The 144,179-nt window shown below is 38.4% G+C and overlaps 1 pseudogene; it reads left to right on the plus strand.

The window, feature by feature from the left end:
- The first annotated feature begins 14,829 nt into the window (after nucleotides 1–14,829).
- Nucleotides 14,830–110,502, plus strand: LOC100724204 (sorting nexin-2-like; annotated as a pseudogene).
- Nucleotides 110,503–144,179: the final 33,677 nt, after the last annotated feature.

A 144,179-nucleotide genomic window follows, 5' to 3' on the forward strand; every position in this document is an offset into this window, starting at 1 on the left:
TTAATAATTAAAAACTCAATTAACTCAAACACATAAACACAGGCAGTGCACAAGCTCATGTTTCCTTTGGAGCCGAACTTGAAGGAACAGCAGACAGTTTATAAGCTCTGACTTCTTTCTGTGTGAACCTGCAGGGGCTTGTTACCGGGATGTGTCTCTCGGACTGCCATATGCTTTCCCCACTGCAGCTTTAATCAAGACCAGACTTAGCCTGATATGAAATAAGATCTAAAGCCCTGAGAAGTCATCCTAATGAAACTCGAACAGCTGGAGCCCACAGATCGAGAGAAACAGATTTAAAACATCATTTCAATTCTAAATTTCCAGTTTCCCTTAAAGGAAACCCAGCTCAACTGTTGAAAAATTGCCTGAGATCTTCGGGCGTTCTGTGGACCTGGTTTCTGCTTATATCTAGTGTAGAAAGTGACAAACAATTTTTTTTTTTTACATGGTGATGTGGCTGGGTCTGCTGTCTGTCCAGTTTGATGGGGTCTATGTATGTAAGTTAGTGAGGAAGAACAATGAACATTGTTATAGATCAAGTCCTGTATGTGAGCCTTTTCAAGAATCGATTTTAATTAAGTAAGACAAACAGAGCCACAAGAAGGCCTTGTGGGAGCTTGGAAAGCTGCAAACAAAGTGTCCTTGGCACAAAATGAAATGAGAATTGGGTCTGAGCTTTAAGAGGGCTTTGAGGATGCTTGGGAAGGATGCTGAGACGGAGAAGCTGGAGGGGACCCAGAGCTTGTGTGTGGGACTTTCTTGTCCTAACTTTACTCTTCAGTTTCAGTGACAAATGTCAGTGTGTCTAGGCAGCATTGCCCACGCTGTGTCCATTGCCCAGGACAGGGTTGTTTTTCACTTCTTGGTGGGCACATCTGGAGCCTTTCACATTCACTTGCTCAGTGGAAAGAGAACTAGCTGGAGGAAATTGAATCCTTTCTTCTAGTCCTGTCACCTCCTAGTTTATGACCCATATTCTTCATTCACTTTATGCAGTGGAGGTAAAGATGTGGCCCAAACCTGCTCCACATGAGATTTACAAGAGATGATGCTCTGGAAGGAGAAGAACACTTGGGTTATATATCCGTGTTTATGGCAGCACAATTCATAATAAATAAATCTTGCAATAGCCTACATGTGTACCAATGATGGATAGATAAATAACGCATGGTCTTTATATACATGGTGGGGTATTACTCAGCCATAAAAAAGAATAAATTTGAGTAATTTATGGGAAAGTGGATGCACCTTGAGAACATAATGCTGAGGGAAATAAATCTGATACAGAAGGTTAAATATGATTTTTTTTTCTTATGTGAGAAACCCAAAGTATAAACAATTTAAAGAACAGAACAAAAGGTGGATGATAGGTAACGAGGAGGTAGACCTTTTGCAAATGGGAAGGTGGTCTAGGGCTGGAGGAATAAAGGAGTCAGGGGAAGGAGAAGTAAAGAGAATTAAGATGCCGTATGTAATTGTACCAACTCCACTGATGAATGTTGGACAGTACTGTCTAGCCCCAAATAGCAAGGCAAGAGTCCTTCCTCGCTGATGCATTCTTCCCAGTTCAGGATAGGAGGGTGGGCACATATCTTCTGTCTCCTTACCACTGCCTTACCTGCCTTGTCCCATAATCCTCCTGGGCTGGCTGGCTGGCTGGGCTTTTTCATTCAGCATCTTCATCAGAGCCCTCTATGGGCTTCTCTGTGTCAACCTCTATGGATAATTTCTGCAATCTTTTCTTCTCTGCTTCTCTAGTATTCTTTCTTATGAAATTATCCATGTCTTCTCAGGGATTTGCTAAGAAATTTAATGGCAAATTATATCTATTAAACTTTTTCTAGAAGTGCACATTAGAAGTGTTTAGGGGTAATTACTATTGGGGAAAGCACGGAGATAGGAAGCTTTACTTTGCTTTGGGATGTTTAATTTTCAAATCATGTGAAATATTTTTACTCCTTCAGCAATATTAATAGGGATTAGCCCAATTTCTTTCACCATAATCAAATATCTGAAAATAGTTAACTTATATAGAGAAAAGGTTTATCTTGGTTTACAGTTTGGAGATTCCAGCCAGAGATTAGGTGGATCCCTTGCTTTGGGTTTCTGATTAAGGTGCTGGAGGTCAATGGCAAGAAACACATGGCAAAGTGAACAGCTCACCTCATGGCAAGGTAATGAAAAAGTAAAAGGATGGGGCTGGGTCCCCATAATTGCCTCTAACGCATTCCTCAAAGATGTAAGCACCTTCCACAAACCTTCCTCCTAGAGACTGTTATTACCTCCAATAACACAAGCCTAGGGGCCAAGGCTTTACCACATGGGTCTTTGGGGCACATTCCAGATCCAAACTACAGTGGAGTGGAATAATATTTTGTGAGATAATTGTAGAATATGATATTAGAAATTTTATTTATTTATTTATTTATTTTTTAAATTTTATTTTATTTAAGAGGAAAAAGAGAAAAACACAAAACAAAACAAAGCGGTGTAAGGGTACACATAATACAGAACTACAAAAAAAATAACAGTAAGAAATGACCTGTTAATAGATTACATATTATCATCTTGGAAATAGTTGCTCAAATCAGAGTATCAAAGAATACAAAGTAGACATTCAAACAGAGAGACTGCAAACAGTTGTGTTCAATGATCCAAAAACATTAATATAGTCAGCTATTTAACATCCCTAAACACACTTGCTGTTATATCCGTTAGAACTCTTTTTTTTTTCTCCCTCTCTTTTTTACAACAAAATTTACACATTTTGGATTTTATTACTCCTTAGTTCTTATTACTTTTTTGGAGGGGGAGAGAATAAAGTCAAATATGACAAAACAAAGCTGTCAGTCAAAACCAAGGATAGACATAGCACATGATGTAGAACAGAGTACAAGATTATCAACAATGGTTATCAACGTTGTCTCTTGTTTCCTTAAATATATTAGAAATTTTAACTGGTGGAACTAATGTACAAAAAAGAAATCTCACCATCACATAAACTAAATTTTCTTTCTTTTTCTTTTCTTTTTGTTTTGGTACTGGAAATCGAACTTGGGACCTTGCACTTGCCAGGCAGGCACTGTGCTGCTGAGCTATATCCTTGGCCCTCATAAAATAAATTTTCATGAAAATGATGGTCTAAAACTGTAAGAATGAATTAAATCTTCATTGTGCATTTTAAATAAAAAGGAATTAATATTAATTAAATGATTACAATAAAATAAAAAGATGAAGTTTTTAGCTGTACCATAAAGAAAATCAGTGGAAAAATTACAGTGCTATGGTGAGAGGGAAGATTGACTTCTATATTGCTTTTTCCCCTTTTTGTACAGAACCCTGAGCAAGGTACACTGCTGGGAAACTACATTTCCTAGACTGCTTTGCTGTCAGGTTGGGCCATGTGTTTGTGTGCTGGCCAAGGACATAGGGCAGAGCGGGTGAGTAGGATTTCTGAAAAGGCTTATTAAAAGGAGGGAATCAGATCTTATTTTCCTTCATTTTTTTTCTTGTCCTGGCTGTGTTTCCAACAGCCTTCAGAATAGAAAGAGGCCCTTAAAGATGGGAACTATGGCTGAGGTTGGAGAAGACTGTGGGTGTTGATGACTTCTTAAATCATAACATCATCCCTAGCATGCCTATTTGTTAGCCCTCCATCTCTGTAACCATATACCTGACGTAAACAACTTAAAAGGGAAAAGATTTATTTTGGTTCATGGTTTTAGAAGGTTCAGTTCATGATCTGATGGCTCCAAGGACAATGTCGTAGTGGAAGGATGCTGTGGAGGAAAGCTACTGACTCATGGCAGCCAAGAAGAGCTGAAAGAAAGAGAGAAAGGGCCAGAGATACGGTCCTCAAGGTCATGTCCCTATGAGCCACTCTCTTTAGCTAGGTCCCATTTCCTATGTTTCTATTACTGTCCAACAATGCAATCAACGTATGATACCATCAATAGACTAATCCACTGAAGTTAGAGTTCTCATGGTCTAATCACTTTCAAAAGCCTGTCCTCTGAATATATGAGCTTTTAGGGAAACATTTTAAATCTAGACTGTAATAACCTACCGTTAGATTTTTTTGCTTGATAGAATAAACTTTTATGTCATTAATACACAATTTTTTTTCAGGTCTCATTCCAGTCACAGTCGAATTAATTCCTAACTGCTATACTGGCTTAATTACATTCATTCTGAAAAGTGATTTATGAGTTCATCCACACTGATATTATCTTGATTAAGATTTGTAGTAAAATAATTTTTAGTGCCAAGGACTTGGGATTGAAATTTTTACCAAGATGACAAAATATCCAGAAGACATGCTTATAAAAGTAAACAGCTCTGTGCAAATTAGGATTTATGTTATTCATACCTCATCTAAAAACCTCAAATGGATTCCATTTTATCTTATACAACTACTACACAAATCTTGAATTACAAACCTCTGTAATTGCAGAGGCTGCTGGGAAAATACAAACACCATGGCCCACACATTCATTTTGTCTGGACACCCAGTCCCTCCTACGGGGTCGAATACCTGTGGTTTGTTTGCATTTGCCTGGGGCAGGTTGAATGAATCCAGCTGGGCAATCTCAGTGGAAAATTTTTGATTAAACCTATGGTTGTGTAACTTTGGATACTGTGTGGAGTCTTCTGAACCCTTATGATCTAGATAAGAGTGCCTGGCTTACCTCCCAAATAAAGACCAAGAAATTTCAGAGCCCACTCAAAATTCTGAAATAAACAGTCATCTCTGGCTCTGTTTCCAATGGCCCCTACAGTCCAGTTTTGCACTCTGTAACATATAACTGATTCAATTTTTCTTCCATTTATCACCTCAAACTTGAGTTTTATTCTTGACCGCCCCTCCCAAGCAATTATGAATACAAAAATATGGATTGAACTTTCACTAAGGGTTTATGAGTTATTACTGGAGAGATTCATATCACCTCACTATGCAATAATCAACATAAAAATTCATCTTAAGTAGTTTTATTCTTCTATGTTTTATGACAGTTGGTACAACTAGGATTTTTCACTTAGTTTTGTGACACCATGAATTGCCCAGGCTTTGTGTCACCCGTCTTGCTCTTTTTCTGATTTAATTTCTTTGATTACTCTTATTTTCCTTCTTCCTTATTTCCGCTGATCTCCCAGATTGCTGCTAGGACTCTATACTCCTCTAACCCATCTTCTCCATCTTTATTTCCAACTCAGTCCCAGGCCCACCTTCCCAGGTCCTGTATTCATCTAGGTGTTTGGGTCAATGAAATATCATTCCTTTAAATGGACCATCCTGCTTACAAGGAAATGGAGATTTTTGAAAAGAATTCCTCTCTTCAAATACGCCTATCAGAGGTCACAGATTAAAGTCATTCCCCAAAGAACCAGGCATAAAGCCAATTAGTATTTTCCACACAACGGCAATTAGAAGTTTCAGCCAAAGTACAATTCTCTTGACTACTGACAATTAGAAATAGCAGTGGAGGCTACTGGAATTCGGTTGGAAGTGTTGGAATTCTTGACTGTTGGAGTATATTCTTAAGCTACCAATCTTTGGGAGATTTTAAAAAGAGAAGATTTTTGTCTGCAGGGAACATCTTAGGAAATGGTTGATAAGGTCAGCATGAGGTGAACATCTCAGAGAGCAGAGCTCCTGTACTAACTCCTTGGCTTTGTCTGTAGGTTACAGTCAAGGTGTCCTGGTTGTCCTGTTAACGGCCAGAGGTGAGGAGTCCTTATTAACCCACATCTCTTTGGGAGTTTTTGAGCCAAAAAAGCATCAACACAGCCAAGTTTAAGCTTGCTGCATTGAAGATGATGACTCCCCATGACCGAAGCACAACCCTGAGGCAGCCAGCTAGGCTGGTCACCATTTTTTCCAAGACCCATTGAGCCATTTCATAGTCACTGTGGAATTTTACTTCTGCTTTGCAGGTTTCCCATCCAAGACTAGTGGTGTCTCTGGAAGGAGGTACATGAAGAGCTCACATGCTATTGGGGCAAAGAGATCTTGCAGAATAAGTGAGCAGGGATCAGTTTCAGTGCTACAGGAGGTGGTAATGGCTCTGGGGAAGTATGATTTCCTGAATTAATGGGACAATTACTTAATACTGATTTTTACTATTGTGGACTGACTGCTTTTATCCCCTCAAAATTTATAGCTTGAGCCCTACTCTCCAGTGTGATGGTGTAAGTTTGGATAAGTTTATGAGTATGGGGTGCCACCATTAGATAAGAAGAGGAAGGGACCAGAGTGCACTTTCTTTCTTTGCCTTGTGAGATCATAGTAAGAAGGCAGTTGGTCAAGTTTCCTGACTTGTAGGAAAAAAGGAGCTCAATCTGCCAGCACTTTGGTCCTGGATTTTCCAGCCTCCAGAACTATATGAAGTAAACATCTGTAGTTTAAGCCATCCTGCTGATAGTACATTATAGCATCCCAAGCTGACTGAACAAGTACCTTGTGAGAATGCAGGCCTTCAATTATCACATGCTATGATTTTTAAAGAACAGTTAAAATTTTCTGGTATGAGGTGAGACAAAGGAAATAAAGTTGCATGTGATCTCTGATTCACCACTTTGTAACTTTTCTAGTGGTAGTGTATTTGGGCTCTTAAGTCAGATGGATTTGGGCTGCTCAAGCTCTACAAGTTGTTAGTTGTACCTTGGACCATTAACTTACCTTTACTGAGCTTAGATCTCTCATATATAAAGTGAGCATAGTAAATAATACCTTAGGGTTTATGTATGATAACCCCAGAATTCAAGGTAGCAAAGTGCTAGACATACAGAACATACTAAAATTAAATAATCTCCAAAGGTTACAAACCGTGTAATTCTTACTACCATGGCATTCTGGAAATAACACAATTTGGTAGTTTCCAGGAATTTAAGGGGAGGGAAAGGAGGATGAACAGGCAGAACACTAAGATTTTTAGGATAGTGAAACTATTCTGTGTGATACTGGCATGATGGATACATGACATTATATGTTTGTCACAGCCCGTAGAATGTGCAATCTTAATGCAGTTTGGACTTTGTTAATAATGTCTTAATATTAGCTTGTCACCTATAACAAGGTTCATCATGTTGGAGTTATATGTTAATAGGGAAATTTGGAGGGCATTATGGTTTAAATATGAAATGTCTCACACAGACTGATGTATTAAGGGCTGGTTTCCCCAATGTGACAATGGCAGAAATGGGGCCTAGAGAGATGATAGGCTGATGAGATTGCTAACCTCATCAATGGATTAGTCTATTGATGAAGTTAGAGGTGAATGGGCAGTTCAGAGAGGGCCTAGTTGGAGGTGTTAGGTCTCTGGAAGTGAAATCAGGAAGGGTATATGTTGTCCTTGGCATTTACTTCTGTTTCCTGTTCACCATGAGATGAGTAGCTTTCCTCTGGCACACCCTTCTGCCATGAAGTTTCTGACTGACCACAGGCCTCAGGCAATGGAATTGACTGATCATGGACTGAAACCTCAGAAGCTACGAGCCAAAATAAATCTTTCCTCCTTTAAGATGTGTTTTTCAAGTATTTTGCCACAGTGAAAAAAAGCTGACTAATATGAAGAGGTCATATAGAAAAATATTCAAATCAATGATGGTTGTTGATGATGAAGACAATTACGATGATTGTTTCATCAGTGAGTTATTGCTACCTTAAACCTTAGCTTAACACAAAAACTAAGTATGATTGCTTACAAATCAATGTGGCAACTAGAGCTTACAGTTCTGGCAATTTGGTCAGGCTTGGATGATCTCAGTTGGAAGTCTCATGCATCTGTGATTAGCTGCCCCTCAATAAGCTCATGTTGTCTAGACTTTGTTAATGGAACTCTCATACCATGTTCCATATGTAACACATGCACCGGCTCAGGCCTCAGCTGGTACTGTGGCACTGGCTGACCACAGGCCATATGTTCTCACATCCTCCGGCAGCTGGCCTGGTATGTTCACAGGGGTCAGAAAGAGGTGGCACATTCTCACTTATTCCATATTCTGTTGGCTACAGTTACAAGCCTAAGCCAGATCCAAGGACCAGAGGAACAGATTCTGCCTATTGATAGGAGGAGCTGTAGCATCACAGCACGAAGGGATTGAACACAGAAATGACAGTAATGGCAGACATCTCTGCTAGGAAATCCATGAAGTTGATGGTAATGGAGGTTTTTTGCTCAGCCATCCCTATGAGGTGACTTAGGCCCTTTACATCCTTTCTTCAGATGTAATTGTAAATATCCCTGGCAACTTCTTTTTCTGTCTAGTTGGAGGTTTTAATTGGGAAATTGAACGTGAACAATAAGAATTCAAGGATTCAATTCAGAAAGACCAAGGGAATAAAAAAATTCATTCCAGTAGGCAATCAAGTGTGCCTCAGAAAAGTATTTGTGGATCTTAAGGTAAGGACCATCTTTTGAAAGAGGCTACAAGCCTATAACTACATGTAAACAACTCTAGTTCTGTTATCAAAAGTAATGATTTTTGTTGCTCAGTTACTCTAGGAAAATTGACTCAATTTATTACAATTTATGAAGTCTCAAGACACCCAAACATGACTCATAACCCCTGCTGGTAAGAATAACAGGCACAGTTGCCCTGGAAATTAATATGGCACACATATTGTGCTTAACTTGGCTCTAGAAATTCCCTGACGCTTGAGGGAGAAATGTGCCTGTTGCTTACGCTCTGAGGGCCACGGTTTTTACCATCTGCCCCTAAACTGCTGTTTATGTCTGTGGATAAGCACTGTGCAATTTTACTGGAAAAGTTAAAAAAACCCAGACTCCCACATGATGGAGAAATAGGGTTGAAAACTGTCCAGTTTTGTCATAGAATTTATATTCTTAGCCTTAGGAAAATGTTTGGAATCATCTTCCTTGCCTCAGCGTGGGACTTGAGACATTTGGAGGGAAGAACCCCAAATATTATTAGCTACAGAATGCAAGTGTGGAGGCCACCTCTGCCCCGGAGACACCATGTGCTCTCTATCCTCCCCTTCCTCTTTGACCCCAGTGTCTAGGACACACTTCTGAGGGAGCCGAAGCTCTTCCTATCATCTGGGAGATCAGATGTGCTGTATATGCCAGACTTTTCTCTCCTTATTATGTTTCTAAAATTAGGTCACGGAATTGTTAATTCTCAATGAAATTCTATTTCCCAAACCGTTGAGAGCCCACTGCAGGAAGATTTTCTGCCAGCCAGGGTCTGGGGCTACGGGAAAAGGCACACAGGTGTGGCCTTTCTTCTGAGTCTTTTGATCTTGGCGGATGTTACAATGTGGATGCTTCCAGGCCATGTTCCAAAGTGCATTCTATGGAACACAAATCCAAAAAAAGTGATTCAAAATTAAGGGTACCATGGTTGATAAATTTGAGAAACAGTATAAGCTTTGTCTTAGACAGCTGCAATGCACATTTGTAGATAATGGATCTGAAGTTTCCCAGTAAAGAAACAACATTTTCTTCTTAACAATTTAGTGAGACACTATCTCAAAATAAAAATAATTTAAAAGGCCCTGAGTTCAATATCTAGTACTATTGGAAAAAAATACTTTGAACAGTTTGGGAAATCTGTTGTCGCACGTTGAAGAGTTGTGTGTGTGTGTGTGTGTGTGTGTGTGTGTGTGTGTGTTAGTTTGGGCCCTTTATGTTCCTGTCTCATGGAAGTATGGGCATAAATGCTTTCATGGAGTGTAAACTCTTCTTGTTTCAGGCAGGAGTGTGGAGGGATAATGTCTGTGCATGAATGATGATAACATGCCACGGTTAAAAACCAAAACAAAACCCCCCAAAACAAACCATGCCCCCCTACACTGGGTGGATTCTTTCATCTGGACCTTGTACCACTCACATCATTTTTGCCAAATGTGAGAAACTCACCATAACCCTTACTTAGTTTTGTCTAACTAACACCAAGGGGCTGTGTCTGGCAGAGACTGGGAAGTCAGTGACTGAATCAGATCATGAGATGATTTGGCCTGGATGCAATTTTTTTTATTTCAATAATTTTCTATTTACTTACTGTGGTTTGTAAAATTACACACTTTTCCATTATTTCATGGATACTAATTTCTCAGGGGTTGGGTAAAACTAAATGTGAGCTGTCTTAAACAAAATATTAAGTAAAAGAGCATTTGGTAGATAGAAATGAGAAAAATCATGAAATATATTTAATTCACTAAAATTTGGGGGAAACACATTAGCAGATTCTTATTGAGTGCAGACCCTACAAGGATTGGAACAGGGGAGAAATGGAAAGTGCTAGCTATCCCTAAAAGAAAAGAAGGCCAGGTGGGAGGTGCTGGTGGTTTTGTCTTTTGCTTTTTTTTTTTTTTGGTCCGGTACCAAGGATCGAACTCACAATCACGCACTTGCAAGGCAGGTGCTTATGCCGCTGAGCTAAATCCCCAGCCCCATGCTGGTGGTTTTGTATGGCAATTGCTGAGTGTTCTCACCTCAAAGGCTCACATGTATTTTTTCCTAAGTCTGGAAAAGTATTCATACATTGAAATAAATGAACAAATACAATGACTTCTTAAATTCACACAGTTTGCCAGTTGTTGGGAGCCGCAGCCCCGAGCCCGGTCGCCTCACTTGGCGGACGTGAGGCCTGTAGTAAAGAGTAAAGCCTGAGGTAGATTACCCCTCCCATCGAGCACGTTAGTTTCCTGCTTACCGCGTAAGCAACCCGCTCAACAATATAGTCTGCCTGGCAACTGATGATGTTAGCCAATCAGCTTGCCTTGCTTACTTTAACATGATTGGACACTGTATCCGTATATATACTGGTGCCACCCCTGGGGGGGAAGAAGAAGCCCGGAAGTAGAAGCCCAGAAGGAGCCGCGGGGAGCGGACCAAAGGAGGCTTCGGCTGGGAGCGATCCCAGGGCAGGCTGTACGGAGAAGAAAAATAAAAGAAAAGGTTGTCCACTGCCAGACTTTGTCGTGTGTCCTTCCTGCCGGCCGGGAGCGACATCGACATTTGGAGGCCCGCACGGGGACTGATCACCCCCGAGACGTGACAGCGGACAACGCTCCAGTACAGAGCTGCGAGACAGGTGAGTTGGGGATAAGCCTGGGCTCTGGGTGGCGCGCACCTACAGGGCTTTTAGACTCCCCTCAGGCTCACGCGTAAGTGGCGGATTCCTTGGGCCTCACGCGGTGAGTAACATATTAAAAGATGGGAAACATGCTAGGTAGCAACACTAAGAGCGAGGGTGGTTGTGGAGAAAGCTCTCAAGAGCTTACAAAAGTACGCAGGGTATCTGAGCAGGCCCAGTCGGGGAGCTCCCGAGAGGGGCCCGTCAAGGGGAACAAAGATGCTAAGGAGAAGGACGGGGCTCTAGCCTCGGAGTCGTCTGACTCCGAGGACGAGGGAAAGTTGAATGGCAAGGAGGCCAAAGAGACCAGCTGTCAGGAGCCTAAGTCGCTCGATAAGGAGTCGCAGGGTTCTTTCCCAGCGTTGCGCCGTGAATTGCGCTCCGCTCAACTTGGTCTGCGGAGGAGTGGAGAGCTCCTGAGCGCTCCCCGGCGCGAGAGGGAGGCGAAGCCTTCCGCCCCACCTTGGGGGCTGTTCCCGGAGGCGATCCCTCGCCGCGAGGCGGCCGCCCGGGAGCTCCCTTCCCCTTCGCCAGAACAGGAAGTGATGCACGGGCCCCCATTTTCCGCCCAATCATGGCCGCTGTCTTATGCTCCGCCGCCGGCGGGTCGGTATTTTTACAGGCGGCTTTGGCAGGGGGGACGTTTGTTTCATGAGGTACATCCACCACCTGGGATAGATAGTGGCCCCTACGGGATATTTCCTGTACAAGTAGCTATGGGCCAGGGACGTAATGCATGGGAGCCTTTTGAGATAAAGCAGATTAGAGAACTTAAAAATGCAGTTACAACCTTTGGGCCGACTGCGCCTTATACCATTGCCATGCTGGAGAACCTGTCTTCTGGGCCCCTCACCCCCGCGGACTGGATTCAGCTGGCAAAGGCGTGTCTGCCCTCGGGTAGTTACCTGGATTGGCGAGCCTGGTACACAGAGTTCTCTGCCGAGCAGGCTGAGAAAAACGCCGGTCGAGGAAATGGGAGCTGGGGATTTAGCTTAGCGGCATAAGCGCCTGCCTTGTAAGCAGGCAATCGCCAGTTCGATCCCTGGTACCAATAAAATAAAAAAAAAAAAAAAACGAAAAAGATAAAAATAAAAAATAAAAAATAAAAAACAAAAAGGGGGAGTAAGCCAAGGCCTGCCTCCAAAGGCACGGTTATCTATGGCATGACAATGGATGGGCCCGGATCCGGTAATCAGCTGGAACCGAGGCGCGGTTTGTGTTTTTCTGCAGGAATCGGGACGAGAACCACTGTGGGTACCGGAGAGACTGACACGGGCGATAAAGCCCTCGACTAAAGATCAGACCTGCCCTACCGGAGATCCATCACAGACCAACCAACAAGATGAATAGAAATAGCGGTAGCCCGAAATGGACAAGAAGATCCTCAGGCATATGCATGGCTCGCTCGCCTAGCCTACGACCGAGTCTAGGGGTGGTGAGCTTCCCACACTCCTCCTCTAAAAAATTATGACATAGCTGGGTAGGAGAGTCAATGACGGGTAAGAGCGTACTCCCCCGGTGCGACTCAACCTAAGCCAGGCCCTACCCCATCCTGCACGTAAGCCGCTGGACTGTTAGATGCTGCCCAGGTCTAAATTTCTCTCCGAGGGGATTTCTTTACGGAGAGGAAATGAGTGCAAGCTTGTGTGCATCCAGGTTCCGTCCAGTTTGTGCCTGGCCCTAGAAAAAGGACGAGGGCCTCAGGGCCTTGGCAGACCATGGGACGGCCGACCAGGGTCTAAGCCAAGGACCTACGGTGGGCCTACGCATAGGCCTCTGCACCCAGTCCAGGAAGGGCTACGATGCGCACATTTATAAAAAAAATAAAAAAGGGGGAGATGTTGGGAGCCGCAGCCCTGAGCCCGGTCGCCTCACTTGGCGGACGTGAGGCCTGTAGTAAAGAGTAAAGCCTGAGGTAGATTACCCCTCCCATCGAGCACATTAGTTTCCTGCTTACCGCGTAAGCAACCTGCTCAACAATATAGTCTGCCTGGCAACTGATGATGTTAGCCAATCAGCTTGCCTTGCTTACTTTAACATGATTGGACACTGTATCCGTATATATACTGGTGCCACCCCTGGAGGGGAAGAAGAAGCCCGGAAGTAGAAGCCCAGAAGGAGCCGCGGGGAGCGGACCAAAGGAGGCTTCGGCTGGGAGCGATCCCAGGGCAGGCTGTACGGAGAAGGAAAATAAAAGAAAAGGTTGTCCACTGCCAGACTTTGTCGTGTGTCCTTCCTGCCGGCCGGGAGCGACATCGACAGCCAGTGAGCCATAGTTCCCAGTTAAAGATTCCTGGTGACAGGGCTGAGGAGATGCAGCTTGGTGTTAGAGCACTTGCTTAGCATGCACAAAGCTCTGGATTCAATCTCAGCACTACAAAAACAATCGTGACAGCTACACAGATGAAATTGGAGTTTGTTTGTTTGTGTTGCTAAAGCTGGGCTTTCTCAGGGTTTCTATATTTAGGAGTTTACCATTTGGGACAGGTTAGGTGGGACTGAATTGGGGCATAACGTAACTTGTTATATTAAAAATATGAGTTGAACTAGATCACACATTTTTGACTCCTGCCTTTTAGCCATACCTTTAAATGAAATCTTACTTGGAAATCCTACAAAGGTAAGAAAAGGGTGACAACAGATTCCCTGATGTGGTTGACATGGGAAGGGGCAATGGTGTTGGCAGAGAAGTGAGGGGAGGAGGGACATGTTTTCCTCTCAGTGTCACCTGGCCTCTTCCTTGGCCATTTCAAAGGGCAATTTGGAGACTTCTAGAGAGTTTTCAAGACTTCTAGTAGACCGAAAATTTTAGTTTTTAATGTTTGGTGTTATAAGAATGTGCTCAAGAATAAAGTGGATCCACATTTTCCTCTCATTTCTCATAGAAACAGCTAACAAGCTAGAAAGAATTTTCATGAAATTTCACTTGTCTTAGCCACTTTCCTGTCACTGGGACAAAATACCCAACACTTATGACTTGAAGGAGGAGAAGTTTATTTTAGTTCATGATGTCAACCTGTAGTCTGCTGGTTCTGAGGCAGAATCAGGACAGCAGGGCAGCATGATGGAGGAAAAGGTGCTCAACTTGTGGCAGCCAGCAAGCAGAAGAGAGGAGAGAGGAGCTGGGGACAAGACACACCTTCCAGATTACACCCACAGTGACCCACCTACAGCCAGCCCACCTCCTAAAAGAACATTTAGGCACTGTACGCATCAGCGAGTGAACCCACTGCTGAGTATAGCATCCCCAGGATCCAATCACCTTCTGAAAACATGAGAATTTGGGGGATATTTTCTATCTAAACTATAACATGCTATATCATTTCTGCCCAGTTTGGGAGGGTAATAGGCTTCATTTAATACAGAAAACTTTGATTGCTTTGTCTTAAGACCAAAAAAACAAGAAAGCAAACAAAAAAAATCCTACTTGTCCTGGTGGTCAGTGGATGAAGTGTTACATTAAGTGTGTCAGAATTGGGTTGCATTGCTAAGAACCAGTATTGCGACTACATACCAGGTCGGTCTCCATTGTTTTTTGGCACTCTTAATGTCAGAGCTTGATAATCAAGATTCATATTTATGAGAAGATGAAAATGTGCACTACATGTACTTTTCCTACCTTGGAGTGAACCAAAGCTTTGGGCAGCTGCTTTACTGAGGCTTCCTGTACTCCTAGAAAGTATGTATCTACCTGTTCCTGGGAACAAAACCATCCAGTGCTGACACATGCCTTTGGTGGGAGAACCGACCCGGAACCCAAGACCTAGGACAGCCACCCCTGGACGTGTGGACGCACACACACTTTTGCCTGCCAGAGTAATAAGCAAGACCAGCACTGTGAAAGTGTCTGAAGCAGCCGCGATGAGACAGCAGTCGGGCTCTGGAGAACACCTACAGAAGATCAGTCCTGTTTCCCACATCCGGGGGCGAAATACTCAGCCAGTTCCCATGGCAAACTTGGCTGGAGCACACAGCACGTTTCTGGCATCTGTCATGGGCACTATCACGAAACTAAACACCAGAGGTATTGTACTGCTTTTATTCTTCCTTGTTTATCTAATTGGCTATTCCTTTCCTGTCTAACTGGAGGTCACCTTGTTTTGTTTTGTTTTTTGTGTTTTTTTCTTTTTTCTTTTTCCCTCTCCTCTTTCTCTGAGCTCCTTTTCTTCTTTTCTTTCTTTCTTCCTTTTTTTTTCACTGTTTAGGTTTCTTTTTCATTTTCTTCTACTGATTCTCTTTCCTCAACTACTTCTTGAATTTAAACTATCAAGTGAATAAACATTGTCTCTTTCCTTTCTGATTACTCCTTTGCATTCTATTTCATTCTTTCTCTTCTGTATCCTCCAGTCTCCCAAACTCAGATGATCACTCTTTGACCTCCAGCCTTGATTCCATTGTGTTTGAACTCATTCATCACTTTATCTTGTTCCCTACTTATTTTAACTCCCCTGAATTAAAATCACTCCACTAAGTGGAAAATCACTGTGCACAAGTACATGGGGTAGGTTTGATTTTATTACATAACTTTAGAGTTTGCTTCTTTGGTTTGAAGTAGCAGGTAAATAGTTATTATAGTTTGTCAGTAGTTAAACTGTACTAGAAACTATTGTTATTACTAATTGCACTACTTTATCCAGAATCCATTTCTCTCCCTTATATGATAGCACTGTGATTGCATGGGGTCGTAATCATCACCAGAACCAAAGGATGGGGTGCTGAGCCACATAGTAACTTTGCATCCTTTACAAATTGGGAAGGTAGGTTCTTGGGATAGTTATAAAGAAAGATCTGCAGCTAGAGGACATCTCTGAAGAGCAGATATCTCCTAGACAAGCCTCAATCCTAGTGATAAAGCTGTATCATAAGAAATTGGCAAGCATCAACATGGAAAACAAAATAAAATAAAAAAAGAAAGTAGAAAATTATAAGATGCAGAAGCAAAAGGCAACCCGGGCTCTCAGCCCACTCAGGACAAGTCTGGAATGCAATGAGACAGATTAAATTGGAAGTCACACATTGGAACTTTCTGCAACAGAAGTGAAAAAAATAAGTAGGAAACGATATAGAGAAAATCTCTCAGGTACATTAGAGAAGACACACATAAAAGGATGGATGAGCTTAGAAAAAGATGGAAACAGAACATGCCAACATAGGAAAGAAATGGAATTCTTGAAATAGATCCAAACAGGAACCCAGAGATTAAAACCTCTATTGACAGTATGTTCAACAGACTGAACAAAAAAGAGGGTACAATTTCAGGTCTTAAAGACAGAAATGCAGCTAGTGATAATCAAAAGAAAGATATTTTAGAAATAGCAAGAGACCATGACAAATCAATCCAAGATCTACAAGATGAAGCAAAGAAGAGTGGCATAAGATTGACTGGGGCCAATGAGAAAGCTGGAGGCAGTGCAAATGCCATAAAAAACTCTTCACAGAAATAATGACAGAAAAATTCTCAAGAATGAATAAAGAATTTGATATACAAATAAATGAAGCATATAGAACTCCAAACAACAATAACCAAAACAAAAGTACACCAAAAATACAATAATCAAAATTCTAGAAATTGAGCAAAAGAACAAATATTAAAAGCTGTTAGAGAAAAGAAACAGATCATTTATAAAGGAAACCCAATCAGAATTATGGCAGATGTCTCAACACAAACCTTTAAGTCAAGTAAATGTTGGAGTGAAGTATTTTAAGTCTTGAAAGAAAACAACTTCCAACCCAGATTGATATATCCTTCAAAACTATCTTTCAAAATTAATGGATAAATAAGATACTTCCATGACAAATAACAACTGAAGAAGTTTATTACCACCAAATCAACCCTACAAAGAGAACTGAAATATATTCTAGACAGAGATAAAAAGTACAAGAAGGTAACAGAAAGAAACCACCAGACAGGACAGTTAAGCAGAGGGTAAAAGCAGGGAACAAACAGTAGGAAAATGCCATGACAAAGATAAGCCAGTACACACCAGTTACAGCCATCAATATAAATGGTCTCAAGTCACCAGCTGAGTCTCAAAAGAAAGACTAGCAGAATGGATCAAGAAGCAAGATTCACCAGTGTGCTATAGATAAGAAACACATTTAACTCAAGAAGAAACTCATAGACTAAAAGTCAAAGGATGGAAAGCAATATTCCATGCAACAGAAACCCAGTAAAAATCAGGGGTAACTATTTTGTTTGCAGACAGTGTGAACTTCAAACCAAGAATGATCAAAAGAGATAAAGAAGGTCACTCAATAACTACATACTTGTTACTTGAAATATTCAAGTGGAAGAGAGAACAATCATAAATATATATGTACCAATACAGGAATACTTAACTATACAACGCAATTATTAATAGACATGAAAAAATCAAATAAACACTAACATGATTGTAACAAGGGACTTTAATATCCCATTGTTGCAAAGAGATAGATCAAATAGACAAAAAAATTGGCAAAGAATTAATAGCATTGAGCCAAATCTGTGAATGAATGGATTTAGACATTTGCAAGTGTTCCACACAATAACTTCAGAATACACATTCTTCTTAGCTGCACACAGGATATTCTCTAAAACAGACCATATACTAGCCCATAGAACATGATTATGTAAATACAAAATAATTAAAATTATTAAAATGCATATTAACAGACCATAGTACAATGAAATTGGAAATTAATGTCAAAAGAAATGATAAAAACTCCATAAACGCATGGAAATTAAATAACACTCTCCTAAACAGTCCATGAGTCACAGGTGAAATTAAAGAAATTAAACTCTATCTAAAACTAAATGAGAATGTAGATACAACATACCAGAAATTATAGGACACAATGAAATCAGTCCTAAGAGGAAAATTTATTGCAGTGAATTTCCACCTCAGGAAAACAGGACAAGAGCAAATAAACAACTTAATGGTGAACTTCAAACTTGGAGAAAAAGAAGAGCGGGCTAGCCGAACACTCATACAAGAGAGACAATTATAAAGATCAGAGCAGAAATCAATACAATTGAGACTGAAAAAAACACAAATCAAAGAGTTGCTTCTTTGAAAGAATAAGTAAAATTGGTAAATCAATTATAGTATAATTTATATATGGTAGTTGAGATAGTTATACTATTAATTACTATGAACAGTTCATTGAAAAGAAAGTTTGTGCTTATATTGTTTGATCAATTTTTCATGCTTATATCTTATAATCTGAGCTACTACTTGAAGACAACAATGTACAATGTATTAACTATTGTTATTCTATCTCATTTTGAAATTTTGTATTATTGTTTTTTCTCTTTAAGAAAGAAAAAAATTTAACAAGCACAAGAGAAGCTCAAATCATAATGGGAAAAAAAATTAGTACTGTCAAACCAGTTTCCAAGTGGCATTGTGTCTCTATGAGAGACGGCTCATAGCACTGGCCAAAAGTGTTACACATTTTCACAATGCAGTTATCATTATTATCTGAGACTATCAGTGAAGAGTCCTTTGACCAATAAAGGCGCTTAAAATCATCTTCACATTTGTACAGGAGTCTGGAAATTCGGTCCCTAGGAAGGACAACAGAACAATTTGAGACACAATTGTGTCTAGTTTAGAGGTATGAAGAATTACAGCATTATGAAGCCAGGATCATATATTATAGAACATAAAGGAAAGAAGCAAAGATTTCTTCTGCAATGTGTGTCTAGGCAAAGAAACATACCTATCTGTCATTGAAAGTAAGGACTGAGAAGCTAGAAATAGCCGTTTCAGTGCAGTTGTCTTGAGACAACACAGATTGAACAGGACCATTCAGTTAGTCCTTGGTTAAGATAACACAAGCTCCTCAAAGTCCGGAAATACAGAATGATCCTAGAATCCACTGCGTGTCTTCTATACTTAATGGTTTCCACTAGAGCACAGTGCTTGGAAGGTAAGAGAACATGTTTGTTTGTATTTCAGACACTTTTACATACCCAGACTAGCACAATACTTGGCATGTAGTAGACATTTATTTTACATATGAGGAAACTCTGTCTAGGATTTCTCTTTTTAGTAAGCAGGAGAGCCAGTGTTTAACATCTTCATGAGGGGGTGGTAATTCTTACGTCTATCTGCAGGCAGTTTGAATTACTGATGGTACATTCATAACCGTCCTATCAAGTGGCTTTTAATGAATTTTATTAATAAAATGACTGATAAAAGTGATTAGATCCATTTGTATCACCAGTGTACAAGCTACCCAATGGGACAGTCACATAGGTACCACTAATGGTTCAAGCTGGTGAGAGTGTTCAGAGCCAGGTCTTTAAGACATACATCTTATAGCCACTGGATGTACTCATCACATTGCCTTTGTCGGTCCTATATTGATAATTTCTTCTAGGACCCTTGGTTCTGTTCCTTCCAGTGAGATGCTATGTTTTCTTTTCTTTTCTTTAAAACTATTTTGAATACATTGCATAGTACGTAGATGTTTTAAACTTGAGTTATTACTATGTCTCGCAAAATGGGAATTCTTTTCTGCTTTCTTTGTTTTCATTCATAGATGCTGACTGCCAGATTTTAGTACCTTCCTGACTAAAAAATATTGGTCTTCGGAAGCTGGTTTCCAATTCCTGACACAAGGCAAACTAATTAGAAGTCTGTTGGAGCAAGTTTTATGGGGTGAAATGTATTTTTTAGTGCAGCCAAAGAACTGCGTCCATCTTAAATAAGAACTAAAAAATAAGAGTGTCTCTTGAGTTATCAAGTACATGAATAGGAAATCAACCTGAAACCTCCCAAATACATTGAAGGTAACACAGATGCTCCCAGGTGAATTAAACTGTAATCCTATGGTCCATAGATATATATCCTGCAGGTGGGATATTTCATGGATCAAAGAAACAAAGGAAACTTACAAATTCTGCTAACTAAACTATCCACACTGTACCTGTTTAAAGTATGAAATTTGGGGTCATTAGGGAAAGTAGAGGCACAAAATAAGTCCTGTTTTCCACGTTTCTGGGGGTAAGAATTGTGTTATGAAAGCCAGGTGATTCTGAAATTTTCTGTTAACTTTTCATTGTTTTTATTATAACAGGCTCTGGAGTCAAGCCATCTGGGAATCTGGCCATATTATTAATTCTGGGAAATTTCATTATCTTTTTGTATTTTAATTTCCCCATTTATAGAGTGGAGCTCATGATAATAATTATTTTGAAATAGTTTAAGTAAATTAATACCTATAAAGTTCTTAGTACTCTAATATATAATGGTGAACAAACATTCTTTACTGTTAGTATTATTATTCCATATGAGGTTCATGTATGCTTTTTTCTTTTGAACTCCAGTGATTGATTACATGAACTTGGCAGGACTAATTTGAGGGTCCAGTACAAAATGGCAATGCAGGGCCCCTTGTTCAATAATTAAAGTTTTCAAGAAGGCAATGATAGAGCATTAAGTCAAGCATGGGCCCTTTAGAAATGACTGGGTGACCCAAATATCACCTACTCAGGAAGCTGGCCCTGGAACTGAGTTATAGGAATTATGGGGTTTTAGGAAAAATGCATGTACAAAATAAATTTGTACAATTGGTCACATCTGGAAAAGACAATGAAAGCTGTTTGCTTAAAAAAAATAGAGAACGGGCATCATTTATGAAGAATAAACTCATATAACAAAATAATCTCAAAGTGATCTCTTTTCTAAACTCAGTTTTGGGCATGTCAGGTGAGGTACAGAGAATTCTACTTAACACACAGAGAAAATAAAAACATAAGTGAAATAAGCAGACAATTCTTCCAGAGTTCATTTTTTTGTCTTTTACTGCAAATGAAGTAAGAGAAAGAAATTCTCTTTATCCAAAATGTTCTTTAAAAGCACAGGAATTATGGGGTTTTAGGAAAACCAAATTTGGTTTTTATTTTTGCCTGCTGATGGTCAGGAGATAATCCTGGATTAAATTTCCGTAATATACAAGGCTTTCCAATAAAACATACTTTCAAACCAGAGAAACAAAGAACCAAACAAAAAGTAATAATCTTATGATTGGATGAAAGGGAAAAAAATCAAAGTTCTATTTATTTCTTGCCAAATCCATTCAATTTGGGGACATGGTACAGGTTACCACTACTTGAAATTTATTAGATAGATCAAGGCAATCAAGGGGAAATTGAAGCCCAGAAATAAATGGATCCATGTCACTGGTTCATTAGGTAACATATAAATATGAATCAATATATATGTATTTAAAATTTATATTTGGAAAATTCTAGTAGTAAGTATAATTCTTTGATGGCTCAGATGCTTATAGTGTGGCAGTCATTAATGGGTAAATATTTCTGAGATAGACTGGGTTGATTTTATGGCACCATAAATGAGACTTAATAACTCCTTGCTTATTTGTGTGATGCTTTTCAATATCTTTTATTTGTTCATTTAATAAGATCCAGTACAGTTAATCACTCATTGTCCCATGGGTGGGCCAATTATTACTGAAAAAATAATTATGTGCTTTATTTGCCTGCCAGGGATTTTGACATTCACTGTGTAATGTTTGTGCAAAAAGAATGGAGAACAGAAAAGAGGGAGAAAAACAGAGAAAGAGAAGAATAAATACATGTCTTTCAGATGTCTTTAATTATTGATGATTATCTGCTAGCAACAAAAATTTATGAAGTTATTAATGATTTTAGTCCACGTTATAAAGGCATTATAAGACTAAAGTCAGCATGATGCACTAGAAAACTAAAACTGAAGTGAGCTTTGTGTAATTCAGTCAGAAATATAAAATATCACTTGAAAAGTCAGAATTTCTATCTTTGAAGTTCAGTTATAGTTTATTTTTTTGTTATGGTTTGTGGAAGATATGAAGTTTGACAGTTTTAATTTCAAATTCCTGAATAAATGCATCTTCTCAGAGTTATCAGCAGAAATACATTTTCTCTGAGCTCTCAGGCAGAGTTTTTAAGATTTTTTAAAAGTAAAGATACCAATATAGATGTTCAGTTGTTTTTTAAGAGGCTTCCTCTTTTGCCTCCCTTCTTTTTCACTGTTCTCCAACTTTATCATCCTTCCAGAGCATCTTTAAGCACGCGTGAGCATGTATGTATACAATTCTTATTCCCTTTCATCCGTGCACGTGCAAAAAGAAATTCTAATTTAAACTGCAAGGAACACAAATCACAAGCTGAAATGAACTGGTATCTTTGAGAAAATATCTTTCATTAAAGACATCCTTCACTCTAACAATTGCAAATATTCTATTGTATGGATGCTCCATAGCATATTTATCCAGACCATTATTTAATGGTATGGTTTTACTTTCATTTTTTTGCTACTAAAAATAATTCTATAGTGACTTTCTAAAGGTTTTTTAGTTAAGAATTACTTATTTTTCACTTACACATAAATGAAATTAACAGCATTCAGATCAACCTTCTTGATCTCTCCAAACTCTCAACTCTGTCACTTCGATGCAGAGACGGCCAGGGTGCACCTGGTTTTCCTCCCTTGCTCTGAGGTCTGGAAACTTTTCAGTTAGTAATCTGGGGCAATTGTAAGGCTCACTTTACTTATTTCTCGTCTCCCAAAGATCATTGTTCTTTGTTGCCTGATGTCTGCTATCTTGGAAATCTGTGTTTCATATGTTTTATCTGATTTTTAAGTTACTCGAGGCAGAGCAGTAAATCTGGTTCAGGTTACATGCTCCCCACTGGCAGGAAGAAAATATTCACCTGATAGATTTTTGCACGCCAATGTTTATTGAGAACTATGCTGTGGTATAATAAGTGTAGTATAATATCAAAATTAATCCTCTAAAACGAAATAGAAAAACAAAAGTGGAAAAGAACACAAAATGAAACTATAAAAAGGTACTATTGTAATTTCCATTTTATAAATGAGGATGCAGATTAAATGAGGTCTTCAAAACATAATAAGGCTAATACATATGAGACTGAGGTTTGTATTCTGGTGTGTCTGCTGCCAAAAGCAAGCTCTTTACTGGTTTCTTTCCCTGTACAGCTCTTTCCAGCTCTTTCTGTTTAAAGGAAACTGAAAATGAGTTGCTTTCTCTTATGCCCTCTATCATTGAGCTTGCTTATTTTCTACAGGGAACTCATTTTTAACCTTTCATTGTCCTTCCAAATAGTGCCAAGTGGAGAATCCTCAGACTTCATAATGTTAGAAGCCTGACTATAGATTTTCCTTTGGAGAAAAACAGTTTATTTGGGATCCTGGCTTTTCTTCCCTACAGATAATGAGGTGAATTTAGGTGGGGGATTTATAAAATAATAATTTTTCATTCCAAACATGTTAACTTTGATCAAATGATCACAAAAATGACTGTCTTTGAGAGATATGTGAGGATGTCACTAAAGTTGGAGTGGAAGGAAAAATGAAGTCTAAGTTTCAAATTAACTTCCAACTTCTCTGAGAACTGGCAAAAAGGCTTTTTATTGTGAGTTCAATAGAAGTATGTTTTAGTGGTTCCAAGAATTCTCAACAAAGCTCTGTAGAATGGAAAGATACGTACTCCAGCCAACACAACTGACACAAAAACAGATACAGTTTTGTTACAAGGGAATATTAGCTCATGATTAAGAGGATGATTCTGGGGGCTGATTTGAGCATGTTATAATTCTCATATACTCAACAAATGAAACTGATGAGATTTTGGCTGTGTCCTATTGAAATAAACCCACGAGCCTTAATCTAGGACTTGTGTATAAAGCTTAAACTCTCAGTTTTGAAATTTGCTCATTCTCTTTGTTCTCTTTCTCATGCTTGATGAATTCTAGCTATAAAATTAAAATCTATTTAGTTTTGAAAAGTGAAATATAAATAATTAGAAATAAAACTATCTATAAACTTGCTACTAGTCAATAATCACGATGAATATATGGGTGACTATCTTGATTATCTTTGGCTTTTCCCTACATAGAGATGTGTGTGTGTGTGTGTGTGTGTGTGTAATTTATAATTATAGAACAATTTATGATGAATCAGATGGCGATCTATTTTGATTCATGGCACAAGATGGTGAAAAGTCTAATACTTTTGCTCAAATCTGAGTTTTAAGGCCCCTACCAAAGCACGATATGCTCTTGAAAATACTTTTTTATTAGTTATCTAAATCTTCCCAACTTTTGGTTTTTGAAACATCCCCAGAGAAGAGTTACCTAGAACTATGATTGGACAGTGATCCTTTATATGAAAGTCCCACAAGGCTCAGGCTTAAGGCCTGGGCTGGAAATAGAACAATACTTCCCAGACCTGCAGCTGTGCAGGTTATAGTCCCCAGAGGCCCTTTAACTGTTGCTGTGATTATAGAGAGCAACTTACTCTCCCTGGATCGTGTGAGTACTAGAAAGCCTGGAGTTTTCAAGAAATAAAGATAACTTTTTCAGAGCGCCTAGATAGAAGCAGTTAGCTGAGAAGAAGGGCTTATATTAGCTGGCATCATGCCATTTATCTAATTCATGGCCTATTGAAGATCTCCCCCCATTTGGTATATGTAGTTGCATGCAAAGAACTCAACTTTGAATGATTTAAGCAAGAACATTGCTGAAAAGGAATTAATTACTAGCAAGGTGAGAAAATGAGACTTAGGGAACCTGCAATAGAGGATGAGGCAGGTGGAGAGCATGCCAGCAAAGCTTGAACGACTCAAAAGCTCTCTTGCCTCTGAAATGAAGGGCTAAAACCACATTCCAACAACTACAGAATTCGTGTCAAGAATACAACGGAAGCCCAATATCACATGTGTATGAAAAAGTTAAAAATCATAAACCAAGTAGATACTTTGTTAAATAAGATGTCATATCCTCTTTTCTTGACAAATATGCTTTATAATCAGAGGAGAGATTAGGTACAGCCTGAGAATTTTGGGCTTCTTAATGTCACAGGAGCACCAGCCCCTACCCCCAACACTGAGCACATCCCTCTTTTCTTATTATGTTAGCCTGGTGTATAGCCAACAGCTACATCCCCTGCAAAAATCATCTTAGTTTCTCTTTGAGTCTAGAGGTATGAATGGTATGAAGACAGACACAGGGAAGAGAATCACATAGGTTCCTGAAATGACTCTGAGGTCATCTGGGAGAGATTTCAGGGCACCCGTGTGCTTGAAATAAATATAGTAAAAAAGTTGGAGTCAGGCTTGGAGCAGACACATTCTGTTTGCTTTGTAGGATGTTTATTCCATAATGAGAGGCACAGAAAATGAGAAGTAGGTCAGGGCTCTAAACTGGAGCCTTAGTATAAGTCTTTCTTTCCTGAGTCTAAAGGCTAGCACTGCCAATGCCAGCTCAGTAGTGGTGCCCTGTGAACTGGGCATGGCTGCTATCTTATTCTGTCTTCAGTTGGTATAATGAAGTACCTGATAATAGATACTTTATTTTAGCTTTTTTTTTTTTTTCTGGTGCTGGGGATCGAACTCATGACTTTGCTCTTGCCAGGCAGGTGCTTATGTTACTGAGCTAAATCCCCAGCGATACTTTATTTTAAAAACAGATGTTTTTTGTATCACAATTTTGGAGGCTGAATGTGCAAACAGCATGGAGCCAGCTCTCAGGACCACCTCCTTGCTCATGCTTGCCCTAGCTGTGTCACAACATGAAGGAGGATGTCATGATGGAACGTGATGGAAAAGAGCACATTGGTAAGATGGGGAGCCAGAGGTGGGGGAGGGGCCAGTCTTAATCTTTCAGTAACAACATGAGCCTACAGGAGCAAACACGGGGGTCCTGACAGAACTACTCATAGGCTAATTCCTAAATTGATTCCGCCTGGTGACATAATGATCTTCACTGGGCCCCAGGTCTGAAAAGTTTTACCACCTCTCACACCACCATCCTGTCGACCAAGCTTCCTTCCATCCAAGTCGTTGAGGGTCACAGTCAAACTATATCCAAACCGTAGCAGCTGCCCACCACCCACAGCACAAATCTCCCTCTGTCCAGTTTCTTCAGCAGAAGAGGACTCTTGGCTCAGCCATGTTACATAGTTAACTGTAGCTCGAAGAGGGTCAGGGAGCTGTAGAAAACAGAATCTGGTAAAAAATGGCAAATGATCATTCCCCTAAGATTGAACAAACTCCTTCTAAACATGTACTTGTAGTCTTTAGTTATCTAAGAAAAAATATAAATGAATGCATCAGCATTGAAGGTAGTTAAAAAGAAAGGATGAATGGAATTATCTTCTACTGGATGCACATGAGGAAATGTACTGTTCCTTTTATTTCTTTTTTTGGTACTGGGGATTGAACTCCCAACCTCACACTTGCCAGGCAGGCGCTTACACCACTGAACTAAATCCCAGCCCCTGTTCCTTTTATTACTATGTTTAGGTTTGGGCCACCTTCCTACTGGCTAATAGGAGTAAGACTATATGTATTTGAGCCACCAATAAGTATGGTAGACTTTGCTGCCTTGCCCATCCATCATCCATTTTCTTTTCCTTGTTACACCTCTTCTGTTCTTCTGTTCTTCTGGTGACAGCTTCACCTGTAGTTGGAGTGTTCTGACCAACCCCGTGGCCCAGTAGTCTCGCCCACTCAGAAGATCACACACAGATGGTCACAGTCATTGCATCCTGAATTTTGGAATGCCTTTTGGAACATCAGCTAACTGCAGATAGTTAAAATGAATATATTCAAGAAACAGGAAATTTTGGATGGAGACGAGAAGTCAATCATTAGAAGCTTTTTTGCCCAGAGCCCAGAACTTGTATGAGCAGATTCCTGAGCCTCAACATCATGTCAGAGTCAAGAGCCCCTAGTTTCCCTTGCTGATGGTCAGGGTGTTACTATTTTTGTGTTCTCAGATCTGTGTGGATGGAGTTCTCAGGTCAAAGGACTCAGTGGCCTGGTATTCTAGGTCCTCTGGTTTCCAGTGACAGAGATTTCCTAGTGGTCAGCACCCTCTGAGATGCAGTGCATTGGAGTTTGAATCCTAGTTTCATCACTTAGCTGCCTGCCTCTCTTTCCTCATTTGTAAGAGGAGATGATCTTTAGCCTGAAAGGGGAAAATTAAGCCAAAGGTGATGAGGCAGGTTCTTGATGCCCTCAGGTACTTTGTCTCAATGAAATATACAACATTTGCTACACAATGGGGTTGGTGTGAATAAGCTTTGAAATGAAACTAAGCAACTGATCTGTTTCCACCAACTATGCAAGAAGTCTGTCTCTTCACTTTAGAGGCAAACCCTGTACATGTTCAGCAGAGCTCACGACATGTGTTCAGAAAATGACCTGATTTCTTTTTGTGGCTCTCAAGTTTGATCCAGCTCAATTCATACAGTAAATATGAATTCTTTTCTTGGTGGTGGTGGGGTACCTGTTGTCAAACTCATGATCTTGTGTTTACCAGGCAGGTGCTTGTGCCGCTGAGCTAAACCCCTGCCCTAAATATGAATTCTTGTAGTTGATGAAATGAGGCATGTGTGTGAGGAGTCACAATTTTGTCCTGCAAAATGTGCTATGAGGAAGGAGTGAGACAGTCCTGAGAGGCCAAGGCAGCACTGCCAACCTCATCTTCTCATTAAGGAAAATGGGTCTGCGTTCTTAGTGGATTTATTTCAATGGAAGTGTATGATCCTCTATATTTTTCTTTGGCCAGCATCCAGTTTGCTCCCAACAACTTCCCCAGAGAGAGTTTTTCTTTGATTTGCGAGTGAGCAGTGCTCTTGGTTTGACTCATGTTATTTCCCAGCTGGGACCTGCCTGGGGCTCCTGTTCCCTTCTGCTCCTGTACCCCCTCTTCTGGGATCTCAGGCTGTTCTCCTGGGCCCCAGGGATCCTCACACCTGCCCTCTTGGCAGGAAGTGAAGCAAACAAAGGGACATCAAGTCTCAAAGCCTTCTGGCTGCATTGGACCAATTGTCCCTCTTTTTTGTTTTTTTCTACAAGGTAAAGTCAGGCCTTCCCCAAGGGAACAGATTTTATGAGGCAAATCAAGGAAAGGCAGATTTGTTTTAAAGGATGCTGTTTGGCCTGATATCCTCAAACTTGGGAGAGAAAAGCCTTAATTTGTCAACTCAACATCTTGTCCTTATAACCTAGATAACAAAGCCAGGGAACACAATTATCATTGCTATAGGTAAAAACAAATCTTTATGTAACTATTCAGAGTTTACAGATGGTTTTATATATATCATTGTATTTGTTTCTTCAATAAGTTAAGTCAAAGAACAGATAATATTTATATTTTATACTAGGCAAAATAGATTATTAAATCTTGTCTGTAATTATGTATCTATCTCAGGCCATTTTATAGTGCTGTAACAATACCTGAGACTGAGTAATTTGTAAAGAACAGAGATTTCTGAGTTAGTTCTGAAGGCTGGAAAGTTTAGAGTATTTCCCTGGCATGTGCTGAGGGCCTTCATGCTGTGTCATATAATAGCAGAAGGTATAAGGGCCATGGAGGACAACAGAAGGCTGAACTCACTGTTTTTTTAACTTAAAGAGAAAGAAACAAACACAAAAAAAGTGTAGAAATAATACAGAATTACAGAAAAATAAGCGGTAAGAAATCACCAGTTGATAAGTTGCACATTGTCATCTTAGAAATAGCTGTTCAGGTTACAAAATTAAAGTATGTAAAATGACATTCAAATAGTGACACTGCCAACAGTTCTGCTCAATGATCCAACAAAAACCCAGTAATATGGTTATCAGTCCTAGACACTTGCCTCTTATCTTAAAGAGGGCAAGATTAAATATATCAAAACAGAACAAAAGAGTTAAAAAAAACAATTTAAAGAAATACAGATTTCAAAGCAAGTCGACTGGAGATCTTCACTGTTTATCTAATTGTCTCTAGTTTCTTCTTGTCCCCATCTTCACGCACATCAAATACTTACTGCATATTATAGAGCTAATCAAATCATTACAGTGAAGGCCTTTTAGGTCTTCAAAATCTGACATTGGGGAAGACAATAATAACCACCATAGTGTCTCTCATTCTCTTCGTAGTAGCTGTCCTTATCTTTACATATGCTGAAATTGAACTTAAGAGACTAGACTAATATCACTCTGATCAGTGAATAATAGTATTGCTAGATTTTATATCATAATGCTACAAAATTAGCATTAGGTTTCTTAGTGTCTCTTCTTCAGAGTATCTGTTCATTACATCTTGTATTATATAATCTGTTCTCGTAAATAGTTTTTAAAAAAATCTTCTCATGTGTGAATTTCTACATGCATATCTATCCTCTCTATATTATAAGGAAAAACAAATCATAACAAGACATGAAAACAAATTCCTAGAAAAACATGCAATGAAAAAGACACATAAGATCACAATATTAGGTGATCTACCATAGTTACTATGCTTTCTCTTGCTATTTTTAATAGATTTGTCCACATCATTGGGCTTAATATAGTTAAGCATAGTATTACATAGCTATTTTTATAAAAACACAACTTTGAAAACAAGAGAGGAAGGGATACCAGGATTCCAGCAACAGTGGCAGAGAGGCCTCAATGAATGGGGCAGACAGTGGAATGAGGGAGTAAGCTGGACAAATTATAGCAGTAAAGTGGAGTAGCAGACATGAGGCAGAGATGGTAAGCTATAATCTTTAGTATAGATAGCTTTGATACACTATAAAAAAAGGCAGAGGTCATTATTAATAGTGTATCAGGATTTAAAAGACATAGTAGTCTTATCGCCCTGTTTAGTTTGATTTTAATTTATTCTGGTCTGTCCACTCATATCAGATTTGAGGGCACAGACATCTGACCCCAAAATAGCAGGTTATTCCATGGTAACTATCCTTAATTTCCTATTAACTTAAACTGAAATCCTGTATTACTTACTCTGTCTTACTATGACTGATCTTATTTGAATCCAATTCATAAGACCGCGGTTTTGCCTTGGCTGAGTTTATTTGAATTTGGTATGCTTGATAGTATCAACCCTAAAAGTAGAGGCAACTACTCTGAAGATGACAAGGTGTGAAAGATATCCATACTGGTATTATTAACAGCTCTCAAGTCCTACAATGTTTTGAACTCACTTTTGTAACAAATTTACTCTTGCAGAAATGAAGTCATTCCATCCTATTGATACTAATTCACTATGAGGGCAGAGCTTAGTCATCGTTTTCTAGTTCCAACCTCCTAACACTGTTGCATTGGCAATTAGGTTTCAAATACTTGAGTTTTTTGGGGACACACAAATCATAGCAATGGTCAATAAGTCTACCTATGCTAGAACATATACTATAGAATTCTGTCTATAAATGTTTTTTAATGCAATCTTATCAAGCACAAAGACAAATTATAAGGTTTTATATCATTCTAAGTAAACCTAATAACCATCTACTGTAAGGTACATATATTGCAAGAAGCACACAATACCAATATTAGTCCCAGTAAACCAGGAGGCCTATCCATGGTGTGTTAATGAGCTCCATTTGTCACAGTGTCAATCTGTTCCTTAATACAATTTGCATTACCTTTCTCCTTCACAAATCACTTTCCCACCTGGTAACCAATGTCTTCTGGTCTTGTCTTTCAAGCAAACTAATTATGCCTAAGTCATTAATTCAGCATTTGCTGATAGAGGAGCTCAACAAAGTTGACAGGAGGAAGAAGGAAGAAGGTAATCTGAGCAGAAAACGTGCAATTTGCTGCATGCACATAGAAAATCTGGAATGATATGTAAAATTCCCTAGGTTTTATATTCATTGTTTTCCACCAATAATCCCTTGAAATGGCCCCAAATCTAAAACTGAGACTCAGTATTCCTAAACATACATACAAACCTGAAAACTTTTGACAAAATGCAAAATTATAGAATTTCTGAGAATTCAGGCTGGGGATATAGCTCAGCGGCACAGTGCCTGCTTGACAAATGCAAGGTTGTGAGTTTGATTCCCCGTATGATTAAAAAAAAAAAAAAAGATTTCTGAGTACTCGGGGAATAATGAACATATATAGTCTTCTGAATAAACTTTTGAGGATTTATTTATCCAGAATGTGTCAAAATTTTGAATGTAGATCTTTTTTTATAGTACAAGAGTCTTAACCCTTCTGGGAAAAAAGTGTTTCTTTCTTGAGGACCTTGCTTACTTGCTGTTTGCATTGTTTTATTAAATCTGCATCACAGAGATTTAGGGAATTATTATTTTGTGGAGTTATGTTGTAAAATATTTTTATTTTAGTGCCTGGCTCACTAGTTCAAACTATTCTTGGAGTTTCTACTTTAAAAGTTGAGCTCAACAAGACATATAACCACTGCATGGATAGGAAAAACTGAAAACTTGAATTTATTCAACTAAAATTGAAGTTGGAAATTGGAAACCAGAATTTAACATTCATATTTTCACAGATGTCCTGTGGCTGGACCGTTGGTCAGCTGGGATGTTGGTGGCTCACCCTTTTTGCAGCGTCTTACTGGAAACTGAGGTGTTTTCAATGATGGCAGAAATAAAGCAACATCCATAAGAAGCAAAAGAATAATTACAATGAAGTATTAACTGAAAATTCTGCCCCAAATCTTTGCTCAGTCATTTTTTCTTTGAAGCCATGAGACACAGATCTCTGCTCTTCAGCAGAATATATGAATTGGTTATCAGGATTATATGCTTTTATGGAAAAAGTATTGGTTTGTAGTATACAGAGATCTAAGTTAACTTAAGGTGCACGTACCACAAAATCTCTGCAGCCCTAACTTGTCTTAGGTTGCTACAAATCCACTATAATTTTTTATTTTCTAAATCTAAAGTTTTGATCTTTTGTATAACTGTCTTTCAACAGGTGTAGAAAATGTTTTAAAGGGATTTATTGTAGTTTATGGAAAATAAATATTCTGAGAATTTTGTACCCACCAATTAAATGATGAATTGGAAGTTAGATATGACTGTCGAACCATGGATCTTTCCAGAGGGGTGTTTTAGTCACTTTTTCATTGAAAAATGCCTGACATCCATGATTTAAAGCAGGAGAAACTTATTTTGACTCACAGTATCAGTCCATGACTGGCTGGTTCCAAGGCAAAAGCAGAATGGGAAATGTGAATGGCATAAAAAGATGTTCAGCCCCTGGAAGTCAAGAAGCAGAGAAAGAAAGAGAGGAACCAGGAACAAGAATATACTCTTCCAGGTCACACCTTCAATGATCCAGCTTCAAGAAGACCCCCTTTCCTAAAAGCATATTTATCCAACTGTACTCATCAGTGGGTTTATAGAATCCTTGTTATCCAGTCACCTTTTAAACATGGGAGACTTTGGGAACTATTTTAGATCTAAGTCATAATATTCTGCCCCTGGTCACCCAAAGACCCATGCCCATCTCTTTATGCAAAATGCACTTTAGTCCATCTTTAAGCATTGCCAAAGTCTTATCAGTTTTAGCATTGTTAAAAAAAATCCAGGTCCAAAATCTTTGAGATTCAAAGTAAACTTTTAGTTGCAAACACCTGAAAAAAAGTTAAACATTGCTGACATGTACAATAGCACAAGATAAACATTTCCACTCCAAAAGGGTGAAATGGAGAAATAGAAAAGAATGGGATGAAAGCAAAATAAAACCCAGCAGAGCAAACACAGTGATCAATTGGTGTGATCTGACATGGCTAAAAAATTTTTATTAAAATTTATTCTTTTTTAGTAGCACATATTTACACTACATCATGATTACATTGATGCATGTACGTTATTTAATTGTTTTCATCTCCTGCCTCTCCCTTTCCTCTCTGTTCCTTGTAACTCTTGCAATCGAGTTTTTACTGGCATCATACTCATAATCAATTTATGTTAAGGTGAATGCTTTTGATGTATTTTAATCTGATTTTTTTCTAACAAAATACTGGCTTATCTGACTCAAAAATTAAAAATATTTTTGATTAAATTATATCTGAAAATAAAGTTAATTAAAAACATTTTGGTATTCCTTCCAATTTTAGAGGCATAAATTATTTCACAAAGAAGAAAAAGTATTATCAATAGCCACTTGAGACTGTTTTATCTAGGAACTGCCAAAATGATTGATCATTTTTACTTTTTCTAATAGAAATTTGCAGGTACCACTTTTTCCTCCATCCCTTGTCCTAACAAGTTTTCTGAAGCAGAATGCATCAAAGAAGGCTGAATATTTCCATAAAAAAGGAAAAGAAAGTTTTTTAAAAAAACCCAAATGGGCAGAATTATTTTCTGAGTTGTGACTTTATAAGCATGTTCAAATGAGAAAATGCAATTGTGATAAATTTAAAGTATCGCACAAGTTCACTATCATTGCCATCATACGTCACACTCATATTGTGGGGAAAAATATTATGTCTTAAGTTTGAGCTATAAGTATTGTTCCACTTGAGTTGTATTCAGGATTTTAGAGCTTGTTGGATCTCTTTAGGAATTTCTCAGTATTTTTATATAATCCATTGCTATCACTAATAGTATGGTTGATTCATTGTGTCAACTTGAGAAGTTTAGAAGTTTAACTGAGAGACTTAGCAGGGAGACATGATCCTTATTTTGCCCATATGCTTATCCTGTGTAAGAGGATTGCACAGACATTTTTGTAAGTACTACACCTGCCCTGAAGTGGGGTGGTGGTGGCCTGTGTACAACATAAGAAGGAGAAGAGGCTTATTTTCCCCCTTTTTCTCTGACTGCTGCCTTGAAGTGTTGCCCCAGTGCCTTGCCACCCTGCCTTGTGGCCAGATGATTATGGACTGAAACTTCCAAAAACTGTAAGCTAAATAAACCTTTCCTTTCTTAATTTTGGGTGTTGGGTATTTTGTCGCAGTAATGAGAGAAAAGTAACAAAGACAACTGAATAAAATCACCTCAAGACTAAAATAGTGTTTTCCATTAACATATCATAATATTTGGAATTGTCCCCTTTAAGGGTGTACATATATTTTTACTATGGAGGTAGACATCCCAGGTATACTGATGAACTACCCAACCTCTATCCTCATCTTCTGATTTTCCAATAGAACCATAGTTTTGATTAATCATTTGTTCTAGCCCTGTACAACTCAGAAAGCTGCCCTTATCTTTACTGCCAATGTTGTAATCTGATTTATTTAATCCAGTTATAGGAATTCCATCATCTTGTCTGTAATTAATTCAGAAATCAAGCTAATCAATGTGTGTCTTTACCATTACTGGTAATTGGATACACATTTAGTTTAAATTGGTGCAATTAGTTTGTGGAGACTACATTCTCTTCTGTATTTGGAGAAGATTTTTTTCTTTCCAAACTGCTGAGCGTAAAGAAGGAAGCATGCTGCCCTAGTGCTGTCCCAGTGTCCATGGCCACCCGCTTATGACTATGAGGGATGTGAGCATAAGGATGAGTGACACAGAGGAAGACACAAGGAAACGGTATAGTAAGAGAAGTCAGGTTCATGTTGGGGTCCATCCTGCCTCTTGTGTTGGAACTAGGGTTTCTGTAATTGAAGCTCATAGCATTTTAACTTAAAAAATGATGCGATCACTTAAGTATGAAATCTGTATCAAAACCCCAACAGTATTTCATTTTGCAGAAGTAGATAAACACATTCTAAAACTCACACAGAGTCTCAAGACACCCTGAATAGTCAAAACAATCTTGAAAACAAAAACAAAACTAAAGGGCTCATATTTTTAAATTTCAAAACTTGCTAAAATCTGTAATAGTCAAAACATTGTGATATGAATCCAGACATACAAAAATGAAATAAGCCAAAGAACCTATAAATAGATCCTTGAATACATGATCAAGTGATTTTTTTCCCCCAAGAGTGTCAATAGCATTCAATGGAAAAAGGACAATCTTTTTAAAATGTAGGATAAATTGGATACCCACACACAAGGAGTAAAATTGGGTCTTTACCTCACACAGTATACAAAAACTAACTCAAAATGGATCACAAGAGCAAAAATGATAAAATTCTTAAAAATAAAATGAGAATATCCTGGCATTGGATTTAGCAATGATTTCTTAGAAAATAGCAAAAGTATATAAAATAAAATAAAATAAAATGTGGATAACTTGTATGTTGTTAAACATAAAAACTTTTGTACATTAAATTATACTATCAAATGAGTGAAAAATGGGCGAAAGATACATGCAAATAATTTGTGTAATAAAGAAATAATAGTGGGAGGAGGAGTTAAAAATATACATATATCCTGCAAGTCAACAAAATACTGCAATTCAGAAATAGGCAAAGGACTTGAGTAAACATTTTTCCAAGAAAGATATATAAATGACCAACAGGTACATGAAAAGATGTTCAACATCATCAACATCACATCAACATAACTAGGGAAATGCAAGTCATCACAATGGTTTACCATATGTTTGACAGCTAATCTTGGTTGTCAGTTTGACTGAGTTGAGAGATTAGTAAAGCATATTTCTGGGTGTGTTTGGGTAAGCCATGGAGATGTGATCTTGGGAACTATATCTGGCCCTTGGCGCCTTCCTCTCTTGTGCTCTCTCCTGTTCTATTTCTTGCCCTCCATGAAGTAGACAGCTTTGCTTCTTCATATCCTTCTGCCATGAAGCAAACAACCGTGGACTGAAACCTGTGAAATGGTGAGCCAAAGTAAACATCCCATTTAATTTGTGGGGGTTAGATATAATATCTCAGCAAAGGGAAGGCTGACCAGTACAACTTCACACACCTTAACATGGCTATGAGCAAAAACAAACAAATAAGATAACTCCGTATAACAAGACATGTTAAGGAGAATGTGGAGAAATTGGAACCCTGTTGCAATGATGATAGGACTGTAAAAACTCCAACAGGAAATAGTACGGTAGCTCTTCAAATAATTAAATAAAATCACCACATGATCCAACAATTCTATTAAAAAAAGTTAAAATAAGACTTTGAAAACATAGTTGTACAGTGTTCATAACAGCACTAATCATAGAAGTCCAAAGACAAAAACAAGCCAGGAATGGTGGCACATGAGGCAGGAGGATTACTGTGAGTTCAGGGCAAATCTGAGCTTCATAAGTGACTTCAAGTCCAGCCTGCATTGCGTAGTGAGACTGTCTTAAAACAAAAACAAACATAAACCAAAACCAAAGCAAAAACAGTAGAAACAACTCAAATGTCCACCAACTGATGAATGATTTTAGGGGTTGTGTCTGAATATCTCCCTAAAGCCTCATGCAGTCTTAGGAGTTTTTGGAGATGAGTGAATCTAGAGTTTGTGATTGATTCAAGATCCATTGCTGGGATTAAGGGTATGAGTGCTACACCTGCCCTAGGGTGCATAGGCTGCATACAATATACGGACAGAAAGAGGCATGTCTCTGTCTTCTCCTCCTCCTTGCCTGTTATTTTTGGAGTCTTCTTCCACCATGAACTGTCTCTCTGCCACATCACCCTGCCTCGGAGCCAGTTAATTATGTTCTAAAACCTCCACAAACTGTGAACTAAATAAACCTTTCCTTTAACCTTGGATGTCAGGAATTTTTGTCTCAGCTACTAGAAAAGTAACTAAGACAAATGAATATACAATGTGACACAAACATTCAATAGAGTCATTTTCAGCCTTAAACAAAAATAAAACTGATAAATTCTACAACATGGATGAGCCTGCTAAGTGATATAAGCCAGGTATGATAGGACAAATATATGATTCATTTATATGAAGTTCTTAAAATAGTCAAATTCACAAAGATGAAAGCAGGATAGTAGTTACCCAGGGAAGTGGGGGTAGGGGAGGAAGGAGGAATTATTGCTAAAATGTATAGCTCTGGTTTCTGGCTGCCATCACCTGAGCATCTTTCCTCCGTCAGAGTCTTCCAGCATGCTCTGTTACCTTGAAACCAGCCAAATGTGAACTAAATTTGCTGTGATGGTCAACTTGAGTTCTTTTAGAAAATGTAGGGGAGGCATCAAGATGGCAGAATGGTAAGCAGCAGCAAAAGAGACTCACTGAGAGTCACTATCCAGATGCTGGAATATAGCAATGTCAGGGAGAAAAGAGAGAGGGAAGTAGGTCTCCAGGACCCAGGAAGGATCTGAGGTTCATTGTGAATCCCACAGAGAGAGTGAAGGGAGAAACTTTAACAAAGAGGAAGGAAACAGCCAGGGGTACTTTCTTCCTGAGACAGGACTCACTCCATGAGTAAAGCAATTCAAACCTGTGGATATACGGTGCTGGCAACCCCAGAGGCCTTGACAGAAAGATGCAGCAGCAGAGGGGAGCAGTGGACATGAAGTGCTGCACTCTCTGGCAGTGAGTGCTGAGGGCTCAGTCATCCACACAAAAGAGTGATTGACTGGAAGCCATCTTTGTCCTCTAGCCTTCCTTCCAAGCTCTTCTTCTACCTCTCTATTTTCTCCCTAACTCCTTTTAAATTTTAACCCCTGAGGGTAAAACTAACATATTATGGATTTATATATCATATTTATATACATACTTCTGGTCTATATTAGATTTTGTAACCACAAATCTAGTTCATAAGATTAAAGGTGGCAAATTAGTGAGTTACTTCAGTTTGTCATTTTCTAGGCTGTGATTGTTGAAGGTACCACTTTAGTCAAAAGTGACCTAATTGTTCTAAACAGCTATTCTTTCAGGTATTCGAAGACTGAGATTGACTAAGGGCCATAAAAAACACTGTGGAACAGTGCCAAAGAACCAGGAGCTGGTCCTAATAGGTGGCAACTCCCAATGCCAACAAATTGAAGATGTAAGATCTTGTCACAAACTCAAAATCCAAAATCCAGTTACACTTGGAAGATAACTCTGTGAAGTAATCATTTCCTAAGTGTTCTAATGCTAGCAATAAAGTTACCTACTACAGGCAACTCACAAGCATCACTCCAGGAATTCAACTAAAAAAAGAAAAGAAAGTGAGAAGATGCAACCCCAGACATTTAGTTCACCAAAGGCAAACATAGGGGACAATGACATGGAACAATCTGAAAGCCACCCACCTGGCCTATCTAAAGAGGTTACAACAAATAATTAAGTGAGGCTCCAGAAAAATCAAATCAGAAATGATTGCTCATATAATTGCAGAGATGGTATCCAAAATGAAAACCATGCTTAGCAGATACAGACAAAAAAATAGAGGAGCTTAAGAAAATTATGGAAGTCATGAGTATTCAGAATAGGAAAGACATGGAATCCATAAGGCAGATTCAAGCAGATATCCAGGAGAAGAAAACTTCCATTAAAAAGTATTCACAGTAAGGGGCTGGGGATTTAGCTCAGCGGCATAAGCACCTGCCTTGCAAGCAGGTAGTCGTGAGTTTGATCCCGGTACCAATAAAAAAAAAAAAGTATTCACAGTGGATTCAACCAACGTGAGGACAGAATCTCAGATATAGAAGTCAGGCTTGTGGCTCAAGACAGTGAAAAGAAAGATTCCTTAAAATAGCCACGGACCATGAAAAATTAATTGAGCAGCAACTACATGAGGCAAAGAAGGATAACTTACGATTGATTGGAGTCAATTAAAAAACAAGAGTACAAATGATATAAAAAAACTGTTCACAGATGTCATGGCAGAAAATTTGTCTGGTAGGGAAAAAGAATTTGACATACAGATAAGTGAGGCATGTAGGACTCCATTAGCCAAGACAAAAAACAAAAACAAAAACAAAAACCCTAACAGTCAGGTATATCATAATAAAGATTCCAGAAATCCCACACAAGAATAGAATCTTGAAAACTGTTAGGTTAAAGAAACAAATCACCTATAAAGGTTATCTCTTCAGAATCACAGCTGACAGCACAAACTCTCAAGTCAGACAGCTTGGAGTGACATACTCCAAGAAAACAACTTTCCACCCAGATTGATGTGTCCCATACAGCTGTCTTTCAAAACTGATGGAAAAATAAGATACTTCCACGACAAAGAGTATCTGAGGAAATTGATGATGACCAAACCAGCACTTTAAAATGTTTTAAAGGACATTGTGGAAAGAGAAAATAAGAATTATAATTCCATGAACCCTAACAGAAGGAATACACAAGGTAAGATACACAATTAAACAGAAGGAGGAAAAAAGGAAGGAGTGGGTAAGAAAAATAACATGACAAGCATAAGTCAATACGTATCAGTTAAATTCATCAGTGTTAATGGTCTCAACTCACCAATCAAATGATACAGACAGGAGGAGGAGCAAAGATGGCAGATAGATAACAACTGGCTGCAGTTGTTATATTATAATTATATAATTATAATTATATAATTCAACATAATACAGAGTGGGAAGCCCCAAACAGAGGGAGATGAATTCTCTCATCCCAAGAAGAAATTAAGGTGACTTGACAACCATCCGAGGTCCCGCCACGACTTGCTGAGCCGTCCGAGGTCCCACCACTTTGACTCACTGGAGGTGCAGTTACATTGAGTTTGGGGGTCAGCAAGCTGAACGGAGAGCTGAGTTGGCAGGGTGCCTACATCAACCTTCAGTGTGTGACAGGAGTGGAGCCATTCCATAAATAGGGGGGCTCCTGCACAGACATTCTGGGACATGGCAGTACTGGCAAGTACAAGGGGCAGCAGTGACTTCAGTCAATTTTTCCCTCCCTGAACAGGATTGGTGGAGTGAGCTAGGCGTGGGTCACGTGACCTGGTTGAGACTCAATAGGTTATCTGAAATCAATTTCCTACAGTGGTGGTGCACACTAACCATACTAAGTGTTTCACTAAGTGAAGTCACAGAAGTTTGAATGATCAGGAGGGGAGGCGGTGCAAAGTAATACAGTGTAGGCCACAGTAGCTTGACTGATCTGGAAGGGAGGGGCCAGCATACACTGTCCTTGCAACTCACTAGCACATGGCAGTGTGCTAGCCAGTGCACTTCAGAAAAATTGTAACCCACAAAGAAAGAAACTGGGACCTCTTGGAAGAAGCAAAAAAAGATGGGAAGAGGAAGCAAAGAGAAAAAGTCCCCAGGCCCCAGCCCTGAGAACATTGACCCAGGACAGGTAAATACAAAGGAGAATGAGAACAGCAAACATGCAATATCAGACACAGTGCCAGTGGACATAAAGAAATATATTTGGGACCTCATAGATGAGTTCAAAAGTGAAATATTTAGCCAAATAAAGCAAGATATAAGAAGGTTAATAAAAGAGATACTAAGCACCCCTCAAGCAGACACAGATGGAAGAAGGGAGGAACTCAAAGGAGAGAACCATTTGATGAAAAATATAAAAAAATAGAATACATGAAGCAGATTCAAAGAGATCACCAGGAAATTAAAAAATCTATGGAAAGATGGCAAATAAGCTTGAAAGAAACTAAGGAGAGATTATCCAAACTGGAGGACAATTTTGCAATGTGGGAGTATGAAAGGGAAAACTTTTAAAAATAACCATGACACAAGTAGTAACAATACAAAGGTTAGAAGATGGCAAGAGGATCTACAACTTGAGAATAAAGAATGTGAATGAGGAAGCTGGGGTACAAACAATGGAACTACAAATGTTATTCACAGAAATAATTAAGGAAAACTTCCCAAACATAGAAAAAGGAAATGATATTCTGATATATGAGGCCTACAGAACTCCAGCCACCTACAACCAAAACAAAGCTACACCCAGGCAAGATCCCATAAATTCAATATGAGAACAGAATATTAAAAGCTGTGAGAGACAAGAAACAGATAACCTACAGAGAAAGGCCCATCAGAATAACGGCAGACTTCTCAACACAAACCATCAAGTCAAGAAGAACCTGGAATGAAATATTCCAAGCCTGAAAGAAAATAACCTCCATCCCAGATTGATATAGGCTGCTAAACTGTCTCTAGAAATTAATAGAGAAACAAGATGCTTCCAAGACAAAGAGGAACTTGGGAAATTTGCAACCACCAATCCAACTCTACAGAGAATACTGCAGGGCATTCTAGAGAGAGAGAAAAGTACTAGGATTCAAGGAACAGTGGCAGAGAGGCCTCAATGAATGGAGCAGAAAACAGAATGAAGAAGATAAGCAGACAACTGATGGCAAAAAACAGCATAACATAAATGAGGCAGAGAAGATTTTATTCAAAACTGTTATGATTGATAGTATCAAGTCTGAGAGTATAGGCAACTACACTGAAGATGACAAGACTCAATGATACACAATCTGGTTTGATAACTGCTGGTTTTTGAAGTTCTATACTATATACAAAGTTGTGTTTTTATTAATAGTGTTATGTACTGATATATTTAATTATACTATGTCTGATGATATAGCCAATTCTATTGGAGATAACAAGAGACAACATAGGAACCATGGTAGAACTCTTTGTACAATGGTCTTATATGTTTATTTTGTTTCATGTGTTTATAGGAATATGCTTTGTTTCGCCTTACTTTGTTTTGTCTCTCCTTCTAATATAGAAAGGGTAGAAATACATGTTAAGACTCATGCGTGTGTAGAATCTATAAACAGTTTATGAGAACTGATCTTATGCCACATGATGAACTCAACAGATACTTTGAAGAAAAAGAGACACTAAAATACCCAGTGCTGATCCTGGAGTGTCATAAGTGAAACCCAGAAATTGTATTATTCTTTGTTCAGTGATATTAGCCTGCTTGGGTTTATTCAATGTCATCATAATTGAAGAGATGGATAAGTGCATGTATGTTTAAGTGTATAGAATTGATAACCATATTTCTAAGTTTTTGTTGGATAGTTGAACAGAACTGGATGCAATCTCACTGCTTGAATCCCCACTTTATATGCTTCACCTTAGTATCTTGAATAACTACTTGTAAGAAGAGAATCTGTAAACATCAACTAGTGATCTCTTACTGTTTATTTTTTCTTTGAAATTATGTATTATTTCTACCCATTTTCTGCTTTGTTTAGTCTTTCTTTAAATTTTTTAAAAAAGACACTACAGTACCTAGTGTTGATCACAGAGTGTCATGATGTGAAATTCAGCAATACTATTATTCTTTGTTCAGAATGATTTTAACCTGCTTTAGTTTGTTTAAACATAAATGAAGATATGGATAACTGCATGTATTTTTAAGTGTATAGGATTGACAACCATGTTACTAAGTTTTTGTTGGACAGTTGAGCAGAACTGTTTGCAGTCTTATTATTTGAATTCCCACTTTACATGTTCCATTTTTGTATCTTGAATAACTATTTGTAAAACAATATGTAAACATCAACTAGTGATTTCTTACCTTTTTATTTTTTTCTCTGAATGTATGTATTATTTCTACCTATTTTCTGTTTTTCTTAGTCTTTCTTTAAATAAAATTTTAAAAAATGCAGACAGGCAGAATGCGTTAAGAGTCAATATGCAACAATATGCTGCATATAAGAAACACATTTAACTAACAAATAAGTTCATAGACTGAAAGTCAAAAGATGGAAAAATACTCCCTTTTTTTCTGGAACCTGGGAAAAGCAAGGGTAGCTATTTGATTTGAAGAAAAGCGAATTTTGAATCAAGACTGATTAAAATGATAAAGAAGGTCATACTTTCATAAAGGGAACAATCCACAAAGAAGATATAATAACCATAAATATACGCACAACAAATACCACCATACTTAACTAAATTAAACAACTATTAGTGAACATTGAAAATCAAATAAGGATGATATAATTGTATTGGGGCATCTCAAAATGTCACTGTCACAAAAATACAAATCAATTAGATAAAAAATTAACAATGAAATATTAGAACCAAAATTATGAACAAAAAGATTAGTAGGTGTCAACACAGTGTTCTACCCCATAAAGTTAGAATACACATTATTCTCAGTTGCACATGGGACATTCTTCAAAATAGACCACATACTAACTTTTCGAACATGCTTAAGTAAATGTAAAAGAATTGAAATTATCCCATGCATATTACTGAACCATAGGGCAATGAAATTGGAAATCAATGCAGAGGAAACCACAGGAAATTCATGAGCACATAGAAATTAAATAGCATCCTCCTGAACAACCAAAGGGTCACAGATGAAATCAGAGAAAAAATTATACAATTTCTACAATTAGTTGATAAGGATAATACACCATACCAGGAAGTACTCCTAACAGGGAAATTTATAGCAGTGAATTTCCACATCAAAAACACAGAGCAAGCTCAAATAAACAATTAAGGTTGAACCTAAAACTTCTAGAAAAACAGTAACAGGCTATTATATATATATATATATACATGTAGATATATATGTAGCAGAAGCTAATAATTGGGAGGAAGATATAAAGATTGGATCAGAAATCAATGCATTGGAGACTAAAGAAACAATACAAAGAATCATTGAATCAAAGAGTTGGTTCTTTGGAATAATATGTAAAATTGACAAATCCTTAGCCAACCTTATCAAAAAAAAAAAAAAAAAAAAAAAAAAGGAAAGAAAAAAACTCCAATCCATGCAACTAGGAATCAAAAGGGTGAAATCACAAGGAGCTCTGCAGAAATTAAGAAGATCATCTATACCTACTTTGCAAACTTGTATTATAATAAGACGGAAAATGCAGAAGAAATGCAGAAATGCACACAATCCTAGATACATATTAATGACCACGCTGAATCAAGAAGATATAAAATCTTAAATAAACCAATATTGATCAGTGAAATCAAAGATGTAATTCAAAATCTACTAATGAAGAAAAGCCCAGGGACTGAGTAATTCATTGCTGAATTCTACAAGAAGTTTAGGTAAAACCCAACAACACTACTTCTCAAACTCTAATGAAATTGAAAGGGAAGTAATAGTCTCAAATTCATTCTTGGAAGTAAGCATTAATTATCCTGATACTGAAACTGGAGCAGGATTCAAATAAGAAAAAGAAATACAGGCTAATTTCCCTAATAAACATAGATGCAAAAATTTTCAAGATATTGGCAAACAGAATGTAGTAAATAGTCAAGAAGATTACACACCATGATCAAGTTGGATTTGTCCCATGCAGAGATGATTCGACATATGCAAATAAGTAAATGTAATACTGCAGATCAACAGAACCAAGGACAAAAATGATATGATCATTTCAATAGATGCAGAAAAAGCTTTTGTCAAAGTGCAGTACCCTGCCAATTTGTGATTAAAACCTTACAGAAAATTGGCATAGATGTTCTTTATCTCAATATAATACAAGTGTTCTATGGCAGACAATAGCCAACATCGTACTAAATGAACAAAAACTGAAAGTTTTCTCTTCAAAATCAGGGACAAGAAAAGGATGTCTGCTGTCTCCAATCTTATTCAGCAGTCCTGGAATCTTTAGCCAGAGTGAATAGATAGGAGAAAGAACTTAAAGGAATAATGATAGGAAAGGAAGAAGTTAAATTATCATTATTTGTAGATATGATACTCCTGAACAACAGGTTGTTCAGGTTGTAGATATGATACTCCATACAGAAGACTCCAAAAACTCCACTAAAAAACTGCTGGATTTAATAAACAAATTCAGTAGCATAGCTGGATACAAAGTCAACATTCAAAAGTCACTAGCATTCTAATACATGCATAATAAACATTGAGACAGAAATCAGAGAAACAATATCTTTCACAATAGCATCTAAATGAACAAAGAGAAATTAGCAGTATAACTATCATTACACACACACACACACACATTACTTTTCCCTTCCTCTTTTTCTTCTTTTACACTCCAGTTTCTCCTTTCTTTTGAATGATTTCTTCTCATTTTACAATATCTATTGTACATTTTGGATTTTATTTATTCTTTCAGCTACTCACACTAGGGAGACAATAAAATGTTTGTACATGCATGTCTGGCTTTTCACTTCTGAATGTGGTCTCAAGTTGCATCCATTTACCTATAAAAGCCTCGAGTGTATCCTTCTTTAGAGCTGAGTAGTACTCTATTATATAAAAATAAAACATCCTTTTTATTCTTTCCTCAGTTAATGGGAATTTGGGTTGTTTCCACAAATTAGCTATTACAAATTGTGTTGCTATAAACATGTGTGCACATATATCACTCTGGTACTGTATTTTAATTCTTCTGGGAAGATGCCCAGAAGGAGAGGAACTAGATGGAATGGGTTCTCCAATCTTAGATTTTAAAGGAATCTCCACACTGATTTCAACAGTGGTTGGCACCAGTCTACACTCCTATCAACAATGGAAAAGGGTTCCTGTTTCCAGCATTTTTATATTGGTTGATTTCTTGATGATAGCCATTCTTTCTAGGTTGAGATGGAATCTCAGTGTTGTTTTAGTGTCACTTGAATGACCAATCATGTTGAATACTTTTTCATATATTTATTTACCATTTGTATTCTTCATCTGAGAAATGTGTGTTTATCTCAGATACCCATTTTTTGATTGGGTCTTTAAATTTGGGAGGTCAAATTGTTTTTGAGTTTTTAAAATATATTATCAATAGTAATCCTTTGAGGAAGAGCTAGCAAACATTTTTTCCATATTGTGGTTTTGTTTGCTGAGCAAAATCTTTTCAATAAGACGGATCCCATTTGTTGATTTTTTGAAGTATTTCCTGTGCAGTCTGGGTTTGGTTTATGAACTCTCTACCTACCCCTATATGATGTATCATATATCACTTAATATACACAAATATATCATATGTATTTTATATATCATATAATACAAGGTATATAGTATTTATGATGTGATCTTGATGATGTTCCGACATGTGGAAATTTCAGTGAGGGTTTTCTGATATCAAGAGGTAGAACCTCAGAGTAGGCAACCTTTTCTTTGATAGAACACAATAAATGGTAATATTGGATATGGAAAATTAAATCCATAGGTAGTTTGGTGAGTGTGGGTGTGAGTGTGTATGTATGAATGTCTGCTGTGTGTATATATGCTGCAGTAGATAAGTAACAAATCCATATACCAAAGGAACACTATTTAGAAGTTTTGAGGCTGGGAGTTCAGCTGGACATAGGAATCCAAGAAATTGATTAGAAGCTGCAAAACCAAGAATATGACCAGAAGACAACAATCAATTACCATCCTAGAAAATGACTGAGATGTTTTATTTGTTGGCTTTTATTATGCTATATTGTAATTCCTGTTTCTTTTTCCTCAACCTGTAATCAAAACATGGACTGCACAATGGACCTGGGCTAGGGATGGGAAGTGTTCAACATGTGTAAGGTAGGCCAGGGAGAAAGGGATCTGTAGAGCTTAAAGTGATCCACAAGAAGAAAGCCGTAACTGGCACTAGTCCAATAAAACCTGAGTAGCCCCATCCCTTCCCAAGAAATCCTCGGTGGGGACTGAAGAGAGACTTTCCATAATCTGCAGAATGAGTGCTCCAGACATTTCATTTGGATATTAGAGTATAAACCAAAAGCCTATAGAATTTGGGCACACTACAGTAATAAATGGAATCAAGTCCACTGCGACATGTAAATTCAAACTTCTTTTGCATGTTTTTGCTGGCTTAATTCTTTTGGTTCAGTCCTTTGACACTTTCCTCCCCAGCAAGTGAGCTTTTATGGAAAGGATATCTAAGTTGATTAGTTACTACGTCATAATGTAAGGTTGCTGACATATGTTGCTTATCACAGTGAGCATGAATGATCAAAGCCAAATGGAACATTTTGTATTTAGTATTTCCACCAAGCTGTCTTGTTAGAGCTTTTATCATTAACAGTGGAGAGGAGAGTCAATTGACGTCAGCTGTGGTCACTGCCAAAGTAGACAGTTGCTTTCTGTTAGCTTGAACTGCCTCTCTCAAACTTACTGTGCGTGTCCCCAATAAGCTCCCACGGCTGGGCCCACTTTGTCTAGGACTTGCAGAGATAAGATGGAAGAATCTTCTGCTTAGAGCTCAGTAGAGTTTCCTTTTTTTCTTTGTGTAACAACTGGAAGCCTCAATCAGAGGTTGTTGAGCCCATCCTATCTTGAAGTGCAAGGTTTAGGCATGGCAGCATGGCAAATGCTTTTGTCTCATTATTCCTTGTAAGTGGAATCATACAGAATGTGACCTCTCCTATCTAGCTTCTAGACAGAAGAACATTTTTGAGACTTATTTATCTTGTGGCATTTACCAGAACTGAATTCTTCTATGTGAATGAATAACAGTTCCATTATGTGAATATACAATTTGCTTATCTATTCATCAAGTGATACATTTTGGTTGTTCTACTTTTAGACTCTTATGAAGCATTGGTATGAGCTCTTAGGTACAAGTTTTTTTCTTGAAGTACTCTACCCAATTAAATATTCTTCGAGTGCTAGAATTAAAGTAAAGTTACAAATATTAAGTGAAACATTATCATACACGAAATCAGTTACATATACTGCTGTGATTCTATTTGTTTTATGATCACAGATACAAACATTACAAAATATTCATCAGGAAAAATGAAGATAAAGTACAAATACTGTGTGAAACTACTTAAATAGCTAGAAAAAGGTGATAAAAATTCAAGAATTTTGTAGACTTAATCTAATGAGGACATATATTTAGCCTTTTGTTCATTTTCAAAGATTTAAATGAAATTATGAGTAGCAAACAGTGTGTTATGGATATGAGTGATATCAGAAAATTTTATAGACCACTAAACAATAAGCCCATAGAAAGAAAGAACATTTGGTGAATAGTACTTTTAGATAATTATAAATGTGTATATAGTGTATCTTACATGTTATATAATATATAGTTACACATATATAATTTCCTTAGCAATATCAATCTATACTATACATAATTATATCCATACCACAGATGGTATACCTACCATATATATTACAAACACACAGGACCCCTAAGTTAAGGTAGTTTGATTTATGATTCTTTGAATTTACCATGGTGTGAAAACAGTACTTATTCAGTAGAAACAGTACTTTGATGAATACTAATAGTACATTAATAGTGAAAACCCATACAACCATTCTTTCTTCACTTTCAGTATGGTATTTAATAAACTACATGAAATAGTCATCATTTTATTATTAAAAGTCTTTGTGTAAGATTCTGCCTAACTGTAAGTTTTCTGAATACATTTGAGGTAGGCTATGCTACAATACGTTGGTTGGTAGATTAAGTATATCAAATATGTTTCTCACTTAAAATGCTTTACATATATGGGTTTATCAGGATATATCTTCACGGTAAAATGAGAAACATTTATGCTTTACTAGAAAATGTATATTTATACATATAACTTAAATGAGAAATTTATATATTTTATTTATTTTTTGGTACCAGGAATTGCACTCATGATCTCATGCTTACTAGACAGGCACTATGCCACTGAGCTATATCCCCAGCCCAAATTTATGTGTTTTAAATTGAAATTAAGTGTTTAAAATTTTGAGAAACGAGCAATCATGATAGGCCTTAGATGGTGTTCAATCTTCTTTCTCAGTCATAGGTTGAAAAATTTGGTTCCCTAACTGGCATATACTGGAGAGAGAAGAGATACTGAGGAGCTCACCAGCACTGCCTTGACGTTCTGATCTTTGGGGGCTGCTCTTAGAAGGAGGGGGCCATAACCGAAGGTCAAGTGCAGAACCTGTGACATTCAGTGCTGGTTCAGAGAAAAAAGGTTGCATACCAATAGTATGTACCCCAAACGATCCCCTGCTATGATCCCAACCCCTGATCTCTAATCTTTGTAACCCAACCACACTTCTAGTGGAAGGGAAGAGAAAAAAGGCTTATCCTGGGGTGGATAACAGCACCCTTCTTTTGTGGCAGTGACCTTTGGTGTCTCGGAACTGAATGCTGGCAGGAATGATCATGGTAAACTAACAAGATGCAACCTCATTATTTTGCCTATGGCAGCTGTGGTTGACAAAGGACGACCTCATATTCAGTATTCTGCTGTTTTCCCCTAACAGTTAAGGAGACTGATGATACCTAGTTCCCTGAGTGGGAGAGCCAGCCAGTAGTCAGCATTAAATGCCATGCCCATCGTCTGTAGATTACTAATCAAGGGCTGGTGTTCTTTGTGCAATTTGACCTCTCCTAGTGAGCCCTGTAGCTTACTCAAAGTCCATAATTTTGGTGGCATTTTTGAGAAAAGATCAAGTATCTGGTATTACATTCAATTCTAGGGTAAAAGTAAAGTTTAACATTCGTTTAAGGCCAAAACAGACATGAGCCAAAATAAAACTTTTAAATCTAACCTTTCAGTCAAAAGTTCATAATTTTTCTCTGAAAATCACCGAAGTCAAAAGACAGGGTAAAAGTATTTGTTAGATGATCTTTGATTCTTGAAACCTGAAAACATCTCTGAGCTATTATAATGCAGATATTTGTGAAATGAACTCTGGATTGATTAAAACATTTTACTGAGTCAAATGTATAAAAGATGTGGTTTGATATTATAAAAGCTCTCCAATTTCTGGCTATAGAAGGTCATGGACAACTTGTTGGAAGCCCAAGGGCTTAGGGATTTACTGTCTGACTATGGGATTGAAAAGGTATAGTTGATAATGTGTGTGCGTGTGTGATTTCTTTTGCTGAGTATGGCTTATGGGAAGATATATTAATCTTTTACAGAAACCCCATCTCTGGACATTCAGATTTTTATGACTGCAAGGACCACGAGGTGTGCAGAGCGCTTTGCTACATGGGTCATGGGACCTGGATCCGGATCCCAGCTCTGTCACTTGCAGCTGATTGACTTAGTATAAGACACTTGACCTCCTTTGGCTTCTTTGCCTCATCTGAAAGAAGATGGTCTGCTCTCACTGATCTCCAAGGTCTCTGCTGGCTCTAGCTATGACCATATGTTTTAATCCAGTTGTTGGCATATCTACAGGCAGCTGCTTTTAGAGACCCAGATTATCAATAGCATCTGCATAATTTATCACTTCCTTAGGTTCCAATACTTCTCAGATGCTTGCTGTTCTGAATTGCTTTCAAGATGTATGGACGGGCAGAAGGAAGAGGGGCATAATGTCTGTAAGAAGATTGAAAATGTGAACTACTGGTTGATTTTAGCAAGTTTCCTCTGTCTCAGCCACAAAGAAGTGCTCTTTGTCAGTTTTCTCCTGACTTGTATTTTAGACACACCAACCCACAGTGAAACAGTGAAGTAAATGTACTGCCTCTTCTGGCTTCCTGTTGGCTGAGAGAAGTGAAGAGTAACATCTTCTCATCCTGTTACTGTCTTTCATCTACTTTAAATGTCTCCTGCAGCTACTGACATGAAAGATCACAATGGAAGGCCTGATTGCAGAACCAGAATCAGGAGAACTGGGAAAGGGATTCCAAGGGAAGTCAGCATGGAGGAACAAAGTGTGTCCTTAAGCCAGTCACCAGCACTTGTCACAGTATCAGGCATGCAAAGAGGCAATGCTTGGAACTCCCTTGGCCCAGGAGCCTCCCCTTCCTCAGGGAGGGCTGGGAAGGGAGAGGGCTTGATGGATGATGGATGCCTTCCCAGGAGAACAAGGCAGCCTGGCTGATATGGGGGTTCTCTTCTGACTACCTGCTGGGTTTGTTTCTTGTCCACTGGAGTCTGTAGGCTCTGGTTGCCTTTCCTGTTTTGCCCAGATGTTTGTACTGTTCTTTCTTTATCCTTCCCTCAGTTTTGCCTCCTGGATATCACTTTGTGCAAGTGGAGAATAGAATGACTCCATTTTCCTCCCATCTCAGGGGACAGAGCTTACTGAGAGTATTTTGTGAAGTCAGGAATGTTACAAGAGGCCAAAGTTTTCTGGAAAAGTTTTCCCTTTTTAATCATCAGAGAAGCTTCTCAAAAACTTTGTTAGATGTTTGAGAATTACACTAATTACATATGTGATTTTGGTTTTGAGGTTGTCTTGTTGTGCATTATCAGTGTGTCTGCTTATTTTTATGAGAATTCATTTATGTGCACTATGATAATTCAGTAAATTTAGCCTTGCAGTTTGTGGCTTTTCTCTTAATTTTTATGTATCGAAAGAATTTCATTATCATAAATTCAGTTTTGACCCAGTTTTTATCAAGTTACCCGATATATGGAAATTTGAAACAGAAATAGGCTTATTAAGCTTTTTGGCCCAAACTGGATTTTTTTTTTTGTCTTTTTCCTTTTTATCAGTACCAGGGATCAAACTCACGACTGCCTGCTTACAAGGCAGGCGCTTTATGCCGCTGAGCTAAATCCCCAGGACCCCAAACCGGATATTTTAAAACACTTTTGCATTGGCTAGTTATAAAACTCTCCTATCTTTTTGTAAAAAAAAAAATATATATATATATATTGAGAGTAATACATCCCTCTGTGATTTCAAGTTCATATCAGATCCCAGGAAGATTGTACTAAATTTATATTATTTGGGAATTTTAATATATGGCAAAATCACTGCAAATAACATCAGAATACCAGTGTATTTTCAATTCAAATCATTTTTTAAACATAAAGTGTATTCCTATAGTTAGGTATAAGAAAGACCAACCAACCAGGAGAACATGTATGTAACTTAAGTAATACATTAGAGGATAACTCACAGAAAAAATCTTATATAACTCAATAAATGAAAAGATTCTATCTTTTCTCATGGCAAGATTATTAATTAAACAAAAATATGATTTATCAGATTGATAAGATATGCTGTGGAAAATGTGCTGTGTTGTTTGTGGAGGGAAGCAACAGAGAGTTTATAAATTGATATATTTCCAACAAAATTAAACTTACAGTATAAATACTTTGAGTCAATAATTTCTTCTTCTAGAAATTTACCCTAAGATATAATTACATGTATATGAAATGGTATGTGTACATGGGTGTTCATTGAAGCATTATTTTTTTTTCTTTTTGTCTTTTTCATTTTTATCGGTACCGGGGATCGAACTCACGACTGCCTGCTTGCAAGGCAGGTGCTTATGCCGCTCAGCTAAATCTCCAGTCCCCTATTGAAGCATTATTTTAATAGAAATGGTTTGCAATAATGTAAATGTGTTAGTCAACAATTATTACAAATTTTGTACATCTGGACAATTGACTTTTACAAAAACATAAAAACAGTGAGACAGGTATATTTATATCTGAAATGGAGATGCTTCAAGGGACACTGTAAAGTCTTAAGGGCAGGTAGAGAAAAATATACATAATGGTATGTTAGAATAAAATCTATGCATATATGTTGGGAGCCGTAGCCCCGAGCCCGGTCGCCTCACTTGGCGGACGTGAGGCCTGTAGGAAAGAGCAAAGCCTGAGGTAGATTACCCCTCCCATCGAGCACGTTAGTTTCCTGCTTACCGCGTAAGCAACCCCGCTCAACAATATAGTCTGCCTGGCAACTGATGATGTTAGCCAATCAGCTTGCCTTGCTTACTTTAACATGATTGGACACTGTATCCGTATATATACTGGTGCCACCCCTGGGGGGGAAAAAGAAGCCCGGAAGTAGAAGCCCAGAAGGAGCCGCGGGGAGCAGACCAAAGGAGGCTTCGGCTGGGAGCGATCCCAGGGCAGGCTGTACGGAGAAGGAAAATAAAAAGAAAAGGTTGTCCACTACCAGACTTTGTCGTGTGTCCTTCCTGCCGGCCGGGAGCGGACATCGACATTTGGTGGCCCGTACGGGGACTGATCACCCCCGAGACGTAAAAGTGGACAACGCTCCAGTACAGAGCTGCGAGACAGGTGAGTTGGGGATAAGCCTGGGCTCTGGGTGGCGCGCACCTACAGGGCTTTTAGACTCCCCTCAGGCTCACGCGTAAGTGGCGGATTCCTTGGGCCTCACGCGGTGAGTAACATATTAAAAGATGGGAAACATGTTAGGTAGCAACATTAAGAGCGAGGGTGGTTGTGGAGAAAGCTCTCAAGAGCTTACAAAAGTACGCAGGGTATTTGAGCAGGCCCAGTCAGGGAGCTCCCGAGAGGGGCCCGTCAAGGGGAACAAAGATGCTAAGGAGGAGGATGGGGCTCTAGCCTCGGAGTCGTCTGACTCCGAGGACGAGGGAAAGTTGAATGGCAAGGAGGCCAAAGAGACCAGCTGTCAGGAGCCCAAGTCGCTCGATAAGGAGTCACAGGGTTCTTTTCCAGCGTTGCGCCGCGAATTGCGCTCTGCTCAACCTGGTCTGCGGAGGAGTAGAGAGCTCCTGAGCGCTCCCCGGCGAGAGAGGGAGGCGATCTCTCGCCACGAGGCGGCCGCCTGGGAGCTCCCTCCCCTTTCGCCAGAACAGGAAGTGATGCACGGGCCCCCATTTTCCGCCCAATCACGGCCGCCGTCTTATGCTCCGCCGCCGGCGGGTCGGTATTTTTACAGGCGGCTTTGGCAGGGGGGAACGCTTGTCTCATGAGGTACATCCACCTGGGATAGATAGTGGCCCCTACGGGATATTTCCTGTACAAGTAGCTATGGGCCAGGGACGCAATGCATGGGAGCCTTTTGAGATAAAGCAGATTAGAAAACTTAAAAATGCAGTTACAACCTTTGGGCCGACTGCGCCTTACACCATTGCCATGCTGGAGAATCTGTCTTCTGGGCCCCTCACCCCCGCGGACTGGATTCAGCTGGCAAAGGCGTGTCTGCCCTCGGGCAGTTACCTGGATTGGCGAGCCTGGTACGCAGAGTTCTCTGCAGAGCAGGCTGAGAGAAACGCCAATCGGGGAAACCGGGGGTGGAACAAGGAAATGCTTATGGGAAAAGGTCGGCACGCTGATGACCAGACCCAGTTCCCCGGCGCTGTCTATGAACAAATCAATGCCATAGGGCTCCGCGCCTAAAAACAGGTAAGTGGTGCCGGAACAGCCTCCTTGTGTCTTTCAAAAATAATTCAGGGTACCACAGAGCCATTTGTTGACTTTGTGGCCCAAATGCAAGATGCTGCCGATAAGATATTTCCTGATCCGGGAGTGGCTCAACCGCTGGTAAGACAGCTGATTTTTGAGCAATGTACAAAGGAGTGCAAGACAGCGATAGCTCCCCATAAGAACAAGGACCTCAACGCCTGGATTAGGATATGCAGAGAGATAGGGGGGCCGCTCTCCAACTCGGGAGTGGCTGCTCTCCTGGCCGCGGCTGTACAGCAGAGGGGACCTCGCGGGTTAGAAGGGGAATGTAAGGCTAAAGGGTGTTTTGCCTGCGGGGAGCCAGGACACATTAAACGTCATTGCCCAAACAATGCAGATGCTAGGCCTCGCCCTAGGAATAAAAAACCATATGTTTGTGGGCGATGCAAGAAGGGATCACACAAAGCTGAGGAGTGTAGGTCGGTCTTTGATGCTCAGGGCAACCGTATTTGTGGACAAGATGCTAGAGAGCCAAAAAACGGCCAGAGGGGGCCCCCTTCACAGGCGGGCCCCCGCCCCAGAGACAGGACAGCTCAGGATGGCAGCCTTCAACAAGGGCCACCCCTGGGTCAGCAGGTGTGGACCTCAGTGTCGCCTCCAGACTTATACAGAAGGTCACCATTAGGACGGATGGCGTTAGGACCCTAAATGACATGCAAAAACTATTGGGAGACATTAATTGGATTAGGCCATATTTACATATACCAAATTCAGATCTCAAACCCCTGTTCGACCTTCTGAAGGGAGACCCAGATATAGCCTCCCACAGGAGGCTCACTCCTGAGGCAAGAGCTGCCTTACAGAGAGTGAAAAAAGCCTTAGGTGGGGCTACCTTACACAGAATTAAACCAGGGCGACCCTTTGATGTCTGTTTGCTACAGACTAGTCTACAGCCTACAGTGGTGATTTGGCAGAAAGGACCACTACTGTGGATACACCCTAAGGTCTCACCTGCAAAAGTCATAGAGCATTACCCGGAGGCAGTCGCTTCATTGGCCCTTGAAGCGCATGATAGAGCTGTCCAACATTTTGGCTCGGGACCACGAGCCATCCGAGTACCCTATACCGCCAGCCAGATCAAGACCCTGGCTGCCTGCATAGATACCTGGGCCATTCTGAGATGTGTTTTCCATGGGGATATAAACAATCAATACCCTAAAGACCCTATCTTGTCATTTGTCACTCAGCACCCTATAATTTTTCCAAAGGTTACTGCCTCTGAGCCATTAGTCCCAACAACTACAATATATACAGATGGCTCCAAGACGGGGATAGGCGCCTATGTGATCCTAGGCAAGCCCCCGGTTACCATACAATTTAAACCAGATCAGCCTCAGGTGGTAAAACTGCAGATCGTTAAAATGATTCTTAAACGGTTCTCAGAAGCCATTAATATTGTCTCCGATTCTAGGTATGTGGTCAATGCTATGCAAGTGCTTGAGACTGCCAGTTTAATTAGATCCACTTCCACAGTGGCTGGACTGTTCCTGTCTATCCAGACATTGCTTCAGAACAGACACCATAAGGTCTTCACCACCCACATAAGAACACATACATCCCTGCCAGGGCCTATGGCACAGGGGAATGCGGCTGCTGACACTGCCACTCGCCCGTTATGGATTTTTACCTTACTAACACCAATCGAGCGAGCCCGTGCCTTCCATGATAAATTTCATGTTAATGCCAGGACACTAGCAAACCATTTCCATGTTTCCAGAGCAGATGCACGAGATATCGTGCGACTATATAACTCCTGTGCCACATACAAACCTGCCATACCGATGGGAGTAAACCCTCGAGGTTTGATCCCTGGTGATGTTTGGCAGATGGACATCACACATATACAGGAGTTTGGGACTCTTAAATATGTTCATGTTTCCACAGACACCTGTTCTCACGTCATATTCGCAACAGCAGAAACAGATAAAAAAGTGTCTAATGTGATCAATCATTGCCTGGCAGCTTGGGCCACATGGGGCAAACCAAAAATATTAAAAACTGATAATGGACCAGCCTATATAGGCAAAGCCTTCAATGAGTTCTACAAAATGATGGAGGTTCAATTAAAACATGGTATCCCATACAATCCCCAAGGTCAAGAAATCATTGAGAGGGCTCATAAAAGCCTCAAAAAAATTTTACAAAAACAAAAAGGGGGAGTAGGCCAAGGCCTGGCCCCAAAGGCACGATTATCCATGGCACTATTCACACACAATTTTTTAAATTTAAATAATGATAATTGCTCCCCAGCCGTGGAGCACTGCAACCCTTCCCCCAACCATAAAGGGTGGGTGAAGTGGAAAGATGTCCTGACAGGACAATGGATGGGCCCGGATCCAGTGGTCAGCTGGAACCGAGGCGCGGTTTGTGTTTTCCCACAGGAACCGGGACGAGAACCACTGTGGATACCAGAGAGACTGACACGGGCAACAAAGCCCTCGACTGAAGATCAGACCTGCCCTACCGGAGATCCATCACAGACCAACCAACAAGATGAATAAAAATAGCGGTAGCCCAAAATGGACAAAAAGATCCTCAGGCATATGCATGGCTCGCTCGCCTAGCCTACGACCGAGTCTAGGGGCGGTGAGCTTCCCACACTCCTCCTCTAAAAAATTATGACATAGCTGGGTAGGAGAGTCAATGACGGGTAAGAGCGTACTCCCCCGGTGCGACTCAACCTAAGCCAGGCCCTACCCCATCCTGCACGTAAGCCGCTGGACTGTTAGATGCTGCCCAGGTCTAAATTTCTCTCTGAGGGGACTTCTTTACGGAGAGGAAATGAGTGCAAGCTTGTGTACATCCAGGTTCCGTCCAGTTTGTGCCTGGCCCTAGAAAAAGGACGAGGGCCTCAGGGCCTTGGCAGACCATGGGACGGCCGACCAGGGTCTAAGCCAAGGACCTACGGTGGGCCTACGCATAGGGCATAAGCCTCTGCACCCAGTCCAGAAAGGGCTACGATGCGCACATTCATAAAAAATAAAAAAGGGGGAGATGTTGGGAGCCGCAGCCCCGAGCCCGGTCGCCTCACTTGGCGGACGTGAGGCCTGTAGTAAAGAGCAAAGCCTGAGGTAGATTACCCCTCCCATCGAGCACGTTAGTTTCCTGCTTACCGCGTAAGCAACCCCGCTCAACAATATAGTCTGCCTGGCAACTGATGATGTTAGCCAATCAGCTTGCCTTGCTTACTTTAACATGATTGGACACTGTATCCGTATATATACTGGTGCCACCCCTGGGGGGGAAAAAGAAGCCCGGAAGTAGAAGCCCAGAAGGAGCCGCGGGGAGCGGACCAAAGGAGGCTTCGGCTGGGAGCGATCCCAGGGCAGGCTGTACGGAGAAGGAAAATAAAAAGAAAAGGTTGTCCACTACCAGACTTTGTCATGTGTCCTTCCTGCCGGCCGGGAGCGGACATCGACACATATAAAATGCACATGTAGTTATATATAATCACATATATTTGACTTGTACTCTACTGATGGATACATATATATGTTTATATTCTGTATGATATGTTCCTGCTTATGTTAGTATATGTGTAAAATATTTCTGAATGGATACAGAAGAAGTAGGGGAATAGAGATAATGGAGAATGGATGCCAAGGGCTCGGGGAAGAAAAATCACTATTATATTTTTTGGTATACTTTGTACCACAAACAATTGTTATTACTTAAAACTGTAAATATAATTTATTTTCAAGAGGAAAAACATGGTACAGTTTCAAAACACGATAATAGTAGATTGACAATGGTTAATATATTGCATACTGTTAACTTCAAAGTAGTTTCTCAGACTATAACATATAGGCATGCAAAATTTACCAAACAGTATAAGGTCAAAATGTTCTTTTCAATGCATTAATAACAAATAGTAGTATAGTTATTTTAGCTCTCCTATATACATATTTTTTTTCTTCTCCCTTCCTTCTCTTCTCCCCCATTCCAATTGTTCTTACCTTTTGAACAGTTTCTTCCTGTTTCACAATATGTACTGCTGATTTTCTATCTTATTGATTCTTTTGGTTTCTTACACGAGGGAGACAATATGATGTTTACACATGGGAGTGTACGTATCATTTCACTTATGAGTATGGTCTTGAGTTGCATCAATTTACCTATAAAAGTCTCCAGTTTATCTTTCTTTATAGCTGAGTCATACTCCATTGTATAAAAACATCATATGTTTTCTATTCATTCCTCAATTGATGGGCATTTGGGTTGTTTCCAAGGTTTAGCTATTACAAATTGTGTTGGTATAAACATGGCTGTACATATATCGCTGTTGTAAGGTGTCTTTAATTCTTCTGGGAAAATACCCAGATGGGAAATAGTTGAGTTACACAGGATCTCTGATCTTGGTTTTTTGAGGACTCTCCATACTGATTTCCACATTGCTTATACAAGTCTACACGCCCACCAACAGTGGAGAAGGTCTCAAAAGAAATCACCAATAGTGTGAAATGAAAACTCACAGAGTGGGAAAAAATTTTAGCCAACGTCCTTCAGACAAAGGATGTCTACAACATATATAGAATTGAGGAAAACCAGGCCCCCAAAATTCAATGACCGAATCCAAAAATGAGCTTTGGAGATGAATATGCATTTCTAAGATGAAGAAATACAAATGACAAATAAATACACGGAAAAACGTTTAACATCATCAGTCAATTGGGAGATACAAATTAAAACAACACTGAGAATCCATCTCATTCCAGAAAGAATGGCTATCATCAAGAAACAAATGATGGTGGGATTGTGAGGGAAAAAGAACCTCAATTAATTTTTTAAAAGACAGTATATTAGTTTCTTTTTCAATACCATGAAGTTCTTACATTTATCCTGCAGTCCCTAAAAGGAGATGTTTCTACTTCTCAAGTATAATGATCAACAGGCTGAAGTTGTCCTCTGCTTTGTAGGTCACTGTTCCTTTGTTGCAATTTTTAAAATAAAAGGCCTTTCAAAGTTCATTTAGCCAAGACTCAAGAAAATTTGGAAAGATTCTTGAGCACATGCTTAGTATTACAGGTTCTCTTCTAAATAATTGTGCTTCTCCTCCATTCATGCAAAATCTTTGCTTTTCTCTTCTTTTTCAATAGAATATCTTGCACCAAATATTGTATAAATGTCTCTGGTTGCATAATTTATATTCATAATAAGTTTACTATAGCTCTATAATACAGATAAAGAAATAAAGGCACAAAGATCACATAACAAATCAGTGACCTTTCATTACATAGTGATATTATTAAAAAATGATCAATGCTAGAATAATTCACTTTTTTCAACTTGGAATGAGACACAGAATATTTAATGTGAGTTCTTGGTTTGGGACCACTAGAGAAACTGCTTAGGAATGACCAGGCCCTAGTATTTTTATTTTTCCTGGAGACAGCAAGAATGTGTTGGAGTCCTTATGGACCAGTTAGAACTCAAGTCAGTCCTCACTGCTTCTGACCTTATTCGTGTGATTACCTTTCATCATTGAGCTACGCAAACATCTGACCCAGGTGCAGAGCAAACTGGAGAAGGGAAGGGAGGTGGGCTTAGCTGCAGGTCCAGCTACAGTCAGTTAATATTAGGAAACACGCCCCTGAGTGTAGGAAGGCAGTATACTGCCACCTCACTCTTACTCACTTAGCTAATAATTGTTGATCATTATGACTGTGATGTACTTTCCAGGCCAATTTATTCCTTCATGGCTGTTGTTTCTTTTCTTTGTTTTCTTAGTCCCTGTTTGTTCTACAAACTCATTTTAGGTATCACTTTCTCAAGGGACTTTCATCTAACTCTTCCCATATGAATCAAATAGTATTTCCTGGGTTTCCCTTGAAGTCTATTCATCTCTCTAATGTTATCTGTATCATAATTGTTGATCTACTTAGAGCAGTTCCCCGAGCCCCCCAAAAGACTGCAGGATCCTTAAAGCAAAATATGTCTTATTTTCAGCTTTGTGTCCCCAAACCTTGGCAGCTTGTCTGATACAAGTGTAAGCCTAATGACCGCCTGGTGAATAAATGAAATCATGTGTCCTGCCTTCCCCACCCTTGGGTAAGCCTGAAGAAAGATGAACTAGATTTGAGTCTTTATTGTATAATTAAATTACCCTGTCAAAATAATTTTTAGAGCTGAAAGGAAATTCAAAGATCAACTACAGGAAATTGAGGCCTAGAGAGGTGAAGAGAGTTGGCCAAGGTCATGCAGCTGTTTAGTGGCAAATTGGGATTGAAGCCTAGATCTCTTGCTTGCCAGCCAATCCTAGCTCAAATATGGGAAAGTTTAGTTGTTATTTCCTCTTACAAAATACTTTAAAATCTGGGCAAAGAGATGTAGCAATCTAATGAGTGTTAATGAGGCAAAGGAAATTAAAACTACTTAGAAGAATGAATCTCACAGCAGTCTATTCAAGACTTTCTGGGAATACCAAGAGGAGGCAGCTAAAATGGGTTTACTACTGATGGGGCCAGTGGTCTTTCAAGCCAGTGTTTGCTGATCAAACGTTTTTGAGGGTGAATGTTCAAACAGCTCAAATGTAGCATGTCAAGTTCAGAAAACTAACCAGAGTGTTTATATTTCCAAATTTATCAAGTGGATGATCTAAGATGTTCCTTACTTTTAATGTTAAACAGTAATGGATGTGGACACATTTCTTTTCTTCTTAGCAATAAGCTCAGAAACAATTAGTCCCATTTCAAGAACAGGTCTCATAAAGAATAAAAAGCTGATTTTTTGATGTGTTTTAAACTTGAATTTGACGGAATGATTAAGGATGGAAAAGGCATGGTGAGTATTTAGCAGAAAAATAGCATTATTTGGCCAGAAAACTGGTATTGTTCAGCCAGCTCAGTATTTCAAAAAATTTTTACACTGCTAGCCACAGCTTTAGGGAACTTCACATGTAAAAAATTCTGGATCTCTGCCTTCTCACAGAGAGTGGAAAAATCCAGTAAAACTAGATATAATTCTCTACTAGTTTCCTATGATTGCTGCAATAAATTACTACAAATTAGGTGACTTAAAACAACAGAAATTTACTCAGTCACAGTTCTGGAAGCCTAGGTCTGAATCAAGGTGTGGCAGATTTGTGCTCCTTTGGAAGTCTATAGGGGAAAATTCTTTGCTTCATTAAACTTCTGATGGTTGCCAGCATTCCTTGGCCTATAGCTCCATCACTCTAGTGTTAGCCTTGGATTTCACACCGGCTTCTTCTCTGTGTCAAATTTTCCTGTTTCACTCTAGTAAGAACACTTACCATTTCTGCCTCGCTTTACTTAGACATTTGTCATTGGATTTGGGGTCCACTCAGATAATTACTCCAGGATAATCTTTACTCAATATTCTTAACTACATCAATAATAAATCCTTTCTCTAAGTAAGATTAGTTTTATAGGCTTTGGGGTGTGAGGCATGGCCATATCATTTTGGGAGCCACCATCCAAACCCTACCACTTCCACATAGAAGGGATCTGAAACTGAGCAGTGACTAAGCATGGGTGTTTAGTTTGCCACAGAGTTCATCATTCTCTACTGTTTGAGAGTTTTGGATTGGTAGATCCTGGTTTAGGATTTCACCATCACCGGGTGAGTTTATGTGAGAGACACTCATGACAAGATGACTGGTTCCTGAATAGCAGCTGCACTTTGGAATCATCTTAAAAGTTCCAAAGTGCAGGTCTCTAGCTGTGTTTTTTTTTTAATTTTTATTTTTAAAAATCAAAACGGAAAAAAGGGCAGAATACAGAATTTCAAAAAAAGTAACAGTAAGAAATCAACACCAGTTAATATAATACACATTGTTATATTAGAAATAGTTGCCCAAGTTACAAAATCAAAACATAAAAAATGAAGAGACAAGCAATGACAGTACAAACTATACTTTTTGATGAACAGGGAATTAACAGTATGGTTATCTGTCTTGCACAATTAACGTAATGCAGTTATATGTGTATATCTACAAGTTGTTCTTTCCTTTTGAGCACTTTCTTTCCCTTTCATTATTGTAATATCTATTGTACATTTTGGGTCTTATTACTCTTTCAGTTTATTATTATTATTTACACTGGAGAGACAATGTGATATTTATAGATATGAATCTGATTTATTTCACTTATAAATATAGTATCAAGTTGCCTCCATTTATCTATAAAAAGCCTTAAGATCATGCTTTTTAATATCTGAGTAATATTCCATTGCATAAGAATAGCAGATCTTTTCATCCATTCTAAAGTTGATGGACATTTTGGTTGTTTCCAAGATTTAGCTATTACAAATTGTTCTGCTACAAACATGGGTGAACTAGTTGTGTTTCTGTAGATTCTGATGTAGAAGTTTGTTCTGTGCCACAGTATACTTTTAGTACTCCTTGGGCACAGCTAGCTTTGCAAGTCATGACAGGGCATCTCACCTTGTTGGGTTCCTCAGACAATGGAGCCTGTAGGTTCTTAAGTTTGTTCTTTCAGTAAAACTCATAGGATAAAAAATAGAAGAGATTTGACAAAGATACACTACAATTTGTGTCCTAACTGGCTTCCTTTCCTATTTTAGTAATTGTTCTTGTTTCTTTCCAAACTTTCATGGCATAGAAGATACAGGTATGTAATTAACAGCTTTGAACAAAGTGAAGACATAAAGATGTGAATTTTATAGCACCAGTACAGATTTTATATACAGTCACAAGTTACTCAGCTTGCTTGTTATTTCTTTTCCAATGAGTTCACTTTTGTAAGGTAGCAAGTAGAGACAAGTTAGCATTTCAGGTCCCCTTTGGGGATAAAGAAGCTTATGTGTATCTTCTCACTTTTTTCCCTTCACTGCTTGGGGTTTGCACTATCCCTCACATTTTCCCTACCCTGTAAGTGGGCTTCGCAAATTCCCTAGAATGATGGGGGCAGGAAATCCCCTCAGATGGGGAAACACCTGTCAGCCTGTGTTTGTGGAGGTAGCATTTTGCTTCAGCCATCTCTGGGTCGGAATGGAAGAGCAACAATATCTGCATCATTTGTATCACTGACATCCTGTCACACCCCATTCTGTTATCCTTCAAGATAGTGGCCAGTCATGATCTCTAAAAAGAGAAAATGACTAGACTGGCAGCATTTATAGAACAAGCTACAGTCCCAATCTTGTTGTTGCAGGTAGGTCGGAGGCCATCATTCATATCTGATACCTCCCTGTCTCTATCCAGAAGTTTCTCTCACTTTGGGCCAACATCTCAGGTCTAAGCTGCTTGGCCCATGGAGTGACTCAGACCTTCATCCATGAAGGGTATGAGCCATGGCTACCATGCCTTTAAAGGAGAAAGTAACCCTTTTTCTGCCTCCTGATTTATTGGGTGAAGATTACAAAAAGATAAGTTAGTGATTGTAAATTTAGGTTTAGTGAAGCCCTTATATCTCTTGGAGAAAGCATCTCCAACTTTCTGTTCAGGCTCATGCCATTGAAAACTGGAAAAACTGCTTGAAAGAAACTGAAGATAGATATCTGTTCAGGCCTTGAAGACAGGATGGCAGCTAGTGATCACAAAAGGAAAAACCTTTTAAATGTAACAAGGAACCAGGAAAAACAATTCAATGGCTGCAAGACTACACAAAGAAGAATAATTTAAGAATGATAGGTGTCAGCAAAAAAGCAGGAGTCAATACAAAATGGCATAAAATGACTATTTACAGAAGTAATAGGAGGAAACTTCCCAAGCATGGAAAAGGACCTGACATACAGATAAGTGAGTTAGGTAGAACTCCAACTAGACATAACCAAAATAAGTCTATGCCCAGACATAATCAAAATCCCAGAAATTCAATACAAGAACAGAATATCAAAGGCTGTTAGAGAAAAGAAACAGACCACCTATAAAAGAAAGCCCATCAGAATCACAGCAGACTTTTCACTACAAACTCTGAAGTTAAAGAAAGCCTGAAGTATTTCAAGCCGTAAAAGAAAACAACCTCTAGTCCAGGTTAAGGTATTCTGCAAAACTGTCTTTCAAAATTGACAGAGAATTAAGATACTTCTATGTTTCTTAAGAACACCTTAAGAAACTCATGATCACAAAAGCAGCACTCCAAATGTTCTGAAGGACATTCTAGAAAGAGATCATGAGAACTTTATCTCCATGAAACCCAATGGAATGAATCCACCAGGCAAGGTAAGTAACTAAATGGGGGTTGGGGAGTGTAGTAAAGGGAATCAACAACAGGAAAATAACTTGACAAGGATAAGTCAATACCTATTAGCTGCAATCATCAATGTTAACTGTCTCACATCATCAATTAAAAGAAACAGATTGGCATAATTGATCAAGATGCAAGATACAGATGGTGGATCAATAAATAGCAAGGTAAAGAGCCTCTCTGAGAGAAACGGCTCAGACACTAGAATTTAACACCATGGAGAAGACCAGACAAAAGGAGAGGGGTTCTCACAACCCAGGAAGAAACTAAGGAAAAGCAAAAATGAAAAAAAAAAAGAAGAGAAAAATGTGGATGGAAGGCTGGAGCCAGACACACTTTCACCAGAGCTCTCCCATACTGTGCTAGGCACCCTGGAGTCAGATGAGACACGGTCCCGCTGAAGTCAGGGGTTGACAAGCCTAAGGCTTGTTCTCCTTGGTGGGAGAACACTGTGCAATGGAGAACAGAGCTGGGGTGGAGATCTGTACTGGTCTGTGGTGAGTGCTTGGGATTTAGTTTTCCCTTGGGAGGAGGGGACTGGCTGGACAACATATTGGAATTGGGCAGAATGGGCCTGACTGATCTTATTTGAATCTGGTTTGTTATATTGCTGTCTTGTCTTGACTGACTTTATTCGAATCTGTTATGTTTGATAGTATCAAGTCTGAGAGTATAGGCAACTACTCTGAAGACAACAAGATTCACTAGGATACCCATTCTGGTTACCTGTTTTTGAAGCCCTATAATGTCTCCAATGTTTTGTTTTCATTAATATTGTTATGTACTACTAGGTTCAATTATACTATGCCTGATGATATAGACAATTTTATTGAAGATAGCAAGAGCCATCACAGTAACCATTGTAGATCACCTTGTATTGTGGTTTTAAACTTGTGCTATATCAATCCTTTTGTTTTAAATAACCCCATTTTCTTTTCTTTCTTATTTGGTTTTATTCTTTGTTAAAAAAAGAAGCGAGATGCAACAATATGCTATACACAAGAAACACAATTAAAAAATAAATTCATTAACTGAAAGTCAAAAGATGAAAAACAATACTCCATGTGACAGAAACCCAGAAGAAAATAGGACTAGCCATCGTACTTGCAGACAAAGTGGATTTTAAACCAACGCTGATTAAGACAGGTGAAGAACATCACTATGTATTTGTTAAAGGAAAACTTCAAGAGGAAGAGATAACAACCATAAATATATATGTAGCAAATACCAGTGAACCCAGCTTTATAAAACAAATATTAATGGACATGAAAAATCAAATCAGCATTCATACAATTGCAGTGGGGGAAGTCAGTATTCCACTGCCACAAATAGATCAACTAGACAAAAAAAAAATCAATGAAGAAATATCAGAGCTGACTCAAGCTTTTGAACAAATGGACTTAGTAGAATGTCTACAGAGTGTTGAACTCCACAACATGAGAATAAGCATTCGTCTCAGCTGCACATGAGAAGCTCTCCAAAATAGATTACATACTAACAGAGCATTCTTACATAAATGTAAGAAATTAAAATTATCTCATGAACATTGTCATATCATAGTACAATAAAACTTGAAATCAATGGCAAAGAAACCACAAAAACTTCATAATCACATGGAAATTAATTAATACCTTCTTGACCAACCAATGGCTCACAGATGAAATTAAGGATGAAACTAAACAGCTTCTACAATTAAATGATAATGTCAACTGGACATATATACTAGAACTATGAAATGCAATGAAAAGAGTCCTACAAGGTAAATTTATAGTGGTTCATTATTAAATCTGAGAAATTTATAGTGGTTCATTATTAAATCAGATCTAATAAACAACCTAATGTTGAACTTCAAGTTTTAGAAAAAGAAGAGCAAATCAAGCCCAAAGCTTATATGAAGGGGAATTATGAAGGTCAAAACAGAAATTAATGAAATAGAGACTAAAAAAAAAAAGCAAAGAGTCAAAGAGCTGGTTCTTTGAATGATTAAAAAGATTTACAAATATTTAGTAAACCTTATTTAAAAAGGAAAGAAAAGACACAAATCTATGAAATTAGGAATAAAGAAGGTGAAATCACAACAGATCCTGCAGAAGTCAGGAGATCATAAACACCTACTTTAAGAACCTATATTCTAATAAGATGGAAAATTCAGAAGAAATAGACATATCCCTAAATACATGTGAATTGCAAAAGCTGAGTCAAGAAGATATAAAAATTCTAGACAAACCAATATGTCAGTGAAATTCAAGATGTATTTAAAAACCTGCCTACAAAGAAAAAGTCAATACCCAACAGATTCACAGCTGAATTCTACAAGAAATTTAGAGAAGACCTAATGCTGCTACTTCTCAACTCTTTATTGAAATTGAAAAGGAAACAGCACTCCCAAATTCATACCTGGAAGCAAGGATTACTCTGATATCAAAACTGAGAACAATCCAACCATAAAACAGAACTACAGGCCAATCTCCCTAATGAACATAGATACAAAAATCTTCAATATGATACTGACAACCAGAGTGCAGCAAGTCATCTAGAAGATTAAATACCAATATATACCATCCAGGGAAGCTGAAATGTTCAACATAGGCAAATCAATAAATGTAATACACCATGTTAAGAGAACTAAGGACAAAAGCCATATGATCATCTCAATAGATGCAGAAAAAGCATTTGACAAATTCCAACACCTGTTCATGACGAAAACCATACAGAAAATCAGAATATATGGTCTTTCTCTCAATCTGTATAGATGGTCTTTGACTCAATTATGACAAACCCGTAGTCATCCTACTACATGGACAAAAGTGATAGCTTCCATTCTAAAATCAGGGACAAAACAAAGGTGTTCATTATCGCCACTTTTATTCATCCTAGTCCTAGAAACAGGCCTTAGTCATAGGCATTAGACAAGAAAGAGATATAAAAGGAATAGGGAGATGAAAGAAGTTAAAGTGTCATTATTTTCAGATGACATGACATTCTACACAGAAGACCACAAAAACTCCACCAAAAGACTTCTAGATTTAATAACCAAATTCAGTAGCATACCTGGATACAAAGGTAACACTCAAAAGTCAATAGCATTTCTGAACACAAATAACAAATTCACTGAGAGAGAAATTAGGCTTTCATAATAGTATCCAAAAATATGAAATACTTAGGTATCAATCTAATGAAAGAAGTAAGAGATTACATTGAAAACGACAGTACACCGAAAAAGGAGATTGAAGAGGATATTAGAAAATGGAGTGATATCCCTTATTCCTGGCTAGGAAGAACCAACATAGAAAAAATAGCCATATTTCCAAAATTGTTGTACAGATTTAATGCAACCCCAGTTAAATTTCCAACAGTATATGTCACAGAGTTAGAGAAAACAATACTAAAGTTAATTTGGAACCAGGAGACTTATTATAGTAAAAACAGTTCTAGGCAACACAGAAAAGTAGGGTCCATCAGAATCTCTGACTTGAAATTATACTACAAAGCTACTGTGATAAAAAACAAAATGGCAAAACAGACTCAAAGATCAATGAAGATTAGAAGAAACAATTCCAAAAACACTCAGCTGCTTTATCTCTGACAAAGAAGCCATCTTCACTGGAAGAAAGATAGTACCTTTAATAAATGATGTGAGATAAACTGGTTTTCCATGCACTGAAGATTAAAACTAGACTGGTATCTTTCACCAGGCACTGAACTAAAATTGAAATAGATCAAAGATCTAAATATTAAAATAAAAACTGTGCTGGAAGATAGAACAGACAGAACTCATAAAGACACCAATGCAGGTTTTGTGAATAAAACCCTGATTACACAGGATATATCTAAAAAAATCAACCACTGAGATCTCATCTTATTAAAAGCTTTTTATAGTGAAAGAAACCACCAACAGATAGACACAATCCACAGTGATGGAAAAAATTTTTGTCAGCCAAACCTCAGACAAAAGAGTATAATTTAGAGCAGAAATAACTAAAAAAAATTCAGACTCTCAAAATTTAAAGACCCAATTCAAAGAATATACACTTTTCAGTTGAAGAAGTAGAAACAGCAATTAATACATGAAAAATGTTTAACATCACTAATAATTTGAGAGATAAAAATTTAAAAACTCTAAGGTTCCATCTCAATGAAGAAAAAATGGCTATTATTAATAAGTCAACCAATAACATATGCTCTCTGGGGTGTGGGAACAAAGGACCATTTCTCTACTGTTGGTCAGAGTGTAGACTGGTGCAATCACTGTGGAAATCAACGCAGCTGTTCCTCAAAAGACCAAAGCTAGAGGTTGCATTCAACCGAGCTATTCCTCTTCTTGGTCTCTTCCTAAAGGAAGTAAAAGCATCATACCACAGTGATTTATGCACACCCATGTTTATAGTGGCACAGTTTGGTTTTGCCAATGCTTAGAAACAACCCAAATATCCATCAACTCATTAATGGATGAAGGGAGATGTGGATTGTTCATACAGTGGAGCACTAGATTGCCATAAATAAGGATAAACTTGAAACATTTCTAGCTAAATGGATACACTTTGGGACTATGTTCTTGAGTGAAATAAATTGGATGTGCATGTTTAAGTATCAAATTATTTCTCTGGTGTGAGAAACCAAAAGTGCAAATAAAGATCAAATATAGATAGATAGATATTTGGAAGTGGAAGAAATTGTTCAAATGAGAAGGAGAACAAGGGAGGAGGAGGAAAGAAGGAAAGGACAAGAAAAAAGAACAGAATGAAAAAATGGAAACAAAGGTTTTGTAGGGAAGGGAGAATGGACTGAAGGGAGGTGAGGAGAATGGGAAATAAAGAAATAAGACATATTACAGATAGGTACAAACTCCCTTATCATTATGTATACCTAAAATTTACTAATAAAAAACTGTATTGTCACAAAAACAGAAGAAACAGAATGCTAGATAGACTCTAGAGATAAGTAAATCATGCTGTTTTTATAGCTGAAATAGATAACTAAAATTAAGTAATCTGTTTGGACCGAGAGTTAATAGATATTAAATCTGCTACAAGTATCAATTCACTTAAGGCAAATTGAAAAGTAAAATAAATATTTACTGAGCATCTAATATAGGCTCTTGACTATATTTTGCTAGAAAATCTTTGCAGAAGTCTAATGAGGTGGGAACTAACATTGGGAAGGTGAGGTATCTTGCCCCCATCACATGGCTGATAAGTGTTGGGGCTAAGATCAAAATCAGGTCAATTTCATCAATTAAACCTAAAAATAAAAATCATAAAAAGAAATGAGTTAGAAGCCACAAAAACATAAGAAGAAAGGTGAAATGTATATTTCCAGGTGAAAAAGTCAATCTGGCAGTTATATGAGTCTAACTGTATACATTACAGTCTGGAAAAAATGATGCTATGGAGAGTAACAGATCAGTGATTTCCAGGAATTTAGGGGGAAAGGAAGTGATGAAGGGGAAAAGCTTAGGGGATTTTTAGGTCAGCAAAATGATTCTGTATGGCACGATAGTGAGTGGCATATGAGATTCCACACTTTCAGAACCCATAGGCTTTTTCATGAAAAGAATCTACCATAATGTATGCAATTTAAAAACAATTTAGGAGGTCATATGATACAAGGAAGGACAGTGACTTTCACAAGAGAATCTAACTGTGTTACAAATATAAAAAACAGCTTCAAAGAACGTATGAAAGGGCAGTGGCTCAATGCAATTCAAATTGTACATGAGCAGTGTATACTGATTAGTGGAATGCTTTTCTGTGGAGGTATAGGAAGTGAAGAATTAGGTGAACATGTGGTTGGTGGTGGAAGCCAGGCATCTCACTGTTAGAGTTGGAATTTACTAATAGGCAAACAGAGAAACAAGAAATATTAAAGAGAACTCGTATTACTTTCATATAAATACATGCAAATACACGAGGGAGACTATTTCATGTATTTTCTTGCTCTCTTAGCTGAGAGGGGCTTAGAAAAAACAGTCACGGACCTATGGACACCCCTCATGCACAGGGAAATACCTTGGTTTCTAATCTCTGACGGGAATAGGGACTTTCTTTGGAGAAATGGTTTCTAGGACTGAATCAGGAAAGATACCACAGGAGCGTCTGGAGAGGCAGGAACGAAGGAGGTGTAAAAAAGCAACCAAAAAACACACACACAAAAAAACAAAAACAAAACCGCTCACAAAACAAAAAACTCTACTAATGTAACTAGGGTGTTTCAGAGACACAGAAGTTGCCCGGAAGAGCTCGGGTAGCTTTAGTAGGAACAATTTAAGCAACAAAGTAAAGAAATGTTGGGATGTGTAAAATAAAATACTCATGAATCTATACTGACATACAGGAATAACTGAAAAAAATAAATGGAGAGACAAGTTTCCTCTAAGTAACATTGTCCTTAGAGAGTGAATCATAAATCCTGTACACAGGACTTCCTTCCAAAGAGCATAGAATGAAAGCTGGTTGAGTTTTATTGTGGGGAAACCTGAAAACACTAAATCAGCCAGGTGACAGAGTCAATATAAAGTGATAAGTCACATTGATCATATGAACCCTAGACATGATGTGGTGAAAATGGCATTTTACTTCTGTGGTTTTTTTCCCCAAAATCTGTAACCCAAGCATAATTATGAAAAGATATCAATTTACAATTGAAGGAAAATACAAAATACTTTGCCAATGCTTTAAAATTATTGTCAAGGTCATCAAAAACCATGAAGGTTTGAGCCAAGCAGAGCTGAGCCAAAGCTGACTGAGCCAAAGTCACAGCCAGGAGGAGCTTAAGGAGATGTGACAATTAAATATACTGTGGTATTCTGGATGGGATCCTGGAACAAGAAACAGAAATTAGGTAAAAACTAAGGAACTCTGAATAAACTGTGCACTTCAGTTAATAGTATAGCATTACTGGCTTATTATTTATACCAAATGTGCAATGCTAGTTCAAGACATTGACTATTGTCTTTTACTAGTGAAACAATGTTTGGGGGCATATGGGACTCTCTATACAAGCTTTTTACACTGAAGTCTATTTTTTAAAGTAAAATTTAAGACATTCTCAAGTATCCAAATACTTAGAGAATTCACTTTTGTCAGACTTTCCCTACAAAAAAATAGTAAAGGGAAATTTTTAGATTGAAATAAAAGGACACTATACACAATTGCCTATGACATACGTAGAAATAAAGAGCGTTAGTAAAATTGACTACATTAAATATTGATAGGAAAATAAAAGGACAGTATAAACAGTATGTATAAACTATAGGTTTATGTTCAAATTCTTTTGTACTATGCAATTTAAAAGATAACCATATAAAGCAATAAGCATAAAACTATGTAAGTGGATTTGTAACCTATGTAGATGTAAATTGTATGATGATAACAGGATGAAGGAGAAGGAGGAGAATGGAGCTACACCAGAGCACACTTTTTATATAGCAGTAAGATTGTGTTAATCCAGAGAAGGTTATTTTTTTTTCATTTTAAAAATAAAACAGAAGAAAAGGATAGAAATGGTACAGAATTTCAGAAAAGAAAAAAAAAGTAGGGAATTTACACTAGTTAGCATATTGCACATTGTTATCTCAGAACTAGTTGTCCAGGTTACAAATTCTAGATACAAAAGTGATCAATCGAACAATGACAGCACAAACTGTCCTTTTCAATGAACTGAGAGAGACTAGTAGTATAGTTATCTATCTAGCATACATATACATACATATATTTATATATGTTTACCAACATACAAATAAACTTTTCCTTTCTTCCTTTTTTCCTTTACCCTATCCTAGAAGTTCTGTCCTTTTGAGCACTTTCCTTTCCTTTCATTATTATAATATCTATTGTATATTTTGGATCTTACTACTTTTTCAGATTTTTATTTTTGTTATTTTTTATACTAAGGAGACAATATGATATTTATAAATGTGAGTTTGATTTATTTCACTTATGAGTAGTCTCAAGTTGCCTCCATTTACCTATAAAAGCCTCAAGGTTATCCTTTTTAGAGCTGAGTAGTAGTCCATTGTATAAAAATACCACACCATTTTGCAGTCGATAGGCATTTTGTTTGTTTCCAAGATTTAGCTATTACAAATTTTGTTGCTATAAACATGGATGCACATATATCTCTGTGGCAAGACATTTTCAATTTTTCTGGGAAAATGCCCAGAAGGGAAATAGCTGGATTAAATGGAACTCCTAATTCTAGTTTTTTGAGGAATCTCCACACTGATTTCCACAGTGGTTTGCACCAGTCTTCACTTCCACAGCAGTGGAGAAGGGTTCCTTTTCTCCTCCAGGCATGCCAACATTTGTTATCATTTGATTTCTTGATGGCAGCCATTCTTTCTGGAGTGAGATGGAATCTCAGTGTTGTTTTAATTTGCATTGCTTGAATCACCAGTGATGTTGAGCATGTCTTCATGTATTTATTTGCCATTTGTATTTCTTCATATGTGAAATGCATATTCATTTCAGATGCCCATTTTTGGATTGGGTCTTTGAATTTGAGGGCCTGTTTTTTCAGTTCTGTATATGTTCTAGATATGCCCTTTGTCTGAGTTCTGTATATTTTCTAGATATGTCCACATCTGGCTAAAATTCTTTCCTACTCTGAGGTCATACTATCTTTGAACTCTCTAAGCTTTACTATCGATCTGCCATCTAAGTTACTGAGCTATCAAGTTGAAAATATAAAATCATTAGGACATAGGAAGAAAGTTATCAGTGTATCATTTTAGAAATGCATCAATGATTTCCTGAATTTCCCCCATCATATCATTTTTATATGTGATAGTTGCTTTCTAAACACACCTGCATGTATTTTTGAAGTTGTGATGATCCCATTATGTTTCTTATACATGTAAATAACATTTAGTTAGTTCTTATCAGGTGGAGTTCTTTAAGCAAGTATCTTTTCTATACTCCCATGCCTTGTACAGTCTCAGAATCTCACAACAGACTTAGAAATTTCCACCAACCCAATTCAGAAGTGTCCATGTGAATGAGTTTGTAAATTGACATTTGGAGGTAGAAAAAACTTTAAGAGATGCCAAGAACACCTGGTCCAATTAAAATCATGGCTTTAGCAGGAAGTAACTTTTCTAAAAACTTTAGACTTGATTGACAAGGCTTATGACTTACAGGGAAATGACTGTGATGATGAGCCAAGAGGAGACTTGCATGATCAAGGGAATTTAAAGAATAATTTAGGTTGAAGAAAACCCTGTGGACTTTACCCTCACAATCCCATCCTGGCCAGTTATATAGACATTAGATGAGCTATAAACATTAGACATTTCTTAAGGAAAACAGATTTTTTCCTATCTGGAGAGAAGACAATTTTAGTTCTATAAAATGCATCATTTGAATTGTATTATTGGTTATAGGCCAAAGAAAGTTTCAGAATGTTCCACTAGAATCATACTTGTGGAGCATGAAATACTACCTTTTTTGGACTGAATTATTATAAATATCTATTGGGGTTTTCAGAAAGGAAAGGAATGTTATTGCCGATGATCACAAATGAACAGTGGAAGATGGCCAGCAGACAAGACTCAGGACCTGAGATAATGCTCACCACCAAGAGTTCCATGCCTGTGGAGGAGGAGAATAAAGCTGAGGTCAAAGCAGGTCACCTTGGGCCACAGTCAGACTTTCTGACATGATGAATCTTGGAGTTAAATTTACATATGATCACACAAAGGTGGAAGAAGCTCACATTCTGAGCACAGTGTTTTGTTTTGTTTTTGTTTTTTACAAATTCATCAAGTTTTGGGGAAAAGTCTGCTCTGTACTTTGAACTCTAGTCTTGGGCTGAAAATTATATATCTTGTTTAACTTGAGGGTGACAATTTAGGAACTTGTAATAATAACTCAAGGAAATCTTCAATATCATGCCCAGACTTGTGTGCATACTTTAAAATCTGACCTGAGGAAGAGTATTAAACATTCTAGATTATTGTGAATGCGTTAGTCCATTTCAAGTACGTGTTGATAAAGATGATGATGATATTTGTTAAGAGTGTTTTAGAATTTTGTCTGTTTTAACAGACATAATATTATTTAATTTATCCAATAAACTTGGGTGTATTCAGAGCAGATTTTAAAAAAAATTTTATTTAAAGAAGGGCTCAACAAAACAGAAAATGGGTAGAAATAATACATACATTCAGAGAAAAAATAAACAGAAATCACTAGTTAATGTTTACATACTGTACTATTACAAATAGTTGCTCAAATACAGAAGTGGAACATATAAAATGGGAATTCAAACAGCGAGACTGTAAACAGTTCTGTTCAACTATTCAACAAAAACTTAGTAATATAGTTGTCAATCCTATACACTTAAACATACATGCAGTTATCCATATCTTCATTTATGTTGGGGTTAAGCAAACTAAAGCAGGCAGAGCAAGTGTTTTTAATCTTCATGTTACACACAGAAAGACTAAAGCTCAGAGTTATTAAGTGTTAACCAGTCAGACAGATATTGTTCATTGACACCTATACCCTAGTCTCTTGACTTCAATTTCGGAATGTTTTGTACAACTATGTTCTCAAGCTGGACTGCACATCAGAAGTATTTAGATAGTTTAGAAATGTCCTGATGCCCTGGCTGAACTATGACCAATGAAATAAGAATTACCAGGTATGACACTTACGTAATAGCATTGACACAGCTCAGACAACTCTAAAATATAACCATATTGGAGACTCATGTTCTACAGCTGTCTTAGTTACTTCTCTCTAGTTGCTGAGACAAAATACCTGGAACCCAAAGAGAGATTTATTTAGCTAACAGTTTGTAGAGGTCTCAGTCCATAATTGGCTGGCTCTAAGGTAGCTAGCTTAGCAGACAGACGTTACAGGGAAAAAAGTTTATGACAAGCAAAAGGTAGCAAAGCAAGCAAGAAACAAGACAAGCCTCTTTCTGCCCTTTATATTGTCCCAGGATGGTGTACTGTATTAGGGTGGTGACAAATCAGTCAGTGGATTGATTTGTAATCACTCACCTTTAATCCCAGCGCCCTTAATCTTAGCATTGTACTATGAAAACACCCCACCCATGATTGCATGAGGCTTTGTGGGGACGTCTAAACACAAACCATAACAGCGGCACCACTTTTATTCTTCTCCATGGATAAGCACATTTATAAACAAGAGGTCAAAAGGTGATACTATAAAGAACCTAAGACATTTAGTGTTTTATTCAATAATTATCTGTTGAGATGCTTCTAGTATCAGGCAGTATTCTAGAAGGGTGGGGGCACCATAGTGAACAAGACAAGTTGCTGGCAATCTGGTAACCCCATTGCCATGACTTCAACTTAGCTAGATATGGTGATCGTCTCTCTCGGTGCTGGACCTTTCTTACTATTGCCACACCTCAGTTTGCTCCTGATGTTGATCACTTCTTACATGATGATTCACACGTCATAGCAGTGAGATGTGTGAACACTGAGAAATCTTCCATTGTATAAGATACGTGAAAATTTACACTCAGAGAGTAGTGCAAGGAAAAAAAGTTTTATTCTGTTGCCTGATATACCTAAGTTCAGTCCAGCTTCCTTTGCTGTGTTTCTCCTGGCATCATTCCTTCTGTATCAAAGTCTTAGCAGAACCCTTGGTTGGAGAGAAATGGCCAAGGGTCAGTGTTGATTGTCAACTTGATGGAGTCAGGAGACTTCTGGAGAAGTGTTATGGTGGCACTGAGCTCATCAGTGGGTGATAAGTTCATAGCTGAATGGGTTATTAGGAGGTAGTGTCTAATGGGGGTGTATGGTCATGAGGGCATGACCTTGAGGACAACATATGGTCCTTTCTCCTTTGTCCTGGGCTCTTTCCTTGCTCTCTGCTTCTGGATGCCATGACTTGAGCCACTTTCTTCCAGCATGTCCTTCTGCCATGGGACCAGACAATCATGAACTGACCTCTGAAGAGGCCAAACAAATCTCTTTTCCTCTAAGTTTCAGTAGGTATTTTGTCCTGGCAACTGGAAAGCTGACAACATAGCCCCTTTAGACAAAGAACCTTGGACAATTCAACAGGGAAGAAAGAAGGGAAATTAACATGCTTCTGTAGGACATTTGGGGATAGCCAAAGCCAGAAGCAAGCCATACTAACCTGGGCCTAGAGCAGAAATGAATTACTAGAACATGGAAGGATCTTACAGCTGGGGGGAGGCTGCCTTTGAGGGGCTGTTACTTCTGATAAAAGAGCATAGCCACTGCCTAATGAAGCCAGCACAGGGAAGGGCCCTGGACCAAACATCAAACACCTGCTGGGAATTCCTACCAGCCGGTACACACAGAAAGCAGAGGTAGGGGATCCCATTGATGCCAGTCCCTAGAAGTCAATCTCCTGGGATGCAGCTCAGAGTGAAGAGAAGAAGAGTAAGAGGAGATGATCCAGTGCTCTGTCCCACCTTTTCCACTAGGTAATGCATCTTTTATACTTTAAATGGGGGTTATGTTACAAATTTCTTCTATAGCTTGCCACTTCTTAACTTTTTAATTTAAAGTTAGGCTGAGGATAAAAACAAATGGCTAGTGACTTAGACATAGCAAAGCTCTAAAACAACACTATTTATTGTGATTGAAAACACATAAGAGAAATAAAAGACCATCACCACCTTCCTCCATATTCACAAGCAGATGCTAGGGGTCCTCAAGGGAAATAACCCAGCTCTGTCATGTCTGTGATGGGCTGATCTTTCTGTCTCTCTTACAGTTATGTGCTATATTCATATAACCCAGGATGAGCTAGAAAGCTTTTTTCTTCTCTGATAGATCTATATATTGCTCTTTAGGGATTTGACTGGAGTAAATTCTTCTGTCATATGCTTTAGATTTAGCTACAAAAGTCCAGGACTCCATGTGGCACTTTTTTTTAAACATCGTCTTTAAGATTTTGAAAACAAAAAGTATAGGAAGAGGATAATTATTCTCTAAGTTTCCAGTCTGGAGAAAACACTAAAATGCACTTTTCTTTATGCTGTGTGTCTATTTATTGGTTTCATTTTAAATAATTACCATCACAATAACAGCTGACAATTACTGAGCTCTTGGTAGTAAGGACAGCATTATTCTCAGCTCTGCTCTATAAAGCACACATTCTTATGATCTTCACTTTACAGATCAGTCAACTGAGGCAGACAAAAGTTGTAATTTGCCCAGTGTAACATGGTAATACTGGGGGAGGAGCTAGTATTGAATTAGAACACTGGGGCTTACAAGCTGACATCTCAAGTCACAACACACCAGATGTTAGCTAGAAATATGAGCAGTGAATGGAAAATAAAAAGGAGGATCATGAAACAAATTCTGAAATTAACTAAAAATTCAGACTATAAAAACTTTTGTCTTTGCTTCTGTTTTTTTTTTATTTATAAAGTTTGCTCTAAGTTCGAGAGTCCCCAATTTCAAAAGGAAATCCTCATCAATTGTAAAATGCTTGGTGTTTGTAAAATTAAAAAAATAAAATCATCATCAGTAGGGTTACGGCTGATGTTGATGTTATGACTGAGCAGAAGGAACTTACAAATACTGGGCCACTGTGTAATATTACTGAGGACACTGCTCATCCAATGATAGCTTTTTTAATTAGATACCTGCTGAGGGCAGCCCTACTGTAGTAATAATATACAGCAAAATAAGTTTTGTGCTATATGTCTTACATTATAATAAAAGAGACAGGTAATAAGTAATATTACCTGTCTTATTATAATTTCATTAATTTTGAAAATTAAAATGTATCATTTCAAGGTGGAAGAAAGGTTTGAGAATGTCAGAATAAAAAAGAGAAGAAAGGAAGGTCTACTGCAGCAATATCCCATCTAGGGAAAATTATATATTTTGTGGGCTGTGTCTTAATTGTTTTTATTCTGAAGAGAATAAAACCGAATGAGACAAAACAAAATGAGATTAGTCAAAACAGAAGGATGGATATAGCACATGACTTAAAACCAAAATACAAGGTGATCAACAATGGTTACCATAATGCCTCTTGTTGTCTTCAAGAGAATTGCCCATATCATCAGGCATAATAAAATTGAACAAAACAGTACAAAACAAAATCAATAAAAATGAAACTTTGGAGACATCATAGGAATTCAAAAGAATAGTCAAACCAGAATGGGTATCATAGAGACTCTTATTGTCTTCAAAGTAGTTGCCTATACCTTCAGACTTGATACTATCAAACAAAACAGATTCGAACAAAATCAGTCAAAACAAGACAGTGATCAGATAAAATAGATTCAAATAAAGCAGTAAAAAAGACAATGAAAGCAATACAGGGTTTTAAATTCAATTATTTGGAAATTAGTATATTCTGCTATCTTTGGAATAGCTGTCTCTGCCATCAAATCTAATACAAGCAGAAAAACTGGAAAGAATATAACCAAACTAAACAGAGTGATGAAAACAATATGGGTTCTAAATCCTGATACAACATTAGCAATGGCCACTGTCAGTTCCTCCCCTTTCACTTTCTCAGGGTGCATTGTACATTTTGTGTCCCACTAACTCCTTTAGTTTTTAGATTAGGGAGGCAACCTGCTATTCACCTAAGTGATTCTGAGCCTTTTTACCTCTGAGCATGTTCTCAAGTTGTATTCATTTACCTAATGAAAAAGCCTCAAGGTTTTTCTTCCTTATAGCTGAGTAATTAATCTTTGTATAAAAGTGTTTTGTCTTTCCAACCAATCTGCATCTGATGGGCAAGCCACTCCCACTTTTTTCAAGTTCCCTGTCACATAGAACATTGTTTTGTGATCTTTGATTTTCAGTCTATAAACCCTCTTCCAGGTTAACTATATTTCTTATATAGAGCATTTTGATGGACCCTATCTCCTGATCCACTCTGCCTGTATTTCTTTTTATTAGCATATCGAGGCCATCTATATTAGTGATTATGGCCAACATTCTCTGCCTCATCTCTGCCAGCTATTTTTGCCCTTGGTTGTCTACTTTTCCCCTTCATTCCACTGTCTGCCCCATTCAGTGAGCCCCCTCTGCTGCTGTTTCTGAAAACATGATCTTTTTTCTCTCTCTCTAGAATGTCCTTCAGTATTTTTTGTAGGACTGGATTGGTGGTCACGAACTTCCCCACTTCCTCTTTGTCATGGAAGCATCTTGTTTCTCCATTAATTTTGAGAGATAGTTTTACAGGGTATATCAATCAATCTGGGTTGGAGGTTATTTCCTTTTAGGACTTGGAATACTCCACTCCAAGTTCTTCTTGATTTGATAGTTTGTGTCGAGAAGTCTGTTGCAATTCTGATGGGTTTTCCTTTATAAGTGATCTGTTTCTTTTCTCTGACAGCTTTTAATATTCTGTTCTGGTGTTGAATTTCTGAGATCTTGATTATTATATGTCTGGGTATAGAACTATTTTGGTTATAGCTAGCTGGAATTCTGTACGCCTCATTTATCTGAGTATCATTTCCTTTTGCTATGCTTGGGAAGTTTTCTTTATTTCTGTAACTGGCCTTTGTATTTCACTTGTGTTCACCCTGGCTTCTTCACTCACATTTTTATTCTTAAGTTATAGCGCCTCTTGTCATCTTCTAGCCTTGGTATTGTTACTTCCTTGTTCCTTATTATTTTAAACAGATCTTTCCTTTCATGATTGCAAATTGCAAACCTATCTTCAAGGTTTGATAGTCTTTATTTATTTATTTATTTTTATTGGTACTGGGGATCGAACTCAGGACTGTGCACTTGCAAGGCAGGCGTTTATGCTTTTGAGCTAAATTCCCAGCCTGATAGTCTATCTTTAGTTTCTTTCAAGCTGGAGTTTTGCCATCTTTCAATGGAGTTTTTAATTTCCTAGTAATCTCTTTGTATCTGTTCCATGTATTCTAAATTTTGTTTATATTCTTCATTGAAGGATTCCCTCCTTTTTCTTTTCTTTTTTTTTTTTAAATCAGTACCAGGGATCGAATTCATGACCACATGCTTGCAAGGCAGGTGCTTATGCCGCTGAGCTAAATCCCCAGCTCCTTTTTCTATGCTCCTCTATCTTCCATCTTTGTCTTTTAAGATGTGCTTAGCATTTTTTATATTATTTTTCTTGTATCTTCCTTTACTTATAATAGCATTTCAGTTTTAAATTCTTTTATACTTTCATGAAGTTGTTTCTGTATGTCAGTTGCTGTTACTTAGAAACTGCAAGTTTGCAACTCCCAATCTCTTTTGTGTTTACCTCTCCAGGGCCAGTACTGCTTGGGTTGGAGGCTGGAGACTGCCTTTCGTTTTTTCTCTTTTCATATTCCTCGTTTCTTTCAGACAAGTGGCTAGTGGAGTTTCTAGCACGTCCTGTATTGGTTATAATTACTCTGAAGCATTCTGGCTAGGGGTTTCTGTTGTTTTCTGCTTTCCCCAATCTGCTGGTGACTACTAGAATATAAGCAGGGGTGGGGCAGGCTGGCTCCTCTATTCTGAGCTGGTTAACCACAGAGAGTCTTCACCAAGTTAGTGTGTGCCATGCAGGTGGGGTTGGTTAGGGATAGCTTTAGGGAAACCTCAGCTTTGGCTATTGAACTGGGCACAGGGGCAGGACTCAGTCCAAGCAATTTTCATTAATCTGTTCTGTGCTAGGAGTGGCTTAATGAAGCCAGCTGCAGTTCTGGTTCTGGGCTTATCCTGCCCTGCAAAATGGAGCCTGGCTATTCACCTACTCTCATGGGAGGACTGAGTCCCCACAGTCACTGTGTGTCTCCAGATTCCAGTGGCACTTCTCCCACAGTGAGACTGACTCCGGGGAAGGCACCTCCAGCTATTGCCTTGTGTTTGGGCTTCAATTCTCACTTTAGTTTCTTCCTGGGTCAAGGGGACCCTCTTCTTTCCTTCTGGTCTTCTCTACAATGCTATATTCCATCATCTGGGCTGTTTCTCTCTGACAGGCTCTTTACTCTGCTGCTTACTGTTCTGCCATCTTCCCAGATTCTGTGTGCTGTGTCTTAAAGCACCTCTTATTACAGGCCAATGCCATTTAAGCCCAGTGGAGTTCAGGAAAGGTGACACCAGAGAGACTGGAACAATCTTTGATCCGTCTATGCAAGTAGATTGCTAGAAAAATTAGATGGACACCATATCTTTTAATTGATCACCTGTAAGAAGAGTTTAGAAAAGTTTCTCATCTAGGGACTGGTACACTTTGGGTAGCGTTATGGTGAGTCCACCACCAGTGGGCAACCTGAATCAACAGTGGGAATGAATCTGGAGGACATGTGGTAAGTGAAATAAGCCAGGCACATATAGGCAAATCCTGCATGATCTCACTGATGTGAAATCTAAAAACTTGAATGCACAGCTGTTAACAGAAGGTTGGTGGTTATCAAAGGCAGCGTGGGAGTGAGGGGAAGGGGAAAGGTGGCTAAAGGGTATAAAGTCATGGTTAAATAGGAGGAATAAGTTCTGATGTTCTATTGCACTGAGGAGAATTATAGTTGATAAGATATTTTATATTTCAAAATAACTAGAAAACAAGATTTTAAATATTATCAACACTAAGAAATAGTAAATGTTTGAGGGGATAGAAGATACTTATCCTGATTTGATTGTTTCCAAATGCAAACATGTATCAAAAGATGACATTGTACTTTGTAAGTATAGCTATTAATTGCCAATTTAAACAAAACTAAAAAAAAAATAATCAGTTGAAGTTAAAAGTGGACCAGTTGTTCTTAAACTAGAGCATCATCAGAATGTCCAAGAGGGCTTATTAAAAACTAGATGACCTGCGTACCCCACAAGGTTCCGAGTTGGAGGATTTAGGGAAGCCCAGGAATCCATGGACCTTAGGGGACAGTTTGAGAGAGTGGGGTTGGAATGCTAAGGGGAGGATTAAGAAATCTCTTAAAAAATAAGGTAGTCCAACCTACCCTACCTCTTGAGAAAGTCATCTCATTTCCATATCAGTGAGCTGAAGTGCTTGTCCCAGGAGGACCAGGCTCTTCCCTGGGGTAATTGTTGCAAAGGGCTGCAAAGCTCACACAGACAAATACTCAGGCTGTGCATTCTCTTTCATTAGCTGGCCAAAGCAGTTTTAGGCTGGACAAATCTCTGGAAGATGTAAACCTAAGAACTATATTAGACATATATTTTATATTGATAAAAATACATCACAGATTCATACAATCATATTGTATACTGTTAAAATTTACATGACACATACGATCTTTCCAAAATAAGTGACTCTTTGTAAACATCATTTTAACACATACATAAAGTTCTTTCTGGTGACTATACAAGATTTGCTGAATTATTTCCTTTTGGAGGTTTCCAGTGTTTCCTTCCTTACTCATAATGGCATAAAGGACACCTGTGTGCATAGGTCTTGGTCATATTTATAATAAGCCCAGATTACTAAAAATAGAATTGATAAATCAAAATAAACATTTCTAGTGTGCTTGAAACATACTCCCATATGTCATTTCTAGTTAAGACCTATTTAAATGTGACCACTGTTTCAAAGGCAACGTGGCTTTGGTTTTCTTCTTGATGATTTGAATAAAACTCAGCTTTCTTGTACTCAAAAATAAAATGCATGTGATTCCTCTAGAAGGAATAGAAATTTCTCATCAAAGGCTTGAAAAAAATCTCTGACAGTTGCTTTGAAGAGGCTGGAGACAAAGCTCTGGCACACAGCAGGCAGTACAACTTCCCAGGGAGCATCTTTAGGCACCTCTCTCCCCTCCTGTAGAACATCTTGATGGCAGCTGCTTCTTCTGCAAGTCTCTGGCCTCTGTCTTTGCCCCCAGCCTCAGCTTGCCTCTCTTACCTAGGTTTCTGCTCTTGGGTCCAGGTGTATGCCTCTCTCATGTGAACATCCAAGCTCTTCTGTCTTTTCAAAGTTTACTTTCACCCATAACCATGATTAGTACAATAGAGGTCCAATAAAGGATGGAGTGAAAATCGTCCTCAGCACTGCAGCCCCTGAGCACTGCAGGGATGCACTGGGTGTTGGCCTTGGCCATTCAGCTTTGGTGGCATCTCCCATCGGTGGATAGTGGCACAGCCACATGCTCTGTTCAGTGTCATTCAGGCCTTCATGCACTTGTGTGAGCTCAATGATTTTGTGGCTGAACATGTTACAGTCACATCTGTCCTAACTAGAACTCCTATCAGAGTCATCAGTGTGAACACAGCATGTCAAGCTTACTAATATTTGAATATTCACTTTTAAATGGAAATGAGCATTCTTGATGTAGTCTAGAGTAAAAAAAAACCTCCTTATGGATCTTATGATATGATAATTATTGATTATTATAAAATCTATTAATATGTATATGAAATAAAGATTTTAAATATTCTTAGGTACCCTAAGGATTTCTAAATGTTAAACATATAGATTCATTGTTAATATGAGCAGTTAGAATAGTACTTTTCATATTAACAGTAAAAAAGAATACTACCCAGACAATACTAGGAAGAATATTATGTTTTTTTAGCCAACAGGTATTTGTAAAAATTAAAATAATAATACAAGGCAGAGTAGTAGCTAGATTTTTTTTTTAACTTTTTATCAGTACTGGGGATTGAACTCATGACCGCCTGCTTGCAAGGCAGGTGCTTATGCTGCTGAGCTAAATCCCCAGCCCCTAGATTTTTATCATAACTTAAATTTTGTGAAATCATTTTGAGTGCTAGTATTTTGTTTCTTAAACAAAATAACTTTAATTAAGTCATTTAATTTTTGAAGATTTGCTGCCATATAAACTATGATTTTTTTGAAGAAAAAGTTATTTGAATTTCTATGAGTAAAAGTAGAATGCTAATTTTTTTATCTCAAAATTTTATAGGGAGTAATTCTCTATAATTATATACAGCAGCCTGCATAGTAGATCTTGGATCCAGGTATCAGAGAAAATATAAAATATGATGAAGTTAAGAAAGTACTTAGAGAAAAACAAAGTTCCTTGATGACAATGTTTGTACCCCTGGATCTAGCTGTGCCTCAAGCTAATATATTCCCCAGATTTTTTAGTTATGTGAAAAAATAAATATACTTTTTGTTCAAAAAAAAGAAAGCTGGGTGTGGTGGCACACTCCTGCAATCCTAGCACTTGGGAGACTGAGGCAGGGGGATAGCCAGATCGCTGTGAGTTTGAGGCAAGCCTGGGCTACATAGTATGTTTAAAACCAGCCTGAATTATAGAGTAAGACCCTGTGTCACTGAAGGAAAAAAGAAAAGACAAGAAAAGAATTATCTTTTTTCAATTACCATCATTTTAAAGTGAACAACCAGAGCAGCCACGTGCTATCAAGTGACGCCAGGAACAATTGATAGACCAGAAATGATTACTCCATTATCGTAATGGTAAATGTATCAAATTTAGCTAATAAAAAGTTTAATAATAAATAATATACTAGTAATCGCAAACATTCAGTTTTACTGTTAGTCTGGAAATGTGGGAGATGACCAAATAATATTTAAATGTTTACATTTAAAGTGTTTACAGTTTTAAAAGTATTACAGTAAAAGACACATTGCCATTAATCCCCCTCAAAAGACTCTCCTTTGCTTCAACGCTTATCTCAATGTCCCTGTCACTTTTTGATACAGTTCTGAAAGTCCTCTTTCATCAGTGTCTTTATGAACTATGACTGAAAACGTAGTGAATGGCACTATCAAGTGCCATCTAAGAGAAGGGAAGCTCAGGAAAGCATTACAGCATGTCCTGATCCACCTTGCTCACTGAACCTGCTGCCATGCAACTTCTGGCTCTCCCTCAGTGTCAAAATAATCACAAAACAGGAACATTGTGAATTGACTCAGGACATTGAAATAGTCAACAGTACAACCAAAGATACAAAAGAATCCTTCCAGAGCTGCCTCAGAAAGTGGCAAGAATAATGGGAGAGGTGTGTTCTAAGTGAAGGGGAGATTAAAGGCAATGTGTCTGGTACTGCAATATTTTTAAAATTTAAACACACCATATTTTTGATCACGCAGCAGATGTCCTCTGTTTAAGATGAATATTGATTTTTTCCATCCAGACATGAAATTCAATTAAATATGAATTTGGCACATCTTTGGTTTACTTCAATCATTCTGATGTTGTCAGAGCTCATTAGGAAAACCTGCTGTTGACTGCTGAACAGAGTGCTGGGGTAAAGCTGCCTGGATAAAATGTTGCAGGCTGAATGTGAGTTTGTCAGTTTTCCATGTGAAGCAATCTTCTCTTGCCATGAAAGTTTTTTCTTCTTGAATGGCCTCTTCCAAATCTTCCAGTACCTAACGTACTATGTCTAACTTAGATATGCTGCTTACTTACTAGACAAACATGTCTTCCATATGAGGACATTCTGTGGTAATACCTCATGTTGCAGATGGGGCATCAGGCTGGGAGAAGAGGAGGAAGGCACTGAAGTCTAGTGCAAGTAGGATCTAGTCCCTCAGAATATGACTCTGCATTCTGTCATAGTGGTGAAGCTGTCACCCTTTCCTAGCCTTTTTTCTTTCTCTGAGCTGCGCTCCTCACCAGAATCAAGAAACATCTTTTTTTCTTCCTAAATCTATTTGTGTTTCAACTTCCAATGTCTATTGAGACAGAACCCTTTTGATCTCTTTCTAAGTATTTCCTGTACATTTCAACCTGCTGCCTCATGAGTCTAATGAGCATTGCAGATGATCCATTGATGTTTCTGGCTTAGTGAACCATTTATTATGACAGTGCTTATTATGCAATGCATTTTGGCAAGCACCTCTTTCCCCTTAATTTTTAAACCCATGTGTATTCAAAAGGAAATTTAGTCCATGTGTTTTTGATTCGTTTGTACCCAGGTCATTAGAATATGTTTGGTCAGGGGTAACTGGACGTTATGAGGTACTCTGAACCTTTTCCTAACACATCAACGGTTGTAACTTCTGCAAGTCATTACCAAACAGATTGTGTGTAGTTAGTGTTCCAACTCCAGCTATTCTAAATTGATCTATGACATAGTCCCATGTACCTTTAAAAAATTAGTTCCACATTCATGCTGTTGTTTTCCTTAGATGACTATTGAAACAGAGACAAGTTTGAGCACATTATCCTTTTTCTAGAAAAGATGTAGAAACACAAATAGAAATAATTCCTAATATTTATTGATAATTTACTGTGTGCAGGTATACTATAAATTTTATATGTACTTAACTCACAATAATCCAAAGAGTTGGGTAGGATTATTAATTCCATTTCAAAAACTTTTTTGTTTTGTTTTGCAGGGCCAGGAGTCAAACCCAGGTCTTAGCACATGTTTGGCAAACACTCTACCATGAGGTTCGTCCCCACCCTATTATTTGCATTACAGAGTTGCAAAACAGAGGCTCAGCGTATGAAGTCACAGATCAAATCCAGTTAGTCTAGCATCACAGCAAATTATTTGGACTGTTATGCAGTCATTGTATGAGGTTGTGACTCCATATCCGTGATAAACTGTGTTTCTTTAGTCTGAATTTGACATACTTTGTTGAGTAGATTTGCTGATATTAGCTCTCTTGAGTGGTTCAGTGAAGTCACTGAGGTTTATGTTAAGATTTATATATGGTAGATATATGATTGTTTTTTAAAATGTCCATACAGAGTCCTTGTCCAAGAAGAGAGCCATTGAAGCTTGATTTGTCTTCTTGGGAGAAATATCTTGTCATGTAATGAGACCCTAAAGAATATTTCAAGACTATGCATAATTCTAAGTGTAAATCACTAGTTTGTGGTTATTTATGTGGACAAATGACCTAGATAAAATCAATGCTATGCATGGAGGAGATACATACTATAGTCACGTTGAAGTGGATGTTGAAAACCAGAGACCTAATTAGAAGATATCAATATAAAGAAGTATGTGCATTCATACGAACTTGCTTTCAGTTTAGGATTAAAGCCTTGTCCTTATACCATTTGTCCATTCTCATTTGCTCCTTACATTTCTTTTTGAAACTGTAACTCTAAGGGATAGATATATTCATTTTGCATCAGCTCAGCTGAACTTCTGGCCTACATATTAAATAATAATTAAATAATATTTGTGCAAGAGGTTCCCAGAAGCTCAGAAAACAAGCACCATCCCTGAGCCATATAAAACAAGTTATAGATTCTGAAGGTAAAGCAGGTTCCTGTCCCTGAGTTTAAGGCTTATTATGGATTACATTTCAGCTCCACAACCTTGGGGGTTTCAAAAAATATCTAACCTCATAATTACAGTCATAAAGAAATATTCGTAAGTAGCTTGGTTGAAGAAATAGCCAATCTACACTTTCTTAGATAATCTCACCAGATCAGCTAGCATCTATTTTTTTTACTCCCAAGTCTCCAGCCTCTTCCCTACATCTTTTACCGTGTTTAAGAACTTCACATTCATTTGCTTGCTAGATATCCACTTGGAGGTCCCATAGATAGTTCAATTCAATGTCTGATAATCTCTGCTTCTTCCTACCTCAGTAAGATTCTTTCTCATCCCATTTACACCTCATCTATCAAATTTTATTGATTCACCTCTTTACTATGTCTTAAGTGAGCTCTGTGAATTGATCATTCTTCTTCCACAACTCCTCTGTTGTCACATTTTCTATGAAGTCATAGTATCTTCATCTGCACTGCCACCACAGCTTCCAGTCTGTCCTACCTCTTGTGTACATATGTGATTTTCTCTTCCATGACTCTCTTCTGCCCTTAGGACAAAAATATTACTTCATTACTGATCTATCTTCTTCTGTAGACTGTAAATTCTTTGATAGAAGGGACTATAATTCAATTCAGAATTACATATTTATTGACATTGTCCATTGAGCATCAGTGCCAGTGATTAGAGTGTGAGTCTGTGCTCTGCTCTTCCTCCATTGGGCCCAGGATGGCTTGATGGTGGGAGGAGTACAGTGGGTCCTGGTGAGAGGACACGTCCTGAGGAACAGACACCTCCTAGGAAAGCCTTGACATCACTGATAAGACTACCTAACATTAGAAATCTAAAAGCATCAACATAGAAAACAAAATAAAATAGAAAATACAGAAAATGACAAGGCAAAAGAGTAAAATTTAATCACAAACATGCAGCCCACCCAGGACAAGTCCAGAACACAAATAGATAGAAGAAATTGAAAGCCTACAAATGGAACTCTCTGAAATGATAACAGTAGAAGTAAAAAAGCAAATGGGACAGGCCATAAGAAAAATAATATCTCAAGTGCAAAAAGAAATGACCATCAAAATAAAAGACATTAAATCAGACACAGATAAACAAACAGAAGAACTCAGGAAAAGGATGGAAACCATGAATGCTAAACATAGTCAAAAAAGTGAAATCAATGAAACAGACTCAAACAGAAATGCAGAAGATTAGAAACTCCATTGAAAGTATATGCAGCAGATTGTCATCTGCAAACAGTGATAATTTAACTTCTTCTTTTCCTATCTTTACTCCTTTTATTTCTCTCTCTTGTCTAATTGGTCTGGCTAGTATTTTCAGTACTATATTAAATAGAGGTGAAAGGAACATCCTTGTCTTGTGCCTGATTTTAAAGTAAAGGCCTTCAATTTTTGGCCATTTAGTATGATACTGGCTGTTGGTTTGTCATAGATGGCATTTATTATATTGAGGTAAAGACCATCTATTCCAATTTTCTGTAAGGTTCTTATCATAAATGAATGTTGGACCTTATCAAAGGCTTTTTTTGCATCTATAGAAATGATCATGTGATTCTTACTTTTGGATTTATTGATATGGTGGATTACATTTATTGATTCACGTGTGTTGAACCATCCCTGCATGCCTGGGATGAATCCTACTTGGTCATGGGGTATAATCTTCTTGATAATTTGCTGCATCCTATTTGCCAATATTTTATTGAGAATTTTTGCATCTGTGTTCATTAGGGAGATTGGTCTATAGTTCTCTTTTCTAGTTGGGTCTTTCTCAGGTTTTGGTACTAGAGTAATATTTGCATCCAGGAATGACTTAGGAAGGATTGCTTCCTTTTCAATTTCATTGAAGAGTTTGAGGAGTGTCAGCATTAAGTCTTCTTTGTATTTCTTGTAGAATTATTCAGTGGATCCGTTTGGGACTGGGCTCTTCTTTGTAGGTAAGAACTTAATTACATTAATAGAAATTGGGTTATTCAGCAGTTTTACATCTTCTTGACCTAGCTTTGGTACTTCATATGTTTCTAGGAATCTGTCTATTTCTTCTGTGTTACCAAACCTTTGAGAGTAGAGGTTTTTTGAAACAGGTGTTGATGATCTTTTATATTTCTATATAGCCTGCAGTGATTTCTTCTATTTCATTTCTTACTGCATGAATTTAAGCTTTTTCTTCCCTTTTTAAAAATAAGGTTGGCTAGGGCTTATCAATTTTATTTATTCTTTCAAAGGACCAACTCTTTGATTCATTGATTCTTTGGATTATTTCTTAGTCTCTATTGCATTGATTTCTGCTCTGATTTTTATAATTTCCTCTCTTCTTTTGGCTTTTGGCTTGACTTGCTCTTCTTTTTCTAGATGTCTGAGGTGTAACATCAGGTTATTTATTTGTATTCATTCTGTTTTCCTGATGTGGGAACTCAGTGCAATAAATTTTCCTCTGAGGACTGCTTTGATTGCATCCCACAGATTCCAGTAAGTTGTATTTGTATTTTTGTTTGCTTGTAGGTATTGTTTAATTTCTTCTTTAATTTCCCCTGTTACCCACTGATTACTCAAGAGTGTGTTATTCAGTTTCCATGTGTTTGTGGGATTTTTTCAGTATCTTTTATCATTAACTTGTAATTTCATAGCGCTATGATCCGATAACATGCAAGGGATAATTTCAACTCTTTTGCATTTATTTAAATATGTTCTGCGAGCTAATATATGGTCCATTTTAGAGAATGACCCAGGTACTGCTGAGAAGAATATGTATGCTGACGTTGTTGGATGGAGCACTCTGTATATGTCTATCAAGTCCATTTGTGCACAGGTGTGATTCAGTTCTGTTATTTCTTTGCTGATTTTCTGTTTGGTTGATCTGTTCCTTGGTGTCAATGGTGTGTTAAGGTTTCCTGTTATAATTGTGTTACTGCTAATTTGACTTTTCATTTCTGTTAATACTTGCTTTATATAACTGGGTGCTCTGGAATTTGGTTCATATATATTTAAGATAATTATCTCTTCCTCTTGAAGTTTTCCCCTACCAGTATGTAGTGACCTACTTTATCTCTTCTGATCCTTCTTGGTTTAAAGTTCATACAACAGAATGGCTACTCCCACTTTTGGGGGGGGGTTTCTGTTGCATGCAGTATTGTTTTCCATCCTTTGACTTTCAATCTGTGAGTATCCTTTTGGGTTAGATGGGTTTCTTGTAGACAGCGTATGGTTGGATTTTGTTTCTTGACCCATTCTGCCAGCTGTTTCTTTTAATTGATGCCTTGAGACCATTTACATTAATGGTTATAACTGTTATATGCTAGTTTATTGTTGACATGTTATCTTCCTGCTGTTGCATCTTTATCTTTCCATTCTGTTTAATTGTCTGCTTTGCTTAGTGGTTTTTTTCCTGAGTGTATCTAAACTGTCTTTCAGTATTCTTTGCAGGGTTGGCTTTGTGATCATGAAGTTCTTCAGCTGTTCTTTGTCATGGAAGTATCTTATTTCTCCATTAATTTTGAAGGACAGTTTTGCAGTGTACGTTGGTCTAGGTTGGAAATCATTTTCCTTTAGGATCTGGAATACTTCACTTCATGCTCTTCTTGACTTTATTGTTTGTGCTAAGAAGTCTGCTGTGATTCTGATAGGTTTTCCTTTATAAGTGATCTGTCTTTTCTCTCTGACAGCTTTTAATATTCTATTCTTATGTTGGATTTCTGGGATGGTGATTATTATATGTCTGGCTGTAGTTTTATTTTGGTTATGACTATTTCGAGTTCTATATGCTTCACTGATCCTGATGTCGGTTTCCAATCTCATGTTTGGGAAATTTTCAGCTATTACTTATCTAAATATCCTCTTGACATCCTTTATGTTGTCCCCTTCTTTTACATTAATCCCTATCAATCTTATGTTGTTTTTCTTTGTGTCATCTTGCAGTTGTTGAATTGTTATTTCCTAATTCCTTGTTATTTTTAAAAGATCTTTCCTTTCCTGTTCACTAGCTGCAATCTTGTCTTCGAGGTCTGAAATTCTATCTTCACTTTTATTGAGGTGGTTTTACAGCTTTCAATGGAATTTTTGATTTCCTATATATCTCTGTGCATCTGCTTTATGTATTGTTTTTTTCTTATATTGCTCATTTAGGGATTCTGTCTTTTTGTTTAGTTCCTCCAATTTTTTAACTGTGTCTTCTTTAGATATGTTCAGCATCTCTTTCATTTCTTTTATCATTTCTTCTTTTACCTGGGAGATTATTTCTAGTTTGAATTCCTTTAAAGCTTCCTGCAGCTGCTTCTTTATTTCAGTTGCTATTATGTCCGATATTTCAGGTGTATGGCATATATTTTCTTCTATGTACATAGCTGCTAAGGTTTCTTTGGATGGGCTGGAGGTTCGAGTTTTTAATTTGGTCTTTTGTTTTGTCATTTTCCTATATTTTTGTGTTTCAAGTGTTTCAAGTGTTATTGCAAGGCTTCCCCATGGTCTGGCGGAGATCCTCTTCTATGCCCTCAGCTCCTGGGACTCTGGCTACCAAGCTCCCTGAATTGAGAGAGAGTCACTGGTGGGGGGGGGCAGGCTGGCCCAAGCCCAGCCCCTGGAACTGATGGCGCCGCTCACCCAGAACTCCAGAGTCCTCCAAGCACAGCCAGGAGCAGGGAGGCCACCACATGCCCGATCAGGACCTGCTGCACTGGCCCAGTGCACCCAGAAGCCGCAAAGTCCCTGTCGGGGGCTGAGCAAGGGTCTCAAACTATCTGGACTATGGGGAAGGTGTGGGGAGCACTTAAACCAGGCCACCCAGCCTCTGGAACTGATGGTGCCCACTTGCTTGCTTAGAACTCCAGAGTCCAACAAGCATGGCTGGGAGCAGGGAGGCTGCTGCAGGCCCGCTCAGGACCTGCCTTGCTGGTCCAGTGCACCAGGAAGCCACAAAGTTCCCTCTCTGGGGCTGAGCAGAGGTTCCAAACTTGTTGGACTCAGGGGAAAGTGCATGGGGCACCCACATTCGGCCATCCAGCCTCTGGAAGTGATGGTGCCCACTTGCTTAGAACTCTAGAGTCTTCCAAGCACGGCTGGGAGCAGGGAGGCCACTTCAGGCCTGCTTAGGACCCACCACACTGGTCCAGCACACCTGGAAGCCACAAAGTTCCCCATCTGGGGCCGAGTGAGGGTCCCAAACTAGCTGGACTCCAGGGGAAGGTGTGTGTGGGGGGAGCACTTACACCAGGCCGCCCAGCCTCTGGAACCGATGGCGCCCACTTGCTATGCAGCAGATTGTATGAAGGTGAGGATAAAATATCAGATTTAGAAGACAGGAACATAAGTAGTGACCATGAAAAGAATGATATCTAAAAAAATTACAAGAGACCAAAAAAAAAAAATCATTCCATCTTCCAAAACTTACGGAACACAATGAAAGCAGTCTTACAAAGGAAATTTAAAGCAGCGAACTCACACATCAGGAAAACAGAATGAGTTCAAATAAATAATCTAATGTTGAAGTTCAAACTTCTAGGAAAAGAAGAACAAATCAAATCCAAAGCTAGAATGAGGGAGGAAATTATAAAGACAAAAGCAGAGATTAATGCAATAGAGACTAAGAAAATAATACAAAGAATTAATGAATTGAAAAGTTGGTTCTTTGAAAGAATAAATAAAATTGGTAAACCATTAGCTAACCTCATCAAAAAGAGAAAAGAAAAAACACAAACTCAAGCAATTGAGAATGAAAGGGGGTAAATCACAACTGATGCCACAGAAATCCAAGAGATCATCAACACCTACTATGAGAACCTATATTCTGATAAGATGAAAACCACAGAAGAAATGGGCAAATTCTTAGATACAATCAACTTGCCAAAACTAAATCAAGAAGATATAAAAATTCTAAATCAACCAGTAGCAACCAAAAAATTGAAAATGTAATTAAAAATTGACCAACAAAGAAAAGCCCAGGCCCTGATGGACTCACTGTTGAGTTCTACAAGAAATTTAGAGAAGAACTAATGCAACTAATGCTGAATCTCTTTAAATAAATAAAGATGGATGCAGTTCTTACAAATTCATTCCTGGAAACAAGTATTACCCTGATACCAAAACCAGAGAAGTACCCAACAGAAAAAGAAAACTACAGGCTAATCTCCCTAGTGAACAGTGATGCAAAAATTCTTAATAAGATAAAGGCAAACAGAATGAAAAAAATCATCAAGGAGACTACACATCATTACCAAGTAGAATTCATCTCAAGGATGCAGGGATGGTTCAACATATGCAAATCAATAAATGTAACACACCATATTAACGAACCAAAGACAAAAAATCACATGATTATCTCAATAGTTGAAGAAAAAGAATTAGATAAATTCCAAGGCCCATTCATGATAAAAACCCCACAGAAAATTGGAATAGATGATCTTTACTTCAATCTTAAAGTAGTCATCTATGACAAACCAACAGCTAGTATCATATTAAACGGTCAAAAATTGAAAGCTTTCATTCTAAAATCAGGAACAAGACAAGGATGCCCATTATCACCACTCCTATTCAATATAGTTCTGAAAACAGGTGGAACAATTAGATAAGAGAAAAAAATAAATAAATAAAGATGGGAAAGGAAGAAGTTAAATTATCATTTCTTGTAGAACACATGATACTCTACATAGAAGATCTCAAAAATACCACCCAAAAACTTATAGATTTAATATCCAAATTCAGTAGTGAAGCAGGGCACAAAGTCAACGCTCAAAGGTCAGTAGCATGCCTATACACAAGCAACAAACTCACAGACAAATTAGGGAGGCATATCTTTCATGATAGCATTGAAATTATGAAATAGGAATCAATCTAACAAAGGATGTAAAAGATCTGTAAAGTCAAAATTAAAGGAGATTCAAGAGGATATTAGAAAATGGAAAGATATATCTTGCTCTTGGATAGGAAGAATGTAGTGGAAATAGCCACACTCCAAAAACTGCTAGGCAGACTTAATGCAACCTCAATCAAAATACCCCTAATATACTTCACAGAGCTAAAGAAAACACTTCTAAAATTCACTGGGAACCAAAAAAGACTTAGCATAGCAAAAGCAGTTCTGAGCACCAAAGCAAGTCATAGGGCATCATAACCTCAAACCTGAAATTATACTACAAAGCCACTGTGACCAAATCAACATGATTTTGGGGAAAAAAACCCCAAACTTGAGAATCAGTGGAACAGAATCGATGCAGATGCATTCCAAAACACACTACACAGTTAGCCACCTTGTCTTTGACAAAGGAGCCACACATGTTCACTGGAAGAAAAACAACCTCCTAATAAATGGTGCTGGGAAAACTGACTCCCCATGTGCCAAAGACAAAACTAGACTCATGTCTATCATCATTCACTAAATGAAAGTCAAAATGAACCAAAGATCTAAATATTAAAACAGAAATACTAAACCTGCTGGAAGACAAAGTATGTAGAAATGTTGAAGACATCAGGGTAGGCAGAGAGTTCATGAACAAAACTCAAAAGGCATGAGAAGTACTTCAAAGAATCAATAACTGGGATCTCATTTCATTAAAAAGTTTTGCATATCAAAAGAAATCACAAACAGAGTGAAAAGAAAACCAACAGAGTTGGAAAAAATTTAACTGGCTGTCGCTCAGACAAAGGTCTTTGATTTAGAGCATATAAGAGTTTAAAAAAAATTAGACCCCCAAATTCAAAGACCCAATCCAAAAATTGGCATCTGAGATAAATATGCACTTCTGAGATGAACTACAAATGACAAACAAATTTATGAAAATGTTCAATATCCATAGTCATTCAAAAGATGCAAATTAAAACAAAACTGAGATTCCATCTCACTCCAGAAAGAATGGCTAACATTAAGAAATCAACTGGTAACAAATGCTGGCAGGCTGTGGGGGGAAAAAGGAACTCTTCTCCACTGTTGGTGGGAGTGTAAACTGGTGCAATCACTGTGGAAATCAGTGTGGAAATGCCTCAAAAAACTAGAACTAAAAGTTCCATTTGATACAGCTATTCCCCTTCTGGGCATTTTCCCAGAATTCAAATAATCATACCACAGTAATATATGTGCACATATGTTTATAGCACCACAATTTGTAATAGCTGAGTCTTGGAAACAACTCATCAACTGAGGAATGAATAAAAAAAGATGGCTCCTTTTTATGCAATGGACTACTACTCAGCCATAAAGGGTAAGCTTGAGACTCTTACAGGTAAATGGCTGCAACTTGAGACCACACTCATGAGTGAAATAAATCACACCGATTTGTGTCAAAGTTGTATTGTCTCACAGTTGTGAGAATCTAAACAAGTAAATAGGATCCAAAAGATACAAGAGATACTGTGGAATGGGAAGTAACTTCAAAAGGCAAGACAAACTGTGATAGGGGAAAGAAAGAAAGAGAAAAAGAGAAAAAATATGCATACACAAATAGTTAAGATAGCTATATAGATCATTTCTCTCTGTTCCTTGAAAGGAATTTTTTGTGTTAATATCATTTAGACCAGATTTCATGCCTATATCCTGTACTCTGAAAAACTGAAGACAACAATACATAATGAACCAACTATTGTAATTGTCCTGTTAACCTGTTTTTTTATAATTCAGTTTTGTTGTTTATCTTTTTTTCCTTAAAATAAAAAATATTGAATATTTGTTAAATGAAAAAATTGTTCTATGATGGTGAAATATATCTTTTTATTGCCAAAGTAGTGTGAAGGGCAGTGTGGAATAGCAGTCTCTGCCTTCTTTCCAGGAGGGAAGAAGGAGATGGACATCAGCTTTCAATGATCCAGGTGCACTCTGCTAGATACTGGGAAGGGCTGAGTTCATTGTATCCCCTTTGGTGCTTTGTAAGTCCTGTCACCCTCATTTTATGGGTGAGAAAATGAAGTCCAGTAAAGAATGTGCCCACATTTACACAGTTTAATAACTGACCAAGCTGTCATTCTAAACTTAATTTGTTGAACCATAAATCAGAGCCTCCGTTAAACACATAGAATTCAATCCAGGAACTGAATACAGTAACTTTACAAGTGAACCACATCTGATTCAGGCACCCTGCCGACCTTCCTTCAATGCCGGTTGCAAAACATCCATTCAGTCTTCCATTCCATCCCCCAAAACTCTGTAGCCACAGCCCACAGGCTCCAGCAGAGCTTAGAGTATGCAATCTGATTACAGATAAGGAGTCTCTTGCATAACATTTGTAATCCAATAATGTATACTTTGTTTTCCTGGACCAAATAGAGAGTTTAGCTAAAAATTTTCTTTAAGAGAAACACATTCACCCTTTGCACCATGGAAATGAGCTTTTGTATTTTTGATCATAAACATGATGGCATATCTAATTGAAGAATTAAAGAATAGGAACGTTTGAACCAATATTAGCCAGGGTGAGAGAAAATGAGAGTCCAAATAATTTAAGTAATATTTCCAGAGTCACATATTAATCAGACAAAGATCTGGTTAAGAATGGAATAGTGCTGTTTCTATCCTCTATCCTATTTTCTTAAAATATGGATTTTCCTTATAAGAATTGTAGGATGTTATATTTTCTATAATTTTATAATTTTTTCAGATTATTTTCCTTCATAGTATATGTTTGCAGTACATAATGTCTACATTCTTTGCAGGGTGTTGATACATGTACACAACATAGCTTAATTACTTTTTAAAAAAATTTTATTTAAAGAAAGACTAAACAAAACAGAAAATGGATAGAAATGATACATATTTTCAAAGAAAAAATAAACAGTAAGAAATCACTGGTTGATGTTTACATATTGTCCTCTTACACATAGTTGTTCAAGATACAAAAGTGGAAAAGATATAAAGTGGGGATTCAAACAGTGAGACTGCAAACAATTCTGTTCAACTGTCCAACAAAACCTTAGTAATATGATTATCAATCCTATACACTTGAACATTCATGCAGTTATCCATATCTTCATTTGTATTGAGATTAAACAAACCAAAGCAGGCTAAAATCACTCTGAACAAAGAATAATAGTATTGCTGGATTTCACATCATGACACTCTGGGATCAGCACTGGATACTGTAGTATCTTTTTTTCTTCAAAGTATTTGTTCATTTCATCATGTGTCATAAGATCAGTTCTCATAACCTATTTATAGGTTCTACGCATGCATCAATCTTAACATGTATTTCTATCCTTTCTATATTAGAAGGAAAAACAAAGCAGGACAAAACAAAACATATTCCTATAAACACATAAAAGGAAAAGGACACATAAAACCATTGTACAAGGAGTTCTACCATGGTTACTGTGTTGTCTCTTGTTATCTTCAATAGAATTGGCTATATCATCAAACATAGTATAATTGAATATATCAGTACATAACAGTGTTAATAAAAACATAACTTTGTAGATAATGTAAAATTACAAAACAGGTAGTAATCAAATGAGGATGGGTATCATAGTGAATCTTGTCATCTTCAGTGTAGTTGCCTAGACTCTCAGACTTGATGTTATCAATCATAATAATTTTGAATAAAATCTGTCAATACCAAACAGCAATCAAACAAATCAGATTTAACTAAGCTCAGTCATGATAAAGCAGTATAAGTTATACAGGGCTGCTGATTAAGATAATAGGAAATTAAAGATGATTACTGTGCTATATCCTGATGTTTTTGGGATAGCTGTCTATGCCCTCAAATCCAATGCAAGTAGACAAACTGGGACAGAATAAAATCTATCTACGCAGAGCGATGCGAGTAATATGGGTTTTAATTCCTGATACACTATTAACAATATCTTCGGCCATCTTTTTTAAAGACTATTCCTCCCCTTTCACTTACCTAGGGTGCACTGTGCATTTTTGGGTCTCACCAACACCCTCAGTTTTAAATTGGTGGGGGCAACCTGCTATTTATCTAAGTGGTTCTGAACCTTCTCCTTCCTGGATTTGACCTCTAGTTGTATCCCTTTACCTATTATAGCCTGTCTTTCTAACCTATCCACAAATACTGGTCTACTTGCCCTTATTACTCTCTGGCTTCCTGTCACATAGAGCATTGTTTTCTCATATTTGATTTTTGGCCCGTATACCCTTTTTAAAAGGTTAATTATATTTCCTATTAAGAGTATTTTGGTGGGCCATACCTCCTGATCTACTCTGTGATTCTCTTTTTTAAATATAGTGTATTAAGGCCATCTATATTAGAGATTATAGCCAACCTTCTCTGCCTCATGTCTGTTGTGCTCTTTTTCTGCCATTAGTTGTCTGTCTTCTTCATTCTGCTTTCTGCTCATATTCATTGAGGCCTCTCTGCCACTGTTTCTGGGATCCTGGTACATTTCTCTCTCTCTAGAATGCCCTGCAGTATTCTCTGTAGAGTTGGATTGGTGGTTGTGAATTCCCCCTGTTCCTCTTTGTCTTGGAAACATCTTGTTTCTCCATTAATTTCTAGAGACAGTTTTTCAGGATACATCAATCTGGGCTGGAGATTATTTTCTTTTGGGGTTTGGAATACTTTCTCCAAGCTCTTCTTGATTTGATGGTCTGTGTCGAGAAGTCTGATGTAATTTTGATGTATTTTTCTTTATAAGTAATCTGTTTCTTGTCCCTGACAGCTTTTAATATTCTGTTCTTATATTGGATTTCTGGGATCTTGATTATTATATGCCTGGATGTAGCTTTGTTCTGGTTGTTAGTAGCTAGAGTTCTGTATGCCTCATACATCTGAATATCATTTCCTTTTCTTATGTTTGGGAAATTTTCCTTAATTATTTCTGTGAATAGCCTTTGTAGTTCCCTTGTTTGTACCCCTGCTTCGTCATTCACATTCTTTATTCTTAAGTTATAGATCCTCTTGTCATCTTCTAGCCTTTGTATTGTTACTGCTTGTTTCCTTGTTATTTCTAAGAAATTTTTCCTTTCATGATCCCACATTGCAAACCTGTCCTCCAGTTTGGATAATCTATCCTTAGTTTCTTTCAAGCAGATTTGCCATCTTTCAATGGAGTTTTTAATTTCCTGGTAATCTCTTTGAACCAGCTTCGTGTATTCTATGTTTTCTTTATATTTTTCATCAAGTGATTCTCTTCTTTTTTTGTGTTTCTCCATTCTTCCATCTGTCTCTTCTTAAGAGGTGCTTAGCATTTCTTTTATTAATCTATTTATATCTTTCTTTACTTGGTTAAATGTTTCACTTTTGAACTCATCTATGAGGTCCCAAAGATATCTCTTCATGTCCACTGGTGGTGTGTCTGATATTGCATGTTTTGCTGTCCTCAATCTCTTTTGTATTTACCTTTCCTGGATCAATATTCTCAGGGTTGGGGGCTGAGGACTTTTTCTTGTTGCTTCCTCTTCTCATATCTTTTCTTTCTTCCATACAGGCATATAGAGGAGGCTTCATCTCTTTCTTTGTTGGCTACAGTTCTTCTGAAGCATGCTGACTAGGTGATCCTGCCCCTTCTAGTGTGCTATTGTGGTGCAAATGAGCAGGGAATGCTGACCCTCTTCTCTGAATCAGTCAACCTGCTGAGGACTTCACTGTGTTAGTGTGTGCCATGCAAAGGGAATTGGTTTGGGATGACTTATTAGGTCTCAGCCAGGGCCATGGCCCAGGCCAACCACACCCCACCAATCCCATCTGGGAAGGGAACAACTGACTGAAGCTACTGCTATTCCTTGTTCTTGCCAGTCCTGCCTGGTTCCAAGATGTCATTCTATTGTAAAGACATCCTTTTCAGTGGAAGGGTTTTATTCCTGGCACTCACCACAGGTTGATGCAGGTCCTCCACCAACTCAGCTCTCTATTGGGCCCGCCAACCCCCAGCCTTGGTGTGACTGCAGTTTCAGTTAGTTAAAAGGGCAAGAATTTGGGCAGCTCAGTAAGTCACAGCTGTGGGATTTGGGGCACTTATTTTGTTCCTGGGTTGAGAGAATCCATCTCCTTCTGTCTGGCACTCCTCATGCTGTCTTATTTTAGCACCTAAGTTGATTATCTCAGGGAGTTTCTGAAATCTACTCTTATCTATCCACCATCTTTATCAGAACTCCCTCATAGCTTAATTTCTTTTACTTTCCCTCCTCTATTATCCCCCTTCCTCTGATCTCTGGGCCCCCTTTTCTTTTGAGAAAGTTTTATCTCTACTTCCTACTATTTTAAAAATTTTGCACTTTATTTATAATTTAGGTTTCTCTAAAAAGAGAAACCAGCTAATTGTCCTACAAAAGGTATTATTGCAAATTCTGGTTGCCTGAAATGGTCAGAAGTTGTACTAGGTAATAACAGAGAAGATTGTTTGGCAGGAACCACAGAAAGAGTTTCCTTGGACAGCCCAGAAGGGAGCCTATCTTGTCCTAGGAACTTTACTTTGAAGTCTTGCCTGTTATCCCTACTACACTTATTGTTTCTAGAATTTGATCATAGTGTGCTTGCTCTAGTGATCTTCAGTAGTTACAGAGAGGTGATTAAAAAGTGAATGGAGGTATATTTGACATAGAAATTGTATCAGATCCAGGAAAACTTACATGGCATTTAAAGTAACAGTACAGACTTCTCTTTCCATGTACAGTATGAATGAATTTTCAGTTAAAAGAAGACTCAGTGACTTTCTTGGTTTAAGCAACAAATATACAAGCTCTCACATGTTGGGTTCTATTGTACCACAGATCCAGCTCCAGAAAAGAGTACAATAGGTTGGACAGACAAAGATGGTGAAGCAGTAAGCCACGGAGAAAGCAGTCTTTCTGAGAGTCAGCATCCAGACTCTGGAATATAGCATTGTGAGGAAGACAAGAAGGAGGGAAGTGAATCTGAAGTGCAAATGAAAGCCTATGTAAAGAGTAAAAAGAGGAACTCCAGTGAAGAAGGAGGTAGCTGATGGCATCTTTTCCCTGAGATGGGACTCACTGCCCAAGAGGATTAATTCAAACCTGCAAACCCATGGTAATGGTGATAGGTGGCAACCCTGGAGGCCTTTGCAGAGAGATGCAGTAATGGAGGAGAGCAGCAGACATGAGGGACTTCACTGGCTGGTGGTTTCAGTACAGAAGACTTGATCCTCCCATGGGAGAGAGCAATTGGCTGGCAGCCATCTTGTAGATGAGCTGACTAAGCTCAGAATCTGGAACTGCTGCTGGCTCAAGATCCCAGCTGGACTCAGACCCTCAGAAATTGCTTGGATTCTAGTGATTCTAGTCTTGGGGTGGGCCTGCTGAGATTACCCACTACCCCACCAAAAATGCTGCTGGCTTGCTGTGAGAGATCTGCATGAATTAGGACTCTGTCTCCACAGGTTGTCTACTAGTGAAACCTGAAAGAACCTTGGAAGTAGAACTTTTTCCTTTCCTTTCCTTTTTTTTTCTTCCTCCTTCATTGTTTGATCTTGTTTTTATATGAGTGTGAACATGGCTTTTAGCCTCTTTGTGGTTGTTCTGTTCCGTTCTTCCTGTTATATATCCAATCTCTCCTTTCGTTCAGTCTTCTGCACCAGTTTCCTGAAGTTGATGTGATTCCCCTTTGTCCTCTGACCTTATTTCTAATCTCTTTATCTTCTTCTACTTCTCTATTTTCTCCTTAATCCATTTTAAATTTTAACACCTAAGAGCAAAATCAACTTGTATACTGCATATAATTTTCTGGTTTATTTCAGATTTTGTTATATAACCACAAATCCAGCTCTATGGTTAAAAGTGGCAAATTAATGGTTAACTCAGTCTGTCATTCTCTAAGATGTGTTTGATGCTATTGGTACCATTAGAGCCATTGATATAATTGTTCTAAACAGCTGTTGGTCCTGGGATTCCATGACTGAGCTTGATTAAAGATCATAGAAAATACTGTGGCACAGTGCTAAAGAACCAGGGACTAGGCCAAACAATCAACAATTTCTCATCTCCAACAAAATGAAGAGGTAAGATCTTCCAACAGACTCAAACCCCAAACCAACGACACCTAGAAGATACCTCAGAGAAGTAGTCATCACCTATGGATCCTAAATACTAGCGGTAAAGCAACCCACCATAGGCAATTTACAAACATCACTCCAGGAGTTACATTAAAAAAAGAAAGAAAAAATGAGAAGACACTTAAACAAAATGCAACCACAGACATGAAGTTCATCAAAGGTAAATCCAGGGATCAATGAAGGGGGACAATCAGAAAGACTGGCATCTGACTCCCTGAATGGTAACAACAAAACAATTGAATGAGGTGCTGGAAAAAATGAAATCAGAAATAATCTCTCAGAAAAAGGCTATGCTTAGTAATACTGGAGCAGATACAGACAAAAATGCTAAGCTTAAGTAAATAATACTCAGCATACAAAATAATCCAGCATACAGAACAAAAGGAATCCATAAAGTAGATTCAGGAGAATAAAAAGAACTACTAGAAAATATTTGAAGCAGATTAGGCCAGTGTGAGGATAGGATCCCAGAAATTGAAGATAAACTTGCAGTTAGTGACCAGGAAAAGAAAGATTTCTCAAAAATAGCAAAGAACCATGAGAAATAAATCCATGAACTGCTAAATAAGTCAAAGAAGAATAACTTAAGATTGATTGGAGTCAATGAAAAACCAAGAAATACCATAAATGATATTAAAAAATGTTCACAGATGTCATGGCAGAAAACTTTTCTGGTAGAAAAAAAGAATTTGACATACAGATAAGTATGGCATTTAAATTCCAATTAGCCATGGTCAAAAAAATTCTACAGCCAGGCATATCACAGTCAAGATTCCAGAAATTCAACGTAAGAGTAGAATGTTAAAAGCCGCTAAGAAAAGGAAATAAATCACTTATAAAGTAAAGCTCATAAGAATCACATCTGACTTCCAAGCACAAACTTTCAAGTCAAAGAGAGATTGGAGTGAAATATTTCAAGTTCTAAAGGAAAACAACTCTCAACCCAGATTGATGTACCCCACAAAACTATCTTTGAAAGATGATGGAGAAATGAAATACTTTCATGACAAAGAACATCTGAAGAAATTTATAACCACCAAACCAGCATTCAAAAATGTTCTGAAGGACATTCTAGAAAAAGATAATAAGGGCTCTAACTTCATGAATCTCAATAGAAGAAGACCTCCAGGCAAGGCAAACAACTGGGGAGGGGAGAAGGAGAGCCAACCATAGGGTGCATATCAGTTGTAACCATCAATGTTAATGGTCTCAATTCACCCATCAAAAGACACAGACTGGCAGAATGGATCAAGAAACAGGATTCAATAATATGCTGCTACAGGAAACACATTTAATTAAAAAAGAAATTCATAGACTCAAAGTAAAAGGATGAAAAACAATACTCCATGCAACAGAAACTCAAAAAAAAAAAAAAAAAAAAAAAAGCAAGGATAGCTACATTATTTTCAGACAAAGTGAATTTCTTTAAAATTTTTTTTTATTTTAAAAAGGGTAAAACTAAACAAAACAAAACAGATCAGAAGAAAGCAATGTAAGTGACACAGATTTCAAAGCAAGACAATAAGAGATCTACAGTGGCTATGATACTGTATCTTGTTTTCTTCTAAATAGTTATCTATATTTTCATACACAATGAATTCATAAAAAGCAAAATAGTATAAAACTCATCAGAATAGGGTAATGAAGGCATTATAGGCCTTCAAAGCCAGACAATAGGAAAATTAACAATGGCTGACATAATGTCTCTTGTTCTCTTCAAATAGCTGTCCATATCTTCATGTATGTTGAAATTAAACAGTACAAAAAAGACTAAAACCACTCTGAAAAAAGAATAGAAGCATTACTGGATCTCACAGCATGACAATATAGAATCAGCAATGGATGCCTTAATGTCTGTTTTTTTTTCAAAGTAGCTGCTCATTTCATCACACTTAATATAATCGATTCTGGTAAACTGTTTAGGAGAAGTTCTAGGCATGTATAAGCCTCTACATATATACCTATCATTTCTGCATTACAGGGAAAAATAAAACAGATTACTAAAAAATAAGAAACTAAAAAGCCAAATAAATAACAGTAGCAAAGAGCCCAAAACAATGATGATATAGGCTTTCAAAATAAGGTGGTAGGAATAGAAGGTTGATATTTTCCATAGTGATCTTCAAGAGTTCTTCAGGTCACCAGACACAAACATGCAAAATTGTTCCAATCCTATGAATGGTAACTGCTTTGTTCTATGAAATTATAGAATTTTTAGCATAATCATCTTAGCTATCCTAAGTATACTTATACAAATTTAGATATTTTTTCTTTTCCCTCCTCTTCCCTGAGGCATTATTTTTCCCCCTTTGAACAGACTCTTACCCTTTCACTGTATTTATTGAGGATTTTGTATCTTATGTACTCTTACCATTTCTTACACTAGGGAGACAATATGGTATTTACACATATGAGTTTGATTCATTTCATTTATGAGTATGGTCTCAAGTTGCATCTACTTACTTATAAATATCTCAATGTGATCATTCTTTACAGCTGATAAGTAGTCCACTGTATAAAAGTACCACATATTTTTATCCATTCCTCAGTTGATAGGCATTTAGGTTGTTTCCAAGATCTGGCTATTATGAACTGTGCCGCTATAAACATGGGTGCACATATATCACTGTGACATGATGTTTTCAGTTCTTCTGGGAATGTTCCCAGAAGTAGAATAGCTGGGTCAAATGAGACTTACAATTCCTGCCTTTTGAGGAGCCTCCAGACTGACTTCCACAGTGGTTGTAGCAGTCTACACTCCTACTAACAGTGCAGGAGAGTTCCTTTTCCCCCCACAGCCTCTCCAGCATTTGTTGTTGGTAGTTTTCTTTATCCTGGCCATTCTTTCTGGGATGAGATGGAATCTCAGTGTGGTTTTAATTTGCATTTATCTAATGACCAATGATGCTGGAAGCTAGTATTACTCTAATACCAAAACCAGAGAAAGACCCAACCAAAAAAAGCGAACTATAGGCCAAACTTCCTAATGAACATAGATGCAAAAATTCTCAATAAAATATTGGCAAACAGAATGCAGCAAATCATCAAGAAGATTATACATCACTACCAAGTGGTATTCATCCAAGGAATGCAAGGATGGTTCAACACCTGCAAATCAGTAAGTGTAATCCATCATATCAATTGGGCCAAAAATAAGAATCACATGATAGTCTCTATAGCTTTTGGTAAGGCCCAACACTCAATCATGGTAAGAACATTATAGAAAATTGGAATAGATGGTCTTTACCTCAATATGATAAAATCCATCTATGACAAACTAACAGCCAGCATCATATTAAATGGCCTAAAACTGAAAGCATTAACTCTAAAATCAAGAACAAGACAAAGATGTCCATTATGACCACTTCTATTCAAAATAGTGCTGGAAATATTAGACAAAATGAATTTCAAGCCAAGACTGATTAAGATGAAGAAGATCACTATATCCTAGTAAAGGGAACAGTTTAAGAAATAGAGGCAGTAATCATGAATATATATGCAACAAATACCAGTGAACCCAACTATATAAAACAAATATTAATGGGTGTGAAAAATCAAGTAAACATTGATATAACTGTATTTCAGGATCTCAAAAACCCCTGTCACAAAAATACAGATCAATTGGTTAAAAAATTAACAATGAAATATTAGAACTAAACTGAACTTTTGAACAAATGGACCTAGTAGATGTCTACAGAGTGTTCTACCCCATGATATAATATCACATTCTTCTCAGCTGCACATGGTATATTCTCCAATATAGGCCACATATTGGCCCATAGAACATGCTTAAGTAAATGCAAAAGAATTCATATTATCCTATGCATACTATCAGACCACAGTGCAATGAAATTGGAACTCAATGATAAAAGAAACCACAAGAACTTCTTAAACATATGGTGTAGGGAGCGGCGCAACCACCCCGCTGCTGTCTCCCCACCTCTCCCTCATATGGGCACATAATGTGCCTACATTAACCATAATCCTCTCCTACTCACGTCATGTACACTGACGTGATGATGACCCATCAGAGATCACCCTGCAGCCTCTTCCTGTCCCACCGGCCCACCCTTGCCCTATAAAAGCTGCGACCACTTCCTCAATAGACGAGACTTGATCGGACTTCCTCAACTTGCCTCCATCTCTCTGTCTCCTGCCCTGTCTCTGTTAATCCCCGTTCTTTCTCCAGGAAACTGCCCCGCAGATCTGGATTGACCTGTGGGCCAGGTCAATAAGGAAATTAAATAGCACCCAATGCATCACAGATGAAATTAAAGAAGAAATTAGACAATTTTTATGGTTGAGTGATAATGACAGTACAACATACTGGAACTTGTGGGACACATGAAAGCAGTCTCAAGAAGAGAATTTATAGAAGTAAATACTCATATTGGGAAAATAGAGTTAAGCACATGTAAACAGTTTAATGATGGACCTCAAGCTTCTAGAAAAAGAAGAGCAGGCTAAGCCAAAAATTCATATAAAAGAGGAAATTATAAAGATCAGAGCAGAAATTAACACATTGGAGGCTCAAAAAGCAATACCAAGAATACATGAATCCAAGAGTTTGTTCTTTCAAAGATTAAATAAAATTGACAAACTCTGATAAAACCTTATCAAAAAGAAGAGCCTCAAATCCATGAAATTAAGAATGAAAAGGGTTAAATCACAACAAACTGCAAAAATTGAGATTATCTATAGATACTTTGAAAACTTGTATTTTAATAAGATGGACAATGCAGAAGAAATTGACAGATTCTTAGATACATACGAATTTCCAAAACTGAACCAATAAGATATAAAAACTCTAAATAGCCCAATATAAATAAATGTAATCAAAGATGTAATTAAAAGCCTATCAACAAAGAAAAGCCTAGACCCTGATGGATTCACTGCTGAAATCCATAAGAAATTTAGTGCAGACCTAATACCACCACTCTCACTCTTTAATGAAATTGAAAGGGCAACAACACTCCCAAATTCATTTCTGGAAGCAAGCCTTGTAACAAAACCAACAAGGCCAAACTAAGAAACAGAAGTACAGGTCATTTTTCCTAATTTTCCTAAAAATTTCCTAATGAACATTGATGCAAAAATTCTTAATAAGATACTGGCAAACAGAATGCAGAAAATAATCAAGAAGATTATACACCATGATCAAGTGGGATTCATCCCAGGGATGCAGGGGTGGTTCAACATACATAACTTGATAAATGTAATACACCATATTAACAAAGACCATAATCATATGATCGTCTCCATAGACGTAGAAAAGCTTTTGACAAATTCCAGTGCCTATTCATGATAAAAACCCTACGGAAAATAGAAATAGATGGTCTTTATCTCAATCTGATAGCCAACATCATACTGAATGGACAAAAGCTGAAAACTTTATCTCTAAAATCAAGAATAATACAAAGATGTCCACTGTTTCTATTCTTATTCAACATAGTCCTGGAAACTTTAGCCAGAGCAATTAGACAAAAGAAAGAAATAAAAGGAACAAATATAAGAAAGGAAGAAGTTAAATTACTGTTATTTGCAGATGATATGATACTCTATGTAGAAGACCCCAAAAACTCCAGTAAAAAAATGGTAGATTTAATAAATTCAGTAGCATAGCTGGATACGAAGCCAGCCCTTAAAAGTCAGTAGCATTCTTTACATGAATAACAAACTCATTGAGAGACAAATAAGGAAAATACCTTTCACAATAAAAAAATGAAATCTCTAGGAATCAGTCTAACATAGGATGCAAAAACCCTCTAAAATGAAAACTACAGTACTCTGAAAAAGGAGATTGAAGTGGATATTAAAAGATGGAGAGACGTCTCATGCTTTTTGGTAGGAAGAACCAATGCAGTGAAAATGGCCATACTTCCAAACCTGTTACACAGATTCAGTACAATCCCAATCAAAATTCCAATAACATATTTCACAGAATTAGAGAAAACAACCCTAAAATTTATCTGGAACCAGAACAGACCTAGAATAGCAAAGGCAATTCTGGGCAACAAAGGCAAGGCAGGAGGCATCATAATCCCTGTCTTGAAGTTATACTATAAAGCTACTGTGGAAAAACCAGCATGGTACTAGAAAAAAATCAGACCTAAAGATCAATGGAAGAGATAACAAGATGCAGAAACAACTCCAGACACACTAAGCTAGCTTATCTTTGACAAAGGTGCCAAACACATTTACAGGAAGAAAAATAGGCTCTTTAGTAAATGGTGCTGGAAGCCAGATATGGTGGTGCACACCTGTAATCCCAGCACTTAGAAAACAGAGGCACAAGGATCACTGTGAGTTTGAGGCCAGCCTGGGCTAGAAAGTAAACTGAAGGCCAACCTAAAGTATATAGTGAGACTCTGTCTCTAAAAGGCCAAAAAAAAAAGTGCCACTGGAAATACTGGCTCTCTACCCAGTGAAGATTAAACTTGGACCCCTACCTTTTACCTTGCACTAAACTAAATTTGGAATGAGCCAATGAACTAAATATTAAAACAGAAACATTAAAATTGATGAGAAACAGAGTAGGCCAAACTCTTAAAAACATTGGTGTAGGCAAATACTTTATGAATGAAATTTTGATTGCACAGGAAATATTGCAACGAATCAACAACTGGGATCTCATCTTATTAAAAAGATTTTGCATAGCAAGAGAAACCACCAAAAGAGTGTTGAGACAACCCACAATGTAGGAGAAAATGTTTGTCAGCTATTCCTCAGACAAAGGATTACTATCAAGAACATATAAAAAAAAGAAAATCAGTTCTCCCAGATTAAAAAACCCAATCCAAAAATCTGAGATGAACACATACTTCTTAGATGAAGAAATACAAACAGCAAATAAATATATGAAAAAATGTTTAACATCACTGGTTATTTGAGAGATATAAATTAAAACAATATTGAGATTCCACTTTAACCTAGAAAGAATGACCGTTATCAAGGAACCAACTCATAACAAATGCTGGAGGAGCTGTAGGAAAAAAGGAACACTTCTCCACTATTGGTGGGAATGTAGACTGGTGCAACCACTATGGAAATCAGTGTAGTGATTCCTCAAAAAAGTACGATTAGAGGTCCCATTTGACCCAGTTCTTCCTCTTCTGAATATCTTCCCAAAAGAAATACAAACATCGTATCACAGTAATATATGTGCACCCATATTAATAGCAGCACAATTTGAAATAGCTTGAAGATAACATAAATGTCCATCAACTGAGGAATGGATCAAAAAGATGTAGTATTTGTATATATAAAGTACTACTTGGCCATAAAGAAGGAAAAATTTGAGACTTTCACAGGTAAATGGACCCAACTTGAGACTATATTCATAAGTGAAATAAATCAGACATGCATGTGTAAATGGCGTGTTGTCTCACTAGTGTGAGAAGCTGAAACAATATATATATGTGTGTGTACTATTTCTCTGAGTTCATTGAAGAGAAAAGTTTGCTCTGGTACTGTTCAGATAATGGAATGCAGATGGCTTTTGCTTTAGGTGACTGATTTGGGAAGGGCAATGAGCAACTTGTGTACCATTGTTGTCCTGAATGTTGTGTTTTTAAATTTTGTAGTTATTTTCTTTTTGAATTAAAATGGATTTTTAAAGGGTACAATAGGTGTGGGCAAGATCAAACTGGATAATGAGATTCGTCATCCACTGATTTTGTAGAAAATGAAGAGCAGCTCTTGAAAGGTATCTTCAGAGAACAGTAAAGGATTTGGACACTTTAAGGCAGTTCTTGGAAAGTTCCGGGGTGTTTAGGGTGGTTAACACAAAGGCTCCGAGTGGAGCGGAAATGAGAGCGGCGCCCACGGCTGCCAAGGCTGTCTGCAAAATGACAATCAAGGTAAATGAATCAGCTGCATGATATAAAGAAAAGTGACAACAATTTGAGGATCTCAACCAGCAGCTCAGGACTCCTTCATGCCAGTTTCAAGCCTTCATCTGTCATAGAAAACTATTTTGCCAACCCAGCCGCCTTGCTGCAAGTGCTCCCACGTGAGGTGATGCTGATGGCCTCGCTGCTCTATCTCGAGCTATGACTCAGCTCGCGGAGGTGAAGGCAACGCTAGACAGTGACTTCAAGCACAAGTTTTGAGGACTTTTCTATCTTTTCAGAACTAGTTAGTTACTATATTCACCCGTGAGCTGTAGTGAATGCTGTGTTCAGTCATCAGAAGTGCAGGCGGAAGTGGGAAGGTTTTACTTCGCTCAAGAAATGTGACACTGAAGCAGAAGTGATGGTCACCCACAAACCAGATACAACGCAGCTCACTAAAAATGATGTGAGAGAGTGCGGGGTTAAAGTACAACTAGGAGAGAGTTTGAAGGGATCTCTAAAACAATTCAAAAAGAAACTGGAAGCCGAGAGAAAGATTTTTAAACCATCACATATTAGAATCATTAGTACAAACACAGCAGCAGCTGATAAAATTCAGGAAGGTTTCGTGCCTGAAGCCAGGCCATTGCCTAGCAATAATACTCTTCCAGCAGATCTTTCCAAGAGGGCAGAAGGGAAGATGGGAGAGATCAGTGGGGGATATAAAAAGAAATAAGATGCGTTATGGACAAGTACCAACTCCCCATGATGAATGTAATCATAATATACTGCAAACATGGACTAATAAAAAATAATTGATGGGCCAAAAAGACATTGGACATTGGTTTCAGTTATCATGAACTTCATAGTGAGATTTGAAACCATCTAAATAAACCACTTAAAGAACAAAGGAAAATGAGTGGACAAAATAGTAATATGTGGCCCTTATAAGGAAATCTCATACAAAAGGGGCACTAACACCCGATTCTTTCTTTTTTTTGAGAAATGGTCTTGCTGTGTAGTTCAAGCTGGCCTTGAATTCACTATGTAGCCCAGGCTGGTGTCAAACTTATGGTGATCCTTCTGCCTCAGCCTCCTGAGTGCTAGGGTTACAGGTGTGCACCACCAGACCCAGCTGCATAACCCAATTCATTTTAAAATTCAGTCACACCCATGAGTAATGTAACTAGCGTTAGAAATAAATAAGATATATTTATTGGAAATAAACAAGATGTACCTCCTATGGGTAAATTCACATTCTAGCCAGGGAGACAGACATGACAATAAATAAGTCACGATTTACGACAATAATCATGGTAACATGATATATCTGAACAAGACAGGAGAAAAAGCAATAAATTTGTTTTGGAAGCCTTAGAGATTTTAAGATGCCTGAAGAATCCCTAGGACATCTAAGTAAGGTTTTGAAGGACAAATAGGAGTTTACCAAACTGAAACAGAAAAAAGAACTCTAGTCAGAGAGGACAGCACTTGCAGCATCTTGAAAGCGAAAATGAACAAACAAACAGAAAAGCCAGTGAGGTGTGTAGGGAGGGGTCTGATGTGGCTGCTCAAGGATCATCGGAATGCATACACATCTGTGAGGATCAGTGCCTTAGGCTTGCAGCCACAGAGAATGGTTAGCATTTGCTACCAGCAACACTTTGCTTCTTGCATTCTTGATATATTTCCTAAAGAATGAGTCAAGTCTATCAATGCTCTGTGCATATGGATATATATTAAAGAAAGAATAACACAGGAGGGAAGAAATTTTATAAATGTCATAGCATTGTCCTTTCTGTCTGATATATGAAATAACATAAATCCACTGCCCTCGTAAATTGAGAGAAAAGCCCAACTTTAGTGCCTGTTTACAAGAGCTATTTGCCTTGGTGAACAAAGCATCCTCATTTGCTCTGGGGGCCTTTTTATAACTGTATTATTAGGTTTTACAGAATAAGTTTGGTGGTCTAAGTCCCTGGCGTACTGGGATATGCCACAGATCTTCAAAACCCAGCTCATGAGCTTTGCTTTGCCTGCTCTGTCTGACAGTGCCATCAGGCAGATCCTGGGGAAGTTGGCAGCGGCCTGTTGCATATTTCCTTGCTAGCAACCTACTTCTCCTGCATTAGTGTTTTTCTATGAGACTTCGGATACCTCAGATGCTAGCTGGTTCTGTTAAACTTGGCCAGTTTATTTTTTTTTTTTTGAGGTTAAAAAATGCTAAATTGAACACTGCTGATTTTAGGAGATAACCTTTCTGTGTGGTGATACATTTCCTGGGCTGGACTTCAGCAGACTGGAGTCTTCTTTCAATTTTGCAACAATGAACAAGTGAATTTGGACAAATGCAAGCTTGTTCATTACTGTCTTGGTTGGAAAATTCCAGTACTTGTGGCAGAGACTGAGAGCTGCTACTCATGATGGCCCTGAGACTGTGTTTCCAAGTTCCTTTGAGTCCAGAATTGACATTGAAATATAAACAGAAGTGGTGGAGGGGTTTCCCTGTTAGGAGAAGCACCAGTTCTTTACTTGGTCTATTCTTTGCGATTCTTGCCTGAAATCGTAGGCTGGTGGCTGGTGCTCCCACAGTCATTTGGATGATGAAACTAATTTCATCATGATGGGAATCATGCACTAACGGTAGACCAGATGAAAGCAGCAATAAGCCTGCATCCCTGATGATATGATGTGGAAACTTGCATTCTAGATATAAACCACCTACTTCTGTATTTCGCATTATGTCAGCCTCTATTATTTAGGTTTTCGACTGCATGCAGCTGAAAATGATTTCTTATGTAGTTTATTCCCTTCTACCACATATCAGCTTTCTCTAAATAGCAGGGAATGCAGCTGCCAGGAACTCCAGAGAAAACAGTACCGATGAAGCCCTGGGGTTCAGGAAACAGCTTAGCTGAGGCAGCATCCTGCTTTCACTACTTATGAGCTCGTGAACAACAGCAAATGCCTTCACTGTCTCCTGCCTCACTTTCCTCTGATTTACAACAGGGACAATAATAGTAGTGCCTTCTACAATGGCTGTGAAGATCAAGTTAAGAGAGATCACTTACGTAATGTACTTGGACTTGTCCAAACCTAATTAACACTGAGCCAGTATTAATTATTGTTTTGTTTTTGCTTTTAACTCTAGCTCTGTGAATCCAGAGGTACAGCAGATAAATCCCAAGGAAGGATTTGGGTTGCTGTAGTTTTGGTGAAACTCTAGGTATCCAGAATGGCAGGACACTCAAATTGGCCTGGCCTGGATGGAAAGCCCACCGTGGAATAATGATATCAATAGAGCGTGTTAACAGAAAAAGAGGTAGGAGGTGAGGGGCGGGTATGACCATTGCTTGTCTCTCAAGGACATTGAGAAAATATATGTCTGCAGACTCACGGAAACTTTCCACAGTGGAGATTCAAGGAGTTGCTGATGTAAGCCTTCCCATCAGTCTTTGGGCCTTGGGTCTCTCTTATCAGACTCACTCAAAATTCAGATTTCATTTTCTCTCAGGTCTGAGTCAGCTCCTTGGAGACTTGGCAAAGCTGCTACCCTGATCTCCTTCTCCCTTCCCACTGACACACCTGCAATGGACCTAGTACGTGTGCAAAAGTGGGACAGTGACATTTACTGCTGAGACTGCCACTATCAGGGGAAAAGCATCAGTGTCAGTACGGCCATCAAAGGGGCTGTTGGAGAAAAAAATGATCCAGAGACTCAGTAGCTGCCTTTTGTGTGCTGTAAAATTCATCTCTCTCTCTCTGTCTCTGTCCCTTTCTGTCTCTTTGTCTCTGTCTGTCTGTCTTTGTCTATCTCTTTCATTCTTCACATCTTCACATCTACTTCCTGTATTTTGATGACTTGAAACTAGGGGCCTGGTGACCTTGTTCTCCAAGGTTAGCTAAGTTCTGTAGGTAGCAAACAACTCAACTTTCAAATGTAACCAGCAAAATAGGCCCTCATCTACTCAACCACTTCTTCTGTCCAACTCCCAGAATCCAGGCCACTGTGTACCCCAGCGGAATCAGAAGACTAGCGACAACCTATGAACCCTAAAGCTTGCTGAAATTATACAGATTAGGCAATACTAAACCTGCTCCCCTTGCTCAGTCCCTCCTGCAAGACCAAAGTGAAGGTTGTTTCTTCCTTCTCCCCGCATTTCCTCTGCCTCTTGACTGACCTTGTGCTTTCCCATGTGGCCCAGTTTCTAGGCATCTATGACCATAGTGGGCTTCTTTCTTCTTGACTGTCATTTCTATGTCCGTGTGTCTTACCATCCTCAGATGGTAAAACAGATTCAGTACACTTGTGTGTGTGGGTGTGTATGTGCATGTGCACACTTGCACACATGTACACATGTGCAAGTGGCATGCATGCAAGGACACACAAGTCTGCATTATTTAAGAAACACAGGCTTGGAGTTACTTTTCTTAAACACTAGTCTTTCCACAGACATGAACAGCAGAATCCGGTCTTGCCGATGCCTATGAGTTTGCACTGAGTCATTACATCAGATTCTCATTATCATTGTATCAGGATGATTGTCCTGGAACCAAGTTTTGGGTCCAAAGAGATGATGTTTAAAATATAAAAGAAGCCAATGTTGTTATTATAGCTTACTGATAGAGAAACTTTGCAGAAATCTTCCTTTGGTGACCTTAGCACCTGTTCTTTGTGACAGTGTAGGAAGAGGCGGTGACCACTGGTGGAGGCCTCTGAGGGACCTCGAGGTTGACAGAGTGAAGAGACTCCTGCGAAAAATGAAGCAAACCTTCCATCAAATCCTAGAGACTCTGGCACTGTTTTATTCTAAGTAGATGAGTGCAAGAGAAACTTTGTTTTTATTTATTTATTTATTTTATTTTTTATTTTTTGCAAGAGAAACTTTGAAAATGAGAAGCCAGTCCTTCCCTTTGAAGATGAAAAACAATAATCAAAATCATTTATATGCTTATTCTGCCAAGCTCTTTCCATGTCGGGTTTGTGCCACAGGTAATTTTAAGGCTTCTACCCATTGACCTTACTGGGCAAAGGTCAGGGACAAAGAGCAGATACTGGGATAGAGTGAGAAGGACCTCATAGCCTTTTCCATAGCCACAACTCACAGTTACACATCTAATATCTTGGGATATTCCAAGTCCAAGCCTTGGGGCTAAGGGCCTGGGGCAGCCTTTCAGAAAGCATGTGTTTTCTCTCTAGCGTCGATGTAGGTAGAGAAGAAAGGAAACCAAAGTTTACAAGGGGTTCACCTTTTGCTTATACTATTCATAGATTATTTCAACTAAACTCCACACAACAAATGAGGGAGAAATTATTGCTGGCTATGAGATGTGAAATTCAATTTCAGAGGGCTAAGCTTTTGCTGAGTCATGTAGCTGATAAGTGACACAGCCAGATTCAAAGCTGACTCCAGGGCCTGCACCAATCACACCAGGCTAGTGATTCTCACGGCGGGATCGGCACCATCCGGAGCTAGTTAGAGATGAACTTCCTTAGGCTCCTTCTAGATCAACTGAGTCAGAACTTCTCGGGGCAAGTCCAGCACTCTGGGTTTTAGCAAGACCTCCAGCTGACTCTGATGGTCACCACCCCATCCTCTGTCTTCTTGTTTTTCTCTTCCCAAGGATGAACTTTGAAGCTCAGTGAACCAGCAGTCCTCTTTCTGATTAAGCAGTGATGGTCAAGTTGATATCTTTCCATTGCTATGTCTTTATAAGTAAAATAATAGTACTCAAAAATCAATGGTGAGATTAAAAATTCAATGATTGACTTCTTGATACAGCATGTGGCAAGAAGAAAACAATAAATAATGGTTATTACTGTAACTACTACTCACTTTTCTGTCTTTTTGCCACAGCAGTGTTAAATCCAACCACCAGAAGGAGGAAGAACAAGAGTATTTTGTAACACTGTAAATCTGGGAGACTTATACAAACTCTGAGCCCATTTTCTACTCTAACAAATAGAACCAATCCTAGTACTATGTCTTAGTCACTTTATCTTTGTGCCAAGCCAAAATACCTGACACTCTCAACTCAGAGGAGGAAAGGTTTATTTTGTCTTACGCATAGTTCTAAAAGTTTCAATCAGTGGTAGGCTGGCTGGAATGCAGAAGCAGCATGATGGCAGAGGGTGCTTCAAAGGAAAGCAGCTAACAACATGGAGCCGGGCAGCAGAGAGAAACAGGAGGGGATGCGGCGATATATAACCTCCCAGGCCATGTCCTCTCTCCTGACCAGGCTCCCTCTCCCAACAGTAAGGTAACACCCCCATAATCCAATCATTTCCAGACACAGGAGGCTCTTGGGGGTGGCATTTTAGATCCAAATCATAACATGCTACCTCACTGAGTAGTTAAATGGATAAGGTGAGTACATATTTTAAAACAGAACATGGACACAATAAGCGCTCAATTAACATCAGCTGTGACAAGTATGACACCCACGTGAGGTCATTGGTCCACACTTTTTGCAGCTTTGATGTGCTTGTTCAGGAAGTGGTGGAAACCTATGTCATCTCCTGCAGGGGAACTTCTGTGTCCCACCACAGAGGTGATACTTTCTTCTCACTGTCCACAGACCTCCATCATGTTGTGTCTCTCCATTTTATGCCTGGTACAAATTAGGGTTCCACAAATGTTTGTCAACAAAGGACTGCAGATCTGAAATCACAATTTACACAAGCTACCTATGCTAGGCAGAATAATGACCTCCTAAAGGTGTCCACATCCTGACTCCTTGGTATCTGTGAAGATGTTGGGAATATGTGATGCAGAAGAAATAAAATGCAGACAGAATTAAGGCTGCTAAGCAAATTATCCTGAGTTATTTGTCTATAATCACCAGGATACTTATCTATGAAAGAAAATAAGAGCGAATCATAGTGATGCTATCTGAGATGGGCATGGCCTGAGGGGCTGGCCTTTGAAGAGAGAACAAGAGGTGTCTTCTAGAATCTGGGAAAGGTAAGGGAAAAAGATCTTCCTTAGAGATTCCAAAGTTTGCAGCTTTGCTCATACCTTGATTTTAACCCAGTAAGAATCATTTTGGAATTCTGGCTCCCAGAACTTTAAGATAATAAATTTGTGTTGTTTCAAACCACTAAGTTTGTGATCACTTGTTATAACAGTCATAGGAAACTAATACTTCATCCCTGCATTTACCATTATAATCTGTTTAGAACTGGCTCCTTCTCACTATTTAGCTTCAGTCTCCTGTTTGTACAGCAATATTCTCCCTGGGGTGTCTTAATTAGGTTTCTCATTGCTGAGACTAAATACCAGACACCCAAAGTTAAAGGAAGAATGTAGCTCACAGTATGTAGAGGTTTCAGTCCATAGTTGCGTGGCTCTAAGGCAGACGGACATCACAGAGGAGAAACAGCTCCTGGCAGGCAGGCAGGCTGGGGGCACCAAAGCAGCAAGTGGTAGCCACAAGTGACACCAGTAGCCCTCTTTCTGTCTCTTGTATTCTACTCAGGCTACAAGCCCTTAGCACCAGCATGCACACCCAGGACGGAGGATCCTCAACCCTAGCATCACATTTGTAATTCCAGTATCACACACCCTTATATCTAGCCACCTCCAAAAAGTCCCACCTATGGTCACTAAGGCTTTTAGGGGACATCTAGACACAAGCCATAATAGGCATCAAAAAGAATTTTTCCACTATTTAATTATGACTTGAGAATGATCTTAGAGACGCATGCTCAAAATCTTCAGCCCAAAGTCTCAGGCAGCTTCTCAGGATAGCACCTGGGTCCTCACCAGTGGAACTATCAACTATTCATGTGCAGCCTTTAAATTCAGCCTCTCGTAACTCCCCAGGGAGGTGTGAAAAAGCAGAGCTTTTCCAGCAGCTCCCCTTCCCCGGCACCTCCATCTGTCTGCATTCTGTCTGGCAGGAACCGCTCAAAGGGGATCCAGCCCCTCCTTTATACCAGCTCGGGAGACCAAATGTGGGCTCTGTCAGCAAGTGGGAGATCAAAGAGCCATCACTCCCCACCCCAGCAGGACAGCTTTAGAGCATGGGAGAGCCCCGTAAGCACCTCTCTCCCTCCACATGGGGCTGTGGTGACCACCTCCTCATGTCCTTTCACCTTGGCCTCTCATAACTTGATCTTGGCCACTTCCAAAGTTTTCAAAATAGTTGGGAGAGCCCAAAAGTTGTTTACCTCAAACATGATAAATGTTCGAGGACATGGAAATACTAATGACCTTGATTTGATCATTATGCATTATGTATGTATATTGAGACATCACATTGCACCCCATAAATATGTACAAATGTTAATCAAAAAGTAAAAATTATAGATATAGCCCAACATGTTTTTAAATATTCCAGTATATTTTAAATATTTACATTTAGTATATTAACACATTTAATAAAAAGGAATTCAATGTAATGATGTTACAAGAAATAAAAATGTAATTTGATAGTGCACTAGAGGACTGTCAGGTGCTGATGGGGCAGCTCGTATGGATATGTTGAGCATCTTTGAATCATGTTCATTCATTGTGATGGCTGAATGAAGGCTGTGACTTGGATGTAGGGTTAAGAGTTATTTATGATACACTTTCCTAATTGCATAAACTTTAGGAAACCACTTTTATATTATTATTGCACAAAACAGAGTAGTTACTGACACTTGTTTATTGCTAGGGGAAAAACATTATATATGATTAAATCCTAAAATATAATGAGCCTGAGATAGTGATTGGAAACAATAATCCCTCCTTCCCTCTCTCCTTTCCTCTTCATTTCCTTTTTGTCTTTTTTTTTTTTTTTGTCTTTTTTTGTGGTAAAATTTGGGTGATATTTATAGTCTGGCATCTTAAGTCATGGGGTACAGCAGGAACATAAAGTGGTAATTATGGAAATGTGGACAGAAGAATTTTCGAATTATCAGGAGAGCTTTGAAACTATTAATTCCTGGATTCCACCTCCAGAAATCCCTTCTTAATTAGTGTTGGAGATAGGCTGGACATCAAAATTTATAAAATTTTTAGACAGTTCTAATAGTCAAAATTGAGAACTACTGACTTAAGTAAAATCAATTCTGATTTTGATCAAACAATTGGTTGATTTGTTTCCTCACTGATGAAAACATAGAATTCAATGTGTTGAGGACTTTGGATACACAGGGCCTAGAATGATAATTTTCTATTAGAGGTTTCGTTGATTATGGTAGGATTTTAAAAAGTCAAAATAAGACTGAAAGGCAGAGAGACTTACTGGCTAGAAACGATACAGTTTCCACGGCATTCTTTTATGTTCTAGCTTTCTGTCTAGGAGTCTGCATCAAACTTGTTAACATAAGCAAGCATCAGTGTAGACGGATGAAGTTTCTGGGTTGTGAGGTTTTCTTACACAGCATAAATCCAGTCATAACCCTAACACTTCCACTGGCCGACCAGCCGACTACTAGTGCACAGTTAATTCTTGGAGCACATCCAGTAAACTATTTCTAGTAAAATTCCTGGATCATCAATAGGATGGTATCCTTAACATCCAGAATACCTGTATGGTATGTGAACAAATAGATTCAAAATGAAGTTTTAGGTCTTGTGTCTGACAGAAACCCTGTTAAATTCAGTAGTTAGCTTCATAATTTCCAGAAGGTATGAATTTCTAGTGATTTTGAGTTGATTATTTTGTGGCCAACCTAGAAACTTTCAGGTGACCCGAGAGCTAGAAACTTTCAGGTGACCTGAGTTTCAGCTGGAGATGGTGTAGCAGTAATGGAAGGGTAAGGGGTCCACACACCTGTGAGCAATTGTAAGCGGCACTTTTGAATGAACCAGGACCCCGGTCCTGTACCTTACTCTTTGTTCCTACCATGAATGTAGCATGAAGTGCCCTTTTCAGAGCTATACTATAGTGTTATTAGTTATTATGGTACCAGAGAGTTTCTTGTCCAACTGGGCGGTTTCCAGACATTGCAAACATATGCTTTCACTTCGAGCCAGGATTGGTCACCTTGGCACTCTTGAGATGCTAGGGGACAATGCTTTGTTGTGAGGACTCATCCTGTGAGGTGCAGGATATTTAGCAGTGCTCTGGCTTCCACCCATCAGATACCAGTAGCACTCTGGTTGCGACAAGATGTCTCTAGACATTATCAAATGTCCCCAAGAGGTGGGAGAATCAGTTGAGAACCAGTGAGAGTTCCTCCCAGTTTCAGAATATAAGAAAGATAAGAATGATCTTTGCATAGAAGACAGAATGATATGTATAAGCCATTTCCTAAATGTTCATCACAACAAATGAAGCTGCCTTTCCTTTACCCGTCATCAACAGCTTTGATTTTAAGACATCGTCATATGATCTGTGGTGCTCAATACAATGCTCTATTTACATAGTAGGTGCACCTTAAAATTTGTTGAATTAGTGAAAAGATCCACCCTTCCCCACTTCTCTCCACGTGAGATCAAGAGAAATTAACATGGTCTGGCCTATTTTCTCTGGACCATGTAACAGGCTCTGCATAACAAATCATACCAGGTTTGTGAAAGTGAATCACAGACCACACTGAGGATGTTGGGTCAAACACACTAGCTTGACGTTCTTTTGTTCTTTCTGCTGGATTTGAGCCTGGAAGGATACAATCCTGATGACTGTCCGGATATTATAAGCCATTGTAAAAAGAAAGGCTGATTGGAAGTTGGACAACAGCAGTGGAACAGAGCTAAGAGAGGAAACGAAGGAACTCAGATCGTGATCTGTGTCCCTAGATCCAGTGGCATTTCCTTGTTCCAGCTGTAGCCAGATCTACCTCTGGATTTTTCAGTGCTCACATCAACATATTCCCACAGGTTTATGTATTTCTCCCTTTACTTCTTTTGCCCCCTTGAGTTGGGCTTTCTGTCACTTGAGTTACCATGTTTCCAGAGCACTACCTACGCAATGGTCTGTTGTGGATGCATCAGGATCTGGTAAGACACAGTGCAACTGCTGATTTAACATCACAGAGTCTGGGCATTGAGAACACCTTAGAAGTGCCAGTGTGGTCTCTTTACCCTGTCCTTGTTAGGACTTTGGGACCCTTCCTCAACGTGTTTAGATGAGCAGTAATTGCTCAATCTTTGAATTCCTCCTTGAGTCAGCTCTGGCTCGTAGTGAATTCCTAATCATAAAAGGTCAAACCTGCCTCCAAAAATCTTTCATCCTGAAAATAAAGATCAGTTAAGTCTAAATAGAGCAAACAATGTTCTCACAATGAAGCCAAATACCATGTCTGTTCTGGTCAGTTTTTCTCCATCTTCATGATACTCAAGTGTTTCCAGCTCCCCCTGAGAAATCCACATCTTTGTTACTGTGAAGAGGACAAAGAGGAGTCCTTGGAGTGATATCCCCCAAGCTTGTGACCTGTCTTCATGACTATTAATGGTGGCTTTAGAAAATCCCCCTATCGTTGATGTTTTGTTCTGGCACATGGGGATGAAATTACTCTCTTATGTGGTTTCAGTGAACAGTCCAAAGAATGGGCTTGTCATATGTGTTTAGCTCTTTATTCAGTGTCTGACACATCTATGCACAAGGTTCCACAAATTGTTATTATCTTGTTTCATCTTGCTGCTATCCTTGGGGGATGTGACTTTAGAGTATTCTCTTAAAATATACTGTCCAAAATCCAGTACAGTTTTCCAGATGGCATCTGATCATGCTGGTATTTTGACATCTCTGCTTTATTTGAGTCCTTTTTTCATTTGTACTAGTCATTCAAACTGGCATGGGTGGTCCTAATAATAGCACTGTCAGGGTCACCAAGAATGCAGATGACATGCAGCTGTTTCGCTTGCCATGTTGTAGGTGGAAACTCACATTATTAAGCATGTGATCTCTGTCCAGGATTATCAACACAGAAGTTCAGCTTTTGAGCTCCTGGCTGTCTGAAATTGAGGCTGCATCTAAGGGCAGCTACGAGGCCTGTTTTTCTTTCCACAGCATAACTTGCTGACTGGAGGGAAGAGGAAGCTGATGTTTCCATTGGCAGTTTGTAACTCCCAAAGAATGGTGCAAACTGTGTGATAGGGGGACATCCAGGAAAATAAGCACATGGGGGACATGTCAAGTCTAAAGCGAGCTCTTTGGTGCCCAGCCAGTGTTTGTGTTTGTGAGCAAACTTGTTAACCATCCATGCTGACTGATTGCACTTTGTCCTATGAAGAAAACTTTCCTTGTTATTCATATTTGGTGCATATAGTCAACAGAACTCCTCATGTATTACACACTATTATTATAGTAATAGAAAAGCTGTGTGTGGTGAAGCATGCCTATAATTCCAGCACTCTGGGAGGCTGATGCAGGAGGATCAAAAGTTCAAGCCCAGGTTGGGCAATTTAGCAATTTAGCAAGAACTATTTATTTATCTCAAAATAAAATTAAAAACAGCTGTTGGGGATGTGGCTCAGTGCAAGGCTCTGAGTTCAACTGCCACTAACACATACCACAAAGTAATAGTAAACGAAATAAGATGTGCCATTTGTTGAACAACTACAATTGTGAGTAATTCTCGTCACTTTAGAGATTAGCAAATGAAGCTTAGAGGTTAATTACATGCCTAAAATTATACACAATAGGCTAAGAAGCAGGATCCTCTAGAGTTTTATCCTCAAGGGCAAAGGACTCCAATAGCAACTGCTCTCTGCTGGACTCAGTCCTGGACTAAGCTCTCCCCTTAACGGTCTGCTGGAGGAATTTTTCTAAACTCTGCTCTGCCCTCCCCTGCCCTGTCTTGCATGTTTGCACTCAGAGCCTCCTGCTTGGGTCCCTGTTTTCTTCCTGGACCTTGTTGTCTTCCAGTCCCACGGGCTTCTTTGTTTTTATCTCCTCCAGATATTTCCTCCTCATCCGTGTGAGATATAAACTCACTGGTGGCGTCCACAGCCCAGTCACCTCTGCTGGACCCAGGGCTGGAAAAGCTCCAGTCTGGGGAGCAGAGAGACTGGGTCAGGTCACCAGCTCATGCCCACCGCCCTGGGCGGCTCTGTACCATCAGCAGTGTGAGCATCAGGGTTTCTGTTCTCACATTCTGTGAAGGCTACCAGGGTGAGTAGAAAAAGACAGAGAGTTTGAGTGAAAGAGAAAGGAGAAGGAAGAGAGGAAGGAGGAAGAAACAGAGAGACAAGGAGAAATGAAGCCTGGCTCCGAGGCCTCAGGGCCATGTTAGAATCATTTGGAGTACTGGGAATAATTAGCCATTTGTCAAGAAGGAACAGAGCGCAGGTTTGCAGGTGCTGCTTGGGTTTCTGCTGCAGAGGGACCACTGAAGTATCAGTTACTGTGAGCAGAAGAAAACAGCACGCGAAGGGAAATTCCCAGTCTGTAGCAGGCTTCCCCAGCCCTCCGGTTTGAATTTCTCCCCAGGTGCACTCCAATATCCCCCAAAACTTGTAATAAAAATAAAGTGCGTGGAAGATGTATTTGAATTTCCTGTCAATTAAACCATTTGTCGGTTCAGAATACAAGAGTGGTGGCTAAAAGGAACTATATTTTCTTGTCAAGCATTTTTGGTGATGGTGGTGGTGTCCAATTCTATCCTGCCCCGCTTTTAGCTGCAGTTGACTGAATTGAGGGTTTGCTGAGGACTGCCACATCCCTTATGTGACTGAGGCAGGTTGGAGGACAGAGAAAGAGGAGATACGGTCTATGGGAGCTCAGCAACAAGACCACGTCATTCTCCTGTGAACAATAGAAAACAACATAGCACGATGCATATTAAATGAGGCAGTACTTACTCCTCCTTCTGTTCTAAGTGCAAACTGCATTTCCTCAGGGGGTCCCTTTTTGTTCTATCTTGGTTGATCAAACCACTTCTTTTTTCTTATCATAGCACTGATCACCATTCGTAATGATATATATATATAGTATCATTACAAATACTATCAGTGCTATACATAGTGTCTGTAGAGATATATATAATTTTATTTTATTTTTTGTTTGCTATAATATTTATTTGTTTAAAGATTAAAAGAACAGAAAAGCAAAACAAAAAGCAACATGGACAGACAAACAGCAAGAAATCAAATTCAATTACACTGTAGGTTTACAAAACGTGATGATAGGAGTTTGACAATGGTTGTAATATTGCATATTGTTACCTTCAAAAGAGTTTCTTAGATTAACAGATATAGACATGTAAAATGGATCTCAACATATGAGTATTAACTGTTCTTTTCCAATAACTAATAGTCATTTTAGCTATTATATATATGTGTGTATATATATATATATATATATATACCCACACACAAATTTATGTCTTTTTCTTTTTTTCTTCCTTCTTTCCTCTTTTTCCCTTATTCCAATTACTTTTCCTCTCTGAACAGTTTCTATTGAGACCATACTCATAAGTGAAATAAATCAAACTCACATGTGTAAATACTGTATTGTTGCACTAGTGTAAGAAACTGAAAAATTATACATGTTCCAAAATCTACAATAAATACTATATAAGGGTAAGAAACATATATATTAATTTTATTTATTTATTTTATTTGATTTAAAAGCAAATTTGCCTCTCTCTGGCTAACAAAACTATAGGTTCCATAATAGCCAGAGTGAGCTTGTTCTCCTGACCACTGTATTCCCTAGCGCCATATTGGATACCCAACAAATATTTTTGGAACAAAAAGCTAGAAAATCTGTAAGGAGTTTGAGGAAAGGAAAGAAAATTGTTACTGGGCTGTTGAGCCAGGTTCAAGGGATACAGGTGATGTTGACCAGTATTCATGAAAAATTAGAACTTTCTCTCTGATCCTAATATAAAGACTGAATTTCCATTGAAACACTGAGATGTTTTTATACTTATAGACTCTGTGACACTTATATGTCATGATATTTCCCTTTTGTTTGGCTGTTAGGAAACTTAGAATTCATTTCCTTACCTAGTTCTAGTAACAGCATTATATTTTAATATATTACCATGGGTTCTAATCTGGCCCCTGATTTCCAATAGTTTTCTAGCTTTAATTTATTCTGATTAATTCTTTCTACATTTATTTACATTTTAATAATATTACATTATACCTTTTAAAAATGAGATTTCATTGTATGGTTCAGGCCAGCCTTCAACTCAGTTTGTAATGCATGCAGTCCTCCTGCCTCAGCCTTCCAAGTGCTGAGATTACAGGTGTGTGCCACTGCATCTGGCATGCATTATATCTTTCTAAAACTGAGATTTTTGTGCAAATTAATGCTTAACACACAAGAACTTGTGATTCCTCATGCTGAAACCAGTGCATGGCAAACTTTGCATATCATTAATGCTTTAGAAAGGATGTTAGGATTCTAATCTTTGCTGGAGATCCTAGCTAGATTCTAGAGTTTCATAACAGACACCTGGACAAATAGACCACATCAGAATTAAGATTCTAGCCAGAAACAGAACTTTGTAAGATGACAAACTTTCTGCCACCTTCCTCTGAATCCTGAGACATTATCATAAGGAATATTTAACCTTTGCAAGAACTTTGACCAACAGAAGTTGACTTATAGTTTCTTCTATGTGTTTCAAGCTTTGGTCTCATGTCACCAGCTCATTGGCTTCCAGCGACTCTGACATGTGTCACATTGATACAGTTGGGGGATCCATACTGATATTAAAACTTAATGCAGTGACAACATTTCTCCCAAGGGAAAATTTTAGAGGAATTACTGCTCAACTATTCTCTGTCATCCTTCTGTAACCTCAAAATGAAAACAATAATTTAAAAGCTTATAGTCTCCCCAACCAAATAACCATAATCTGCTCCCACTGTAGTGTTCTGTAATTACATTATTTTGAAGAAATTCAATAAAATCTATTCTATGGTATTGTTTTTGTATTTTACTATATTAAGCCATTCCAGATGGTGACTGAGCAACATATCTTTGAAGAGTCTTTTATTTATTTTCTCTAGTTTAACATTAGTATTGCACAGCCTTTGCAACATTTTAAGTTGCTGTGTACTTTTGGCACTTTACCCAGTAATTGTTTACTGAAACCACTCCTAGTAATTATATTTTGGTGAAAAGATTTGGCAAATATTAATACATTCCTAATAGCTTACATGATGATCCAGCATATATTAATGTTCATATAAACTATTATTTTGAAAATTAATTGGGGACAATTATGGCAAGGACTAGAAAACTACTAAAGATTCATAAGTATAACTAAATTTATAGTGTGTTTGAAGGTTAATGTGCATTTGGACAGACCTTTTGAATTTGAAAAACATATTGATAGGGTGACAATGGATAAGTATTGAAAATAAGAAAATATATATTCAAGTCGAGTTGGGCCAGGCATGTACCCTGATGCATACACAAGGCATACAGTGCCTTGGGGTCTTTAGGACATCATGCAGGCCACCAGGGCTTATTTGCCATAAAGTCTCTGCAGGTATCCTGGGAACATACTTAAGAGATGGTATGGAAATTCTGGAGTTAATATTCTTAAACAAAGAGAGAAAATCCTTTCCCCAGCTGATGAGGAAGGGTCTTGAAAATTTAAGGAGCTCACAGGACAAGAGTGCTACACATGACTTCCACAGGGAAGGGGCTTCTTGGGGCCATAAAAGTAGGCTCTTGGCCAAGCTTCATAAGCACGTATCTCAAAGCAGAAGACTGAAAAATGATATTCTTAATATTTTGAGAGCCAGGTACGGATATGTTCCCTGGTTTGGGTAGCCAACATATCAACCAGTAAACATCACCTGGTCCCTGCTTGAGAGATGACTTATTTCTACCCTGGCGTTACTGGCCATGACTTTCCTGTCTAAATTCCCTAAGGAAACCATCTTCCTACTGCTCACAAATTATTTTCTTGTCCTGCTCTGACTTCTGAACTATACACAAAAATAGGAACTATTTGGAGCTGGAGTTTGGGAGGAGAGCAGTGGTGAAGCATGAAGTAAGTGACATCCCAACTAATGGAGAGGCAGTGCTGATCTTGCTGTGTCATGAATAAGTGCACAGGACCCAAGGCCAGACTGCTGTGGACTTGGCTACATCTCTGATGCTTACTAGCTGAATAACATCTGGCAAGGTATTCATCTTTCACGTTCCTTGTCTATAAAACTGGGCCAATATTAGTACCCACTTCAAAGGATGGTTAATATTTTAAAGTACTTAGAACAGCACCTGATACAACCAGCACTCTATTGTACTGTGTGTTAAATAATTAGAGTAGGTCACACAGGTGTTTGGCAATAGAAAAGTGTTGAAATGTGTTGGAGAATAGTCTATCAACTATTGTGACAATGATTTAAAGACAGAAAAGAGAAGAAGGTACAAGATCAAATTTGCAGCAGAAATCCCCAAACATGACACGTTAGGTCTTATGTTACAGTGATACATACAGAAAGGAAAAAAAATTGCTGGACACCAAAAAGGAAAAAAAAAATGGAAAAACATGGCAATACACTGGTCTTGGGAGAGTAAGTTGGAAATAAGTGATTCTAAGTTTATAATCTTGAGGGATTACCAAAATGTTCACTCCTTTTGGTACTGTTGACAGGGGTGAAGAAACCTGGAAGAAGATGCCTATTTCTGCATGCAAGACAGAAAGCTCAGGCCTTGTTGATGTGGAAGGAACAAATGGACCATGAGCGCAACGCTCACTGTGGCTCATGCACTGCACAGGTGGGATGCAGCTGAGTCAATTGTAATGCTTCATTAACAAGTCTAAGGGGTCTGAGATGTCCCATGCCATGGTCTAGTGGTTTTGCAGCTATAAGCACACCAGCAATTTAGGTTAGGTTTGTTTGTTACTGTGATCTTACTTTAGTAGCACGTCATGTGTGAAGAATCTTGGAAAACAAAAATATATATTACACTCTAGTATGAGTATGTATGTGTGTGTGTGGGTCTGTGTACCCACAAAGTGTGAATCAATCTATATTTCCATTAGAAAATAGAACTTGGCTGAAAGACATAATGATTTCATTTTCATTTGTATCATCCTAACATTATAAAAGGATAATTTTACTTGATACAGCGATTGATAGGGATGCTTTCAAGATCTTTACATGTATATTCTCTCCTAATCATCACAACAACCCTATCAGGCAGGTCACATTATTATCTTCATATTAAGGAAGAGAAAATTGAGACACAGAGGCAGTTCTTGAACTTTGGTTGAATTCAATAGAATTTCTAGAAAAGGAATTGTGTATACATGATTTATTGAGTGCTCCCATAGAGGCAGAGAGGAAAAGGGGAGGCTAAGTAAGGGTAACTAGGCCAAACTTGACAGAAGGAAGCATCAGTCTAATCGTTCAGCAGAGCTCTGGAGTGAATGTTATATCTAAACTCACCTTAATTCAAGGTAGAGAAGTCAAGCTTCCATAATCCCGTGTCTGAGAGTCATTAGCTAAGGGCAATTCTTCCAGGGTTGGGGTAGGTGAAAGGTATCACTGGATCTTCACAGCTGTTGCACAGTGGCTCTGGTAGGTCTAAGGCAGTCCTCCAAAGAAGAGCCACAGGTACTAACTACTGGATGACAAACACAGCAAAGGTGGGAGATGGTTGAGGTGGGAGCACTATTGGTTCCCCAGGGCTTCATGGTTCCAACAGTATCTAATTACCTACTTGTAGAGAACCAATCAAGCAGACTGATTTGTTTGCTATTATTTGAATTTGATGAATTGAATCATCTTTGTTTATGCAGAGATATCTGGCATTGATCTAAGACACGTAAATCTGTCTGTATACATCCACACACAGTACACACACACACACATACATACACACACACACACACTGAAAATATGCAAAAGTGATACAGCCCAGATGTTATATGTCAGATGTCATAAAGCAGTGACTCATGAGTTGAATGCAGCCTACAGAGGTTCTTGAACTGGCCTTTCTGAATTTTTGGAAGGCTGAATTATTAGCCCATATTTTGAAAGTTGGGAGATTTCAGTGAAATTCTTCCACATTCTTACCTCACACACTTGGCTGAAGGTGGACAGTACACAGTGCCTCCTGGACAAGGCATATTCATTTGCCACACACTTTAGCATCTCAGGTTGTCCCTCAGCTGTCACATTCTCCTTGTCACCTCTCTGGCTCTAATAGACATTTAAACTTCCAACTCCCATTCTATGCAATTTTTTTTGACCATATTCATTGCCTTTGCCTCTTGAGACTGAAAACTCATGTCAGTTGTCATAACTATTTTCTTCTTTCTGTTACTAGCATTTTGACTGGGTTTTGACCCTCGATGGGAAGCATAGCATTAGTTTAGTTCAATTAATGTAGATAACAACCATAGATGGCTATTTAAGCTAGAAGGACCTGAGTTGGTGTCTATATCATTGAAATTAGCACAGAGTTTGCCAAACCATCCCTTCACTGATCGTGCCACAACCTCTGTTGTGCAAACATACATTTTAAGAATGCATGAAATTTGTGGACAATCAATTTCTAATTATTTCTTGCTCAGAAAAAGATATTCTAAAACATCTCTCAGCATTTTCATTTTCTATATCAAAGGATATGAAACAGATATGAAAATGAAATCCTGAGCTGGATGGGAATTTAAGTAAATTATAGTAATTTTCTGGTTGAGCAAATAATTATATTGTTTGAGCAAATAACCATAATTTTCTCTCTATTAAAGCTTTTTCTTGCTTTTAGGATTCCAATGAAAACATGTCTTAGTGAGTCAAATATTAAAACTGAGTGCCAAGGAAAATCCTCAAGTGCTAATCACCCTTCACCTCTGCTCTCATTTAATTATATGGAGAATGCTTTTGGATACTTTCTCTAACCAACTCAACACAAAAGATCAGAATTTTTAATGAGCTATTAGAATAGCTAAGTTTTCTTTAGAAAATTTAATGCGTACCATAGGACAGATGAAGAGCAAATTTCTATTCCTTTTGTTCTTTAAGCTCCTGTTAAAAGAGTTGGGATTATGTTTTTAAAATTTACAAGACCATTTAGGTAGCACCACTTTCAACAGTAAGAAAGATCTTGTAATGTTTATTGAACATATTGATTTTCCTTTGGAGGAGTAAAAAGAGTTACATGATTCTCCAAGTATTTTGTCCACTTTTTAGTGTGAATTGACTTTATTCAAAGTAAGGTGACTTGATAATACTTTGACCAAGAGAACTCAAAATTGTTAAAAGCCATTTGTTAAAAGTGTAAGTTAGGTCCAAAATCTGAAATAAAGATTACAGATATCCTCAAACAAATCCTTTGAAACCCAATATCCTTTGCCCTGTACTCCTTAGATGTAAAGGTGGCCATCTCCCTGCAGTTACTTCTTTCTTTTTATTTTTATTGGTTTGGCATCGTGTTTTTTGTTTCGTTTTGTTTTGAAATAGACATTTGAAATCACATTGTTTTTGTCACTTGTGTAATATGGAGCAAAGGGAGGGTCTAGGCCATCATTTATGGTTTTTGTTTTCTGTGAGACATATATACATGCACACATACAGATCTCTGTCTCTCTCTCTCCATTAATATGTATGCACACACACACATAAGGTGTGTTTGTGTACATGTTGCATACATTATTTAACTTGCTCTTAGAAAAAGGACGTTTGGGGCTTTTCACTTCTTTTCTATTTGGAACTTTCCTGTCTTGTGTCCACCTTACTACAGTTTTTTGTGTGGGAGCTAGATTTTTCTCATTCAAGATCTTAGAGGTTGTTGTGGTTGTGTCTAGATGCTCCCCCAAAGCCTCATGAAGTCATAGGGTTTGTTTCTTAGGTGGATGAATCTAGAGTGTGTGGTTGACTCATCGTGCAGTGCTCTGATTAAGGGTACTGGGATTAAGATTGGGTGATTGCTGGATCGGTCCATTGACTGGATTGGGCCCACCCTAACCCCAATAGACTGGATAGAATATAAGGGGAATAAAGACACTTGCCTTTCTCTCTTGTTGCTTTTGCTGTCTTCCTCCACCATGAACGGCTGTCCTGCTGTCATCTACCACTCTACATTGGAGCCAGTCAATCATGGACTGAAACTTCTACAAACTGTGAGCTAAATAAACCTTTCCTTCTTTAGCTTTGGGTGTTGAATATTTTGTCTCAGCAACAGGAGAAAAATAATTAAAACAGAAGCTGAGGTAGCACAAATCCAGATGGTACAATCAACTCAGGTTAAGCCCATACCCCCTCCTTCCCTTCTCTCAAATGAGCTCGCCCTCTGGGTCGACCTTTCAGCATCCTCCAAAGCTGGGCAGATAGAACTGTAGATGGAGAGGGGAGATGTGCAGGGCAGCAGCTCTGAGATGAAAGAAGTGTCATATCTGTCCTGATTCTGCCCCCACTAGGCATGTCATTTAGGGAATTTCCAAACATCTCTCTCTAGGCCTACCTACCTTTCCTCATCTCTGAAATGAGATTGATAGTAATTTTGTTTCCCCTATGTGGGTTATTGTAGAAAGGATAAAATGAGATGTTTTATTAAAAAGCCCTTTATTAAAGGGTTTTAAATGCTAAGATTTCCCTTGACCTACATTGATACATAAATGTTTCCCCTTCAGTTTGTACCACAATGGAGACCATTTCATAGCATAGATGATCATTGTATTTTGGAACACTAGATGGCAGTAGAGCTCTATGACTTGACTGGCCTCGCCCTCAGGGATGATCTCTTCTTGGGAAACTTTCCAAAGTAAACTCATTGTGGTTTTGCTTATTTTGCATTTTTTACCGAAGGGCTGGCCATGAGTTCATGTGTCCTAACCCCGCCCCCACCTTCACCCATCCCATTAGAATTCTTTCAACACGATGTTCTGCTGTGCTGAAGTTCCCTTTTTCATTTCCCGGAGAAATTCCTACAAAATAATTCTTTTTCAAGCGTGTTTAGAAAACGTAAAAGCCAAAAGCAAACAGAAAGTGTGCATGCTCTGGGACAAACTCACGAAAGGATTCAGCATAGTTACTGCAGATCAGGTAGTGCTTTGGGAATTGTCACTTTTAAAATTTCTGTCTGCACACACTTTTTTCTCACCATCTGGTCAATGCAATATTTTAGGTTTAAACATTTTTATTCTAATTATGGCAATGATTTTCCCTAGCCAGAAACGCTTAGGGAGAGAACCTTCTCTGCCTTCACACTACATACTATCTGTACTGAGAAGGGAAATTAATCTCTGAGAACCATAACTAGGCTTTAGCTCTGGAAGTAGCTAAAAATTTCAAGCTGGAGCAAGTGGGCTTTAGAGCCATGTCCATTCTTTCGGGGGAGTTCCATTCTTTCCAAAACATATACAGATTCAGTTGTGAAGTTGGTTCATGTTTTAACTGGTTTATTCTTTCACAGCAAAAGTCATTAATTTAATTGCTTCTTCTTTGACTTTCAACTTGAAAATCATTTCCTAGCATAAGAATAAAGCACAGGATGTTTTCAGGGCTTTCTTTTTTTTTTTTACCAAGAATGAAGGAAACTCAAAGTATTGTGCCTCAGATTTTCCAAGAAGATCTCTGTTTTGTGTTTCAACATAGGGATATAAAGGTTAAACTCTTTTGAAGTGAGCAGAGAAGTCAACCACACCAGGAATGTTAAGAAAATCTTTCTTGCAGAAACGATGTTTGAACTACGAAAAAAAAAAATTGGCTTTGGCTAAAGTAAGGTGGGGAGAGGGACGCTCATTTAAGGCAACATGTGGGAAGGCTCTGCGGCCAGCAGGAGCATAAAACAGAACAGGGCAAAGGAAGGCTGAGAGGCAGTGAAATAGGATTAAAAGATGGAACAGAAGAGAAGGGCTACAGCATAGAGGTGCCTTGGAAAGTTATCTTTATTCTAAGGAGATGAAAGTTCAGTTGAGTATTTTAAGCAAGGAGTTTTCTAAATTAGACGTGAAAAGGTTACTCTGATTTCAGTGTGGAGACTGGATTGGCGAGTACCCAACTTAGATTGGGGACACCTGGCTCTAAATGGCCGTGGTCCAGATGGGTTTGAACTTTCGTGTTGGTGGTTAAGACTAGTGTAGATGAATGCAGAAGTGAATGAGTCATTGGCAGTTTAAGGGGCAAACCAACAAGGCTTGGTGAAGGTCTGGATAAAAAACACGGGAGACAGTGTCAAGACTGAGTGAGGTTTATGTGTCAGACAATGAAATGGGGACACAATATCATAAAACAGACACCCTAGAAAGGGATCACGTCTTTAAGAAGATGTGTACTATTTTAATTCAGTTTTGCTTTTTGTTCATTTTTGTTGTTTGTTTGTTTTTCCAGACAGAATCTCACTGTGTAGTCCAGGCTGGCTGCAACCTCACAGCAATCATGCTGCCTTAGCCTCTCGAGTACTAGAATTACAAGCGTGTGCCATACATCCTAGCCTATTTTAGTGTAGTTTTGGTAGGTTTCTTTAGGTCCTCCAGGAGGGCAAATTAAGAAGATGACCAGGAATTTAGAAAATTTGGGCTGGAGATGTGAATAAACAGGTAAGTGTTCTGGAGATTGGTAAATGAAAGCATAGTTTCTACAGAGTAGACTGTAAGCAGAAGATGGAAATACAGAATGTAGATGGACAAGCCTGGGCCATCCATGCCTGCATCTGAAGAGGGTTAAATGATGGCTGCTTGCTTGGTAGAGTATTCCATGGGCAATAGAAAGCAACCTATGAGAGCTTTATAAAGTCAAGCTGAAAATCAACTTCCTCTTCCTGCCAAGTAGGAAAAATCACATGATATTTTTACTTCCATTAAGTACTTTTTTGCCAAGCCTATATTTTAAAACACTCTTTCTTTATGGTATTTCTACATACATGAAAAATTAGAACTGCTGTTGTAATTTTTTATCAATCATATTAATTTTGGAATTGAAAAGATACTTGAAACAGATTATTTCTTGAGCATTTGAATATAGATATGCATATAATTTTAAATAGCCAGATGATTAGACATTTTAAAATTAAAATTATATTTGTAGTTCACATTAAATGAGGGGTCACAATGAGCCAAGTACTAGTCAAAGGGCTTTATAACAGTTATTTCCTTCCTTCTAAAACTAGACATTAGCCTCCCCATTCAACAGAGGAATTCAGCATGGCAAGGTCAGGTAACTTGTCCAAAGTCATACAGATAACAAGAGGTAGAGGCAGGATCCAAACCCTGAGAGTCTCTTTCAAAGTCAATGTTTATAATTACTGCACTAGACCATAGGAAAAATTAATTATTCACATTTTCATTGCTTTGTATTTTGGAATAGACTGAAAATCTTTAGTGAAATCTTGAGCATTACTTAGAATCATTAAGTAATTTGCAGGTTCTGGTTTGCATAAAACTATTTAAGCCTGTAACCTCATACCTAGCTCAAATTCTCCTTGAGTTGCCTGGGATGAAATAGCCCCAAAAGGCCACTCTGGCCCAATGTAGTTTGTGGAATAATATGTGGTACCCCAGCTGAATTTTAATATAGTGTTTTGTGGTCTCTTAGTCATGGAAGAGGGATCATTTTCTTGGCTCAAGAGAGAGGTGTGTCCAGACACAAAGGCAGAAGCAAAACATTTAGCACCATTGTCCATAAAAATGAAATTGGAAGGTTTGGTGTTTTATGCCATCTGGCAAAACTTCAGGGCAGACACCACAGACAGCGTTTAAATGATGCCTCAAAACCTAAGAACCAGAAAGGAGCAACTCCTATGACATGTGCTTTCAGTTGTGTATCTGGGTGCACACTCCAGGCACAGTGGGGACAGTAGTGTTCTCTTGGGAGGCACAGGAAGCCCAGGGTCCTGCCTTGCTTTTCAAGGGGAGCCTGTTTTCTACAACACTGCATCCCCTTAATTACAGCTCTCACATCCTGCAGCATCTGCATGTCCCTCCAGCTGTAGGACCTGGCAAGGACTGTAAAATAGAAATTAACTTAAGTTTAGAATCAGTGTGAGGATTTCATTTCTGATTTCCACTCCCTTATCATCTGGTGAATGATAGCAACAAAATAACCACAAAAAGAAGAATGTTTGTGTATGTGGCTAAATTTTGAGAATAACCAAGACTAACCGATGGCCTAAACATTTGGAGATTCTTTCTCAGATTTGCTCAAGAACCCTTTGAACTCAGTAACAATAAAATACAAAATTTAAAAATGATAACAGGATTAATATTGAGCACTTAACTAAATGCTAGTGACATCTCTGAGCATTTTATGAGTATTTTAATTTTTGCCACAACACTAGGATGTAGACAATGCTATCTGTTCTTCCAGTTCTCCCTTGGAGATGAGGAAACTGACACATAGAGGGGTTAAATCGTTTGTGCAGATTTACCCACTAGCTGCTACCAGTGAGTGCCACAATTCACACCTGAAAGAAGGCACACAATTCACATGTCAGAGCCTGTACTCTTGACATCCACTTACACATGTGTGGAACAGCACAACTCACTCCCCGTCCCCAGCAACAATCCCAGAGGAGGAGAGAATTAGAGCCCATGAGGTGCCCATTGGGCCTTATTTTAGTACGCTCAGGCTACCATAACGAAGTGCCATAGACTGGACAGCTTATAAGCAGCTGGTATTGATTTCTTGCCATTATGGGGGCTGAAAGGCTCAGAGCAGGGAGCCAACATGGTCCGGGTCTGGTGAGGGATTTCTTTCCAGCTGCAGACTCCTTGTCTCCTTGTCTCACATGGGGGGAAGTGAAATCACCCCAGGGTCACCTTTTAAGGGCACGATTTTTGAGGTATCACCTTGTGGTCAGGACGTCAACATATGACTGTTGGGGGAACGTTCAGTCTATTGTGGGTCTGATGAGCTCATTTGGAAGTCAGCGAGAGAGGCAGGCAGAAGACGAAGAATCAAGGAACAAACATTCCTCTGCAGAAACAGTGAGCAGTCCCGACTCTCTCACAAATGAGGTAGAATGGGCACAGTTAGGGTAGTTGGTAGAAAATTTTCCTTTTTCTTTACATATTAGAATATCATACTATCATCAAGTGACAAAGAAAAGCAGAAAGAGTGATTGATTGCCGACTTGACAACTGGAGAAATCTAAGCTAGCTTCGGAGGGAGATCCCAAGGGATCCGAAATCAAAGCATCTCACCCACCCTGCACTATCCTGTGATATTTGGGAGGATCCAAGATTACTTTTTATCATTGCCACAGAACATCTGGACAAATTTTAATTTTGGATAAGCCACAAATAATTTTAAAAGCATATCCCAAATTGTGCATAGGTTACACATATGCTAAAAAGTATTCATTGTTCATTGGAAATTTAAATGTAACTGGATATCCTATATTTTTATTTGCTAAATCTGGCAGTCCTATCCCCACTCACTATACCACTGGAATATGCAAAGCATACATGTATGGGCTTAATAGCTCAGGCCTGTGTGGCTGAGGAGAGTGGGGTGATCTCCTGGATGTGTCACGCTCTAAGGGACATGAAGGAGCATCCCAGAGCATGGTTAGCTACTATTCAGAAGTGGTTAGAAGCTGGAGTTAATTTTTCAGACAGGTGATTAGGCCTAGAGGACAGAGAAGCAAGGTCAAAAACCTCGGATTCCTGTGAAGAAGTTTCTTCCTAGCACAGGGAGATAAGTCATATTTGTAAAGTTCTAACTTTTTTCTCTCCTAACATAATTTTCTTTAGCTTGCTCAAGACTTGACTATGTTGGTGAGGTGTAGAGGAACAATAACGGGGCAGTCAAGGAAAGTGGGCCTGCCCTGACACCTGCCGTGGCGCTGCTGTGGAAGGAGAGCGCTCGTGGGACACGTGACTCAATTACTAGGTCTTGCTGAGAACAGCAGAGCACATAAGCCGCTGTGGGGTGGGCACTCTGAGAAGCACAGGGTAAATCATCTTTCTCTCAGTAGTGAAGGGACTGGGTACATTGCTTAGATCACAAATGCCTATGAAATCTGAACTTCATAAATCTCAGGAACCTCACAAAGAGCCCTTCTCTTGTGGGAACATCAAATCCTGGCATAATAAACCATCAGGACACAATCTCACTGAATCTCTTCCAGAACATACCACATGCTCTATTTGGGTAAATCCCATTCTTTTGATTGGTACGATGTTCTACTTGTAGCTGGACCAAGTGTGACCTGATGTCACACTCTCCCTGTCTACCTCTCTGAATAAAGCAATGTGGAATGGCTTAGTGAGATTTTATGTCATCTCTGGCTCAAAGTAATAGACTCTTGATAAATCTTTGTAAGCATTAGTGTGTTGTGGAGTGTGTGTGTATGTATGTGTGTGCTTGTGAATGTAAGTATATGAGTAATAGAACCTTGGCCATGGTATATTTACTTTCAAAAATGCTAATAGTCTCTATTGTTGGTATAAAATAAAAAATCATGATAACATTGTGACCTTGAGTTCACCAATGTTTCTTTTGGGAATAGTGTCACAATGGCAGGCACTAACATCTTGCCTTCTGAACTGATGAATTTATGACTGAGGAAATAAACATTGGGCGCTTGAAAACGGACTCCTTTGTGCACTCTGGTTGGTCTATTTTCAAGTGAAATGCAAAGCTTCCCACTGGGATGCACTCCTAGCACACCCACTTAGATTATAAACATCTAGAAGATTGCAGGCTTCAGCCATCTAATTGGCAGTACTTTTCTGAATAAAAATACATCAGCCGACATGCCACGTTTGCTCCAGTTGGCAGCAAATCAAAAGGCAAGGACACTCCCAGCAGTGACCGCAGCTCTGTTCCATCAGGCAGAGAAATGTTATTTCTTGATGACCTTTGGTTTCCCCATACATCTCAGTAGCAATCAGGCTGGTTTTATGGACCAGCATTTCGTGTTTGGGTTTGTTCTTAAAGTGTAGCCTGCATCATTTAATGCCAAAAAGAGCAATTACCAGCTGAAGTTGTGCACTCAGCAGAAGGGACCCTCACTGAACACAGCCTCCCCCACATAGCCTATGCTTTCTTCCTGCCCTTTGTTCTAGAAAATCCACGTACATTCAGGCATTTTCCTCCAACTAGTCATTATCCACTAAAAGGCATGACCATGTGACAAGTGGACATAAAGTGATGATTCTTATAAATGAGAAAATGACAAAAACAAACCACAAGTATTGTACAGTGGAAGTTGCCATTTTGTAAAGCAAGCACTTTACATATACATAGAAGAAAATCTGTCACTAGTGAGGATATCTGTGTGGTAGAATTATTAGGTTTTTATGTGGTCCTTTCCCTCATCTACAATGGCTATATATGTTTATTTCTTTATAATAAGTAACATACACTGATGAGCAGAGAAACATAATACTTACTATAATTTTATCAGAATTTTCAAGATCCTCCTAACCTGGAAGAGCTATTCCTCTATTAAGATACATATAAAAGACATGTAAAACATTGTGTGATATACATATTTGTATATCTGCCTGGATATCGATATTTACTGTTTTCTTCCTTACAATAGTGCTTTAAGAAGGGTTGACTGAGCCTATGTTCTGACTGAAGGACTGAATTTGAGTCTTTTTCAGTCATCTACACCATCTAATGCCCAGCTCCATATTCTATTCAAGCAAGGAAACAAATGAATGCCTTTGAATAATTATGAACACCTTTCAATATGTTCTATTTCAGAAAATTGCCATCAAGATATATTTTCTCAACATTAAAGATTCTGCCTTTTCAATAAAATAAATAACCTTGAGATTTGAAGATTTTTGTATATATTTTGCTACGGGAAATAAATGCAAAAGCAGCAAAACTCAGTGTCTCCAAACATAGATACATTGATGTTAGCTCTGGTTGAGTCTAAAAACAATCTGGTTGAGAATTGCAGGGATGCTCAGTTTCTTAAGGTTTATTTCTAGATTTCTTAAACCATAGATGCTACTTTTCATGTCCCAAAGCTCTTCATAGATCTTGAAATACTAAGAAAGCTGCCAAAAATTTAAAGATAAGCAAAGAGAAAGTGAAGTAAAATTCATGGTGTAATTGTTTTTAAAAGAAATCATGATCTATGACTCATTTAGTGTGTTGGCTTCAATCTAGTAGAATCCCTAGAAGGTAATCACAGATTTATCTACCATATGCACACCAGGGCATAGAAACAGGCCAAGCCCTTCATGTGCAGGCTGAGCAGGTGGGAAGATTGAATCAGATCTGTGTTTTCCCCAGTGGAGGGAAAAGTCTCTGGCTTGGGTTTTGGGCTGTTCTATTCAACATGCACATGAATCTTCATTAAAATCACATTCTGATCAGCTTCTGGGGGCTGTGGTATGTGTTTTTTGTATTGCTTCATCACATCATGTCTTTTTTGTAGCTCCAGCAATGGTTTTAACATCATTCTGAACTCAAGGATTGTATTGGGACAGCAGGCATCAAGGTCTGATTCTTTTACAACTTATACTTATTCATATATTCAATAGTCATGTATGGAGCACCTACTATGTGCCAGAGAAGTTACTGTGGATAAAGTGGTGGACAAGCCCTTAAAGAGTACACAGTCAAGCAATGGAAAGTAGACATGCAAACAGATACTTAGTTATCCTATTCCAGCTTTTCTGGGAAAGAAAACAATGAAAGGGAGCAGTCAGCATGGTTGAACTGATTTGGGAAGGCCTCTGGAGATGCAAAACCCACAGAATGGTTAGAATATCTTAAGTGGAGAAGATGGAATATGTGAAGGCACTAAGGCCGGGAATATGGAACATTGTAGGAACTGAGAAAGGCTGGTAAGGCCAGGCCTTGTAGGTCTCATAGAAGGGAAAGAATCTATGTATTGAGGGGGGAAAAAAGACAAAAAATACACAAAAGAAACACACGCAGCTCCTGTACGGAAAACACATGAGAGAGGCTAGAAGCCATCAGGGCCACCATGAAGGAGGTTACTGCAGTCGTCCAAGTGAGAGACAATAGGACGGCAAATGGCTTGTGGCATGGTGGCAGTGGGAATGAAGAGAAGTAAAAGATTCAAGACATGCTTCTGAAAATATATACAGGAAACCAAAACCAGTATTCAGGACACTGTGTTAAACAACATAGTTTGTATAGTCCATAACAAGTTGAGTCTTTTCTTTAAAAATTTCCCCAAGGCCCCTAGAAGAATCACTACCTGAAGTTCTGTTAACAGGTTAAACATGTGATATTGAGCTCTAAATGTGTGTAAGGCCCTTTGCGACATTAAAATATGTAGCCCTTGTTCTCAAGGGGCCTGTCACCGCTAAGATCTTCTTGAGAAAAAAACATGAATATCAAGAATTGAACCGTGGTGTTGCACCGTGATCAAGAGGTAGGGTTAGAGAAAGTAATATGTCACCCAACCAAACAGTTTAAGAGACAAATGAGTATGTTTCACCATGGGAATGGGGAGCAGAGAACTCAGAGACAAGAAGGTGGATTCCAGAGGCTTTGGTGAACTAACAAGGAGAGGAATTGAGAAGGAGCCATTAGGATGAGGCTGGCACCCTATGATAAATCAGTGCTAAGTGTGGGAAGCCCTGTAATTGGCTGCCACCTTAATTCCCTCTAGGTGTTAAGTTTGGTAATTAAGCAGCACCTTGCATAACTTGTTTAGCCTGGCCCATTATTCAGGGATTATGCTTATTGAGCCCCCACGTGGGAAATTTGAATTGACCTATAAACCTCGCTCTTGCCACTGTTGCTAAGTTACATGCTGATGTCTCAGAATCCAAATCTCTCCTCCCCAATACCCTATATATTCGATACTCATTCTTTGAATAAAGAGAGACTTGATTGGACTTCCTCAACTTGTCTCCGCTCTTTGTGTCTCTTGTTTCCTTTTCATCCCCATTCCCCCTCTAGGGTCTCCGTGGACTTACCCGCAGGCTGGGTCAGCGGAGAGAACAGAGGAGGCCGTGAACTGAAAAAGAAGATGATAAAAGGACAACATGGTGTACAAAGCTTTGATTAACCAGCTGACATTTTTACCTTGTTCTAAGACAGAGTTAAGGAGGCTTGTAGGAATTCAAATACATGGCAGGAAAACATAAATTAACATGAATGAAAGGAAAAGACAAAGGCAAGGTCCTACCATGAAGTCAGGAGTGTGTATAACTTTTTTGTCTTACCCAAATTGAAGAATAGAGCAAACAAAATGAACTAAACACTGCAAACAGCCATACAGTCCTTTTACCTGCTTTCTATTCTCTTTACTTCTTTGTCATCTGGAGTCTTTTTTTATTTCAAAGTCCATTTTGTGCTCCACAAAGGGTCAGTCTGTCAACATTCGGTTTCAGTTATTAAAAAAGCATCCTCAGTAATACAACGAAAGTCAGCATCTATGTCTTCATGCAGAGTTATCAACACTCCTAGACAGACATCTCAAGGCATATGCCCTTTAGCATAGGTCATCAGGTCTACTGTGAAAATAAAGCATGGCACTTTTGGGGGTAAATCCCTTGATGATCAGAATGAGAGGAGAAAATGGGATTGGTTCAAGTCTAAGTGCCAATCTGAATTCAGATGAAGAAGGAAAGTCAGGAAAAAGCAACAGCACAACACAGTAGCCCTAGTCATGTGACCTCTAGTGGTGGGCCCCAGAGGGACACAAAACTTCTCAAAAACCAGGCTCTTCTCTCTTCCGTATGGCATCCAACCAGTGCTTGATTTATGCAGGGTCCTCAGGAAGTGTTTATGGAACAAATGCAAGTTGAATGATGGAAAGCAAAGTGTGCCTTTGGGATCCAATTAGTGTTTAAATAATTGTGAATGTTGAAACTAATTATGCAACTTCTCTGTATCTCAGTTTGTGTATCTGTGAATATAAGACATATGCAACAAAGACTGCTAATTATCACTCTGTTCTTTCTAATCCTATAGATGCTGTTCAAAGATGTCATATGAGTGCTGTTCTTAGATGAGTGCTCCTTTCCTTTCAGCTGCTCTCTAAAGCTTTTGCAGTCTGACAAGAGAATTCTGACAAATTTAGAAGGATCCTTAGGGTTAGAGGTGGGAAGGAGATGAGGCAGGTGGCCTCTCACTAGCCCTGAAGATCACCTATGCAGCAACAGATCAAGCATACGTGAAGAACCAAGAGTTGGCCTGAGATAGGCAACTTAATTTTGCAGCCATTGCTTTAAACAACTCAGTGACTGGAGATACCTAGAAAAGAGCAGGTCTGGCTAGTGTGTAGTGCCAGGACATAGAAGAGACTTCACACACAGTGAGGAGACTTTGAGGAATTATTGCTATTAATCATGACATCAATTACATCTTTGAAAATGATTGTTTGATATTTTTGTTTCTTAAAAAATGTTCCTTTAGGATTAGGGATGTAGTTTAGTGGTAGAACACTTTCCTAACATGCATGAGGCACTGAGATTGATCTCTGGAATCACTGAGAATTCTTTTGAGAGATACTAATATTACAAGTGATTAAAATGTATCATTATTTGGAAAAAAATGAAGGCTTTATTAACAGTGATGACTTCTGATTTTTATAAGTAAGTTATCTACTGTTAGACTATGTAAAGCCAATGTCCCAAAATGAAAGACTAACTCAATGTATTGCCCTAAATAACGTGAGAGCATTATTTACATGACCTTTGGAAGCTATGCAACCATATGTGAGAACTTGACCTTATGTGACTGACTATTGATTGTCTAATCCTACCAGCAATAGCACTTTCAGAAACAACCCTATCTATAGATTAGTACATGCCCTATTTGAATCCTGAAGTATTCCTGCCAGAGCAAGAAAATTCTAACCATCCTGAAGGAAAATGTTTCTCCTGCTTCCTACTCAAATGAGTGGCATTAAATACACATCTATGCATGTGCGTAGCACCCCTAAAAACTAGAAAATGACCAAAACCAGCTTAAAGTTAAAATCAATGCCCTGTTACTCCAAGGTCCACCAACTCCTTCGAAACCAGATGAAGGACTCTGGGTATCTGTTAAATGACACTGAGGCCAGGTACTTGGATTCTAACCAGCTCACCAATCCTCACTGAATCCATTATAAATTTATAACAAAATTATCCCATACTTAATAGGGTGGAGTTTTAAAGATACCTTCTTTGGTTTTTCCACTCTTTCCTGTTCATTCCAATTTAGCACTGGCTGATGTCTCCCGCTCTATGTAATGTTCTGCTCTTGGGCCAAAGATGAAGTCATGCAAGGGCTTTATGAGCGATTGCAGCTGCACAATATCCCAAAAGACTCAGTCCCTTTTGGAGCCAGAAAATGTGCCCACTGAGCTGAGGGCTTGACCAGTCAGTTCTTAAGATACCAGAGAACCATCTCCTCTTCCAGAAGGGACCTTTGTTCTTCTCAAAGGTTAGTTTCCAGGTCCCTAAGGCAACAGATGGCCCACAGCCACACCAGGGCTTTTCTCAAGGTCCTCACCCTCTGTGTTTGCAAGACAGAGTGAGTATTTGTTGGTTCCATCTGCATCCTATCATTTCCTCAGAAGCTAGAGTCTTGCTGGGTAGGGCTAGGTTCCCACTGGATATGAGGTTATTCAAAGTGCTCATGTAGAAATTGAGCTTTGAGTCTTTCCTGGTCCTAGAAAGCAAAAGAAATCTCCCTTTTGGAAATTAGTCAATTAAGTTCTACAAAACACTAAACAGAATGATCCTCTCAAGGAATTTATTTAGTAAAGAATGTGATGGAAAGAATAGGGTGGGACAGTGACAATAGAAGAGGATGAAAAAAGTCATCTTGATAATATGAACAAATAGGGTAAAGTTTTGCAAGAGAATGATTGGCTTAAGTAGCCATTAGTATCAGACATTTATTACTGTGGAACTATGACCATACAGCTGTTAACACTTGATGCACTGTATTATACTAACATATCCTAAATTATACATAGGAATGGAATTTTAAATATACTAATTGAATATTGGCTTTAAATATGTTCATATCTATACTTTTTTCTATTGTTCTATGTTTGAAGATGATTAGACATTTATAAGAATCTTTAGATGCTTTTGTCAGTGTGTGCCTTTCCACTCAGTTCCCTGAGTCTATGTGGCATAAATCTCTTGCTAAGACACCTCTTCCATGGACATGCAAGAAGGAAGAAGATCAGAAAGCTTGTGTCCAGCATTCACTGGTTTGTGACACACTGAAATGAACCTGACTGTTGGCTCACTCTTCATGAGTCTTGGGTGCAAGGACAGTGCCAGAAGGAGAAACTCTGATTATTTTTTTCATTTTAAAGAAAATAAAACCAAACAAAATAAAACAGAATAAAGTCAATCAAAATAAAACAATGAAAGTGATACAAGATTTCAAGATAAGATAATAAGAAATAAAAAATGGCTATCATAATGTATCTTGTTATCTTCAAAATAGCTGGTCATACATCAGACCTAATAAAACCAAACAAAATAAAACAGAATAAAACCAAACCAAACAAAACAATGAAAGTAATACAGGATTTCAAAACAAGATAATAGGAAATCAATAATGGCTACCATAATATATCTTTTTTAAAAATTTTATTTAAGGAGAAAAAAGAAAAAAAAATCAGAAAAAAGGTACAAGCACGGAATTTCAGAAAAAATAA

The sequence above is a fragment of the Cavia porcellus genome, unplaced genomic scaffold (genome assembly GCF_034190915.1).
Source record: "Cavia porcellus strain 051 isolate PalLab524CR breed Dunkin Hartley unplaced genomic scaffold, mCavPor4.1 scaffold_30, whole genome shotgun sequence".
Classification (NCBI taxonomy): Eukaryota; Metazoa; Chordata; class Mammalia; order Rodentia; family Caviidae; genus Cavia; species Cavia porcellus.